Genomic DNA, 144,179 nt, shown 5'->3' with positions numbered 1-144,179 from the left:
TTCCATATTCCAGCCTGCTCCTGTGGCGCTCTACTGGCTGTTATTGACCCAGGCACCTGGAAATACCCATAACTGCAAGGTGCTACTTCAGCGGAAACATACTATAAGTCACTGTAGCTATCCGTTGTTTCTCTTCATATGTACCGTTATTCATCTGCAGTACAGATTGTGGATGGTTAGCATTACTGCCTCACAGCATTGAGGTCATAGGTTTGAATTCAACCATGGCCCTAACTGTGTGGAGTTTGTATATTCTCCCCGGGCTAGCACAGTTTTTCTCCAGGTGCTCCGGTTTCCTCTCACAATTCAACAATATACTGGTAGGTTAATAGGCTCCTGACAAAAAAATAAATGAACCCTAGTTTGTAAGTGTGTGTGAGTACATGGGCAGACTAGATGTTTCAACTGGTTCTTATTTGCCATTATATTATGTTTCATTTTGTACTGTATTTTTCTAGAGTTAGGATATATACTTTAAAGCTCTCTTGCTATTCTCCTGACTTCACACTGCAGTAGCCGCCATCTGCCATTGCCACCATGTATGCATAACTAGCTTTCATAAGACAGCTCAGCATTGACAAACTCTTTCGTTACTCCTGTTTCTATACTCCTGCAACTATGTATTCCTTGCCTGAGTGACCCAACCTAACCCAATGCAGTAACCCCCCTACTGCGAGGAGAGAGTTTGGAGCACGACATAGGGCCTAATTCAGATCTGTTAACTAATGGGCAAAACCATGTACACTGCAGGGGGCGCATATATAACAGGTGCATGAGTTAGATTTGGGTTGAGTTATTTTGTTTCTGTGCAGTGTAAATACTGGCTGCTTTATTTTTACACTGCAATTTAGATTTCAGTTTGAACACACCCCACCCAAATCTAACTCTCTCTGCACATGTTATATCTGCCCCCCTCCCTGCAGTGCACATGGTTTAGCCCATTAGCTAACAAATTTGCTGCTGCGATCAGATCTGTATTAGGCCCATAGTCTTACCTATCCTGCCTTGGCTTGATCAATCCTGCTAATTTACACAGTGCCCCACTGTATGATGACATGTCGCAAAGAAATTGAAACAGCTAAAGTCCCTATGTCCTTCTTTGGTGCCTGTGAAAAGATTAAGACAGCTTCTTTTTCAGAGCCCCCACTTAAGTGACTCGCTTATCACTGTGGAGGCTCCTAGAAATACAGCTCCACCACATTCTATCCAATATGAAGATTTTCTGATGATAACTACTACTATAAATAGCACCCTGAATCTGAAGTCACCTAGAGGTCAGCAACCCAGGGATGTAGTACTTTGACTCCATTATTATTACTACATAAATTCATCATTCTGGCAGTTTGCAGGATACTCAAGCTATTCCATATAAGGGGCACATCTCCTAATCTTCCTGGACCTTGCTTATTAAAAAAAAAATGCTGCTAGATGATTTCCTTCACAAAAGCCCTTTGCAATCAGAAAGTGATGGACCACTGGGGTTCCCCTACCACCTAGCCTTAATATTTGATGGAAAGACACATCATGAAAACTCCTGACCAAAGCATGGTACCAGCGGGCCCTTTAATGCCCTGCATGATGGTACTTGTGGTTCTCTGAGTACAAGCATATGCGGAGGCTTGCTGGGACCTGTAGTTCCACAAGTAAAAGACAATATTTATTCTTAATTTTACATATGGGCTATCAGCCCAGCATTCACAGCGCAGGAATGCCGGTGACAGCCCCCGGCTTCAGCCCTAGCTATTGGGTGCCTGGAGGCAGGGACACCTTTATTGGGGGTTGCCCACTCCCCAAGGCATACCCCAGTCAGGGCTGACTTGTTGGGGGGGGGGGGGGAGTAATGCCACGGCTACAGGGACCTGTATAAATGTGTCCCCCGGCTGTGGCATTATCTCTTTGACTAGTGGAGCCCGGTGCAGGTTAAAAAACTACAGGGGACTCCTAGATCTTTTTCCACCCATCTTTTTGGAATCAGGACTGGTCCAAGAGCCCAGTGTTGGTTGTTAAAATCCGGGGGAACCCCTACTCTATTTTTCCCTGTATTTGCGGAACCAGGACTGGCTCAAAGATCCTGGGTCTGGTTATGCTTTTGGGTGGGGTAGGGGTGGGAGATGCATTTTTTAACTGTTTAAATACTTTTACAGACAGAACCATGCATGAATCTCACCACTCTGGCATGCTACTGATAAAAAAAATTGCACCTTGTAATGCAACTGGCATTACAAGATACGAGTTTAGCCAATAGGTTTCTGGGCTATATTTTCATCAGATCTCACATGCAGTTAGGGTTTTCTACTAAAAGCTCACACTGCTAGGGGCGTGGCCACGGCAGCACAGGAGTAGGAAGCAGATCCCGGGAGCTCCCTGGATTAAACATCCTCCTGTAATATCCTGGCCCCTTTGGTGTGCCTGAATACCCTGCTTTTCTTCCCTACGCTGCAGGGCACCGGCAGGCGATTTCCCCGCTCTCCCCGGGGTCTGTACGGCCGAGGAGACATACTTCCGGATTTGCGGCCTATACCTCCTCCGGATCCCCGGCCTCAATTTTGGAGATTCCCGGCCCCACTGCTCTGGACTGCTGCTTCCAGTCATAGAGGGAACACTCTCACTTAAAGGCTGACTGATATGTAACTGGTGAGTGACTTCTACCTCCTGGGATCAAATTACACTTTGACTTCAGTTGCTGTCTTATTTTACATACTAAATAACTGCATCGCTCCTGCTCTCACCTATATTCTGGGACGCTTCCAGTACTTTCTTTTACATTTGCCTACTACTTTGGAGACCAGCTGCGGATGTGTTTCTGCTTATTACAACCCTAAAATTCACTCATTGCTGAAGTCTCCTTCTACGCTTTTGACCTGAGATTATACCGGAGTGTCTGTTACTACCTACTGTCCGTCATGGTTCGGGACAGCCAGCGCACGGCTGCGGCGAAGCTGGAGAAATTTGCCAGACAACCTAACCCACTAAACCAACGGGCCTCGCAGGCCGCTTCGCAGGGGGCCTCTCCGTCCCACTCCTACTCCCCATCTGCAACAGCTGCTGAATCCCCTAACACACCCGCAGCTCCATCTCTTCAACAAGTGCTGGAGGCAATAGCTGGATCGGAACAGCGTCTTTCAGATAAGATGGAGAAAGTGCAGTGTGATCTCTCACTGCTTCGGCAGGAAGTCCAGCGCATACGAGAGAGAGTGGGAGAGGCAGAAACCCGTGTCTCGAATCTGGAGGATATGTGCGGTCCTATGAAACAATCTATTTCCACGGTAACCCAGCAAGTAACATCCCTTCAATCCAAATTACTAGACATGGAGGGTCGGCTGCGTAGAAATAATGTGCGATTTGTGGGCCTGCCGGAGAAGGAGGAGGGCTCCCAGCCTGAGGTCTTCCTGGAGTCATGGCTTAAGGAACTGTACGGCGCTGAATCCTTCACGGCACAGTTTACGGTGGAGCGTGCACACCGGATACCATCTCGTCCTCTACCTCCTGGCGCCCCTCCGCGCACCTTCATCGCCAAATTTCTGCATTATAAGGACCGTGACTCGGTCCACCGGTTGGGACGCACAAAAGGCCCCCTTACCAGAAACGGGGTTACCGTGTCTGCTTTTCCTGATTTTGCCGCGGAAGTCCAGAAGGATCGAGCCCAGTTTATGCCTATCAAGAGGCGCCTCAGAGACCTGAACGTCTCCTACTCTATGCTATTCCCCTCCCGACTCCGGGTGGTAGCGGACGGGGAAACCAAATTCTTCAATTCCCCTAGAGAGGCGGCCCAATGGCTGGACAGATATGCTCCGGGAGCGCGCCAGATGGCCCCGGATTGAGGCCCTGCACTGTCTAATGATCGGTTGGGACCACCAGAGGCATCTACCCATTGTCCAGGGAGCCCCCCCTTGGCGTTGGTGGCTCAGGACTTTTCTTTTCTTTCTCTTGATCGCTTGACTTTGGTTAAGGGTTTTGTTTAGTATTTAGCCCTTGAGAGATAGAAACGATAGTTTGGGATTTAAGTATGCCGAAGTTAGGGGTGGTATACGGGGAGGGGGGGAGAGTTCAGCGAACAGCTTGTTGCTGTGCCTTACACAAGTTTTTTTCTTTCTATAGTTTGTTATTTTTCTCATGCTTAAATTTGTTTTGGAGTACATTCATTTTGATGTGGGAAGTATGTCTGATGCATTGGATACTGTCGATTAAGAATCAGGGATTGAGTAGTATAGCACTGTTATTACCCTCACTAACAATTTCCAGGAATATTCGCTGGACTGTATCTTTAGGTTACTACATAGAATATTACCAGATCTATGGCTAATTTGAAATTTCTGACATGGAATGTTCGAGGTTTAAATAATAAGATAAAGCGTTCCTTAGTATTAACTACACTTCGGAAATATGGCCCGGATGTTGCATGTCTCTGCGAGACTCACTTGGAGGGGAATAGGTTACTGTCACTTAGAAGACCCTGGGTGGGCTGGGCCTATCACGCTTCTCACTCCTCTTCCTCCAGGGGTGTGTCAATCCTGATAAAGAAATCGGTCCAATTTGAGCTGGTATCGGTCAAGACTGACAAATACGGTCGATTTGTGTTCCTTGAATGTAGACTAAGTTCCCAACCCTACTACATACTGGCGGTTTATATCCCCCCCCCATTCTCGTACGATGTACTACAGCAAGCCGCTTCATTCATAGCCTCCTCTCCGGACACCCCGGTAATCTGCTTGGGTGACTTTAACAATGTCATGAATTTAGCTTTAGACAGATGGCGCTCTCCGCAGGCTGCTGGGGTCCGCTCTAGTCCTACTAAATTTGCTGATTTTCTGAATAATTTGCAGTGGGTGGATGTGTGGAGAGCTCGGCACCCTACGACTAGACAGTTTTCATGCTTCTCTGGCACGCATGGTTCGTTCTCCAGGATCGATCTGACCCTACTCTCCCCCGTTCTTCTCCCTAGGGTGGTTGACGTCCAATACGAGGCCCGGGGTATATCTGATCACTCCCCTATGGTGTTGACTCTCGCTATGGTGAGCCAGAGGGGTCAATCTTATTGGAAACTGCATCCTTCCTGGCTGCTGCAAATAGGTGACTGCTCTGACCAGGTGACTCAGTGGGAGGGATACTTTACTGACAATGTAGGCTCGGCCCCCGGAACAGTGGTTTGGGATTCATTTAAGGCATTCCTAAGGGGAACGTATATTAGACGTATTTCTGCCCTCAAAATGTCCTGCAGGGAGAGAGAGCGAGCCCTTGAGAGTGACGCCAGGGATTTGGAATCTAGATACTTGGTGGATGGCACCCCTGCGCAGAAGGTACGCTGGCTGGCGGCCCAGTCGGCATGGGTGGCTCATCTGTCTGATAAAAACTCGCGCTCGCTTCTATTTCAGGCTACTAATATTTACATGCAGGGCGATAGGCCAGGTGGCCTGTTGGCTCGATTGGTGCACAGTGACCGCCCAGGTTCTACAATTGCTCAGATGACCGGTAGCGATGGCGCCCTTGTGAACACCACGCCGGAAATTGCGCAGCTATTCCGCTCCTACTATGCTGAGGTCTACAGTTCACAACTGGTAGACTCGACATCAGACCTCTCCGCTTATTTAAGTAATATTCCCCTACCCACACTCCCCCCGGAGGCCTCTGAGATGCTGGAGGCACCCTTAACTCTGGAAGAGGTAACGGCGGCTATTGGCTTGTCTCCCAGCGGCAAGGCACCGGGCTATGACGGCATCCCCTCAGAGGTATACAAGACCCACATTGATTTCTTCGGTCCTAGGCTTCACGCCCTGTATTCTGATATTTTTGTTAATGATCAACTTCCCCCCTCTATGGCGGAGGCGATTATTATAGTGATCCCGAAGCCCGGAAAAGACCCTAGATCCCCAGAATCCTATAGACCGATATCATTGATTCCCTCTGACGCTAAGATCCTGGCAAAGATTTTAGCAGTTCGACTCAACACCGTAATTACTTCCATTATCCACTCCGACCAGACCGGCTTTATGCCAGGGATGTCCACTTCTATTAACCTACGTAGATTATATACCATTTTACAAATCCCATATGACTTCCCCTCTGACTCGGTAGTGGTCTCACTGGATGCCGCCAAGGCATTTGACAGTATCGAGTGGTCCTATCTATGGGAGGTCATGACAGCTATGGGTTTCGGGCCTAATTTTATAAAATGGATTAAATTGCTTTATCAGCACCCGACTGCCAGGATCTCAGTGAATGGCTATATCTCTCCCTCGTTCCGCCTGTTTCGCGGGACCAGGCAGGGATGTCCTCTGTCCCCAACCTTGTTTGCCCTGGCCATCGAACCCTTGGCCTGTCTAATAAGGTCCCACCCAGGCGTGGTGGGCATTCATACCGGCCCTCGTGAGGATAGGATTGCCCTTTACGCTGACGACATGCTGTTGTTTCTGCAGGATTACACCAGGTCTATGCCTACAGTGTTGCAATTGATTGAGGAGTTCGGTGTATATTCAGGCCTTCATATTAACTGGTCTAAGTCCTCTATTATGCCTGTGATTGGCCCCCCCCCCCTGCTGCTCCTAAAATCTCCCTACCGCTATGTTGGACGGCGAAATTTAAATATCTTGGGATTCAGGTAACCAATGACCCCTCTGACTTTACACCTTTGAACCTTGATCCGATCATGCAACAAATTACTCGTAAATCCAAGACTTGGTGTAAGCTTCCATTGACTGTATCTGGCAGGGTCAGCCTCGTAAAAATGATAATACTACCTAAGATTCTATATGTGGTTCTGCAATCCCCTGTATATATTCATCCATCCTTCTTTAGAAAATTGAATAGTGTCCTGTCTTCTTTAATATGGGCTAGCAAACGTCCTAGAATACAACTGAACACTCTCACCAGGCTGCGCAGCGACGGAGGTCTGGCCTTGCCAAACTTTCAGATGTACTACTATGCCGCTCAGCTGTCTCATATTAGTGCATGGGTACAGGATACTGGCGTCACTTCTCTACACTGGGTATTTGTCCAATGCTACTTCCCCGACTTATCCCCCCTGCAGGTGTTGCTGAGTGGGAGCTTGGCCCGGTTCCTCCCTCCTCTTATATACCAAGCCATGAAGGTGTGGCAGGCACTAAAAATTCTTTTGCAATTTGATGGATTGGACCCGGACACCCCCCTCTGGTATTCTAAATGGCTCCCTGAACTGTATGCGCTCGAGGGGAGGGAAGTTTGGGCCCCTAAATCAGTGATTTCCATAAATCACCTTTATACGGATAATACGCTCAAATCCTTCCAACAACTAAAAGATGAGTTTAATTTGCCTAACTCCTATTTTTTTAGATACCTCCAGCTCAGACATGCCTTGCAGTCCCAATTCGCCAATTCCCCCCCTAAAATTATACCATTTCCCATTAAGACCTTTGTAAGTATGCTGGGTCGAGTTAAGATGATTTCCCATGCTTATGGTTATCTACTCGCCAAACTCCATATAGATCCTTTGACACGTCTCCGTGTCAAATGGGAGCAGGATCTGGGCCCCATAGATGAAGAGAACTGGGCCCTTGCTTTGGAAACTCCGTGCACGGTTACCAAATCCATCAGGTATCAACAGATACAATACTTCCTTTTGCATAGAATATATATGACCCCGGCCAGACTGGCCAAATTCGGGACGGGTCGTGTGGGTGACTGCCCTAAGTGTGGGATGACTGCAGGTACTTTTTGGCACCTCATTTGGGATTGTCCGGTGCTGCGGGCTTTCTGGGCGGGGGTCGGATCGATTCTGGGGAACACAGGGGTGGACGAGGCCATGCTTACTCCGCAATTTTGCATCCTGGGAATGGGTAGCTCTGACTTTGTGTCTGGTCCAGAGGGCCTATATGCTCGCAACATATGTGCAATGGCGAAGGTGAGCATTGCGAGGCTATGGATGGCCCCTAAGGGCCCTACACTCCCCGCTCTTAAGGCACTAATAAACGACACTGTTTTTAAGGAACGATACATTTATATGAAACACAATGCCTCCGCTAAATTTGAAAGAATTTGGTCTCCATGGCTGGAATCTATATACTCCGTCCCAGACCCTACAACTTAATGGTGATAGGGTTACTAACAGGTCCTGGATTTGCCAAGTTATGATCTTCTAGGGCCATAGGCTTCCCTCTCACCCAATGGGTTGTGAATGAGAGAGTGGCTCTGTGCCCATCTGGACAGGGTAGGATTTAGAGTGCTAGTATCCCCCAATGCGTCCTCTTCCCCATAATGTTTTTTGTCTCTTTGTTTTTTTAATTTTTTTATTTCTGGGGTTCTCTGTGTTTGGTTTCTGATTGTTTTCTTCTCTTTTAAAGGGTTTTACTCGGACGGATTGTCCGTAAGAGTTATATTTGAGGGGGGGGGGGGGGAACAAAACAAAGTATAATGTGATTTCATGAATACTAGAGTGTACGGATAATGCAAAATAATGGTATATATAACTGTACATTCCTATGCGCCTATGAGCAAATGACATAGTTTGAAAATAAGTCGAAAGTGAATGCTGTTCCCCGATGAGGACATGTCATTACGTGTTTAATGTGTTCCTGTTATGCAATGTCTGTATGCAAACTACTCTCCTTCGAAATAAAAATACTTTATTTAAAAAAAAAAAAAGCTCACACTGCTTTACATTTGTGAGTTTCAGCACCAACTCGAACCTTCTCAGAGTGTTATAAGATGTGAATTGGAATTTGCCTAAAAACTCGCACTGCATTATATTCGGCCCTAGATATTATTATATAGGAATAATTCTGACCACAACTAGAGCCCACTTTAAAAAGATTTTTTTTTATTAAGGCTCACACATTGCTGGTCTAACTATTTTTAAAGACAATATGTCATTTACAGTACCTTAGAAACATAAAGAATCCTTTATTTAAGCAAGGGTATGTGAATGGCATCTGTTTTACTGTTCTATAGGATGGCTTTTTGGCTTCTTCAAGGATTCTCACCTTAACGGTTCCTCTGTATGAACTTATTGCATGGTAATTTATTCATAGTCATTAAGATGGCAAAATATGCAATTCAGTGTTATTCAACTGTTCATTTTTTGATAATACTCAAAATGTTGATCCGGAAGAAGACAAAGGATGCCCATAAAGGATTTTCAAATTTCACATTTATATTTCCAACATTCAATTGTCAAACAATAAAAAAAGTTATAATTTAAAGCTTGAATTTTAGAAAAAAATAAAAGCACATTTTGTTACATAATTAGCAAAACAGACATAAGCCATTAAATACTTTCTTCGTGTCTCTGAGATTAACAATGTTTCCTAATCCCTGAGACAGACAAAATTATTTACATACTTAAAATATCACAATGATTCTTAAATAATTTTAGACATTTAGATATATATATATATTTTAATTTTCCCAGTACATCCTATGCTGTTGTTTTTGGAAATTGTAATTATTATTTTCATAGAAGCAGACTCCTGATACATAGAAATTTAAAATATCATAGTAGTATTAGGTTCTGAAACTGTTTTATTGTGAACAAAGCAAACGAGATTTAAATGCACAGAGCAAACTCCATGTATATGGTTATAATTTTCTTTATTTTTTCTTTTAAAAATGAAACTCTATTTATGTGTCTTTTATACATAGTATTTTACATGTTTGGCTGCAAATGATTGACAATATTAAACATATACCAATGCAGAGTGTATGCAGGGGAGCTGAGAGTATGGGGGATGAGGTGAACCCAGCATTAGGGAGTATTTATGCAATTCTGAGCCATACAGAGTTCGACATTAGGCGTGAGGACATCACAAGATTTGGTATTCTGCATACAGATGAATTATTGCTTTTTTTATACACTCTTCTTTGGAGTGAAAAATGCCCAATTTTCTTGCAACTCTGCATTAGACCCATTATAACTTTTATTAAGAAAGCATAAATTACATTAATGGTTTTTAAACATATCCAGTTATAAACTCAACAATCCTGTTTTTGTGAAACTTTCCTGCATTTAACATGGGTAAACACAAGATATGACTTGCACATTGTGAACAGGTAGATGTGGGCATGAATTGTGACCAGAGCAGATCAGGGGCATGGCTGGGTAGAATTGGAGCTTTGCCAATGTCTTTATTTCCCCCCTGAAAATTACAGATAGGCCATTTTGAATAAGTGGCAAAGTTAATACAGAAAAGGTCAGAACAGAAAATGAAGCCACAGACAGGACCTATAAACTAGACCCAGGTCAGGTAATGAAAAAATTGTGAAATATTCCCAGAATGCCTACATCAGTATAGAAAATGTAATTATTTATTTTGTGTGTCTAAATACATAGTTGCTGTAGGAAGGGTGAAGTGTGTAGCATAGGCTGACGTATATGTGTAGGGGCAAGTGTGATTCCATACTCTCCATTATGAGTACTGTACTGTAACAAGCTTTCCAATTTATGTCCTTGTTTTCCTTCCCTGTTTTTGCACGCTGTGGTCAGGATTCCAGCGTCGGCATCCCAACTGTCAGCATTCCGACCACCGCCAATGTTACCACATCCCTCTGAGTCACGTACGCTAACTTCCTGCTCACTCAGCTATGGATTCATTAAGTATCAATCCTGTAACAAAGTGTTTCCTATTTAAATTCTCTATAAATAAAGCTACACTGGCATACATGGCGATGGCTCATTTGTTCATGTTAAGTTTCCTGACTTCAGTAATGATCCAAAGGATAAATGGTCTGTGTCATGATACCTGATATCCTATGGCTAAACTTCCAACTGACACCAATAGATAAGTCAATGCTTACTGCGCTATCTTTAGCTTCTTGCTGTCCTCAGTATCATGAACATGGAAACATAACTCACACTGGAATCTAGTAATATGATACATCTATTTAAGGTTTATTACTAAGAATTAAGAATTAACCAACAGTGAATAAAGGGCAAAACAAATATAACAATTATATCACTTTCAAGAAAGAGGGCAATAAAGCAGTTAAAATAACAGTAACATATTGTAACATCAGTGTGGCTCTGCTTTTGTCAGACACACATATCTTATCCTATCTCATGCTGGGCTTTAAATTCTTTATATAGAGCATAAAAAAAACCAATATGAGGATGGGTCAGTTATTTCTCTTATCCATAAAAATGCATTCTTTCTGCCCTTTCATAGGGAGTTCTTTCCTGTCCATATTAATGAAACTGCTTCCAGAGTTTGTAAAATCTGGACAATGGTGCTCTTCACTCATTCCAGTGAAACATGCCTTTGCAAGCATGGACTTTGAAACTAGATCTATAACGATTCTTGTTATGAATAAATAGCACCGGCATTGGCCAGGCAAGCAGCATGAACTGAGGATTCTAACTTGCTGAAGGTCCTATTGCCAGATAAGTGCCCTCCTGGTCTATAAAGTTTCTGAAACAGTTTAGTCTGAGAGTAACTTCCAACCATCCCAATCTTGGAGGACTGTCCCACAATCTCTGCTATCAGAAAAGCTTGTCCTCACTTGGGGTTGGGATGTGTTGCCCTACTACATGCTTTGGAAACAGGTGTCCACACAGAAAACAGCATAGTGACTTGTCCTGGTTTAATGATTTGATTTATCTAGTAGAAACTGTGCCCTATCGAATGCTTACATCATTCTGATACAAAACTCCCAGTCACTCCCTGAAGTGCTATACTTATCACAACTTCTCATTGGCCTCTCATTAGTGCTTTTTTCAGCCGATAGATTCAATGATGCTTCCCTCAGTGCTGGCCAGATGCACCCAGCAACTTCTATCATTTAATTAGCTGCTGCACTAAACCATCAGATGAGGCTGCAGGGAATACAGACTTGTTTTGTGGCCAGCATATGAGTCATTAACAAGCACTGACAGATCTAGAAGACCAACTTTACCGATCAGATTATTTGGGCTTGGGCATTATATAGGAGCACTGGGAAACAGCTGACTGAACCATGTAATATACTAGCAGGGTGGTAAGCACTGCAGCACTTAATTTATCAATGTTAACTTGTCTTTATAGTGGAACTGCATTTGTGGAAGCCCAAATTTGTATGGACTATTTGACAAGAAATATTATTCCCATATTGTTAAAAGATCCATCAAGATGTAATATTATTGACATTACGTTAATCCAATCATTTAGGATTTTAAATCTAAAGACATTTTTTGAGGCACGCACCTCTTTAGTGACAATATCAGACAATATATATTTATTGGCACATTGTTCCGTGGCAGTGTCGGACTGGGGCCTGAAGAGCCAACCAGGAAATGCAGGATAGGGGCCCATACTTAGGGGCTTGGTCAGCCTCCACAGAGGCTTGGCTAACCATTATAGTATGCACAACCTGGGCCCCTTTATAAATATATAGTATATTTAGTAAATACTGCTAGTGCATGTATTAAATTGTACCAATTTAGTAACAGAAATGCACTATAGAGTCCTGTGCAGTATAATGCAACATATGTATAATGTGTAATTTAAATGCACTGTATGGTTCCTGATCTCTAGAGGAGGGTGTGCGTTCTTCAGCAGTGGGGCCCACTGAGGGTTTCCTCTGAGCTCCTGTGGACCATTCTGACCCTGCATTGTGGCTATATAGTAACAATTGTGTTACCCGTTTGTTATTTTGTGACATTTTAAAGTGATTCTTACATCAACATTGTTACAAAGTAATTTGTTACAATTTAGCTCTTTTATTAAATACCGCTGGTACCAACCTATTTACATATGTGTTTTTATTTCTATTTCTATTACATTTTATTGGTTTGATTTCATTTGCGCTCCCTTTTCTATTTATATTTTTGTTGTTTCCACAATTTGTTTCATAGCAGTGCTGTCCCACCTGCAGCGGAACACTGATGCATCTCGCTGTCCACGTTTTAAACAGACATAAGAATGATGTTAAAACAACATTGTGATGATACATAGCATCTGTGGAAGACACTGTAAGAGCCAGCAGTTAGGACTGTTCATGAATAGGTGATCACATTAAAGATAAAATCTATGGATAGGCAGGGGAAGGTATCTAACCAATGCGAAAGGCTGGTTCCTACAAAGACATAATTGAAAGTATAACATAATTTATGGTTTATAATGCATGGAGATGATTATGCCACCAGACAAGGGTGTGGGAAAGCATACAACTATTAAGGTCATTAGACCAGTCAGAGAATTTAAGAGTATGCATTATGGAAAGAATGCACTGAGGTGTGTGCAAGAATGACCATAGGTTTCAACTGCCTCATTCACCTGTAGGGGATTTGTCTGGAGACACTCACCAAGGATTGAGGTCTAGCTTCGTACAAACGGACAGCAGTACATATGGAGAGGGTCCAAAATATCTTGTGATAATTCTGATGTAGGAAAGAAATGAAATTGATGTCGGGAATAAAAGATTGGTCAATTATAATGAATTTATAAACACGGGTAGAATGAAGCCAGTCTCTAATCACTTGGAGGACACTGGCAAAGCTATGAAGTTTATGGTTGGGTACAAAAGATTCTCTGGAGATAAATACACTCCAAAAATCCCGGCGCAAATTAATCAATAGTATTCATTAATTAGCTACTTGCTGCACACACTAAAGGATTAGCTAGATCCTCAAACAATTCAAGACAAAAAAACACAAAGATAAGTGGTGCGCTAGTGTGTATTTATATACCTTTAAATTCAAAAGGTTTAGGTGTCTGCTTATGCTCAAAACTGAAATAAATAACCATAGAATCTGCTTTATAAATAAATCAATTAATCTTTACTTCAATTAATAAACAATATATTACACATAAAAGTTATAAAATCAAGGGATTGGTTTGTATAACACACACTCAATTGGGAACCATCAAATAGCCTCTAGCGCTGTATGATTATTAGCAACAATGTACCTCTTTAGACACTAAACAGACCATTTGCAATCTGCTAAATAATGTGTCAAGCTGTAACAATTCACTGACAGTTCTGCAAGGAAAAGAGTCTCTCCTATCCTCCTGCTCCTGGCGTCCCAGTGCAGAGGGATGCTGCTGTATAATAGTTTACCCGAGCTTACGGGAATGTCTAGTAGTGCAGTCACCCGGAGAGATGTACGTTCCTGTGATTGTCAGTGTAATTATCCACCGCCCGTCTTGAGGAAGTCCCGATTTACGACGGGACGAAACGCGTTGACGTCATATCCCCGTTTGCTGCCACACACTGACGGAAGCATCGTACGAGCACTTTCTACAACGGCCTCGTTACAAGCGCAAACTGGAGCTCCGTTTACCCGCAAGCCAGGACCGAGACTGTGCCAAGTCCAGCGGCCACATCGGAAAGCGGTAACTGGGAGCAATTAATTTCATACCCGCCGGCCAGAACTGAGATTGCACTTTAGTGCGGGCGGTGGATAATTACACTGACAATCACAGGAACGTACATCTCTCCGGGTGACTGCACTACTAGACATTCCCGTAAGCTCGGGTAAACTATTATACAGCAGCATCCCTCTGCACTGGGACGCCAGGAGCAGGAGGATAGGAGAGACTCTTTTCCTTGCAGAACTGTCAGTGAATTGTTACAGCTTGACACATTATTTAGCAGATTGCAAATGGTCTGTTTAGTGTCTAAAGAGGTACATTGTTGCTAATAATCATACAGCGCTAGAGGCTATTTGATGCTTCCCAATTGAGTGTGTGTTATACAAACCAATCCCTTGATTTTATAACTTTTATGTGTAATATATTGTTTATTAATTGAAGTAAAGATTAATTGATTTATTTATAAAGCAGATTTATGGTTATTTATTTCAGTTTTGAGCATAAGCAGACACCTAAACCTTTTGAATTTAAAGGTATATAAATACACACTAGCGCACCACTTATCTTTGAGTTTATGGTTGGGGAAATTAATTCCACCAGCAGCAGTGGTCTGTTGGAGCTAGGGATGGTCATAGAAAGCCCAATGCGAAATGATGACTGCCATCTAAACTTTCGATGCAATGGTAACTAACCATCGCATCAAAATTTTTTGATGGAAAATATATTTATACGATTTGCTCATAAGCAACACATAATATTTGTGCATTAGCAAAAGCAACCCGTGGTCATTCCTGATGTTAAACAGCTGAATACAGCTGAATTTTAAAATCGGATGGCCATCAAATCCACCCCATATGATGGTGACTACTTCGAAAAGCCACCCTCAAATTTTTTAAATGCTAATGTCAGAAGAAAAACAACGAGGGCTATGAACCATTGGAAACTGAGGTCTATCCATAGGTGAAGCTTAAGGAGGCAGAATCTGGGTCCATTCTGGAATCCAGATACATTTATGGAATTCTCTGTTATGTTTTTCATACCTATGAGAGAGAACTATTGGTAGTATTTGCAGGAGACCAATGAACTTAGGAAAATGTATCATTTAGAGAAAGTTGATGCGACCAAGGTATGAGAGGAGGAGGTTTTTCCAACCTCAGAGTTCAATTAATACGTAATAGTTTTTTCATGTTCACAGAGTAGAGACAATCTTTATGCTTTGGAAACTGGATAGCGAAATAAGGCAGAGCCTTCTTAGCCCAGGTAAGAGTATAAGGAGCTGTCACAGTGTACTGGTACCTGGCACATAGTGACATAGTTGTTGAGGTTAAAAAAAGACAAATGTCCATCGAGTTCAACCTGTATTATAATTTTATAATAATTACATGCTGTATCCTTGGATATTTTTTTCAGCTAGGAATCTATCTAATCCATTTTTAAACTTATTGATTGAATCCACCAATACTACCTTCTCTGGCAGAGAATTCAAAATCCTTACAGCTCTTACTGTGAAGAACCCTTTTCTCTGTTGTGTATGAATTTTTTTTTCTTTTAACCTCAGGGGGTGTCCTCGTGTCCTATGTAGCGATTTTTTGATAAACAAATCGTTTGATAAATCCTTGTATTGTCCCTTTATGTATTTAAAAATATTGATAATGCCCCCTCTCAATCGCCTCTTTTCCAGTGTAAACATATCTAACCTTTTAAGTCTTTCCTCATAATTCAGTGCCTCTAACCCCTTAACCAGTTTGGTGGTTCGCCTCTGAACCCTTTCGAGTTCCAAGATATCTTTTTTATAGTGTGGTGCCCAGAACTTTACACAATATTCCAGGTGCGGCCGCACCAATGATTTATACAGTGGCAGGGTTATACTCTCATCCCTTGTCTCCATTCCCCGTTTCTCTATCGTCCTAAGTGGATGCTGGGGTTCCTGAAAGGACCATGGGGAATAGCGGCTCCGCAGGAGACAGGGCACAAAAAAGTAAAGCTTTACTAGGTCAGGTGGTGTGCACTGGCTCCTCCCCCTATGACCCTCCTCCAGACTCCAGTTAGATTTTGTGCCCGAACGAGAAGGGTGCAATCTAGGTGGCTCTCCTAAAGAGCTGCTTAGAGAAAGTTTAGTTTAGGTTTTTTTTCTTTACAGTGAGTCCTGCTGGCAACAGGATCACTGCAACGTGGGACTTAGGGGGAAAGTAGTAAACTCACCTGCATGCAGAGTGGATTTGCTGCTTGGCTACTGGACACCATTAGCTCCAGAGGGATCGAACACAGGCCCAGCCGTGGAGTCCGGTCCCGGAGCCGCGCCGCCGACCCCCTTGCAGATGCTGAAGCGTGAAGAGGTCCGGAAACCGGCGGCTGAAGACTCCTCAGTCTTCATAAGGTAGCGCACAGCACTGCAGCTGTGCGCCATTTTCCTCTCAGCACACTTCACTGGGCAGTCACTGAGGGTGCAGAGCGCTGGGGGGGGGCGCTCTGAGAGGCAAATATAAACCTTATACAAGGCTAAAAATACCTCACATATAGCCCATAGGGGCTATATGGAGATATTTAACCCCTGCCTGACTGGAAAAATAGCGGGAGAAGAACCCGCCGAAAAAGGGGCGGGGCCTATCTCCTCAGCACACGGCGCCATTTTCTGTCACAGCTCCGCTGGTCAGAACGGCTCCCAGGTCTCTCCCCTGCACTGCACTACAGAAACAGGGTAAAACAGAGAGGGGGGGCACATTAATGGCTATATATATATATATTAAAGCAGCTATAAGGGAGCACTTAATATAAGGATATCCCTTGTATATATAGCGCTTTGTGGTGTGTGCTGGCAGACTCTCCCTCTGTCTCCCCAAAAGGGCTAGTGGGTCCTGTCTTCATTAGAGCATTCCCTGTGAGTTTGCGGTGTGTGTCGGTACGTGGTGTCGACATGTATGAGGACGATATTGGTGTGGAGGCGGAGCAATTGCCAAATATGCAGATGTCACCCCCCAGGGGGTCGACACCAGAATGGATGCCTTTATTTGTGGAATTACGTGATGGTTTATCTTCCCTTAAACAGTCAGTTGAGGACATGAGGCGGCCGGACAATCAATTAATGCCTGTCCAGGCGCCTCAAACACCGTCAGGGGCTGTAAAACGCCCTTTGCCTCAGTCGGTCGACACAGACCCAGACACGGGCACTGATTCCAGTGACGACGGTAGAAATTCAAACGTATTTTCCAGTAGGGCCACACGTTATATGATTTTGGCAATGAAGGAGACGTTACATTTACCTGATACTACAGATACCGTAAAACAGGGTATTATGTATGGTGTGAAAAAACTACAAACAGTTTTTCCTGAATCAGAAGAATTAAATGACGTGTGTGATGAAGCGTGGGTTGCTCCTGATAAAAAGTTGATAATTTCAAAAAAGTTATTGGCATTATACCCTTTCCCGCCAGAGGTTAGGGCGCGCTGGGAAACACCCCCTAAGGTGGACAAGGCGCTCACACGCTTATCCAAACAAGTGGCGTTACCCTCTCCTGAGACGGCCGCACTTAAGGATCCATCAGATAGAAAGATGGAAGTTATTCAAAAGAATATATACACACATGCAGGTGTTATACTACGACCAGCTATAGCAACTGCCTGGATGTGCAGTGCTGGAGTAGTTTGGTCAGAATCCCTGATTGAAAATATTGATACCCTAGATAGGGACAATGTTTTACTGTCGTTAGAACAAATAGAGGATGCATTTATCTATATGCGTGATGCACAGAGGGATATTTGCACACTGGCATCTCGGGTGAGTGCTATGTCCATTTCAGCCAGAAGAGCCTTATGGACACGACAGTGGACAGGCGATGCGGATTCAAAACGTCACATGGAGGTTTTGCCGTATAAAGGGGAGGAGTTATTTGGAGTTGGTCTATCAGACTTGGTGGCCACGGCTACTGCCGGGAAATCCACTTTTTTACCTCAAGTCACTCCCCAACAGAGAAAGGCACCGACCTTTCAACCGCAGCCTTTTCGCTCCTACAAAAATAAGAGAGCAAAGGGCTTGTCGTACCTGCCACGAGGCAGAGGAAGAGGGAAGAGACACCAACAGGCAGCTCCTTCCCAGGAACAGAAGCCCTCCCCGGCTCCTGCAAAAACCTCAGCATGACGCTGGGGCCTCTCAAGCGGACTCGGGGACAGTGGGGGGCCGTCTCAAAAATTACAGCGCGCAGTGGGCTCACTCGCAGGTAGACCCCTGGATCCTGCAGATAATATCTCAGGGGTACAGGTTGGAATTAGAGACGGATCCTCCTCATCGTTTCCTGAAGTCTGCCTTACCAACCGTCTCTTCCGAAAGGGAGAGGGTGTTGGAAGCCATTCACAAGCTGTACGCTCAGCAGGTGATAGTCAAAGTACCCCTATTACAACAAGGAAAGGGGTATTATTCCACTCTATTTGTGGTACCGAAGCCGGATGGCTCGGTAAGGCCTATTCTAATCTGAAGTCCTTGAACCTCTACATAAAAAAGTTCAAGTTCAAGATGGAGTCACTCAGAGCAGTGATAGCGAACCTGGAAGAAGGGGACTTTATGGTATCCTTGGACATCAAGGATGCGTATCTACACGTTCCGATTTACCCCGCACACCAGGGGTACCTCAGGTTCATTGTTCAAAACTGTCACTATCAGTTTCAGACGCTGCCGTTCGGATTGTCCACGGCGCCTCGGGTCTTTACCAAGGTAATGGCCGAGATGATGATTCTTCTTCGAAGAAAAGGCGTATTAGTTATCCCATACTTGGACGATCTCCTAATAAGGGCAAGGTCCAGAGAACAGCTGGAGACAGCTTTAGCACTATCTCAAGAGGTGCTAAGACAACACGGGTGGATTCTGAATATTCCAAAATCCCATTTAATCCCGACAACTCGTCTGCTGTTCCTAGGAATGATTCTGGACACGGTTCAGAAAAAGGTTTTCCTTCCAGAGGAAAAAGCCAAGGAGTTATCCGATCTGGTCAGGAACCTCCTAAAACCAGGAAAAGTGTCAGTACATCAATGCACAAGAGTCCTGGGAAAAATGGTGGCTTCTTACGAAGCAATTCCATTCGGCAGATTCCATGCAAGAATATTCCAAAGGGATCTGTTGGACAAATGGTCAGGGTCGCATCTGCAGATGCACCTGCGAATAACCCTGTCACCAAAGACAAGGGTGTCACTTCTGTGGTGGTTGCAGAAGGCTCACCTATTAGAAGGCCGCAGATTCGGCATTCAGGATTGGATCCTGGTGACCACGGACGCCAGCCTGAGAGGCTGGGGAGCAGTCACACAAGGAAGAAACTTCCAGGGAGTGTGGTCGAGCCTGGAAAAGTCTCTTCACATAAACATTCTGGAACTAAGAGCAATCTACAATGCTCTAAGCCAGGCGGAACTTCTCCTGCAAGGAAAGCCGGTGTTGATTCAGTCGGACAACATCACGGCGGTCGCCCATGTAAACAGGCAGGGCGGCACAAGAAGCAGGAGTGCAATGGCAGAAGCTGCCAAGATTCTTCGCTGGGCGGAGAATCACGTGATAGCACTGTCAGCAGTGTTCATCCCGGGCGTGGACAACTGGGAAGCAGACTTCCTCAGCAGACACGATCTTCATCCGGGAGAGTGGGGTCTACATCCAGAAGTCTTCAACATGTTAATAGACCGTTGGGAAAGACCAATTGTAGACATGATGGCGTCTCGCCTCAACAAGAAACTGGACAAATATTGCGCCAGGTCAAGAGATCCACAGGCAATAGCTGTGGACGCACTGGTAACTCCTTGGGTGTACCAGTCAGTGTATGTGTTTCCTCCTCTGCCGCTCATACCAAAGGTATTGAAGATCATACGGCAAAGAAGAGTAAGAACAATACTAGTGGTTCCGGATTGGCCGAGAAGGACTTGGTATCCGGAACTTCAAGAGATGCTCACGGACGAACCGTGGCCTCTACCTCTGAGAAGGGACCTGCTACAGCAGGGTCCCTGTCTTTTTCAAGACTTACCGCGGCTGCGTTTGACGGCATGGCGGTTGAACGCCAGATCCTAAAAGGGAAAGGCATTCCAGAAGAAGTCATTCCTACCTTGATTAAGGCACGGAAGGAAGTCACCGTGAAACATTATCACCGCATTTGGCGAAAATATGTAGCGTGGTGCGAGGATCGGAGGGTTCCGACGGAGGAATTCCAACTGGGTCGTTTCCTACATTTCCTGCAATCAGGATTATCTATGGGTCTCAAATTGGGATCCATTAAGGTTCAAATTTCGGCCCTGTCAATATTCTTCCAAAAAGAATTGGCCTCTGTCCCTGTGGTCCAGACTTTTGTCAAGGGAGTACTGCATATACAGCCTCCTGTGGTGCCTCCGGTGGCACCGTGGGATCTAAATGTAGTTTTAGATTTCCTCAAATCCCATTGGTTTGAACCATTGAAAAAGGTGGATTTGAAATATCTCACATTGAAAGTGACTATGTTACTAGCCCTGGCCTCTGCCAGGAGAGTATCTGAATTGGCGGCTTTATCTTATAAAAGTCCTTATCTAATCTTCCATTCGGATAGGGCAGAACTGCGGACTCGTCCGCATTTTCTCCCTAAAGTGGTATCAGCATTTCATCTGAACCAACCTATTGTGGTGCCTGCGGCCACTAGCGACTTGGAGGACTCCAAGTTGTTGGACGTTGTCAGAGCCTTAAAAATATACATTGCAAGGACGGCTGGAGTCAGAAAATCTGACTCGCTGTTTATATTGTATGCACCCAACAAGTTGGGCGCACCTGCTTCTAAGCAGTCGATTGCTCGTTGGATTTGTAACACAATTCAACTTGCACATTCTGTGGCAGGCCTGCCACAGCCTAAAACTGTAAAAGCCCACTCCACAAGGAAGGTGGGCTCATCTTGGGCGGCTGCCCGAGGGGTCTCGGCATTACAACTCTGCCGAGCAGCTACGTGGTCGGGGGAGAACACGTTTGTAAAATTTTACAAATTTGATACCCTGGCAAAGGAGGACCTGGAGTTCTCTCATTCGGTGCTGCAGAGTCATCCGCACTCTCCCGCCCGTTTGGGAGCTTTGGTATAATCCCCATGGTCCTTTCAGGAACCCCAGCATCCACTTAGGACGATAGAGAAAATAAGAATTTACTTACCGATAATTCTATTTCTCGGAGTCCGTAGTGGATGCTGGGCGCCCATCCCAAGTGCGGATTATCTGCAATACTTGTACATAGTTATTGTTAACTAATTCGGGTTATTGTTAAGGAGCCATCTTTAAGAGGCCCTTTCTGTTGTCATACTGTTAACTGGGTTTAGATCACAAGTTGTACGGTGTGATTGGTGTGGCTGGTATGAGTCTTACCCGGGATTCAAAATGCCTCCCTTATTGTGTATGCTCGTCCGGGCACAGTACCTAACTGGAGTCTGGAGGAGGGTCATAGGGGGAGGAGCCAGTGCACACCACCTGACCTAGTAAAGCTTTACTTTTTTGTGCCCTGTCTCCTGCGGAGCCGCTATTCCCCATGGTCCTTTCAGGAACCCCAGCATCCACTACGGACTCCGAGAAATAGAATTATCGGTAAGTAAATTCTTATTTTTATGCATGCTAACACCTTATTTGCTTTTGTTGCTGCATTTTGACATTGCATACTGCTACTAAATTTATTATCGATGAGCAACCCCAAATCTTTTTTAACTACCATTATCCCTACATTTTTCCCAGTGGCTCCGTTGTGGATGGGTGCTGGTGGTCATATGAAATGTCTCCCTCGATGACCAGCAATTCCTCACCATAGCTGCAGTGGTAGTGGGTACCACCATCATCTTCTTATTGCTGCAGCTCTGCTCACTGCAGCTCTAACAGGCAGCTGCACTTCAATAAATATGCATTTGCAGCGCTGGATTAAGGTCTGGAGGGGCCCCTGGGCAACAAATTTGTAGGGCCCCCACACACTGTCCTCACAACTTGAAAAAAAAACATTGGAGTAAGAGTACAGCATTTATCTGTCTCTTCTCCATCCTCCTCGGTGTCACACTCGCGGCGCTGCGGCTGCCGCGCTTACCGCTCCAGGTGCGCTGGGTCTCCCGGCGGTCGCCGCCCCCGGTGGGCTCCGGGTTGTCGCATCTTGCTGGCGCTGCCTCCGGCGGGTTCCCAGGGTGTGGGCGCCGCCATTGCGCCCGGCGTCCAGGGGAGCGTGGTGGGCGGGTGACGTCATCAGCCCCTTCCGCCAATTGGGAGAGAGCGGGAAGTTCAAAGGAAGACGCCGTACAGGGCTCCGGCGCCTGAGTATCGTCTCTACTATGATCATCAGTGCTAGCAGCGTTCAGTGAGTTCTCTAACTGAACGTCTCCTGAGTTCCAGCATTTGCAGAGTATCACTCAGTGGAACATTTCCTGTGCTACCAGCGTTTGCAGAGTATCACTCAGTGGAACATTTCCTGTGCTATCAGCGTTTGCAGAGTATCACTCAGTGGAACATTTCCCGTGCTATCAGCGTTTGCTGAGTATCACTCAGTGGAACATTTCCCATGCTATCAGCGTTTGCAGAGTATCACTCAGTGGAACAAACACTGTGCTACCAGCGTTTGCAGAGTATCACTCAGTGGAACAAACACTGTGCTACCAGCGTTTGCAGAGTATCACTCAGTGGAACAAACACTGTGCTACCAGCGTTTGCAGAGGATCACTCAGTGGAATATTCACTGTGCACCCAGCGTTACAGTGTATCACTCAGTGGGACATTCTCTAAGCTACAGTGTTTCTCTTAGAGGGACACCTCCTGTGTGTTTCCAGTATTACAAGTTATCTCTTAGTGGAACTCCTCCCATACTTCCAGAGTTACACTGAATCTTAAATCCTCATTTATTTCTTCAACATCGCTCTCAAGTTCCTCATTCTTCAAACATCGCTCTCAAGTTCCTCATTCTTCAAACATCGCTCACAAGTTCTTCATTATTCTGTGTGCTTCACCATCATTCTCAAATCCTCATTCATTTCTTCAGCATCGCCCACAAGTTCTTCATTCTTCTGTGTACTTCACCATCGTTCTCAAATCCTCATTCATTTCTTCAGCATCGCCTACAAGTTCTTCATTCTTCTGTGTGCTTCACCATCATTCTCAAATCCTCATTCATTTCTTCAGCATTGCTCACAAGCTCTTCATTCTTCTGTGTGCTTCACCACCGTTCTCAAATCATCATTCAATTCTCAAGCATTACACGCCAGTTACTACGGCTAGTTCTGCATGAGGAAAACCTACATCCGGCCCTCCCTGCTCCGGCCCAGCTGTGGTTCCTCTTCCCGACCATCGGAAGAACCCCCGAGTTCTCAACACTCCGAACCCAGGTCAGTGACACTCGGAAGCTGAGCTGTTCCTTTACTGCTGCAGCCGCAGAGGAGCTTCACTCACAGCAGTATGAATTCTCGCAAGATAATGTCAAATCTCGCGAGACTTCACACTGCAGTGAATGAAGCTCCTCAGCGGCCACAGCTATAATGGAACGTCTCAGCTGCCGAGGAGGACGGAGAGGAGACTGGTAAATGCTGTACTCCTACTCCGATGTTTTTTTGCAGTTGAGAGGACAGTATTTGGGGGCCCCACTTGTGTGAGGGCCCGGCACGACTGCCCCGCCGTTGATCTGGCTCTGTGCATTTGCATCTACAGTATGTCTCAGATTTAAAGGGCCAGGTGTGCCAAACCTCCTGTCACACAGTGCAAGAGTATTAGGCTCCATACCTGTACTCCAGAATTAGTTTCTCTGTGATGTCGAAGTCAACAATATTACATAGAGAGAACATACAGACTCCGCACATTATGAGTCGCTAAGCTTGCAAATCCGCGCAGCGAGCACAGCAATATATGGTAACATACGCATTTACACAGACATGCCACAGAGATAGATTCAACACATTTCATACAGCACATAAATTGAACATATGAAGCGCCAGACATCATAAAGTTTTAAATTATATATTGGAGTAACGTCATGTATGTGTATCATTGGAACAAAGCAAGATGGACATGTCATGTTTGGCATTAAAGCAACCAGATTAATGTGTATATCAATTTGATGCCTGTGATTAAGTTATAGCTCATTGCAACAACTAGATATGATTAAATGTATGAAAGCTAAAGTCACTGTTATTAGAACAATGGATTTCCTGGAAGACAGCATGCCTGACCAGTGGCTATCTCCTGTGATTACACCATCAAGGCTGGACCTTGCTTGCATATGAACTGACCAGTGACTCATCATGAATGAGAAAGCTCCCTCCCCTAGACTAGTCTGTGCACTCCCCAAACTACATAGTATATAGCTGATTGCAGACACAAGAGCTGGCTGTTATTTTGTCCCAGATGATGGTGGAGATGTTGACTGTCCAGTGGCTGCATGATTTTACAGAGCGAGAGAGAGATAGAGAGTGATATGGAATGGAGACTTTATTTGAGCAAAATATGGTAATTGTATCGCTGGCCATGTATGTATTTGAATTAGTTTGTATTAACTGCTTACTGTGTAAATTGTAACCATGTAACTATATATATATATATATATATATATATATATATACTGTACATTGTGATATATTGAATACATAGCCTTTTAATAACAAATATATACATCAATGAGCTTTGGAACTCAGATAATGTGTGGGTGTATTGTTTTCTCTTATGGGATGCAGTGTTTTGCGATGTATAGCGCACATTCATAGCACATGGTAATAAGATGCGCAGGCGTTCACAGTATATATTAGAGTGGGCATTTTAAATATTTGTTAGAAAGCAATTTGACATTTACAGTGACTCCCAGTGTGATTCACAGTGTTCTGATCCAGTTTGTCTGACAACTCTCCTCGCCTGCTCCATTGTTCTCGCTTCTAATGATCACCTGGTCCTGACTTCAGCTATTCCTCTGACCTAATTCTATCCATCCCCTGGTACAGCATTCTCTTTCTGGTTCTGACCTGGGGGGTCATTCCGAGTTGATCGGTAGCTGCTGTTGTTCGCAGTGCAGTATACAGGCTAAAAATAGTCATTTCTGCGCATGCATATGCACCGTAATGCGCACGCGCGATGTATGGGTACAAAGTCCTTTGTGGTTTTGCACAGGTTCTAGTGAAGCTTTCAGTCGCACGGCACAACGCAGGAAGATTGACATGAAGTGGGCATTTCTAGGTGGCAACCGACCGTTTTAGGGAGTGCTTAGAAAAATGCAGGCGTGTCAGGGAAGACGCAGGCATGGCTGGGCGAACGCTAGGCAGGTGTGTGACGTTAAAAGCCGTCCCACCATTGTTAGAATCAACGCACACGCAGAGTAAATACAGGGCTGGTCTTGTTTTGCACAAAAATACTTTGCAGGTGCTCTACTGCACAAGTGTTTGCACTTCTGCAAAGCAAAAATACACTCCCCAGTGGGCGGCGACAATGCGTTTGTATGGCTGCTAAAAACTGCTAGCGAGCGATCAACTCGGAATGACCCCCCTGGTTTTGTTGACTATGTTCCAGTATGCCTCTTGGTGATTAATCTCACTACCTGCCTTTACTTTCTCCAATGATCACCATCTATAAGTTTTGACAGAAGTGCTCTAGTGAGGTTTTGTAATAAGGGTGAGGGAATTGGGTGGAGTAGCATATAGTGTATTATTAAAAGTTTGAAAATCCATTATAATATTAGGGAGTGTTGAGGTGTTAGTGCCTGAGGGGTGGTATTTAAGCATCACCCTACAATTGCAATTAGATTTGGCCATACTAGCAATGATTTGTCATCTATAAAACCTATTTTTAATGTGGTCCATTTTCCTCTGGGCAAGTGGAAAAGAGAAAGCTCTCAAGGACAACTAAGTGCACATTTTTCAAAGTGTAATTAGATTTTAACCATCATTTCAGTGGTACACTGGAGTTGTTAGATATATTTTCAGGTGATATCGATTGTGAATTGACTTCTCCTTTCTCCTTGGGGATATATTTACTAAAAGTAAATTTTGGTCAATGTTAATTGATTTTTGGTCGATGATGGCTTGATTTTTTGATTGTTTTTTTTAAATGTATTTCAGGGTCTAAATTCCACATTTATTAACAAATGGCTGTTGAAATTTCTTTTTACATGTAAATGTGTGATTAAGACCCTTAAACACAAAATTGATCAAAAATTTAGCAAACATTCACCAAAATCGATTTTTAGTAAATATTCCCCCTGGTCATCAAAAGGTAATCCAAAATAGAACATCATTGCAGAATATCTCACCTGGTGTACTGCATTATTATATAGGTAATCCAAAATAGAACAGAAAAACAAAGAGTGAGTTCAAATGGAATGAAATATAAGACAATTTAATATTATTATTATTATCCTTTATTTATATGGCGCCACAAGGGTTCCGCAGTGCCCAATTACAGAGTACATATGCACATAATCAAAACAGGTACTTATAGTTGAAGACAATATAGGACAAGTACGACATAGAGATAAGTTCCAAGGTGGCCAAAAAAACAACTGCGGGATTTGGGCAGTGTAGGATTATTAAAGTAAGAAAAGGATAAGCACATGAGGGAAGAGGGCCCTACTCGTGAGAGCTTACATTCTAAGGGGAGGGGTAGACAGACAGGGGTGACACAGATGGGGTATATAGAGAGCATGGAACAGAGGGTTAGGATGAGATTTGGCTGGGTTTGGTAAAGAAGTGGGTCTTAAGAGCCCGTTTGAAGTTTTGTAGAGAGGTGGAGTGTCTGAGGGGGAGAGGTAAAGAATTCCAGAGAAAGGGAGCAGCACGTGAAAAATCTTGGAGATAGGAGTGGGAGGAAGTAATCAGAAGACAGGAGAGTCGGCGTGCATTAGCAGAACGAAGAAGATGGGTGGGAGAGTAAAGAGAGACAAGGTCAGAGATGTAAATTGGAGAGGAGTGGGTGAGTGCTTTGTTAGTGGGTGTGAGAAGTTTGAATTGGATTCTGAAAGGGAAGGGAAGCCAGTGAAGGGCTTGTAGGAGAGGGGAGGTGGACATAGTGCGTTTGGTGAGGAAGATGAGCCAGGCAGCAGCATTGAGGATAGATTGGAGTGGAGAGAGGTAATTGTCAGGGAGGCCAGTTATGAGGAGATTACAGTAGTCCAGTCTGGAAATAATCAGTGAGTGAATAATGATCTTAGTGGCATCCTGGGTGAGAAAAGGTCTGACCCTGGAAATGTTTTTGAGATGAAAATGACAGGTTTGTGAGAGGTATAAAGAAAAAAAACATAGATTATGGAAGAAGACTCTATACATGGGGCACACGGGAATATGCTGCTTCAACGCTTATCAAAAATGTGTCTAACATTAGAATTAATACTTAACTTTTATTAATAATAACTAATTAAAAAGGAGTAAAGGACTCGCTTTGTACTAAAAGGCGAAATATGACAGACGATGACACTAAATATGAAGCGAAAAGTTGTACAGGTATAATATGGAAATATTCGGCCTCAGCCTAATACATCAATTGTTTTATATACTGATTGTTATACAAAATAATAAAGCAAGTCAGGGTCTCCTGGTAGGGTTCGGGGTTCTGCTTCCCCGCATCTGCTGTGCATCGAATGAAGGGTGAGATACCCTTACTATTACCAACCCATGTAGTTGCAGAGTGGTATATAAGTGTATCTCGGGGTGCCTGTTAGACACTTTAAAGCTGATGACTTATTGTCAGCGCAGCAATAGTGAGTGTCATGTTGGCATTCCCCCACCACTATACCAGGAAAAAAGGTAGAAGAAAAGAGTTTGTGAATAAAGACACAGATTCAATTCCTATTTCATATTATACACTATATCCTGTGTTTCATGTGCTCTATAGTCCCTGTTTGTTAATTAAACAATAGGTAGTAACCATAGCTCTTATTAGATCTCCTACTCAGTAAGCTAATCAGAATTACATGAAAAGGTCATGTGTACTATGCAACAGGGAGTGGGGAGCCCAAGGCCAAGCTTTATTGGATAACTGCAATAATGATACGTTGAGGATACTATCTACTATGTGTCTACATAATTTTTCTGAAAGAGAAAGACGGAGAACAAAGATGAGGGACAAAGCCTTAAGGTCTGTTCTAGGGTTCTGCTGCCACGCATGTGCAATGCATTATATGCGTGGTGAGAGACCCCAGATCACACCAGCCTCTGGAAACAAAGACAGTGCCAGGGTTTATGGGTTCCTTTATTCGTTTCTGCTTTTGGCTGATGAGTAAATCAGCGCAGCCAATGAGAGAACGAAAGATGAAACTCAGCCCTGGTGTGAATAGTATCAGTCTTAAGAGATGCAAAACATTCGACTATTGTTGGACTATTGCCAGAAATTAGTGCCTGATATCATATATAGCGGTGCATCAGAGATCAAACTTCCAGATGCATTGAATATGTTTCATTAATTAGGCATATCCTTATGTATTGTTACAATTTGCAAACATTTATGCAACCTGAAAGATCTAGAGCATGATTATAATTCAATGTTTCACAACCTGATTGTTGCTTATATTCCCTTCATGTATGACCCAAAAAGGTCCTAAGGAATCAAAGATCCGTGCTGTAACAGCCCTAGATCATACGGCTTCCCCGTCTCTCATAAAACAGTGTGCAATTCCAAAAACGGCTGCACAGTGTGCCAAACTGCAAATAATTCTGACACTCCAGCCACTGTTCATACAATTAGCCCAGTATTCACATACAAAGATAGGTTCCAGTGGATGACATGACTTGTCCGTCTCTCATAAATCAGAATGAAAAAATATATATAGAGATGGCTGCAAAGTAACAATCAGTTAGCGGCTATGCACTGTGATAGACTGCAGGTGCTCTGAACCAGCGGTCACTGGCCAGATGATAAGTCAAATATTCACATATAAGGATACGCTCCAAAAACTGAGCTAGCGTTCCATATCTCATAAGTTAGAGTAGACAACAAACTTATAGGTAACTGCAGTACGATGACCTGCAAATAGTCTAGCACAGTGGTCGCTTTATCATTTAATTAGCTCAATGCTTATATGTAAAAGAAGACTCTAGTGGCTAGGTAAAGCCATAACATATTGTGTAGTATCATATAAATGTATCTCAAAAGAAGATATTTAAATAACCATATTACCAGTATAACGGGCAGTCCGCCGTGCGCATCAGCAAGGCTGCCAACAGGGTCCTACCTTGTGAGAGGTGCTGAATGTGTGGTTTGAAGGAGAGGGAGGAGTCAAGGATTACGCCAAGACAGCGTACTTGGGGGCTAGAGGAGATAGTCATGCCATCAATGGATAATGAGATTGTGGGAGGTGAGGTTGTGCGGGAGGGTGGGAAGATGATCAGCTCAGTCTTAGACATGTTGAGTTTAAGAAAGCGCTGGGACATCCAGGAAGAGATAGCAGAAAGACAGTTGGAGATACGAGTGAGGAGAGTGGGGGAGAGATCAGGGGAGGAGAGGTAGATTTGAGTGTCATCAGCATAGAGGTGGTAATGAAAGTTAAAAGAACTGATGAGCTCACCAAAAGAGGACATATAGAGAGAGAAAAGGAGAGGACCAAGAACAGAGCCTTGGGGGACACCAACAGTTAGTGGAAGTGGGGGGGGAGGTAGCATCATGAGAGGAGACAGAGAAGGAATGATCAGAGAGGTAGGAGGACAGCCAGGAGAGGGCAGTATCACGCAGACCAAGAGAGTGAAGGATTTGCAGAAGGAGAGGGTGGTCCACAGTGTCAAAAGCAGCAGGGAGGTCAAGAAGAATAAGCAGAGAGTAGTGGCCCTTAGATTTGGCTGCATGGAGGTCATTGCAGACTTTTGCGAGGGCAGTTTCAGTGGAGTGGAGAGAACGAAAACCAGACTGGAATGGGTCAAGCAGTGAGTGAGAGGAAAGAAAGGCAGTGAGGCGATTATAGACAATATGCTCAAGAAGTTTGGAGGCAAAAGGGAGGAAGAGATGGGTTGATAGTTGGATAGAGTGTTTGGATCAAGGGTAGGTTTTTTAAGAATAGGGGAGATAAGAGCATGCTTGAAGGCAGAGGGGACAGTGCCTGATGAGAGGGAGAGATTGCGAAGGTGGGCAAGATAGGAACAGGTAGAAGGAGAGAGGTAGCGGAGGAGGTGAGAGGGGATAGTGTCAAGTGGGGAGGTTGAAGGGGGGGAGGAACGGATGAGGGCAATGACTTCCTCACCAGATACATGGGAGAAAGATGTCAGAGTAGGTAAGAGTAAAGGGGAGGGGTGGCAAGGGATGGGTGGTGGCTGGTTGTTGGTCTGGTGGGATGTGATGTCCTGACGTATGTAGTCAATCTTGGATGTTAAATAAGTGGCAAAGTCAAGCGCAGACAATGAGGAAGGGAGAGGAGGTGGTGGTGGGCAGAGGAGGGAGTTAACAGTGGCAAAGAGGCGCCAGGGTGCTGGAAGACTGGGTAGAGATGAGAATTTTGAAGTATGATTGTTTAGCAAGGGAAAGGGCAGTACTGAAGGATGAGAGCATACATTTGAAATGGAGGAAGTCTGCTTTAGAGCGTGATTTCCTCCACTGTCGTTCGGCAGTACGTGAGCATTTTTGAAGATATCTAGTGCATTTGGTGTGCCAGGGTTGAGGTGTTGATCTGCGAGGGTGAATAGTGGTTGGCGGAGCAACAGAGTCAAGGACAGAAGTGTGAGATGCATTGTATAGGGATGTGGCTTGTTCAGGGCATGTGAGAGAGAGAAGAGGGGAGAGAAGTGAGTCAAACAGGGAGGATAGGGACGAGGGGTCAATAGCTTCAATGTTACGCTTAGTGATGGTAGCCTTAGGAGGGAGAGATGGGGAAGCAGAGATAGATAAGTTGAGAGAAAGCAGGTGGTGGTCAGAGAGGGGAAAAGGGGAAATAGAGAAATCAGAAATATCACAGCGGTGAGTGAAAACCTGATCCAGTGAGCTCCCGCTCACATGGGAAGGTGAGGTGGTCCACTGGGAGAGACCAAGTGAAGAGGTGAAGTTAAGGAGTTTAGAGGCAGTTGATTTTGTGGGGTTATCGATAGGGATGTTGAAATCACCTAGAATAATGGAGGGAATGTCAGAAGAGAGGAAGTGAGGTAGCCAGGAAGCAAAGTTGTCTAGTAATTTGGAGGAAATGCCAGGTGGATGGTAAATGACAGCAACTCGAAGATTAGTAGGTTGGTAGAGGCGTATCGCATGGACCCCAAATGTAGAGAATGTAAAGGATGGTTCTGGAGGTATAAATTGGTATGTGTAGCTTGAGGGTAAAAGGGTCCCAATACCACCCCCATGGTGACCCCTGGGTCGGGGTGTGTGTGAGAATGTGAGGCCCCCAGCAGAGAGAGCAGCAGGAGAAGTGGTGTCATAGGGAGTAATCCAGGTTTCTATAATGACCAGGATATGCAGGGAGTTGGAAATGAAAAGTTCATGAGTGGGGGCCAGTTTGTTGCAAACAGATCTGGCATTCCAGAGTGCACAGGATAGGAGGTAGGAGTTTGTGGGAGAGATGTGAATGAGATTATCAGGATTAATAATAATACTAATACTAATAATAATACTAAATAAATACTAATAAATGTACATACAAAGACACATGCACAAGTGTAATATCAAAATACAAATTAAAATTGAAAAAAAAAATATAATAAAAGGATATAAAAGTGGCAAGCACATAAATCTCACAGTTCATGAAAAGTTAGGGTAGTTGTTCCTTAGTTCCCAAAAATTATGTTGTGATAAAAAGCAGTAGTTTTGCAACTTGATTATGGCGAACAGCTCCTGAATCTCTGCACAAGCTGCTGGCAGCTCCTGTAAAACATGTAGTGGCAGGATCTGTTCATATCCCTCACCGATGTGCTCTCCATGGGGTGCAGCTGTGGACACAGGTGCGGGGGGGACCGTGCAGTAGCTGGCCAGCTCCGGGAGACATAGGTGCCGGCAACGGGGAGTGCGGGCAGCCATGCAGCAGCTGGCAAGCCCCGGGTATATAGTGATCGCGTGACCCAATCAGCATTGCGGTCTGGTGGAGAATGAACCATGCTGGGATATAGAGTATCTGTATATCAGGTAACCCGTTCAGCGCTACAATCCGGAGCTGTGGATAGAGCCTCAATGCAGTTGTCAGGAGCTGGCTCTTAGCTTCCTCTGAGCCATGAATGCAGGTGGTCGCCAGTGGCTGAATACAGATGTCATGACCAGAGAAGCTGCTTGCCACTGAACAGGACACCTGGAAAGACCCTTATGCATTTCTTGGATGCATGAACTCGGCTGTTTCCTCAAAAGGATTAATGTATAGAGCACCTCTGTAGATTACCTTAACTGTTGTTCTGCATTATTGTATAGGTCATCCAAAAATGAACATCACTGCAGATTATCTCAACTGTACAGGGGAGGCTGAGAGATGCAGACTGAACGGAAGTGGGAGGGAGGGTCGGGGGGCAGGCTGGAAGACATGAAGTTTAGGGGGGGCTCTGGTGGAGAGACAGAATTAAAGGGGGCACACTGAGAGACACAGAGTGAAGACGGTAGGGGCAGGCTGATAGGCACTAAATGAACAGGAGCAGGCTGAGAGACACAGAATGAATGAGGGCAGACTGAGAGACACAGATTAATCAAGGTCAGGCAGAGAGACACAGAGTGAAGGGTGGAAGATTAAGAGACACAAAGTGAGGGGGATGATGAGAGATAATGGTGTGGCAGAGAGATGCAGGTGGGAGATGATGGCATGGCTGCAAGATGACCCATGGGGGTGATGATGGTGTGGCTGAGAGACACAGGGGGTAGATGGTGTGGCTGAGAGATGCAGGGGGAGATGATGGTGTTGCTATGAGACGCAGGGGGCAGGAAGTGATACAGTGACACAGGGGGTATGAGTCTGGTTGAACCACTGTTGTATGATCATGACCATGGTAATATTCTTACACAAATGGGCATCTTCCGGACCATGTGATTTCCTACATGAATAGTGAATATAGACAGAGTGACGAGATATGGGTGGCATCATGTTGACATGCTCCACATTTTTCAGTGGCCAGACCCCTTGTGGTATGAGGCCACACCCATTTTTCGGCACTGGCAGTGGGAGATGCCTTGTGTGAGTGAGCTGACAGGTCCAGGGCATCTCCGTTATTGTCGGGCATCCATTGTGTATTATCCGCATCACTGTGAATTTGACGCAGGAGCAGACCCCGCTGATTAAAATCATATGATGCATGCCTATATTCTGCGTACGTCTATGTCTGCATCTACATACGAAATGCTATGTTACAGTGTTTTCTAGGAAAATTGTAGCATAGCATTTCGTATGCAGATACAGCTGCTGTTGCATACAGAATACATATATGCCACATTTAATTTCAATCATCATAAGCTGGTGGTGCATCCTATTAGCATTGTTTTGCAAATAACAGTTGCACGGAAAGATGCTCAGTGCTAGTATGTCAAGCCACGGCATGGCAGGACCAAGAGGGCTGTTGTCAGAGTTTGGGGTTTTGCTTTCGGTGCCGGTCCCAGTGTCTCCCTGTTCAGGTCATGGCAGTGCTGCGCAGGGGGCGGTCAGTCTCCCCTCGAGGTAAGGGACTGTGGTGAGTCTGGCAGAGTTGACTGGTGTGGGCACTGGAGCTCAGGAGTCATGGACTCAGCAAGGAAAGGGAATGCTTCCTTGTGTGTCTGCAGTTATGGTATCTGCCATGTTGGAGACCAATGCATGCTGTGTAGCCAATAGCAGTGCTTTCTGTGGTTTCTCAGCCAATCCCAATCTGCTTCCCCTTTAAAAGGGGTTGGATTTGAATCAAACACTGCCATTGCTTTATGTTACTCTTCCTAGAAGGTGCTTCAGCTCTGTGCTCCTTCAGGCGTTCTTGTTGCATGGTGCTCTGAGTCCCTGGGAACCTCCTGATCACCAGTATGTTATTTTGCTATCCTCTCTGCTCTGGTCCTTCGTTTGTTACCAGGGCCACCTCCTGTGGCTGCTAGATCGCCAGGTGGAATCTGCGGGTAATTCCGTGCTGTTGGTGTTTCCATCAGGCCTCTGTTCAGTTACTTTGCCTTCGGTTTCCACATCCTAAGCCTTTCAGCAAAAATTTCCAAGTATCCAGTTTCCACAGTCTGATTCCTTCAATCACATTTTTCAAGAATCCAGTTTTCACAGTCTGTGTCTTTCAGCCACATCTCCCAAGTATCCAGTTTATACAGTCTGAGTCTTTCACCCTCGATTTCTAAATATCCAGCTTTCACAGACTGAATCTTCAAGCTACAGTTGTCAAGGTTCCAGTCTTCACAGTTTTCATCTTCTAATCACAGTTGTCAAGTTTCCAGTCTTCACAGTTATTGTCTTCTGATCACAGTTAACAAGTTTTCAGTCTTCACAGTCAATATCTTCAAGCCACAAGTTACTAAGTTCACAATCTTCATAGTTATTGTATTCAGATCACAGTTACTAAGTTCCCAGTCTTCGCAGCCTCTGTTTTCCAGTATTAAGTTGCCACAGTTTGTGATTCATTCTGCCCTGGAAGATCATGAGAAGAAACTATTTCTGGCCTCCTCGTCTTCTCCCTTCAGTGGTCTCTGCCATTTCTGCTCAAGTCCACTTGTCGGATACCTCAATACATACTGATCTGACAGCTGTTTAATTAGCTAAGGAGGCTAGATGTATGTGGACACATCTGTACATCTTACTCCCCTCTCCTGCAATATACGCTGCCCCCCACTTTCCATTCTCCAGTACTGACAGTCCCCACTTATTGCGGCACTGCTTCATACTAGATTGTAAACTCTATTTCTGTCTTCTTGTCAGCTACATCTTTTTATATTGCCTTTTGCATGTTTTTTTATATTTGTAATAGGCTTTAATTTCCAACTGAACAGCATACTGGACTTTGTGAAATCTTATAAATAATAATAATAATAATAATAATAATAATAATAATAATAATAATAATAATAATAATAATCTTATTAGTATAGGCACATATAACACTGCTTGATTCAGTACTTTTTAAAGTTCTGCTATGATGTGTTTCTGTGAATTAGAAATGTAAAGTTGCTTGTATGTACTACCCTACCATTGCTTGATAGATACTATAACATTTTTGCAGTACAAGTTCAACTGCTGCTTATAACACTTTAGCTTTGCTAACTGCCTATTGGGAGCTTTTCCCTCTTGAGATCCTTTCTGTCTTTGTACAGAATGTCACCAGTACATCCAGATTCAGCAGAGTCATAGAGATTCCAAGGTTAAGGTCAGATAAATGGTCATAGGTAGAGCACAATGCTCCTCGCACATATATCTCTGCAATATTACCATGCTGTGAATAGTATTGAATAGTGCTGAGACTGGGAGATAGCCTATTGACTTTCCTCAATCACTGAAAAAATTCAATGTCCTACTGTCTAAAACAACAAAGCTCTATAGCCTGTGCAAAAGTTCAGGTATTTTAGGTATATTGTTATGTTCTAATATTCTAATTTCTAGAAATATGCTACATAAAGAGAAAATGAGAATTCATTCATATTGTATACATTTCCTGCTGATGTTAGAATATTGTACTTTAATTTCATTACTTGAAACTGCAAGTAAGTACAACCGACTGTAAGCTGTTTGTTTTGGGTTCAATGGCATCTCGTTTACACGTGTTAATTGCAGTTAATTGGCACTAATTAGATGAACAGGAAACCCTCAGGGAGCACTCATACCTTTAATTTGTAGTAAATATCATTAATTAACATATGCTAATTAAAGCCAATTAACATTGATTAAGGGCTGCCAGCTTCTTGGAAAGTACAAATATGCATATTGCATTAAGTCAGCATCAATTGTAATGCATCTTATAATATAACAAAAATATGCTGTTGCAGTTTCACGCTTTGTATAAACACTGGCTGGCAACACGTCTATTCACTACTAATATAACATACCATATTACTTTAAAGCTACAGTACCAAAGACTGAATTTTACTGACATGTTCCTACTACATGCAGCAGTTTTTCTTAGGCTCTCTACCTCTTACTGCCCTGTTAAAATCAGAAGGAGGGTATAGGCTGGAGGACTAGTCACAAGATATTGTAGCTTGTGATTGGTTCTCTTGCTCAGTGTTTAGTCTCCATTTTACAGTGGTTAATGGCAGAGAAATAACAGAGCCCTGGGAAAATGTCTGCATAGGTCAGCCGCCAAGTCTCTATCTGTGGTATGTAGCATGTTAATAAAACCCTAGCTTTAAGAAGTGAAATTCATAGACAAATATGGATACTTTTTTTTTTTTTAATGAAAGCTACAAAACAATTGTAGCTTTGATGCCAGAGGCTCAATTCGCCCATTTGGACCACTGGGATCTGAGGTTACAGTTGGTTGCTGACACAGATGTTCAGTTAGTTCACTTCTACTGGAACAAGCATGGGTAAGTCTGCCTGTTTCTTAGCATGATGGCAATACCATTATATAGTTGTGACCCACATTGCTTTGCTACACAGTAATAACAGAGGGCACAAATAGCATACTAGCTGCAAAATGCTGTGGATTGAACAAGACTTTCAGAATAGAGGGGAAATAAGGGAACTAAGGTACATGCTTAGAGAACAAAGGGCCTGTTCCAGAGGTGGACAGAAATGGTGTCGCTGCTGCATCTTTGTACAGTATATATTGGTAACCAGTTATAATGCACTGATGTTCCATTGTAGCTGCTGGGGTGCTATTCCAGGTAGATCATTGAAGATTCAAATCAGTCTACTGAATAATAATAATAATAATAATAATAATAATAATATAAATGACAGCGCTCACTAGTTTTCTTGATGGAAAAAATACAGTTTTATTAGTAACAGCATACAGGTGGTTGTTGTTTTGGCCATAGGTAGCAAACAATCACATCACAAATAAGGCTCCAGACCCTTGAATCCTGCTTTTCTTCAACATGTAATCACTCTCACTAGTGTCTTTACTACTGTTCATGTACCAAACCTACATTGTTATTGACAATTTAACTTTTTGGTATCCTGCTCGCTTTGCCATATACCAAATCTTGGCTGTCATTCACAAGTGACCATATCACTGTATTACTTATCCTCTTGCATCTGTTCCAGCACAGAACTGACTTTCTATTGGTCATGTCCCAAAACTGTCTTTGTCCTTTATGACTCCATCCCACAGGAATCCATTTTTTTTAGCTACAGATCAATTATGCTTTTACTTACAGCTATACTTTTAATTAAACCTTGTGGACACCAGGATTAGATGTGACCTCTATTTGAGGTACCAATATATTCAAGATGTAAAAATGAAATCAATCATGGTTTGACCATGTACACTGGAATATTGTAACATTACCTACAATTTTGCAAGGTTCTGAGCTAAGAAATATTGGTGGAAATTTACAAAGCTCCTAAATCCATTCGAGTTCGCATTTGTGGCCCCAAATGCATCTCAATAATTTACTAGACACTAAACATGGCCAATTCGAAGAAAATGGTGTTGGGCATCCGAACAGCTCAATCATCAAACACCTAGATGGACCAGAAGTGGGGACTCCACTTCTGGACCATCTAGGTGTTTTGGTGAGTGGGCAGTCCAGATGCCCGACACCATTTCTTTCCATCTATTACACCTGTGGTATTTCCCATGTGTCCAGTACAAACCATCGATCTTTTCTACTTTGAATTTTTTTTATATATGAATTTTATGGATTTTTAATAAACTGTACCCCTCTTTTTCTATGGATCACAATTGTTTTTGGAGTTTGTCGTGGTGTGGAATCGACTACCATTTGTAAAGAAACCTTGATGAGAAAGTCATTACCCATTACATTGTGAGTGGAGTACGCTGATCTTGTCTATACTAATTGCATATGGGGAAGTAAAGATACCTTTATACACACAACTTCACATCTCAAAGTGTGAGTTTGGGTACACACTAAAGCTATTTGGGGATACCTGATAGCCGTTCCCCTCCTAATAATGTACTAATACACGTTTTATATGAATGGTCTATGGAAAAGAAACCTTTACATGTTTATCTTCTTTGACCACCAAGTGAGTATGGTAAGCCATTCAAGACACATAGACCCAGATAAATCAACTTAGACCCTTATTCTCAGATATACAAGGATCAAACTCATTTTGGGGACTTTCATTAGACTTATGCTTTTGACTTACTACACCATGATGTGTTTTTCTACTGTTTTTGGGACAAAACAAGGCCAATAAACACATGGAGAAAGGAGGGCTCACATCTCTATGAACATAACTCCCACCCACAAGAGGGAGGTATTAATGAACTTTAGAGTGCTTCTATTTTGTACACACTCTTTTTTATTGTATTTGTCTGAATTTGTGAAGTTAGGTGAAAACTTTGTTGAGTGTTGAGGTTCAGCAGCTTTAGTGCCTGAGGGTGATATTCTCTACCTTTGTCTAATTAATATTATGAGTGTTGTTGCAGATTCCCCTAGTGAATGTCACGACTACTTCATCCTCAGTCACTCATCTATGACAAATTTGAAGCTGGGTAAATGCCAAAGGGGTGGCTACTGGGTAGGTAACTATGCAATTTCCTTTTGTAATGCCAACACACTAACCACTATGTTACTACTATGTTAATGTACTATGTACCAACTGTTTAATCTATACTATTATGTGTTTCAGGTGATGTGGGGTATGGCTTTTCTCCTGGCTTCTGACTCCATTGTCATCGCTGCTGAACACAATTACAATCATGCACATATGGTCACTTGGACAGTGATAGAAAGATGTTTTAGCATGCTGAAATCTCAGTTTTGGTGTTTTGATAAGCCTGCTGTCTTTTTGCTGTATAGTCCCTTTAAGGTGACTATAGAATTGTGTTCATCTGCTGTTTTCTTCATAACATGTGTTTGCAACAAACTCTGCCACATGATGTTGAAGAAAATAGTCATCAAGGAGAGGAGATGGTACCATCTTGCGACAGTTGGAGTACAGATATAGGGAGACAGGTAAGACAGTGTTATGCACACCAGTGCCTGCAGGAATGTACTGGTGTTTGAACTGTTATGCACACCAGTGCCTGCAGGAATGTACTGGTGTCTGAACAGAGAGGGATGCAAAACAAATGAACTCACAGACAAACTGGGAAATATGACATAACGTACACAGAAGGTGATAGGGTAACAAAACCAACACAGAGTGAACAGAGAAGCCCAGAGGCTAAGAAACTGGGTGTCTCCCTAGTATTAGAAATGCTCAGATGGAAAAAGCAAGATGTTGTGTTTTAATACGTAGAGAACCCGAAATGCTGTTGCTAAGGGCAACAGCAAAACCCTAAAGGGTTACCAACGGGTGTGGCAGTACACTCCTTGGTCAGAGATGGAATAATAGACACAAGGAGAGTCTCCACAATCCTAATTCTCACTTGCAGGGCCCAGGTTCAGCTTACTGCCACTAAACTGACACATGGACGCCCTGCACAGTGAGAGAGGATTAAGCAGGCAGGTCTGAAAGTACAGCCACAAACCTGCTGGGTTCACAGAATAGCAAAAGAACCTCAGCAGGCTAAACGACTGACTCCAGTCTTACTGCTAGGTCTGGATTGGCAGAGTGTAGTACCAAATCCCCAGGCCTATTTGCAGTAAGCAACAACAAATACAAGCTACACAGTACTGGCTAACTTTCAGGAACTGACTAACCAACAAAGATTCAGCAGCATCTGCTTAACCTGAGAAGAGGCCTTATAAAGCAGGTGCTGTCCACGCCCCCCTCAGACCTCACAGACTGTGAGCACAAAAACCAGCACCGGATCACCTGCCTGTAATCACTGCACAGCAAAAGACCCGAACCGGAGTATCAGCTGCGCTCAGGTTACTCCGCTAGCACTTGTCTCCCGGTTGCCATGACGACGTGGCAGCACAGGGCAGGAGACCCTAACAGTACCCCCCCTCTGACGAGGGGTCAAAGAACCCCTACCACCGGGTTTATCGGGGAACTGCGAGAAGAAAGAGCGTATCAGTCTGGGGGCATGAAGATCACAACTGAGCACCCACGACCGCTCCTCCGGGCCATACCCCTTCCAGTGCACCAAAAATGACAGCCGACCCCGAACCATCTTGGAGTCAAGAACCCTCTCAACCACAAACTCCCTCTGGCCACGTATCAGAAGAGGGGAAGGTCTTCCTCTGGAAGAAGGATTACTAATCGCCCGTTTTAAAAGGGAACAATGAAATGTTTTATTGATACCCAAAGAACGGGGCAGATCTAACTGAAATGCCACCGGATTGATAACCCTGGTGATCTTATAAGGGCCGATGAACCGGGGGCCTAACTTATGAGATGGCTGTCTCAACTTCAAATTCTTGGTAGACAACCAGACGAAGTCTCCTAATTTGAAGCTGCAGGGTCTTTTCCGCTTATCAAAAGCCCTTTTGGTCACTAATGACACAGACACAAGGGCTTTCTTCACTTTCCTCCAAATACCTCTAAGGACCGAAACGACAGAGAAACCACCAGGCGTGGAGTCCAGGGGGTCAAAAGAATTGGCCTTAGGATGATGCCCATACACACAAAGGAAGGGAGAGATCCCTGTAGCAGAGTGAGCCGCGTTGTTATAGGCAAAATCCGCCATTGACAGATGAGCAACCCAGTCAGTCTGACACTTGGAGACATAACACCTGAGGAACTGCTCCAAGGACTGGTTCACCCTTTCAGTCTGCCCATTAGACTGCGGATGGTAGCCTGACGACAAGCTGACAGAAATCTGGAGATCGGAACAAAATGCCCTCCAGAATTTGGCCACAAACTGGGATCCGCGGTCAGAGACCACATCAAGTGGCAACCCGTGGAGACGCACAACATGCAGCATAAATAATTCAGACAGGCGTCTGGCCGATGGCAGCCCAACCAGTGGAACGAAGTGCGCCATCTTCGAAAACCTGTCAACGACAACCCAGATGGCTGTCATCCCCGAGGATTTGGGCAAATCCACAACAAAATCCATTGAAATGTGGGTCCATGGCTTAGATGGAATAGAGAGTGGATGTAATGGGCCAACAGGAACCCCTCTAGGAGTCTTATTTCGGGCACAGATGTCACATGCCCGAACCCACTGATCCACATCCTTAGCCACCGAGGGCCACCACACCGCCCTAGATAGCAACTCCCGAGTTCTGGCAATACCCGGGTGACCTGCCGACTTCTTGGCGTGGAATTCCAGGAACACTCGCTGTCTTAACCTAGGAGGCACAAACAAAAAACCTACCGGAAGGTCTGGAGGAGCCTGCTCCTGTGCTCTAAGGACTAATGACAAGAGGTCCTGGGTAATGCCCACTTTAATACATGATGGGGACACAATGGGCAACGGCTCCTCGGTGGTCTCCTGGATTGGAGCAAAACTCCGCGAGAGCGCATCAGCCTTGATGTTTTTTGACCCAGGGCGATATGTTATCAAAAAATTAAAGCGAGCAAAAAACAAAGCCCATCGTGCCTGCCTGGCATTGAGACGCTTCGCTGACTCTAAATATGCCAAATTCTTATGGTCGGTGAGAATTGAGACCACAAACTTAGCCCCCTCAAGCCAGTGTCTCCACTCCTCGAGTGCATCCTTAATAGCCAACAATTCCCGGTTACCCACGTCATAATTCATCTCGGCAGGCGAAAATTTACGGGAAAAGTAAGCACAGGGATGAAGGCGATTATCAGACACTCCCATCTGAGAGAGCACTGCCCCAATACCCATCTCAGAGGCATCCACCTCCACCACAAAAGGACGCTCTGGATCTGGGTGTCGCAGCACCTTGGCCGAGACAAATGCCCTTTTGAGACGGGCAAAAGCCGCTTTGGCCTCACGAGACCAGTGAGCAACATCCGCCCCTTTCTTAGTGAGTGCCACCAAGGGCGCCACTATAGACGAAAATCCAGCGATAAATCGTCTATAAAAATTTGCAAAGCCCAGGAAACGCTGAAGCGCCTTCAAACTAGTGGGCTGCACCCAATCCAGGACTGCCTGTACCTTGGAACCCTCCATTTGGAAACCTTCTGGGGAGATAATATATCCTAGAAATGCGATTTGCTGAACTTCAAATTCGCACTTCTCCAGCTTCGCCCCAAGCCGGTGGTCTCTGAGTTTCTGGAGGACTAAGCGTACATGCTTCCGATGTTCCTCCAGGGAATGGGAGAAGATTAGGATGTCATCTAAGTATACAACTAAGAATCTATCCAAATATTCCCTGAGCACATCGTTCATGAAATCCTGGAAGACTGCCGGGGCATTACAGAGCCCAAAAGGCATCACCAAATATTCATAATGCCCTGAGTGGATATTAAAGGCAGTCTTCCATTCATCCCCCTCTCTTATTCGGATTAGATTGTACGCACCGCGTAGGTCAATCTTAGAAAAAATGGTGGCAGTACGAAGCTGGTCAAACAAGACCGAAATGAGAGGCAGTGGGTATGAGTTTTTAATCGTGATACGGTTCAATTCCCTGAAGTCGATGCAGGGTCGCAATGAACCGTCCTTTTTACCCACGAAGAAGAACCCCGACCCAACTGGAGACTGTGAAGGTCTGATAAATCCTTTAGCCAAGTTCTCCTGAATGTACTCTGCCATAGCCTGAGTCTCAGGACGTGACAGGGAGTACAACCTGCTCTTGGGAAGCTTAGCATTCGGCAACAAATCAATGGCACAGTCATAGGGGCGATGGGGAGGTAGTACCTCTGCAACTTTTTTGGAGAACACGTCCGCAAAATCTGCATAACACCCTGGCAATCCTGGCAAACTTAGCTGCGAGAGCCTGACTGGAAGGCTCAAGCAACTCCTGAAACAATCAGTACCCCAACTAAGAATCTCCCCAGAGACCCAGTCAAATTGAGGATTGTGGGCCCTTAACCAGGGTAACCCCAACACCAATGGGGCAAAAGTACAGACAGTCACATAAAAGGACAATTTTTCAAAATGTGTGGCTCCAATAAACAAAGAAATCTGGCTAGTGCAAGAGGTAATTTTACCCTGGGATAATGGTTCCCCGTTTAACCCACAAATCTCAATTTCCGACGCCAAGGGTACTAAGGAAACAGAGTGTTTCAGGGCGAATTGGCGGTCCATAAAAACCCCGTCGGCCCCACTGTCCACAAAGGCCTCAGTCTTGACAGTTTGACCGAGGATCTTCAAGGTCACCGGAATGATAAAAGTCTTCTTGGGAAATTCTGACTTCTGGCCTGACAGGATATTTCCCATCACCCTCAGGCTCTGAAGTTTTCCGGCTTTTCTGGGCATGATACTACCACATGACCTTTATTCCCACAGTACAAACACAACCCCTGCTGTCTCCTCCGCGTCTTCTCACGCGAGGAGAGGCGGGTAGCCCCAATCTGCATAGGCTCCTCGGAAAATTCCTCAGAGTCTGAGGTTCCCTTGGGAAAGAAGGAAACCTCGGTCTCCCTTTCAAGCCTACGCTCTCTCAGCCGTCTATCCACCCGGATGGATAACTGCATGAGCTATCAGGCAAGGGATATTGTACCAGTTGGTCTTTTATCTGGTTAGAAAGACCTCTTCGGTACTGGTGTCTCAGGGCTGGGTCATTCCACTGGGTATCATGGGCCAACCTCCGAAACTCCGTACAGTAAACCTCAACTGGCCTTCGCCCTTGCTTAAGGATCGAAATCTGAGCCTCGGCTGAGGCCGTCTTGTCAGGGTCATCATACAACATGCCCAGTGCCGTAAAAAAAGCATCAACACTTTTTAGCGACGGACAGTCAGGCTGCAACCCATATGCCCAGACCTGTGGGTCTCCTTGTAGCAAGGAAATCACTATGCCCACCCGCTGAATCTCTGACCCAGAAGACTGAGGCCTAAGCTGGAAATATAACTTGCAGCTCTCCTTGAAACAAAAGAACTGCGAGCGATCTCCAGAAAAACGATCCGGAAGATTTACTTTTGGCTCCTTAACCCCTGAAGGTGCTGCTGCTGCGGGAGCTCCGCCAGCGGCCTGGGAGGTGTGCATTTTAATGGACAAATCATTAAATTGACGAGTCAGGACCTGCACCTGATCGACCACCTGTTGCAACGTATTTTGAGGGGTATGCTCCATATTCCCACAAAATTTCAACAGGAGTATTGGGCTGCTGAATATGTTATGCACACCAGTGCCTGCAGGAATGTACTGGTGTTTGAACTGTTATGCACACCAGTGCCTGCAGGAATGTACTGGTGTCTGAACAGAGAGGGATGCAAAACAAATGAACTCACAGACAGACTGGGAAATATGACATAACGTACACAGAAGGTGATAGGGTAACAAAACCAACACAGAGTGAACAGAGAAGCCCAGAGGCTAAGAAACTGGGTGTCTCCCTAGTATTAGAAATGCTCAGATGGAAAAAGCAAGATGTTGTGTTTTAATACGTAGAGAACCCGAAATGCTGTTGCTAAGGGCAACAGCAAAACCCTAAAGGGTTACCAACGGGTGTGGCAGTACACTCCTTGGTCAGAGATGGAATAATAGACACAAGGAGAGTCTCCACAATCCTAATTCTCACTTGCAGGGCCCAGGTTCAGCTTACTGCCACTAAACTGACACATGGACGCCCTGCACAGTGAGAGAGGATTAAGCAGGCAGGTCTGAAAGTACAGCCACAAACCTGCTGGGTTCACAGAATAGCAAAAGAACCTCAGCAGGCTAAACGACTGACTCCAGTCTTACTGCTAGGTCTGGATTGGCAGAGTGTAGTACCAAATCCCCAGGCCTATTTGCAGTAAGCAACAACAAATACAAAGCTACACAGTACTGGCTAACTTTCAGGAACTGACTAACCAACAAAGATTCAGCAGCATCTGCTTAACCTGAGAAGAGGCCTTATAAAGCAGGTGCTGTCCACGCCCCCCTCAGACCTCACAGACTGTGAGCACAAAAACCAGCACCGGATCCCCTGCCTGTAACCACTGCACAGCAAAAGACCCGAACCGGAGTATCAGCTGCGCTCAGGTTACTCCGCTAGCACTTGTCTCCCGGTTGCCATGACGACGTGGCAGCACAGGGCAGGAGACCCTAACAGACAGCAAGTAATACACCAAAAATTTTCTATTAAGTATCTTTCCCCCACTGTAAGTTTTAATAAGTAGACAAAATGTTTTTGTACTAGTTTTCAATTTTGAACCATTCCCATTTCAAACATATGCGGTTCACAATTTACTATAACAGAAATAAATGCTACTTACATTGAACTCAAACATAACACTATTTCATTATTCTATGTGCAATGTTTAACATATATTTTTGAAATGTGTATATGCAAAAACAGGAGTGGGGAACCTTTGGCCCTCCAGCTGTTGTTGTACTACACATACCTGCATGCCCTGCTACAGTTTTGCTATTTGGCTATGCTCAAACTGTTGCAGGGCATGCTGTGATGTATAGTTCAACAACAGCTGGAGGGCCACAGGTTCCCCCCCATCACTAATAGATCACTATTTCTCTCAAATAGTCTAGAAACCAACTAGAATAAAGACTATACTGGACTTAGTATTAATTAATAATGTGGAGATAATAGCAAATACCACAGTGGGGGAGACCTGGGGTAACAGCGATCATAATATGGTCACATTCAATATTAGTTTTCAAAAGCAGCACTTTAAGGGTTAAACTAAGACTTTTAACTTTAAAAGTCAAATTTTAACATGCTGAAACATGCGCTAAAGGAAATAGATTGGGAAACTTTGTTTCAAGATAAGAACACTGCTGGAATGTGGGATACTTTTAAAATTTGCTAGACAAATATGCTCATAGGTTCATTCCCATGGGCAGTAAACATATGAGTATTAAATTCAAACTGATGTGGCTAAACAAAAAGGTTAAGGAAGAAATGGATAAAAAAGGCGAGCATTCAAAGCATAAAATCAGATGGAAAGGTGTGGTCAGTCCTCCATTACAAAGAATGTCATAAAAAAATGAAAAAAAGCAATCAGAGCAGCTAAAATAGAAAACGCAAAGCAAATCACTAAGGAGAGTAAAACTAACCCTAAAGTCATTTAAGCACGTAAATGGTAAAAGGCTAAAAAAAGATTATATAGGACCATTTAACTGCAAACAGGGAGTCTTGATAAATGATGACAAAGAAAAAGCAGAAATATTGAACACGTTTTTTTCATCAGTGTTTACTAGAGAGGACCAGATGGTGGGATTAGTGAGTAACAGTAGTAATAATAATGATAAAGGCCCGCTGCTTAATACTTGTCTGTCTGAGAAAGTAGTCCCTGAGTGTTTAAGAAAAATTATGATTATTAAATTTCCTGGATCAGATGGACTTCACCCAAGGGTTCTCAGCGTGCTAGATGCTGAAATAACAATGGGGGGTCATTCCGAGTTGTTCGCTCGTTATTTTTTTGCCGCAACAGAGCGATTAGTCGCTAATGCGCATGCGCAATGTCCGCAGTGCAACTGCGCCAAGTAAATTAGCTATGCAGTTAGGTATTTTACTCACGGCATTACAAGGTTTTTTCTTCGTCTGGTGATCGTAATGTGATTGATAGGAAGTGGGTGTTTCTGGGCGGAAACAGGCCGTTTTATGGGTGTGTGCGAAAAAACGCTACAGTTTCTGGGAAAAACGCGGGAGTGGCTGGAGAAACGGAGGAGTGTCTGGGCGAACGCTGGGTGTGTTTGTGACGTCAAACCAGGAACGACAAGCACTGAACTGATCGCAGATGCCGAATAAGTGTGGAGCTACTCAGAAACTGCTAAGAGGTGTCTGTTCGCTATTTTGCTAATCTTTCATTCGCAATTTTGATAAGCTAAGATTCACTCCCAGTAGGCGGCGGCTTAGCGTGTGCAAAGCTGCTAAAAGCAGCTTGCGAGCGAACAACTCGGAATGACACCCAATGCCACTGTATTTGATTTTTACTGATTCAATTAATTCAGGCATGGTACCAAAGGACTGGCGTATAGCAGAGGTAGTGCCAATATTTAAAGATGGTATTAAAATTCATACTGGTAACTATAGACCAGGGGTGGTCTTCAGTATGCCGAATGTCGGGATCCCGGCGCACAGTATACCGGCGCCGGGATCCCGACACCCGGCATACCGACAGCTATACTCCCTTGTGTGGGTCCACTCCCCCCCTGGAGGGAGAATAAAATAGCGTGGCGCGTGTAGCAGGCCACTGTAATAAACAGATACAAAACAGAAAATATGGCTGCAGGAACCACCCGGCGCCCAGGTGAAATATTCTACAAGGGACACATAAACATATATAGATGTATACAACCCTTCAAATTGGAAAGGGGCGTCCAATCCTCAAACTTCACAGCTCCTCCTCTTAGCAGATGTCCTTAGCAGAACAGCATATGAAACAGAGGCGAGAGGGATGTAATGGACTGGAAGGAGTTTTGTGATTAAGGCCCTGTATTTCCCCGTTTATTAATAGTATACAGCTCGTCTGTGTTACATGACCCGTCACGGCGGCGTATGGTTAGCTGGCATAGGCGCCCTTAATGGGAGACCGTTCTAAGCGCCCAGTTGCTATGACTACCTATGTGCGGACAGCAGCCCAGGGGATGACGCCTTGATGCGCCAGGTTGCCGTGGCGACGCGTACACAGACGCGCGAACGGAAGTGATGGATCTCCACTTCCGGTAACTATGACAACCCGACGGCGCATTCACGCCAGACGGGCTGTGGAGCAACGGAGCAGCGCTTCTTGTGATTGGACAATAGAAAGGTTAAATATCCAGGAAGGAGATGGGAGATGGTATCCAGCCTTGAAAAAGACTCTGGAAAGGAGTTGAAATGCGTCGGCACCTTGGCATCCGTGGTCTGTGTCCGGTGGGAGTTAATGCTGATTCAAGAACCAGGGACAGTTCCAGTTTCCGGCCCGGGCGGCTTCTGCCGTTTAAGAACTTGATTGAGGACTTTTTATGGGTTCTCTTTCGCTCTGGTAATTGTTGCATTCATTCCCCTTGTGGCCCACACACATGGATAATTCATACCATCATATTTTGTGATTTTTTTGTGTCCTATGCTTGTGTGTTTTATTTTATTAAATTATTGTATTACACATGTGGCCTCCCTCTCCCCTCTGTTTCATATGCTGTTCTGCTAAGGACATCTGCTAAGAGGAGGAGCTGTGAAGTTTAAGGATTGGACGCCCCTTTCCAATTTGAAGGGTTGTATACATCTATATATGTTTATGTGTCCCTTGTAGAATATTTCACCTGGGCGCCAGGTGGTTCCTGCAGCCATATTTTCTGTTTTGTATCTGTTTTTTTCTGTGTTTTGGAGAGACAATGTTTTGGTTGTGTTAACCACGAGGCAGACCCCTGACGGAGTGGCGCGACACGTGAGATAAGTGGACAATTTTCGTAGTCTTTTGGTAGCAGGCCACTGTGCCCGCAGCGTGGCGAGCGCTGCGAGCGCTGAGAGCCCGCAAGGGGCTCCTTTGCGCTCGCCACACTGTCGGTATGCCGGCAGTCGGGCTCCCGGCGCCGGTATGCTGGTCGCCGGGAGCCCGACCGCTGGCATACCATACTACAACCATAGACTAGATAGTCTGACAGCTATAGTGGGGAAACTTTTGGAAATTATACTAAGGGATAGCATACAGGAGTACTCTCTGGTTAAGAACCAGCATGGTTTTGTGAGAAATGGGTCATGTCAAACTAATTTAATTAGCTTCTATGAGAAAATGAGTGACAATCTTGACCAGGGAAATGCAGTAGATGTAGTCTATCTGGATTTTGCAAAAGCCTTTGACAAAGTTCCTCACAGGAGGCTGATTTTCAAATTATAAGAGCTTGGTCAAGGAAACACTATTTGTATTTGGGTAAGTAAATGGCTAGATAACAGGGAACAGCAAGTTGTTATGGGATGTTTTCTATCTGGGCCCGAGTATACAGTGGAACACTGCAGGGGTCCATGCTCAGGCCACTATTGTTTAACATATTTATTGATGATCTAGGAGAAGGTCTGGAAAGCATAGTGTCAATTTTTGCAGACGATACTAAAAAATGTAGGGTAAACAATTCAGACGTAGATGTGGAGTCTCTTCAGACAACTTGCTTAAACTGGAAGTTTGGGCAGTGAAATAGAGAATGAAGTTTAATGTGGAAAAATGTAAAGTTATGCACTTTGGACTAAGAATAAACATGAAACATACAAATTAAATGGGGAAAATGTAGGGGAAATGGTATTAGAAAAAGATTTGGGGTTTTTCATTGATAGAAGACTAAGGGGGAGATGTACTAAGCAGTGAAAACAGTGGAGAAGTGAGCAAGTGGAGAAGTTGCTCATGGCAACCAATCAGCATTGACGTAACATTTATAATTTGCATACTATAAAAGTATACAGAGCAGCTGATTGGTTGCCATGGGCAACTTTTCCACTGCATACTTCTCCACTCTTAACACTGCTTAGTACATCTCCCCCTTAGCAGCAGAATCCAATGTCAAAAAGGAGCAACAAAGGCAAACAAGGTATTCTCATGGTTACTTAAAACGGGGAAATGAGACAAGAGATGAGTGTAATCCGCCCACTGTATAAATCATTGGTACATCTTAAGTATTGTGTACAGTTCTCGGAACCACACTATAGAAGAGACATATTGGAACTTTAAAAGTTTCAGAGAGGAGCAGTAAAAGTGATTGAGGGGTTGGAGACACTGAACTATGAGGAGAGGCTTTCTAGGTTAGATATGTTTACACTAGAAATGAGATGACCAAGAGGAGATATGATTAATTTTTACAAATATATAAAGGGACAAAACGTGGAGCTATCAGGTGATTTGTTTATTAAGAGATCTCTACACAAAACACGAGGACATCCACTAAGACTTGAGCAGAGGAAATTTCATACTCAGCGCAGGAAGGGATTCTTCACAGTCAGGGCTATACGGATTTGGAATTCTCTGCCATAGAAGGTTGTAATGGCAGACTCGGTCAATGTGTTACAAATGGGTTACATCACTTTTTAATGGAAAAAGATATCCGAGGATACTGCTTTTAAGCAGAATAGAATAGGCAATATAATATAATTCAGGTTGAACTCGATGGACAACTTGTCTTTTTTTCAACCTCACTATGTTACTATGTTTTCTGTGGCCCATATTGTTTGTTATTTTGACACACATAATATATAGTGTTTACCTTGCTATATAGGTTCCCTTTGTTTCAATATACTTATCACCATACAATCTTAGACACGGCCACTTAAACTACTTAAAAAACAAACACATACATATTTTAAATGTATTTTTTTTGTTTTAATCTGAGCAAAAGTAGTCAAACCTACTTAAAGGCATCATAAAATGGCCTTAATAGTGCCCGTCATAAAGAAAAAGTATGAAATCTTAATTTGGTGTTTTCATTTTTAGAGTGAGAAATCTCAAGGTTTTTTATTTGTGCTGACGAGCTCTGGAGGTGGAAGGGCCATGAGCACTACTGATTCTATGTGGTCGGGAGGAACGCCTTGGTACAGAGGTAACTATCGATACCAATTGTGTTGCTTCTCCTGAACTGTTGCTTGGCTGCTCTGTGTGCTGTGCGAGGTGCTGGGTTAAGTTGGTTAGGGTTGCATGTAAGTCTCTAGTGGCAACTGTTGGTTTTCATTATGCGCACCATACTTTGTTGGTTTTGTTGGCAGCTTTCCAAAATATCTAGGTAGTTTTGATGGAGCCTCTGATTCTCATCCATTATTTTTGTGAATGTGTCCATCATTTGATTGTTGTCAGCCCTTATTAACTCCATGGTGTTGACAATTCACGTTTGCTGAGTGTTGAGTCTGCTTATGTTTCTGTTTAAGCATGGGATGTGATGGGCTAGACTCCCAGTGAATTGGTTCTGCCTCTGTGGACCTGCTGGGTGGTCCAGTTGTCCCAAAACACCTGCTCCTCTGACTGTGGTTGTTGTGGGTCAGGTGTGCTTGTGGTGTATTTGTGTCGATGTACACACACAAGGAGGAGTTGCCACAGGTGGAAATATTGTGATTAAGTTTAAAATAAATGTATTCTCCATTTCAGGTTCAGCCTCTTCCGCTGCCTGAGTGTCCTAAAGTATGTCATCCACTGAATAAAAGAGCAGTTGTGTGTAAGTATTCTCTTGTACTATTATGTTTTGTTGCCTATGTCACCTAGGGGTAGATTCAGTACAGATTATACAAATGAGAAGTGTTGTTGTTGCCCATAGTAAGCAATCAGATTCTATTTTACATTTTGTGGCATGTAATAAATAAATGTTAGACAGAATCTGATTGCTATGGGTGACATCAACACTTCTCATTTTTAGAAGCTGTAGTGAATGTTCTCCATAATGTGACCTTTGTTTGTGGTGCATTATTTACATCCCTACTTTACTAAAGTGTCTTTTTTTTTTTAGAACTGGTGATGTTGCTCATAGCAAACAATCAGATTCTACTTAACATTTATTTAGCTGCTTTTAGAATATAATACATATATTCAGATTGTTTGCTGAGAGTAACATCAACAGTTTAAAAAAAAAACCATCTTAGTAAATGTACCCCTTTGTGTCATGTTAAAGTGGTTGTGTGTAAGTATGGGCCCTAATCTGTTGGTGTTATTTTTACTCAAGTAGGTATGGAGACTGTGGCGTCATTGGAATGAGACTCTCCAGGAGCTGGTGTGGTGGCCTTGAAGAGACAGTGGAAATCCTCTTTAGTGGTGGTGTGTCATGAGGCCTTGAAGATTGTGTTGAGATACGTCTCCTCGAGGGAGTCACCTGGGTTGATGGTCCTATGTAATAATAAAAAAATGAATACTTGCACAATAAATTTCATAACACAACACACAATTATATTGTACTTACCCCCTACAGCAGCGTCTTCGGCTTGTGTGGGGCTTGGGACTGGCACAGATGGTAGTGAAGACTTTTTAGTCACTGTAAAGAAGCATTGCATTACAACTAAAATATGTTGATAAATTTATTTGTCAATAAGAAACATTAGTTTATTTTGCACACATGACCACATTGCCAGTATATTTGTGTTAGAAAAAACAGACAAACACGTTTGCAGACTGTCATTTTGGAAATGTTAGCATTATTGTTATCATCACTGATCTTGGCTGAAGTTGTATATTGTACCCAATAAAAAAAAAAAAAAACTTCAAAAATTATGCTGTGTGTGATTTCATTTTATATACCAATACAACACTAAAAATGAGCAGAATCTTGCAAACTATTGTACTGCCACATATCAAACATTTGACCTACATATAATATTGCTTTTTTAAGCACAGAGTGGTTGAAAAACACTATCTGCACACTCTCAAATTAACTAAACATAACAATTGCACCATGACCCAGGGACAACATCATTCATGTCAATGAATTAGTAGTGACTTGACTATACTGAAATGCTGATAAACATCTCCTAAATGATAAGAGATGATGTAGGTGTACTGAAAACTATTGAAAAATTGGAGTTTAAGGCGTGACAGTACATAGGTGAAGGAAATTACCCTAGCAGCAAAGTGCAAATATAGATTCATATATGCTTAAAATGGCCATTCTCAACATACAGTAAGTGTAATTTTTGTGATCAGACCCAGAGTAATGCTCTCATGCTCTTGGCCCCTACAATGAACTATTTTAAGAAGGCGTGAAAATAAAGTCAATATCATATACACAATACATTCAAAATGCATTTAATAACATTTTACTTAAAGCCAAAAAAAGGAAAAAAAACACATTACAAAACCAGTAAACCAATGACACACCTCTCCAGAGTTTTTACAAAACAAAGGGGTCTATTCATGAGGCAGTGAAAAGAGCGGAGAAGTGAGCCACTCCGTACAATTGTATAGTATGCAAATTATAAATGTTACTTCAATGTTGATTGATTGCCATGGCAACTTCTCCACTGTCTCACTTCTCCACACTTTTCTTTGCTTCATGAATAGACCCCAAATATGAAAAAGACAAAAAACACAAAACATTAACATCACAAAATAAACTCCCAAAAAATATGCACCAAAAGCATGCAGGAGTAATATTGAGCAAAACAAAACATTATAGTACAGTAAAAAACATGACAATATATGTGTGCAATTAAAAATCACCATAATACTTTAAAAACAAAACAAGCAACCTTACTTGCCTTCCTGGGCTGATCAGAGTCCTGCACGTATGTTGCCTGCACAACATCGCCAGGGAACAGCACCTTTCTGGGCTACTTGTTTTCCAAGTAGTGGTCAATAAATGGGTGGCCTCCTCCTGTTTGCCATGCAGATATTGCCTCCTTTGCCATCTTTGCCTTCACACAATGCTTGATGTCGTAGAAGTGCTTATGATAGGTGTCCTCGGTGTGCTTAGTGAGCCCCTTACAATTGACTGCAGCCATGACCTTCTTACAAATGATGGCTTTTTTTCTAGATGACACCTTGGCAGACTCTCTCCCAAACAGCATAAAGTGATATTTCATGATGGTGTTCAGTGCCATATTCTCTGTGAACTTAAACTTCACATTGCGACCTGTATTGGTCCTGGTGCGTGGCTGCGGAGCTGCATTACTGTCACTGGAGGATTGTGGCGCCTCCTCTGCAACTTCCTCTACCCGCCCCCTCACTAACCTCCACCTCACTAACCTTCCCCACCTCACTAACCTCCGACTGGGACATACTTCTGAAAAACAACACAGAACACTGAAAAATAAAGGCAGACAAAACACACTCCTTCACTACACAGCACACACACCACACAAACTATTACAACAGACTGAAACCCACCCAACACTGACAGAAAATAAGACAAACTACTAAATAATAAAATAACAGTAAAGACAAGACAACTTTCAAGCACAATACAGCAATCAGAAATTGAGATACAAACTCCACAAAACTCACCAACTCCTCAGACCACTATCTCTCACCTCCCAACGAGGTTTGAACGGTTTGGGGTGTATTTAAATGGCTGCACTTTGCCACTCCCACTTATCATACACAACCAATCATGCATCACTTTCAAAAATGAAAGTAAATGTAGAAACACGGTCGAACTTGAAAAATACGAATTATGCTCCAAACCACCCATGTACATCCATAAAAAGACAAATGCAGCCGTAAACCACACACACACCAAATATGAATGACATCGACATCAGAAAACTCAAATTTCACAAACTCGGTAGCTTAGTAAATAACTGTTGTGTTTTTTTTTTTTTAAGTTGCAATCTCGCACTGCCGATATCAGTCATATTCAAACTCGGCAAAAACACTAATTTTAGTAAATTTACCCCATTATATCTAATCTAGTGTGTACTTCATGTATTGTGAAATAAAAAGTTTTACTTGCAGTAGGTTTTCTGATCATACATGTGTCAAAAAATGGCCTGAGCAAGGACTAAAGGCAGAACTTTGGCATTTTTAGATACAGTCTGCAGGAGGGAATTTTTGATCGGTACAGACCAATGGAGCCTACTATTATGAGTTGTAGTAAACTCACTAACAATGTTTATTTTGCCTCTTCTATGTTGTATGAGGCTTTCATTAAAAGCTATAATACTGAGTTCGGTTATGGATTGCTAGCTAACACTACCCACATAGATGCCCCATATAACAGAAAGCAACATTTGATGCTGACTCTTACATCTATAGGCCAGCATCTTCCAAAACTACCCTCACTACCCTCACTCTATTCATATGGCTATATAGGCCTTAATTGTGCCTTGAGCACCCAACCATTGAGATAAACCCTCCATGTCATCCTGAAACTTGCCAGACATAGGAAGACACAGCTCAACAACCGGATAGTATTCGTTAATAACTCCTAAATCCACCTAGTTGAAAACAGAAAAAGGGTTAACAATACAGTTTTCCAAAATCCAAAAGATGTCTGGCCCTAAAGACAATGCTATAGGTCAGACAATCAGCTGTATGAGCATAAGAGATATGATTCCCTGAAATCTGAACCGCTTCAAACTTATCGAATACGAGTTAACCTGAGACATGGTTTGGATGTTCCTGTCATACTTGGATTCCAGATCGAGGCCAAATGTCATCTTCCCGGTGTCGGATTCTTGCGGATGTTAGATTCCATATAAGGAGTGGCCGGGACTCTGTGCCCTTTCACTCCAGTCATGCTGTTGTATGCTGTGCTCTGCACTGTGGTGTGCATCCAAGTGGTTGTGCGGAATACAGGTCCAACAAAGCGGCTGTGCTGCTGTCACTGTAGCCTTTATCATGAGGCCTGCTGTGACAAATTACATTGCCCTATGTGGGCACTGCTATTATGTAGTGTTAGGACTGCTGACATTGGAAAAGCCTTGAAGTTATGCAGCAGCTTAAACATGTGTTTGCAAACATGAGTAAACTTATTCTCTGAATTTCTATTACCAGATAGGTCCAGGTATGGTTACAGGTAATTTTTCAGTGTGCTGAAGGGAAATGTAGGGGTGGGATCTGCAACCCCCCCCCTCTGTCTGTTTGTCTGTGACCCCTCCCCCTTATCAGCACCTGATACAAAATTATCTCCAGGAATGATCGAGCATTTACCATTGTTTGTCTGCTTGTGTCACGTCTAGCAAAGTTTGAGGATCTGGCAGCTGAGATTTGCCCAAGGAGGTAGCAGGCTGTGAATGAACCAGATGAGGGGGATGGATATAGTTCCTTCGCATGGGACTCAGAGCAATGAGGAATGTAGGTGGGGTTTGAGAGTCAATGGAAAGTATTTATTATGTACAGGGCTGAGATAGAGAACCGAGGCTGGTTAGCACGATGGTTAAAGACGTGGCAGGAGGCGAAGAACTGTGGACTGTGATTTGAAAGACGAGACTGTAGATGATGAACTGTGGAACTGTGGATGGTGGTTGAAGACATGGCTGGAGACAAGGACTGTGGACTGTGGTTTGTTAAACGAGGCTGAAGATAATAATCTGCAGGCTGTGGTCAGTGGTACAAAGGCGTGGCTGGTGAAAGATCTGTGGAGTGTGGTTTAAAACACGAGGCAGAAGACCCGGGGCCAACTGTGCCCAAAGAGTCTTACTGGACCGGGTTTTCCAGGAGTGCTTCCACAGGCAGTAACAGGCTAGAAACGGCAGGGCTGCAGCAGCAACAGAGAACCGACCAAACAGGATCAGGAGGAACCAGAATACAGCAGGAATCCTGGGAGCACAGGCTAAAGCACCTACAACAGGGTTGTAACTTGAAGCACTGGCGTCCCTGTCCTAAACCAGCCCCCTTTTATAGGGAGAGCTTCCCCTGAATTGGCTGGAAGAAACAGGAAACAGGAACTCTGCTTAAAACTTGGTCTCCAACATGGCGGCGCCCAGTAATGCAGACCTTTTTGCAAAGCCACATTGCTCACTGCCCCTGGTCTACAAGCAGCGAGTCAGCAAGAGCGACCCGCTGTAGCGGCGTCCGCCACCACGAGCGGAACCCCTCACCGCCGCTACTGCTGCCCACGGATCCGGCGCAGCAGCCCACCTCTGACGCTGCCCGCACATCGCCAAGAAAGCCAGCCCCGCGGCCCCAGCGTACCGGTAAGACTCCGGACGCTGACAGTACCCCCCCTTTGTGGGTGGACTCCGGACACCTATGTGGTTTAGTTGGAAACTTGGCATGAAATGTCCGAAGAAGTCTTCGAGCATAGACATCCTCTGCATCTACCCAAGATCTCTCCTCTGGCCCATACCCCTTCCAATTAACAAGGTACTGGATGCGACCATAACGTCTGCGAGAATCGAGGATCTTGTGAATCTCAAATTCGTCTTCATGTGCTGATTGGATCTTGGGTGATTTAGGTAGAGCGGCTTTGAACCGATTAAGTACCAATGGTTTTAAGAGAGAAATATGAAATGCATTAGGAATTCTTAACTGCGGAGGTAATTTCACTTTGTAAGCCACAGGATTCAACACTTTTTTGATTGGGTAAGGCCCAATAAATCTGGGAGCAAACTTTTTTGTAGGAACCTTTAATCTTAGGTTACGTGTGGAAACCCAAACCCGATCTCCTTCCTTAAGGCTTGGTACAGCTTTTCGTTTCAGATCTGCATAGGTCTTATATCTCTTGGATGTCTTGAGCAAAGTCTTGTGAACTTGTTTCCAGGCTTCAGTAAATTGTCAAAGTGTTGATTCTGCGGCAGGAACCTCGAGCATAGGCAGAAGTTGGAAGTCAGGAACTCTTGGATGGTAACCATAATTAATGAAGAATGGAGAAGATTTTGTGGCAGAGTGATAAAGATTGTTATGGGCAAAATCTGCGAATGGGAGGAAGTCCTGCCAGTTGTCCTGTGAGGAGTACATGAATAAACGCAGAAAAGTCTCCAGATCCTGGTTCACTCTCTCTGTTTGACCATCCGTTTGGGGATGATATCCTGAGAAGTTTAATTTCATGCCAAGAGCAGAACATAGGGATCTACAAAACTTGGCCACAAATTGAGGACCTCTATCAGACACGATTTCCTGTGGTAGACCATGGAGTCCAAAGATCTCTGCTATAAACAATTTTGCCAACTGGGATGCAGATGGAAGATTAGCTAGAGGAACAAAGTGTGCCATTTTAGAGAATCGGTCAACTATGACCCATACGGTGTTCCGCCCACCAGACGTAGGTAAATCTGTAATAAAGTCCATAGAAATATGCATCCATGGTCTTAGTGGTACCGGCAAAGGATGGAGTAACCCAGCTGGTGGAGCTTTGGGACTTTTATGCTGGGCACATTTTGGACAGGCAGCTACGAATTCCTGAATGTCAGTCCTGATATGAGGCCACCAGTAGGAGCGCTGAATGAATTTAAGTGTCTTATGACCGCCCGCATGGCCCATGAAGGAGGAGTGAGCCCATGTAAGAAGTTTTTTGCGAAGATTTGGTGCAACGAAGATCTTCCCTGGAGGAGGAAGTGGAGAGGTATTAGTTACAGAAAAAGAGGTGGATTCCAGGATAAATTGCTCTTTTGAACGGTCAGAGGGTTCTTCTGAATTTAGGGAGCGAGATAATGCATCTGCCTTTTTGTCGAGGGAACCTGGTCGGTAACTGAGTTTAAAATTAAAATGGGTAAAGAAGAGTGCCCATCTTGCTTGGCGTGGGTTCAGACATCGGGCTGACTGTAGATACAGGAGGTTCTTGTGATCTGTGGTCACCGAAATTGGATGCTGAGCTCCCTCCAACAAATACCTCCACTCCTCAAAGGCCAACTTAATTGCCAGTAATTCCTGTTCCCCAATAGCGTAATTCTGTTCAACGGGGGAGAATCTTTGCGAGAAGAATGCACAAGGATGGACCTTCTTGTCCTCGAAAAGCTGGAATAATACTGCTCCTACTCCTACAGTAGAGGCATCAACCTCCACCAAGAACGGACGGCTGAGATCGGGTTGTCGAAGAACTGGAGCAGTCGTGACGGCCTCCTTTTAAGATGAAAAAGCTTCCAAAGCCTCTGGAGACCACTTGGCAGGATCGGCTCCCTTCCTATAGGAGCTATGATAGAAGAATAATTTTGAATGAATCTTCGGTAGAAGTTAGCAAACCTAGGAAACATTGAATTCCTTTAAGGGTAGCTGGAAGTGCCCAATCCTGAATCGCCTGGACTTTAGCGGGGTCCATCTGTAACCTCTGCCCTGAAAAAATGTAACCGAGGAATGGAATCATGGGTACTTCAAAGGTGCACTTCTCTAACTTACAGAATAACTGATTCCTTCGTAAATGAGTTAATACTTCTTTGACTTGTTCCCGATGGGTCTTCAGATCCCTAGAAAAAATGAGGATGTCATCCAGATATACTACCAAGCAGTCATAGAGGAGATCTCTGAAGATTTTGTTAACAAACTCTTGAAAGATGGCTGGGGCGTTACATAGGCCAAAAGGCATTACCAGGTATTCGTAATGGCTGTCGCGGGTATTAAATGCCGTCTTCCATTAGTCCCCTGGGCGAATACGTATAAGATTGTAGGCCCCCCGTAAGTCCAACTTAGTAAATACAGTAGCTCCTTTAACACGGTCGAACAGTTCTGGAATCAGAGGTAATGGATATCTGTTCTTAACTGTTATGTCATTGAGACCTCTATAGTCAATACAGGGCTGCAACCCCCATCCTTCTTTTTGACGAAGAAAAACTCCGCTCCGGCCGGAGATGTAGAAGACCTGATGAACCCTTTCTCCAAGTTCTCCCGGATATACTCCGACATGGCCTGTGTCTTGAGAAGTGAGAGAGGGTAAATTCGACCTCAGAGAGGAGTCTTACCGTGTACTAGCTCAATGGGACAATCCCAAGTACGATGCGGAGGCAAGGTGTCCACCCCATGCTTACTGAAAACATCTTGAAAAGCTTGGTACTCCACAGGAAGGCTGGAAGAACTGGAAGAACAGAGAGGTCTAACTGAAGGTAAACAGTTCTGAAAGCAGTCTTGTCCCCAAGAGAGAACATCCATAGTTTGCCAATCTATGTGGGGATTGTGTCTGATTAACCATGGAAACCCTAGGATTAGTTCATGAGAGGCTTTAGGAATTACAAGGAAAGAGATTTCTTCTGAATGGAGAACTCCGACCTTCATCTTGAGAGATATAGTATGAAAGGATATAATACCTTCAGGGATATAACTTCCATCCACTGCGGTAACAGAAATGGTATGATCCAAAGGAACCGTTTGTATTCCAGATCGTTTGACCAGAGCTGACGTAATAAAGATTTTGGCGGCTCCGGAGTCGAGTAGTGCAGGGATGAGAAGAGAAGAAGAAGGGAGCTCCAATTGGGTTAACAGGACAGACTCTTTCTTGGTAGGTAATTCTGAGAATTCTCCTAGCTTGACCTCTCCAGCACAAACTAGGAACGGGCGTTTCCCGGACGTAGATTGCAAGTTTTAACAAAGTGATCAGATGCATCACAATACAGGCAGAGGTTCCCTTGTCGCCATCTCTGATGTACTTCATTGGAGAGGTGGGAGCGATTAATCTGCATGGGTTCTTCCGCAGTTGGTGATGATGATGTTGGTGGAAGAACAACTCTAGGCTTAGGGCTATCTAACCGCAACCTCTCCATACAGCATTCTCTGTACCTCAGGTCTAATTTATTGCATAAAGAAATTAGTTTATCCAACTTATCAGGTACGTCCTGAGTTGCGAGGTCATCTTTGATCTTTTCGGAGAGACCGCTCCAGAAAGCTGCAAGTTCAGTTCTGAGGAAAGGGTGCGAAACTGGATCACGTACTGACTGACCATACACGTGCCCTGACGCAGGCGCAGGATCTCCAATGAGGCAGCAGAAGTCCTGCCCGGTTCGTCGAAGATTCTTCAAAAGGTGGCCATGAATTCTGGATAGTTAGATAAGATGGGATCCACAAAGGTGAAGCCCATTCCAACGCTTGCCCGGTAAGTAAAGAAATGATTTAGGCTACTTTGGATTGTGCTGATGGGAAGTTGGCCGACTGTAGTTTGCACTGGATTTCGCACTGGTTAAGAAACCCGCGGCATTGTTTTGGATTCACATCGAATTTACTGGGAGGTGGCAAATGCAACCGTGGAAGTGGTACTGGTACAGGAGGAAGCGGGACCGGAGGTGCTAATGTGGGAGCAGCTGTAGATACTTGAGGGGCCGTCATGGCAACACAGAGAGAATTGAGACGTTCGGACATACTCTGCGTGAACTGCACGATTTGAGATTGTGTGGCCTCCTGCTTACTTAAGTGAGACCAGATATCTGCAGTTGAATCCCCTCCTGAGGCCTGATCACCCGTCGAATCCATTGGGCCAGTGCTTACTGTTACATCTAGCAAAGTTTGACGATCCGGCAGCTGAGATTTGCCCGAGGAGGTAGCAGGATGTGAATGAACTAGATGAGGGGGCTGGATATAGTTCCTTCGCATGGGACTCGGAGCAATGAAGAATGTAGGCGGGGTTTGAGAGTCAATGGAAAGTATTTATTATGTACAGGAGGCGAAGAACTGTGGACTATGATTTGAAAGACGAGACTGTAGATGATGAACTGTGGAACTGTGGATGGTGGTTGAAGACGTGGCTGGAGACAAGGACTGTGGACTGTGGTTTGTTAAATGAGGCTGAAGATAATAATCTGCAGGCTGTGGTCAGTGGTACAAAGGCGTGGCTGGTGAAAGAGATCTGTGGAGTGTGGCCTAAAAGACGAGGCAGAAGACCCGGGGCCAACTGTGCCCAAAGAGTCTTACTGGACCCGGTTTTCCAGGAGCGCTTCCACAGGCAGTAACAGGCTAGAAACGGCAGGGCTGCAGCAGCAACAGAGAACCGACCAAACAGGATCAGGAGGAACCAGAATGCTGCAGGAATGCTGGTAGCACAGGCTAAAGCACCTACAACAGGGTTGTAACTTGAAGCACTGGCGTCCCTGTCCTAAACCAGCCCCCCTTGATTGGCTGGAAGAAACAGAAAACAGGAACTATGCTTAAAACTTGGTCTCCAACATGGCGGCGCTCAGTAATGCAGACCTTTTTGCAAAGCCACATTGCTCACTGCCCCTGGTCTCCAAGCAGCGGCTCAGCAAGAGCGACCCGCTGTAGTGGCGTCCCGCCGCCACGAGTGGACCCCCTCGCCGCCACTACTGCTGCCCTCGGATCCGGTGCAGCAGCCCACCTACGCCGCTGCCCGCACGTCGCCAAGGAAGCCAGCCCCGTGGCCCCAGCATACCGGTAAGTCTCCGGACGCTGACAGTTTGTGTGCGAGAGGCATTGAATGGGAGCAGTATTTGGAAGGCATGCTATTCCTTGTAGTGCCAATGGGAGATCCTGGGGTTGGCTCCTGGGTAAGTTAGCTCTCTGTCTGGATGTGTTTTAGTAATAGCCTTTATCAGGAGGCCTACTGTGACAAATTACATGGCCCTATGTGGGCACTGCTATTATGTAGTGTTAGGACTGCTGACATCGGAGAAGCCTTGAAGTGGTGCAACAGCTTAAACTTGTGTTTGTAAACTAATTATCTGAATTTCTATTACCAGATAGGTTCAGGTATGTTTACAGGTAATTTTTTAGTATGCTGAAGGGAAATTTAGGGGTGAGATTTGCAACCCTCCCCGTCTGTTTGTCTGTGACCCCTCCCCCTTTCCAGCACCTGATACATAATTATCTCCAGGAATGATCGAACATTTACCATTGTTTGTCTGCTTGTGTGTGAGAGACATTGAATGGGAGCAGTATTTGGAAGGCATGCTGTTCCTTGAGGTGCTAATGGGAGATCCTGGGGGTGGCTCCTAGGTAAGTTAGCTCTCTGTCTGGATGTGTATTAGTAATAGCCTTTATCATGAGGCCTACTGTGACAAATTACATGGCCCTATGTGGGCACTGCTATTATGTAGTGTTAGGACTGCTGACATCGGAGAAGCCTTGAAGTGGTGCAACAGCTTAAACATGTGTTTGTAAACTAATTCTCTGAAGTTCTATTACCAGATAGGTTCAGGTATATTTACAGGTAATTTTTTAGTGTGCTGAAGGGAAATGTAGGGGTGGGATTTGCAACCCCTCCCCCTCTCTGTCTGTCACTGTGTCCATCTAAGTGGCTGTGCTGTGACTGTGTCCATCTAAGCGGCTGTGCTGTGTCCAGTCCTCTAATTTCATCACAGTGGTGCTGCACTGTCCCCACCTACTGCATTCACACTGTGTCACTCCATATTTGTGATAAAAAAAGAAAATTAAAAAAATATACAAACTGTTGTATTTGTTTGTATTGTGCACTGTACCCCATATGTCCCTAGGTCTTTAAATTGGCCACTCAGTCAAGCCTTGTAGTGAGACAATTTGCATATGGAAAATCAGATGCTCAGGTTCAAAGACAAATCACTTAGTAGGCGAACCTTATAGTGAGACAATTTGCACATGGAAAATCAGATGCTCAGGTTCAGAGACAAATCACTTAGTAGACGAACCCTCAATAGATCTGCAAAGGTGGCTCAGCATCTGTGTATATATTTATTAATATATATTATTATTTGTGATAAAAAATAAATTAAAAAATAAATAAAAACTGTTGTATTTGTATTGTGCACTGTACCCCATATGTTGAGACAGCAACAGATTGATTGATTGATTGATTGATTGATTGATTGACTAATACATATTATTGATTGGGTGAACTATATATATATATATATATATATATATATATATAAATGTTGTGTCAGACTGGCCCACAGGGGTACATGGAAAGCCCAACCATCCTCTTGAGATCAGGTTCCAGACTATGACTTGAAATATTTATTATTATTATTATTATTATTCATGTATTACATTACACTGCTCAGGACTATTGTGTATTTTTTACAGGGTATTTCAGGTACATAGCATACATACACTTGCAGTATTTAATATATACATGTACAATAATATACATATGTATATAAATAAATAAATAAATAAATAAATGTGTATATATATATATATATATATATATATATATAATGGTTAGCCAAGCCTCTGTGTTAGCTGGCAACACGCCCCTACAGAGGTTGTCCAGTCCGTATGCGTGGTCTCACACCACTGCATTCCCCCGATAAGCCCTTCATGCCCCAGTCCGACATTGAACCTGGGTATATAAGAGAGCTATATATTATAAAACTCACACTAATTTTACTTAGAAAGAGGCAATCAGGCGCACTTATTACCAACTTTAAATAACCTGGATAAGGAAGATCTACAAAGCTGCTCCAAATGAATAATCTGCAATTATTCAAACCGAACAAGAAATTACAATAATGTATACATACACGTGTACACAGGGAGCGCTAAATATTCATAATTATCTAATTTATTTAGACAATAAAAAATAGAATGACAATGCACAATTTAATAATAATAAGATATATCAATTAAAAAATTAAAAACCATATCAAATGGACATCTCTCGTGGAAATAAACAACTCAGTTGCTGGTGTTAAAGGGTCCAGATTAGGCTATTTAGCCAATAATTACTGAGCAAGTCCAGAATCCTAGTGTATCGTTAATGTCACCAGCAAGTAGCTTTTAACTGTTAAAAGATGTACTGTAGCAGTCCAATGCCACTTAAATTTAAGCTCACCGCTGTTGGAAGTGTTTCCAAACTCCCATCTATTGCTGTTCAGCGGTGTCCCCGTCTCCCCTGTAGGCTTACCAGTGTGCGCTGATGAACCGTGGCCGCACAGCCGGACGTCTCCGGCAGTGATGTGGAGCCTGATTTGCAGACTGGGGGAGAGAGCTGGATGCAGGCAGCACGGAGCAAAGTGGTGACGGATAGATATATGTTGATTTCCACAGAGAAATTGTAGGTTCCTTGATGCGTTTCTCCGCTATTGGTAGAGTAGCGGTTTCATCAGAAGGTATACTCAATGTCCACTTTGGAAGATATTTATACAGTGGCCATCCAATCAAAAGGCATTGTCCATTAAATAACAGGTGTAGAATAAACAGGTAATTACTTTGGTGCCTTATCCAGGATTTTGAAACACAATCAGTGTAAATAGAAATAAAACAACCTTTTTTTTATCATCAATCAAAAAGTCTCCTTATAAGGAGCTCCATTAAATTAAAAAAGAATGTTTAAGATATTAAGAGCATAAAAATATATATTAATATTCTATATATGGCATCGATCCGGAACATTGCGCAATACACTTCAAAGGCAACCTAATATGATCATTTTGATCCAAGAGCTCTGATAGTCTGGTGGGCTAATGCTGGAGAGCACCAATCTAGACAGATCAACCTCATAGGTTCGATTCCCATGACATTTTCTTAAAAACAAATGTGGGTAATTTTTTTTTTTAGTACAAATAATCTCATTCGTAGTGAAATGGCTTGGTGACAAGAGATTTTGTAAATTTCTAGCTTTTTTAAAAACTATTTTAGGTTGTCTTTCAAGGCAAGAAGATAGAATATTATCACCTTGTAAAATAAAGTAGTTTTTCTTTATGATTGTGCTCAACTCACAAGAGTAATTATTGAATTTGGAAATAAAAATTGGTTTATTATTAAAGTTTCCCCTTATGTGATCAGTTTCTTTCGCTACTGGATTTAGGAGGGTAGCACGATCATAGGTTAGGGTATCATCAAATGCATGTGCTAATATTGTTCTGGGGTAGCCTTGCTCGCTAAATGAACTCGCAAGTTCAGAGCTTTGTCGTAAAAAAGTCTCTTGATCTGAACAATTTCTACGGATTCTAAGAAATTGACTTTTTGGAATGTTGTTAATCCACGGTCTATGATGACAGCTAGAGTAATTTAAAAAGGTGTGACAATCAACTTCTTTGGTAAATGTAGAGGTGTTTATCTTATTGTCTCTAATACAGAGTGCAATATCAAGAAAGGTGATGTTAGTAGAGTGAATGGTGCTAGTGAATTTTAAACCAAAAGTGTTATTGTTCAAGGAGGAAACAAACTGTGTAGCCGATGTGTAGGTTTTTTTTTTTCTTATCTTATTATTTTGTTAACCCAAAAATTACTTCAGAGGAAAAAGAAAATATGAAAAGACTTTCTAATTGGCTACATTATTTATACCAGTTTGTGTTGTGAAGCAGACATAGCACAATATAACCGAGTATATTTTCTTTATGACCAAGCATTCCAATAGCTTAATGGGCTAATTCAAGAGAGCACCAAAGTAGATGACTCAACCCTACAGGTCCGATTCACATATATACATTTTTCCAACTACCGATACATACAAAATTGATATTTTGTTAATACCATATATTACATAGGATATAAGGAAAAATGAAAACAGGAAATTATGGGAGGAACCTCTAGTTAGATTTATTACACCATTCTAGGTTTTGATGCAGACATATCTTAAATTACATATATAGAGATATAATGAGGTAAATAGGTTTCCCAGATTATCGGGAGCTTAAAAGACAGAGAAGGAGAAAGAGCTTACTACTACTCCAATTTTAAGGTGATGCAAGAATTATTTGTACTAAGGAGAACTAATTACATTGCATATGGTATATGAATACCATTTATAGACATATGTATGTGTGTGTGCATGTAAGGCACAACTGTCGCCAAAAACACACACACATACACACACACACATATGACCATAACCAAACATGGAGGAGGAAGGTTGGCTAACTCTCGATGGAATCTAATGAAGCAAAAATAAAGGACTCTCGCTTGCAAGGTGAAGATGTACGAATTAACAATTTTTCTAATGGGAGGGCCACAATGATTCGTCAATAACTGAATATATTTAAACCAGCTAAGTCGAGCCATGTAAGTGGCCAAACATCAGGGAACATTCAGATCTGATTAATTACGATACTTTCATTAGATTTAGTGGGAAGGCCACAATGATTCAGCACTAACTGGATATATTTAGACCAGCTAGGTCGAGCCATATAGGTTGCCCAACCATCAACAGGCACTCAAATCTGGTTAATTTCGATGTTTTCATTAAGACCTTGGGGGTAGAGAGTGCCGAAGGAAAATATCCAAAAGGCCTCCCGTTTGCATAACATGTTAAATCTGTCACCACCCCTAGGGGTAATTTGTATATTTTCAATACCTTGGATTTTGAGAGCACTCACGTCACCCTGATGTTGATTCACTACATGTTTGGCTAAACTATGCAGACAAAGATGTTTCAAGACGTTTCTCCTATGTTCCAAAAAGCGGATATTCAGACTACGTGTGGTTCGACCCACATATTGTAGTCCGCATTTACAGGATATCAAATAAACTACATAATCCGATCTACAATTAATGTAGGAAGCAATGGTGTAAGATAATCCAGATGTAGTGGAAGTAAATTGTTTGTTTACATCAATAAACTGGCACGTTATACATTTAAGTCTCCCACATTTGTAGCAGCCTTTTTTATTTCATTTCAGTTCACTCAGCCAGTCAGGCTCCTTAGTACAAATAATTTCATTCGTAGTGAAATGGCTTGGTGACGAGATTTTGTACATTTCTAGCTTTTTTAAAAACTATTTTAGGTTGTCTTTCAAGGCAAGAAGATAGAATATTATCACCTTGTAAAATAAAGTAGTTTTTCTTTATGATTGAGCTCAACTCACGAGAGTAATTATTGAATTTGGAAATAAAAATCGGTTTATTATTAAAGTTTCCCCTTATGTGATCAGTTTCTTTCGCTACTGGGTGTAGGAGGGTAGCACGATCATAGGTTAGGGTATCATCAAATGCATGTGCTAATATTGTTCTGGGGTAGCCTTGCTCGCTAAATGAACTCGCAAGTTCAGAGCTTTGTCGTAAAAAAGTCTCTTGATCTGAACAATTTCTACGAATTCTAAGAAATTGACTTTTTGGTATGTTGTTAATCCACGGTCTATGATGACAGCTAGAGTAATTTAAAAAGGTGTGACAATCAACTTCTTTGGTAAATGTAGAGGTGTTTATCTTATTGTCTCTAATACAGAGTGCAATATCAAGAAAGGTGATGTTAGTAGAGTGAATGGTGCTAGTGAATTTTAAACCAAAAGTGTTATTGTTCAAGGAGGAAACAAACTGTGTAGCCGATGTGTAGTCCCCATCCCAAACAAAAAACATGTCATCAATATAGCGTCCATAGAACACCAGGTTCGCCCCCACCGGGCTCCCCCAGACATGCATGTCCTCAAAGAGACCCGTGTACAAGTTGGCATAACTGGGGGCGAACCTGGTGCCCATCGCTGTGCCGTGAATCTGTAAAAAGAATTCTCTATTAAAGGTGAAATAATTATGTGTAAGAATAAATTGAATGGCTTCAATTAAAAATTGTTGTTTAACGGCACTGAGATTGCTGTCAGATAATAAATATGTCTCAATTGACTGCAATCCATTCAATTTATTCTTACACATAATTATTTCACCTTTAATAGAGAATTCTTTTTACAGATTCACGGCACAGCAATGGGCACCAGGTTCACCGCCAGTTATGCCAACTTGTACATGGGTCTCTTTGAGGACATGCATGTCTGGGGGAGCCCGGTGGGGGCGAACCTGGTGTTCTATGGATGCTATAGAGATGACATGTTTTTTGTTTGGGATGGGGACTACACATCGACTACACAGTTTGTTTCCTCCTTGAACAATAACACTTTTGGTTTAAAATTCACTAGCACCATTCACTCTACTAACATCACCTTTCTTGATATTGCACTCTGTATTAGAGACAATAAGATAAACACCTGTACATTTACCAAAGAAGTTGATTGTCACACCTTTTTAAATTACTCTAGCTGTCATCATAGACCGTGGATTAACAACATTCCGAAAAGTCAATTTCTTAGAATCCGTAGAAATTGTTCAGATCAAGAGACTTTTTTACGACAAAGCTCTGAACTTGCGAGTTCATTTAGCGAGCAAGGCTACCCCAGAACAATATTAGCACATGCATTTGATGATACCCTAACCTATGATCGTGCTACCCTCCTACACCCAGTAGCGAAAGAAACTGATCACATAAGGGGAAACTTTAATAATAAACCGGGTCTCTTTGAGGACATGCATGTCTGGGGGAGCCCGGTGGGGGCGAACCTGGTGTTCTATGGACGCTATATTGATGACATGTTTTTTGTTTGGGATGGGGACTACACATCGGCTACACAGTTTGTTTCCTCCTTGAACAATAACACTTTTGGTTTAAAATTCACTAGCACCATTCACTCTACTAACATCACCTTTCTTGATATTGCACTCTGTATTAGAGACAATAAGATAAACACCTCTACACTTACCAAAGAAGTTGATTGTCACACCTTTTTAAATTACTCTAGCTGTCATCATAGACCGTGGATTAACAACATACCAAAAAGTCAATTTCTTAGAATTCGTAGAAATTGTTCCGATCAAGAGACTTTTTTACGACAAAGCTCTGAACTTGCGAGTTCATTTAGCGAGCAAGGCTACCCCAGAACAATATTAGCACATGCATTTGATGATACCCTAACCTATGATCGTGCTACCCTCCTAAATCCAGTAGCGAAAGAAACTGATCACATAAGGGGAAACTTTAATAATAAACCAATTTTTATTTCCAAATTCAATAATTACTCTCGTGAGTTGAGCTCAATCATAAAGAAAAACTACTTTATTTTACAAGGTGATAATATTCTATCTACTTGCCTTGAAAGACAACCTAAAATAGTTTTTAAAAAAGCTAGAAATTTACAAAATCTCATCACCAAGCCATTTCACTATGAATGAAATTATTTGTACTAAGGAGCCTGACTGGCTGAGTGAACTGAAACGAAATAAAAAAGGCTGCTACAAATGTGGGAGACTTAAATGTATAACGTGCCAGTTTATTAATGTAAACAAACAATTTACTTCCACTACATCTGGATTATCTTACACCATTGCTTCCTACATTAATTGTAGATCGGATTATGTAGTTTATTTGATATCCTGTAAATGCGGACTACAATATGTGGGTCGAACCACACGTAGTCTGAATATCCGCTTTTTGGAACATAGGAGAAACGTCTTGAAACATCTTTGTCTGCATAGTTAAGCCAAACATGTAGTGAATCAACATCAGGGTGACGTGAGTGCTCTCAAAATCCAAGGTATTGAACATATACAAATTACCCCTAGGGGTGGTGACAGATTTAACATGTTATGCAAACGGGAGGCCTTTTGGATATTTTCCTTCGGCACTCTCTACCCCCAAGGTCTTAATGAAAACATCTAAATTAACCAGATTTGAGTGCCTGTTGATGGTTGGGCAACCTATATGGCTCGACCTAGCTGGTCTAAATATATCCAGTTAGTGCTGAATCATTGTGGCCTTCCCACTAAATCTAATGAAAGTATCGTAATTAATCAGATCTGAATGTTCCCTGATGTTTGGCCACTTACATGGCTCGACTTAGCTGGTTTAAATATATTCAGTTATTGACAAATCATTGAGGCCCTCCCATTAGAAAAATTGTTAATTCGTACATCTTCACCTTGCAAGCGAGAGTCCTTTATTTTTGCTTCATTAGATTCCATCGAGAGTTAGCCAACCTTCCTCCTCCATGTTTGGTTATGGTCATATGTGTGTGTGTATGTGTGTGTGTTTTTGGCGACAGTTGTGCCTTACATGCACACACACATACATATGTCTACAAATGGTATTCATATACCATATGCAATGTAATTAGTTCTCCTTAGTACAAATAATTCTTGCATCACCTTAAAATTAGAGTAGTAGTAAGCTCTTTCTACTTCTCTGTCTTTTAAGCTCCCGATAATCTGGGAAACCTATTTACCTCATTATATCTCTATATATGTAATTTAAGATATGTCTGCATCAAAACCTAGAATGGTGTAATAAATCTAACTAGAGGTTCCTCCCATAATTTCCTGTTTTCATTTTTCCTTATATCCTATGTAATATATGGTATTAACAAAATATCAATTTTGTATGTATCGGTAGTTGGAAAAATGTATATTTGTGAATCGAACCTGTAGGGTTGAGTCATCTACTTTGGTGCTCTCTTGAATTAGCCCATTAAGCTATTGGAATGCTTGGTCATAAAGAAAATATACTCGGTTATATTGTGATATGTCTGCTTCACAACACAAACTGGTATAAATAATGTAGCCAATTAGAAAGTCTTTTCATATTTTCTTTTTCCTCGGAAGTAATTTTTGGGTTAACAAAATAATAAGATAAGAAAACCAAAAAAAAAATAAAAAATTACCCACATTTGTTTTTAAGAAAATGTAATGGGAATCGAACTTATGAGGTTGATCTGTCTAGATTGGTGCTCTCCAGCATTAGCCCACCAGACTATCAGAGCTCTTGGATCAAAATGATCATATTAGGTTGCCTTTGAAGTATATTGCGCAATCTTCCGGATCGATGCCATATATAGAATATTAATATATATTTTTATGCTCTTAATATCTTAAACATTCTTTCTTTTTTAATTTAATGGAGCTCCTTATAAGGAGACTTTTTGATTGATGATAAAAAAGGTTGTTTTATTTCTATTTACACTGATTGTGTTTCAAAATCCTGGATGAGGCACCAAAGTAATTACCTGTTTATTCTACACCTGTTATTTAATGGACAATGCCTTTTGATTGGATGGCCACTGTATAAATATCTTCCAAAGTGGACATTGAGTATACCTTCTGATGAAACCGCTACTCTACCTATAGCGGAGAAACGCGTCAAGGAACCTACAATTTATCTGTGGAAATCAACTTATATCTATCCGTCACCACTTTGCTCCGTGCTGCCTGCATCCAGCTCTCTCCCCCAGTCTGCAAATCAGGCTCCACATCACTGCCGGAGACGTCCGGCTGTGCGGCCTCAGTTCATCAGCGCACACTGGTAAGCCTGCAGGGGAGATGGGGACACCGCTGAACAGCAATAGATGGGAGTTTGGAAACACTTCCAACAGCGGTGAGCTTAAATTTAAGTGGCATTGGACTGCTACAGTACATCTTTTAACAGTTAAAAGCTACTTGCTGGTGACATTAACGATACACTAGGATTCTGGACTTGCTCAGTAATTATTGGCTAAATAGCATAATCTGGACCCTTTAACACCAGCAACTGAGTTGTTTATTTCCAAGAGAGATGTCCATTTGATATGGTTTTTCATTTTTTAATTGATATATCTTATTATTATTAAATTGTGCATTGTCATTCTATTTTTCATTGTCTAAATAAATTAGATAATTATGAATATTTAGCGCTCCCTGTGTACACATGTATGTATACATTATTGTAATTTCTTACATAAGAGAGCACCCACCAGTCTTCAAAAAGTTTTAGCAAAAACAGTCTTGTAGAAATGAGCAGTGGTACAATCATATTGTCGATTTTTTGGTCCTCTATCGGAGCTTTGTCAAGACCACCACCAAAGCCTCTCTCTAACTAAATGTCAAACCTCATTGTATGCACAAAGGGATATATTTATGTCTTAATACCCACAGTTAGGCCCGGAAGTGACGTCACCAACTTGCCACAATACAAACATGGAAACATGGAAATGCCCACTAGATACCAATTGCACATACTTTCAAATGGCCCCAAGCCCCTCTTGGGGGTATAATATACCTTGGGTCCAAAACAATTGATCAAAATACATATCCACCGATGTACAGTATTTGCTCTAAACCGATAAACCGGAAGTAAGCGTTCACCCAGAACTTCTGGTTATGCTGGTGGAACACTCAAACTGCAACTTCTGGTTGTGATAGTGGAATGCATAAACCAGAAGTCAATCAATGGACATGGATGCAGTAGCATCTTCTAGAGCCGCAATCTGTCTCTTCAATCCACTGAATAGCTATGAAAATACACAATGCGGAAAAACTCTATTCTATGGGGACATATGAGGTATAATATGGCAGAAGCAGATATAAAATGGTAACTTACGGCCATCAAACATACAAAGATATAAAAATATATACACAGTGCAAACAGTGAACACCCAAACATACAGTACTGTATTTAAAAATACATACACATAATACTATATAATAAAAACAGATCACCAGGATTTTTATAGCACCAACAGAAAAGTGGAAATACTCCTGAATCATTAAAAATCAAGTTTATATATACACATGCTTTAAGAATAGAGCTTTCCAGACAGGCTCTAACTCTGGGGATAATTCAGAGCTGATTGCAGCAGCAAATTTGTTAGCAGTTGGGCAAAACCATGTGCACTGCAGGTGTGGCAGATATAACATGTGCAGAGAGAGTTAGATTTGGGTGGGTTATATTGTTTCTGTGCAGGGTAAGTACTGGCTCCTTTATTTTTACACTGCAATTTAGATTTCAGTTTGAACACACCCCACCCAAATTTAACTCTCTCTGTTCATGTTATATCTGCCCCTCCTGCAGTGTACATGGGCCCTCATTCCGAGTTGATCGGTCGCAAGGCGAATTTAGCAGAGTTACACACGCTAAGCCGCCGCCTACTGGGAGTGTATCTTAGCATCTTAAAATTGCGACCGATGTATTCGCAATATTGCGCTCACAAACTACTTAGCAGTTTTAGAGTAGCTCCAGACTTACTCTGCCTGTGCGATCAGTTCAGTGCTTGTCGTTCCTGGTTTGACGTCACAAACACACCCAGCGTTCGCCCAACCACTCCCCCGTTTCTCCGGCCACTCCTGCGTTTTTTCCGGAAACGGTAGCGTTTTCAGCCACACTCCCATAAAACGGCCTGTTTCCGCCCAGTAACACCCATTTCCTGTCAATCACATTACGATCGCCGGAGCGATGAAAAAGCCGTGAGTAAAAATACTATCTTCATAGCAAAGATACTTGGCGCAGTCGCAGTGCGAATATTGCGCATGCGCACTAAGCGGAATTTCACTGCGATGCGATGAAAAATACTGAGCGAACGACTCGGAATGAGGGCCATGGTTTTGCCCAACTGCTAACAAATTTGCTGCTGCAATCACCTCTGCATTAGGCCCTTAGAGTTTACATATCATAAACACATAGATAAGGAATTCATCTCAGTGAGCCCTTTAGGGCAACAGTTTCCAGTTAGTGAATCCATTTTGCCTCTCGTTTTAGGAGTAATTCTTGACCACCACCATGTGCCAGTGGTGGAACCAATTAAGCCCAATATAACATAGCAATGAGACTTAATGCTTCTGTTCCAAAAAGTGAACAGCCACTGGCATGTCCGTAGAACCTGTTGCATAGACTAGTCGTATAGATGATTTGTGTAGATTCATACGTTAATGGAATGTCCGAACTGTACTTCCCACATACATTATCCCACAAGTAAGTAAGTAAGGTAATAAACAACATGGTATAATTGAAAAGATAACCAATGTCTTCTTGCCACTGCAGTATATGGATGACAGAAGAACTTTCCTGTAATCATCACCTGCAAATTGTACATCTGAAACATTTGTTGCAGGCATTTTGTTGGGACAGCCAGTTAGACTCTGGCATCACTAGCAGTTGCGTGTTTGGACTTAAAAGGAAGTCTTTCAAATTAGGGCCACTTCTAACATCTAATAGTGGAGGTGCCTTGTGTCATTTTTTTAAAAGCTGAACCAGTATTCAACATCTGCCAATGCGTTTAATATCCAGTGCCCAGAATCACTTTGTCAGTCTTGTTGCTAGCCCTTTTCTAAACATCGTAGTCACTTGTAAAGAGCATTTTAGCTTTGGTGAGGCATCGCCTTATCACAGATGCTTTGTAACCACACCAACAAAACATTTAAAAGATTCTTACAATTGTATCTCAGTGTGCGCATCATCAAAATGATTGCTTATTATATGCAGAAATTGGGAAATGGTAAAATTAAATTTCAAGGCTTCTGGATGATGGCTAGTTGTCCACAATAAAGTGTTCCTTTCAGTTAACTTTTGATATAGTGTATACTCCAGGCCTAAATTACTTTTAATGACTGTCACATCTAAAAAAAAACATCATCTCACTGTTAATTGTTGCTGTAAAACATATTAACTTGGAAGGCTGTTTAAACTCGCTACCATAGTGTGAAAAGACTAGTCACTATTGCTCCAAAGTACAAAATGTCATCAATAAACTTTGGTAATAAAAGATCTTTTTTAAAAACTTACTCAATATTTGATCATGTGCTTATTGATTTATGAAAATGTTTGAATATGCTGAACCCATAATGGTTCCAGCTAACTGTACATAATATTCCACTTTATAAAAAAAAGTGATTGTATTTCAAAACCTTCCTTAATAGTGCAATAATAAAGTTTATCAGTGGACCGGTATAAGGTCCCTTCAATAGTGCTGTTCTCTCAGCCTTTATACCATGATCATGGGGTATGACTGTATAAAGAACGCAAACATCTAGTGTTGCCAATAGACAATTAGATGACAGATTGTTAACAGCCCTGAAATCTGGCAAGAAACAGTTGAAGATAAAAGTCCAGAAACTGGGTGATAGGTGGTAAAATTGAGCTCCTGGTCAATATTAAAGGCCAACCCAGGGGGGTCAACTAAAGATTTGCGCACTTTTGTCAGTGTGTAAATTACAGGACAGACCAGAGGGTCTACTGTCAGCAAAACCTAGGTTAATAAACCCATCTATTTATTTTTTAATATACACCATTGGATTATCCAAACGTGCTATGTTCACCTCCCCAGACTTACAAGCCCTATACTGTCTCCCTTTTCCCTTCAGAATCCAATTCAAGCTTCTTACACTCACATATGAGGCCCTCACCCACTCCTCTCCCTTATATATCTCTGACCTTATCTCCCTTTACATTCCCACCCATCCTCTTAGCTCCACAAATGCATGCCACCTCTCCTGCCAACTGATTACTTTCACCCATTTCTGCTTCCAATATTTTTGCAAGGGTTGCTGCTCCCTATCTCTGGAATGCTCTAACTCTCCCCATCAGACTTTCAACTTCTCTTCAAAACTTCAAATGAGCTTCCAAGACCCACCTCTTTATTATACTCAGCTACTGTATCTCTCATCTTATGCCTCTGTTCCATAGTATCTACTGCAGTTGTGTCACCCTTGTTTGTCTGCTTCTCCCCTTTAGAATGTAAGCTCTCAAAAGTAGGGCCCTATTTCATGTGTTTTTCCCTCCCTTAGACTCTCCTCTACTTCATACTCTATATAACAGCACCTAACCCTCGGTTTCCTCCACCCTGGTGATTATTTCAGTGTCCTGTTCTCTGATGCAGCAATGTTAATATACCATTTATTTGTACTACATTGTCTTGTACTGTAAGTCATTGTTTTCTTGTTTTGATAACTTGTTTATGTACTTTGTTAGGCACTGCAGAACCCTTGTGGCACTATATAAATGGACAATAATAATAATAATAATAATAATAATAATATTAATAATAATACTTGTCCTACATTGTCTTGTTCTTTAAGTCACAGTTTTTCGTTTTGTTCATTTGATTATGTACTTCGGGCCTATTTCAGTATGGATCACATCTGCGATGCAATCACATACTGATGAGTGTGTGCACATGTGCAGGAGCCACACTGTGTGTATGCACACAGTGAGATGCGTTCACAGGCTGCACTGGCAGGGGGCATTCCTAATTCAGCAATGTGATCGCAGTTGAACTGCAATCATATCGTTGGCTGGCATTTGCATGCTGGGTGGCCTTGCCCTTTGCTGGGCATCCCCAACATTCGATTGCAAGCAGTTGCAGTTTTGCTAAATCAGTAAAACTGCAACTGCTGCTGAATAATGTATTGTGTTTGGCACTGCTGAACCCATGTGGCACCATATAAATAAAGGATAATAATTATAATGTCCTGGCAACTTCCAACACTTACGTACATCAGACTCCCAACTGCATTTGATATCTTTTTCTTCTATTTCAGATTCTGTAGTTGGCGACATGTTTCTATTTAATTTTGTACTTTTGTTGACTGTAGGTATATGCACTGGTTTTGCATCTGACACACCATATTTCAGTAGTACAATTTCAATATTGTTTTGCTGATCTATCCAGTTTTTAGATTTTGCAAATTCTTATACCCAGTAGGAGATTTGCAGGACCTAGGTTATTTATTTTTTCTCCTAAAAGTCTCTTTGTTCACAATGATAAGAAATAGCTTTCCCTCTATGTTTTTTTGGTACAGACAATGATCTGTATCTGATCTTTCAAATATTCAAGAAATAGGGGTAAAAGGGAAGGGGAAATTCTGTTGCACTGGAAATAATAGTACCTTACCTAAACAGGTGGTGTTAGAAGACCCCTTTTATTGATAGAAATATAATTATTTGATTCAAAAATGGGGGTGCAACCACAGATCGTATATGGTACAAGCACAAACAAAGAGAGAAAGGTGATCTGTTAAGTGGTGCACAAAATTTAAAATATAACTTTTATTAGTATCCTAAAAGTGGATAATATATCACACTGGATACAAGAACATTTATGCGAAATATTACAAACATATATTGTGAAAAGATAACGACAATGTGAGACAATACAGAGAAGAATAAATATAAAGAAAGAATTAAAACAGCCTTGGTGTCTTTATTGTGTCTATTTATTATATGCTTGTTGTATCTTTTATTGGTAGTTGTTAAATAATGATACAATATGTGTTACTCAATATATTGAGAAAATTGGTAACTAATGTTACTATTGAAGCCCAGCTCTAGTTCTTGGCAGTCAGCCTGATTGAATTGTGAAGCAATGTTTGCTACAGCAAAGCAGTATGTTTGCTGATGGAGTCTTAGCAGAGAGGAGAGCGTATAATGGTTATATCCTACACTGTGATTTTTCAGTGTACACACCCTCTAATCAACTATGAGTGCTACCGCGGAGTACTAAGTAACTACAGATATCTTACAACAATTAGAATATTGGATTCAATACTGACAATTTGCATAGGTCAGCAATATTCTATAAGGTTGAATAGTCTCCTTTTGCTCTCAACCTCTCCCCTGGCCCGCAAGATGTCAGTTTATACTGCTACTGCTTTAGAGCAGATCTGGGGATATTAGCGCTATTAATCCCCTGTCCGCTAATGTAATATGTGTATAAATTATATATTTGATCCATAGACAGTATGATGTCTATTTGTGCTGCGTATTAGAATGACTACATAAGCAGTTAGAAATCCCTCACATGTGCCATAAGTAAGATGATAACAATAGGGGGTACTGTGATATGAATCCGTATTATCGGGTATAATATTGTGGTTTAAGTTAAGCAGCTCTCGTTGGTAGGATATTCCGTGCCTGCATCTATGGTTGAGATAGACCGGATTGCAGGGCTAACAGTGATATTTTGATACACTGATATTACAGTTTATTAATTGCCCAGTATTGGTCTATTCTGAAGCACACTACATATTAGGATGTCCTTCCATAGTGTAGGGAATTCCGTGTCTGCATCTATAATTGAGATAGATTGGGTTACAGGGCTGACGGTGATATTTTAATACACTGATGTTTAATACACCGATATTACAGTTTATCAATTGCACAGTGTTGATCTTATTCTAAAGCAAACTACACATTTGGTTGTAAATCTAATTAGTAGAAATACTTTATTCTCATAATATGTGGCTCTCAGAGTTAGCAATCTCCATATCACAGTCCGTATTTCAAATGAGTCCGTCACAGAGAGCACTGCTAACAAATGTATCCACCGTACCCCCAGTTTAGTGATGCACGGGTATTACAAGTATAGGATATATAATAATGTAATAATATATGCAGCAGCACTGTATATGAATCCTACATGTGCAGGTATACTTTCTTCATCGTACAACTTCCACTAAGCGTTTCTGTGAGTTCTTATCTAACTGCATTAAATTTCAACAGGATATTTAATGAATTGATATTGGGCTTCCTGCCTATTCTATATATGTATATCTGGCTGAGCTGATAATAGATTATAGATTCAAAGGTAGCACATTTTTTTGTATAGACCAGTAGGACACCAGGCTGGAGTCCTACGTACGTTTCGCATACAAGCTTTGTCGAGGTAACCGGAAGCAGCCTCCGACTATTCTTTTTAAAGTTCCCGCTGCCAATCACTATGCATCGCGGGATTTCAAAATTGATTGAGCGCCAAAGTCCATTATAATCTATGATTCCGTTGTGTATTAATTGCACTGCATACTAATTAGGTTGGTACTCTCAAGGAGATCCTTATATTCCCTTCAAAATGTGTACCTTCAGACTCCAATCCAGATCTCGGTAATCATGAAAGCCATATTACGTGAAGCCAATGCCAAAGTACATTGGAATATCCCTATTCCTTTGATCGAACAATGCTCTCCACCACTTGAGATGTCAGAGAATGGTTCCTACATCATAGCAATCAGTGCTGTATTAATATGGGGCTGTTACATATATCATTATTTATCTTTATTAAGATGGTGACTGTGTGGGGCAGGCTGGTTATAGATCCAATATATAAATCTCGCGTTCTAAAGTTCCCACTTTTAATTCCTAATTGTCCGATATAGTACTAGAGTGAGAATGCCAGATGTTACCTCATGTCTATAACTCAAAATATGCCCTTATATATGTGATGTTGTTATTCTAGCTAATAAAACTGATTGTTTTAATAATTTGTGCAATAAATAGCCTATTACTGTGTGTTGTTGTGTACGTGACCTAAAGGTGATAATGATGTGGTATGTGTGTCCTATTAGAATATCAGTGATGAGGAAAAAAGGGATGAGGTGTGTTCTTAAATTAAACTAAATTATATATGGTAGTGCAATATAAAGAGAGAATTATAACTACATAGAATATTGAGCAGTGAAGATTGGTGGACAATTATTAATTTAATATGAGATAGTGATGTGCATATAACATGACAACTGTGTGAATTACTGCTGTGCAAAAAACAAAAACCAAAAACCACAAAAAACTGGTGTCAAAAATGTGATAAAAAGAATCTATCTTATCATTATTAAGTATATTAATGTCACCTAGACTGATTAAAATAGTACTGTCGGAGAAATACAACTGATCATATATCCAAAGCCATCTCTGTATAGGAATATATTAATATTCCCTCATCGATCTATGGCTTCTCAAAAATCTGTACTGCTAGATGCAATATCGATATACTAAACAATGATCAGTACTATCTTTTACGGCATAGGTGGGATAGTCTATATCTGAGATGATAGTCGTCGGTCAGTTCATCCGTAAAGTAATTAGACCACAGTATAGATGTACTGGATCCAATTAATCCTCTTAGTACTGGTTAATAATAGTAGCAGGGGAGGAAAAATTCCCTCTTAAAAAGAATAGTCGAAGGCTGCTTCCGGTTACCTCGACAAAGCTTGTATGCGAAACGTATGTAGGACTCCAGCCTGGTGTCCTACTGGTCTATACAAAAAAAGTGTTACCTTTGAATCTATAATCTGTTATCAGCTCAGCCAGATATACATACAGTGGGAATTAAAAGTTTGGGCACCCCAGGCAAAAATTCATTTTAATGTGCAAAAAGAAGCCAAGGAAAGATGGAAAAATCTCCAAAAGGCATCAAATTACAGATTAGACATTCTTATAACATGTCAAAAAAAGTTTGATTTTATTTCCATAATTTACACTTTCAAAAGAACAGAAAACAAAAAATGGCGTCTGCAAAAGTTTGGGCACCCTGCAGAGTTAATACCTTGTACTGCCCCCTTTGGCAAGTATCACAGCTTGTAAACGCTTTTTGTAGCCAGCCAAGAGTCTTTCAATTCTTGTTTGAGGTATCTTCGCCCATTCTTCCTTACAAAAGTCTTCCAGTTCTTTGAGATTCCTGGGCTGTCTGTGACGCACTGCTCTTTTAAGGTCTATCCATAGATTTTCAATTATGTTGAGGTCAAGAGATTGTGACGGCCATGGCAAAACCTTCAGTTTACGCCTCTTGATGTAATCCACCGTGGATTTTGAGGTGTGTTTAGGATCATTATCCATTTGTAGAAGCCAGCCTCTCTTTAACGTCAGCTTTTTCACAGATGGCATCAAGTTAGCGTCCAAAATTTGCTGGAATCTTATTGAATCCATTTTTCCTTCTACTCGTGAAATGTTCCCTGTGCCACTGGCTGCAATACAACCCCAAAGCATGATTGATCCACCCCCATGCTTAAGAGTTGGACAGAGGTTCTTTTCATTAAATTCTGTGCCCTTCCTTCTCCAAACGTACCTTTGCTCATTCCGGCCAAAAAGTTTGATTTTAACCTCATCGGTCCACAGAACTTTATTCCAAAATGCATCAGGCTTGTCTATATGTTCATTTGCAAACTTCAAACGCTGATTTTTGTGGTGAGGACGTAGAAGAGGTTTTCTTCTGATGACTCTTCCATGAAGACCATATTTGTACAAGTATCTCTTTATAGTGGAATAGTGTACCACAACTCCAGTGTCTGCCAGATCTTCCTGGAGGGATCGTGCAGTCAAATGTGGATTTTGACTTGCTTTCCTCACAATCCTGCGAGCTGTTCTGTCTGATATTTTTCTTGGTCTTCCAGATCTTGCTTTAACTTCCACTGTTCCTGATGACTGCCATTTCTTAATTACATTCCGAACAGAGGATATGGGCATCTGATAACGCTTTGCTATCTTCTTATAGCCTTCTCCTGCTTTGTGAGTGTCAACTATTCTCAGTTTCAGTGTTCTACACAACTGCTTAGAGGAACCCATGGTGCTGATTGTTAGAGCAAGGTCAGATGAGTCTGGGCTTTTAAAACCTTTGAGATTGACATCACCTGGTCTTTCCAGACGATGATTGAGAACAATCCATGACACTGCCAGGTCTCAGCTGTCCAAAGGGGGCAGTACAAGGTATTAACTCTGCAGTGTGCCCAAACTTTTGCAGACGCCATTTTTTGTTTTCTGTTCTTTTGAAAGTGTAAATGATGGAAATAAAATCAAACTTTTTTTGACATGTTATAAGAATGTCTAATCTGTAATTTGATGCCTTTTGGAGATTTTTCCATCTTTCCTTGGCTTCTTTTTGCACATTAAAATGATTTTTTGCCTGGGGTGCCCAAACTTTCGATCCCCACTGTATATAGAATAGGCAGGAAGCACGATATCAATTCATTAAATATCCTGTTGAAATTTAATGCAGTTAGATAAGAACTCACAGAAACGCTTAGTGGAAGTTGTACGATGAAGAAAGTATACCTGCACGTGTAGGATTCATATACAGTGCTGCTGCATATATTATTACATTATTATATATCCTATACTTGTAATACCCGTGCATCACTAAACTGGGGGTACAGTGGATACATTTGTTAGCAGTGCTCTCTGTGACGGACTCATTTGAAATACGGACTGTGATATGGAGATTGCTAACTCTGAGAGCCACATATTATGAGAATAAAGTATTTCTACTAATTAGATTTACAACCAAATGTGTAGTTTGCTTTAGAATAAGATCAACACTGTGCAATTGATAAACTGTAATATCGGTGTATTAAACATCAGTGTATTAAAATATCACCGTCAGCCCTGTAACCCGATCTATCTCAATTATAGATGCAGGCACGGAATTCCCTACACTATGGAAGGACAACCTAATATGTAGTGTGCTTCAGAATAGACCAATACTGGGCAATTAATAAACTGTAATATCAGTGTATCAAAATATCACTGTTAGCCCTGCAACCCGGTCTATCTCAACCATAGATGCAGGCACGGAATATCCTACTAACGAGAGCTGCTTAACTTAAACAACAATATTATACCCGATAATACGGATTCATATCACAGTACCCCCTATTGTTACCATCTTACTTATGGCACATGTCAGGGATTTCTAACTGCTTATGGAGTCATTCTAATACGCAGCACAAATAGACATCATACTGTCTATGGATCAAATATATAATTTATACACATATTACATTAGCGGACAGGGGATTAATAGCGCTAATATCCCCAGATCTGCTCTAAAGCAGTAGCAGTATAAACTGACATCTTGCGGGCCAGGGGAGAGGTTGAGAGCAAAAGGAGACTATTCAACCTTATAGAATATTGCTGACCTATGCAAATTGTCAGTATTGAATCCAATATTCTAATTGTTGTAAGATATCTGTAGTTACTTAGTACTCCGCGGTAGCACTCATAGTTGATTAGAGGGTGTGTATACTGAAAAATCACAGTGTAGGATATAACCATTATACGCTCTCCTCTCTGCTAAGACTCCATCAGCAAACATACTGCTTTGCTGTAGCAAACATTGCTTCACAATTCAATCAGGCTGACTGCCAAGAACTAGAGCTAAGCTTCAATAGTAACATTAGTTACCAATTTTCTCAATATATTGAGTAACACATATTGTATCATTATTTAACAATTACCAATAAAAGGATATAATAAATAGACACAAAAAAAGACACCAAGGCTGTTTTAATTCTTTCTTTATATTTATATATATATATATATATATATATTTATTTATTCTTCTCTGTATTGTCTCACATTGTCGTTATCTTTTCACAATATATGTTTGTAATATTTTGCATAAATGTTCTTGTATCCAGTGCAGTGGCGTAACTACTGCCCCCGCAGCCCTCGCGGTGGCTTGGGGGCGAGGGGCTGCGGGGGCGCCACTGATTTACAGCAGACTGACATGCGGACGAGCGTCCGCATGTCAGTCTGCGGTCTCCTTCCCTCCGCCGCTTGTTGGAGGGACACGGAGGGCACAGCGCGCCTCCCTGTGTCCCTCCTGCATCATCTCCGGCGGCCGCGGGTCTAATAGGGGGAAGTGCCGTCCGTGAGCTCTAATTGGCTCACGAACCGGCACTTCCCCCTATGAGACCCGCGGCCGCCGGAGATGATGCAGCAGGAGGGACACAGGAGAGGCGAGCTGTGCCCTCCGTGTCCCTCCAAAAAGCAGCAGCAGCGGCGCGGGGGGGGGGGGGGGGAGATATCTGGCACTGGGGCATATATGGCACTGGGGGGGAATATCTGGCACTGGGGGCATATATGGCACTGGGGGGAATATCTGGCACTGGGGCATATATGGCACTGGAGGGGGGAATATCTGGCACTGGGGGCATATATGGCACTGGGGGGGAATATCTGGCACTGGGGCATATATGGCACTGGGGGGGAATATCTGGCACTGGGGGCATATATGGCACTGGGGGGGAATATCTGGCACTGGGGGGGAATATCTGGCACTGGGGCATATGTGGCACTGGGGAGGAATATCTGGCACTGGGGGCATATATGGCACTGGGGGGGAATATCTGGCACTGGGGCATATATGGCACTGGGGGGGAATATCTGGCACTGGGGGCATATATGGCACTGGGGGGGAATATCTGGCACTGGGGGAATATCTGGCACTGGGGGCATATGTGGCACTGGGGGGGGTATATGTGTACCTGGCACATGGGGGGGGCTATATTTGGCACTGGGGCATGTGAGTACCTGGCACCGTGGGGGAATATCTGGCACTGGGTACATATGTGGCACTGGGAGCACAGCCCTAGCAACAAGGACTACCTCCTAGCAACGAGCATGACACCCAGTGCATGAAACACCTGGCAACGAGCATGACACCCAGTGCATGAAACACCTGGCAACGAGCATGACACCCAGTGCATGAAACCCCTGGCAACGAGCATGACACCCTGAGCATGAAAACCCCTGGCACCGTGCATGGAACCAAGAGCATGAAACCCCTGGCAACGAGCATGACACCCAGTGCATGAAACCCCTGACAACGAGCAGGTAATTGAAAAGTAATTAGAAGCCTTACTGTAGGACTTAATGTGTAATGGGCATTACGGTGTGTGGCATAATGTATCACGGACATTGCGGTGTGTGTCATAATGTGTCACAGGCATTACGGTGTATGGTATACTATATCGCGGGCATTGTGATATGTGGTATAATGTCTCAGGGTCATTGCAGTGTGTGGCATAATGTATCACGGACATTGCGGTGTGTGTCATAATGTGTCAGGCATTACGGTGTGTGGTATACTATATCACGGGCATTGTGGTATGTGGTATAAGGTCTCAGGGTCATTGCAGTGTGGCATAATACATAACTGGCATTGCGGTGTGTGGCATAGGGTATAACGAGCAGGGCATTGCGGTATGTGTCACAGGCATTACGGTGTATGGTATACTATATCACGGGCATTGTGGTATAATGTCTCAAGGTCATTGCAGTGTGTGGCATAATGTGTCACAGGCATTGTATGTGCTATAATGTATCGGGCATTGCAGTGTGTGGCATAATGTATCACGGACATTGCGGTGTGTGTCATAATGTGTCACAGACATTGTATGTGCTATAATGTATCAGGGGCATTGCAGTGTGTAGCATAATGTATAACGGGCATTGCGATTCCAGTCATAATGTGTCACAGGCATTACGGTGTGTGGCATAATGTGTCACAGGCATTACGGTGTGTGGCATAATGTGTCGGGGGCATTACAGTGTGTGCATATTGTGTCATTGTCATTATTGTGTGCAGCATAATGTCTAAGGGCCATTGCAGTATGTGGCATAATGTATACTGGGCATTACTATAAGGAGGAAAAATGACAAATAATGTAAGGGGCATGAATCAGGATTATTTTTCTTTCCTGTGGTGGCCAACATATGGGCGTGCAGGTTGCAAAACTGGGGTATAAGGTAGTCTTTTCCTGCAATGCCACGCCCCTTTATGCGAAACCACGCCCATTCCAACGAAACCACACCCCTTTTTTGGCGCACCCTTTCTTGCTCCCAATTATGGAGCATGAGGGGGGGGCGCCGAAGAATTTTTTGGCTTGGGGGAGAAAAATTTCTAGTTACGCCACTGATCCAGTGTGATATATTATCCACTTTTAGGACACTAATAAAAGTTATCATTTACATTTTGTGTACCACTTAACAGATCGCCTTTCTCTCTTTGTTTGTGTCTGATCTTTCAAAGTCAGTTTCTAGCAACACTGTGTCTAGCTTTGTGTACCAACATATACAACTTTTTTTTAAGCAGTATAGTGATTTCTTAAGTAGGCATATTTTTCCTTCTCGAATCAAAGTTTTATCATAATGCTCTGGATGCTCCACAAAGATTTCTTCAGCTAGTTCACCATTAAGATATGCCAAGTGAAATCTAGATGGTATAATAGTAAGTCATATAGTCCAGATATAGTAAGAAGTAAATGTAGGGTACTGTACCTTGCAACAGGGGAGAACATATCATCATAGTCAATTCAGATTTTTGAGTAACTTCCTTTGCAAGAAAGCAAGTCTTGTAATGGACAATTGATTTGTCTGTAATTAGCGTTCTACAGAAAGATCCATTTGTTTTTAAGGGGTCACTCTGTTCACTAGAGTCCAAGTCCCATTTTCATTTAAAAATGTAATTTCTTTATCTACAGCAAACTTCCTTTAGGAACACTCATTACTCAAATTTCCTTCTTCTAAACTTACTGTTTCTGTGAATGCAATACTAGCAAATTACTCACCATGACTCTTTGAAGCTTTCGATTGTTAGGCTTTGTTGAAATTCCTTTTTGCTGTTGGCTTTCAAGGTTTAAAGTCTCTTGGGTAGAAGTAGTAGTCCAAGCATCACATATTTCTCAGGCACTTGAACGTTTATTTTGTAGTGCCACTTGTGCCTTCTTTCTTTTGGACTATGTACATAAGCTTTGCAACAAAATAGTCTCAAGTGACATGTTATGGTAAGGTTTCTTACTGGTCCACGCTTCAATCAGTGTTTTCCCTTTCACTGCAACAGTGGGTAGATGGTTCTGTAGATAAACTGCTGTTTAAACTACCTCAGCCCAAAATTTATTTTCAAGCCAGCATCATTCAACATTGCATTGGTTCTTTCCACTATAGTATGATTTGCATGCTCATTTACACTGTTTTCTTTGGTGTATACGCCATGTTTAACTGATCCTTGATCACATATTTTATCATGAAGTACGAAACACTTTTGCTTTGGAATTCTCTTCCATTGTTGAATCTTAAAACCTACAGTTTTTAACCTGTTTGAGTTTCTACTAAATTCATGTAGTCTTCAATTTTATGTATCACTTCACTTTTTGCTCTTAGGAAGTACACACAGTCATCCTTGTAAAGTTATGAAATACCTGAATCCACTAAATGATTCATATTCCATAGGATCATATTCATCTGTGTGCACATATGATAGTGTCGCCTCAGTACTAGTTGCTGAGTTTGGGAAGGTGCATTGGGTTTGCTTACCTTTGATGCACATGTCACACACTGACTGCATATAATCATTTCTGTCACTATGCCTTCATCCTTCTTGAAGTTTTTGTATGTTCTACCCTAAAAGTACCAACAACCTATGCCACAGTTCTATAGTTTGACTAGAGTCAGCAACAGCCATCACATAATAATATTATTATTCAGTGTATAATACTATTCAATATCTAAGACATAGAGTTACTGACATTGGGTAGCAGTAGCTCTTATTGTCATTTTCTTATTGCACACAGTAGTACACTTGCCTTCTGCAAAGTTAATTTGTAATTTTTCTTCTCTAGGATATTAATGACAATTAAATTAGTTCCAAAGTCTGGTACTGTACAAAAAAAACTTCCATATCTGTGACTACAGTTTTTGCTTTTGTTTTTAGGTACACTGTAATTGTTGCTACCTTAGATGATATGAGGACTTTGCCCCTGATTCCACTGACTGTGATGGTTTCACATTCACGCATTAAGTTGAACCATTTTTCATTGCATTTAAAATGTTTATTGTGCCCTGAATACATATACATGCAGTTTCTATGTTCAAAGCTGACTCACTTTTGTTATAACGCTTTTTCTACATACCGCTTTGATCTTTTAGTCTGCAATCTGAAGCCTTGTGCCCTACTTTGTGGCAAATAAAATATTTGGTTCTTTAAACCTAGTGTCCTTAGGACATAAGACATATGTCCCAGCAATATTGTCCCCAAGTACAGTATAAGTCCTTACCATATCAGTAGTTAATGCAGTGGTATTTGAATCCAGAGCCACTACAAAATAAAATAAATAAATAAATCAAATTCTTGGGTTATGTTTTGGAACGTAGCCATATCACCAATTGCTGGGTGATGGATGTCTTATCAATGTATTCATTCATGTCCTTACATTCACTTAGTTTAGTACTGTGCAAAGTGTGTCTGAGGTTTATTCTTCTCATAAGAATATTAGAATACTGTACCTGTAAAATGTGCCCCATCCACCCCTTTGTCTCATATTAATATTCTCACTCCACAAACAAAATGTTTTGTGTCTGAAAGATTATAAGCTTGCAAAGAGGTCCCTCTTACCACTTTGTCTGTTAGTACTCAGTATTGATTTCTACTTATGTTGTTTCCAAATTTAAAGTGTAATGGAATATGCTGGTGCTATATACTTAAATGTTAATAATAATAATAATAATAATAATAATAATAATAATAATAATATGTTTTAACAATACTAACTGCAGTATTGCTCCTACTCAGTCACAATACACGCCCTCTGTCCATCCTTCTCATTGGCTTGTACAAATATTAGTTCTTCCGCAGATGTGGCCACCTTGCTACATAAAGTTAAATGTTTTGCAGAAATCTTGCTTCACTTCCACAGTGGTTGTTTTTGCGCTTCATGATTGACCTCCATGATTTACATGACATGAAATTTGGGAGAGGTGCCCCTGAATAACACACCAGGTAAATGCATGGAATATAGATTTCACTTCACACTGATACAGCACCCTGATTCACAGTCTATTAATACATTCTAGCAATCTGTCCACCAGGCGAAGTAATGGGGTATTTTCTCTTATCCTTTTCACCACATTTGATTGCTATGGAGAATCATTGCATAGCACAATAGTGTGCAGTAGCTATCGGCAAGCTTTTATCTTTCTTGCAGCCTGGAATGAATGTCTTCCTTCCTAGCTTTAATCAATGATGAGCAATCAACAATGCTCTCTTTCAAACTCCAGGTTTGCAGTTTTCTATTGTAGTGGACATGAAGAAATGCAGACACACATTTTGTATTCTGCATTCATTCCTTATGCCTCAGTGGCTACCTGTTAATAACTGTGTACTGAGTCTGGGAAATGGAAAGCACATTTACAGTTTCTGCATTCTATTCTCATTCAACGTCTGTCTCAGAGTGGAAAATACATCAACTGACAAGAAATCTGGCAAATAGTCAGTGAAAACGGTAGCAGACACAAATAGATTCATAATGTATATGGTCATTAAAGTATCGTCTTTTTTGTATTTATGAAATGTAACCTTTTTCGTATCTGTGTCTTTACACAGATAAGTGATTTGTCAGTTACTACTTAGCAGTTGGTGCAGAGGGGCAAATACAGAACCAGGCTTGTACATTTGGAATTTCAATTTCACTTGTTAAAAAAAAAAAATTAAAAATATGTAAAAAAAAGGATAGAAAAATTATAAACATAGCAAACCCCCCCTCAAAAAAATGTGTTTCGATATATCAGCCTCTAAATATCACACACACTGTAAATAGAGGCCAACTGTTTATCCTAGGGGCAACTAAGTACTGATATCCTAAGTGGCTGGCCACTTTTAACCTGGGGGACATGCACAAAGCACTGGCCCATAAGTGACATCCCTTCCTTACAGCAACCTCTCCCTTATATGCATCTGTGTAATGAGCATCAAGAGGGGAGAAGAGCAGTGAAGATCTGCCCAGGAAGAAAGTGTAAGGAAAATAAAACTGCCTGACCCCTACTCCCCGTGTGACCGGAACACACTGACATAAGAGGTTCCCTGAGTTTATATAGAAGTGACCCGGCATATGGTCTAGCCTGTACCCTATCTAGCCAGCTGCCTTTACCCCTCCCACAGGGATCGGTATGAAATACCTACAATCAAAATCCCGACGGTCAAAATCCCGACAAGGTCAAAATCCCGACATGGACAAAATACCAACATTTAAAATACCGACAAGGTCAAAATACCGACATGTAAAATGTCAACAGGGCAAAAGGCAAACATGAGTTTTTCATTGTTTTTGGTGTGTATGTCGACATAGGTTGACATGGACACCATATAAGTGTACCGCGTCCCCTCACATGGCTCGCTGCGCTCGCCATGCTCCGGGCACGGTGCCTCGCTGCACTAGGCACATTATTATGTTCCCCCTCCAGGTCCACTGGGATAGTAAAGTATGAACAAGTTGGTTTCAATGAAAAAATCATGAAAAAATCATGTCGGCATTTTGACCTGTCAACATTTTACACGTCGGTATTTTGACCCTGTCGGTATTTTAAATGTCGGTATTTTGACCATGTTGGGAGTTTGACCGTGTCGGTATTTTGACCGTCGGTCAATTGTTGACGGTTTTTTGACCATCGGGATTTTGATTGTCGGTAAATTGACTGCATCCCCTCCGACAACAGGCTCACTCTGCCCCCATCAATGCTCTGTCCTGCAGCAGCACATATATTAGTGAAGTGACATTCACTGCTGACTGACCGCTGCCCCTATTCTCATATGACAGTCTCGGTTGCCCCCACCCCCGTCATGTCCTTCTCGCGCTTGCCTATTACAGTTACCAGAATTGGGGTAATGTGTTCTCCACAAGGATTGCAAGGATTGCCAGTATCTCATTGGAAGAAAGGAAGCATTTATGAATGGCTAACAATCATTACTTTCCAGTAGCCATTTCAGAGATGTTAAAAAAGAAATACACAAAAGAAGAAAATATAGAAAAAAATGAGAGAAAGAGAGAGCTGAAGTGAGACATAGGGGTAAATTTACTAAGATGGGATTTCTATTTAAGATGGGATGTTGCCAATAGCAACCAATCAGATTTCAGGTATTATCTTCTAGAAGGTGCTAGATGAATGAGAAGTAGAATCTGATTGGTTGCCATGGGCAACATCCCATCTTAAATAGAACTCCCATCTTAGTAAATTTACCCCATGTTATAGATAGGGAGGATAACAGACAGATTTGATCCAAAATTAGGGGGTTCTTTCCTCGTTGTCAGCTGACCTGTACTTCTGTCCATGATTTTATTTAGAGCATGTAGGGAGCAAGAAACAGGATGCAGGGGTGCCTTTGGCAAAGCATGATACTGGTGCCACCTTCCCCCATAGTTGAAATAGGGAAGGTGCATGTGCCAAATAAGGTGTGTTGTTTTGTGAGGGAAGGAGTGTGGCAACACAATAGCACCCAAAAATCAAGTTACACACAGTAGTGTCCCTTATACACATTACGCTACACAGTAGTAGCGCCCTTACACATTTTGCCACACAGTAGTGCCCCTTACACATTATGCCACACAGTAGTAGTGCACCTTACACATTTAGCCACATATTAATAGTGCCCAATTTGTTTGTACAGCTCACTGCCCAACACAAACACTGAACTAAAATGTGACAGACACACCACTTGCTAAAGGATCAACCAGCCATATATAACTAGTAACCATAAATTTGAAAACAACCTAATACGTTACTTCTGAGGATTATGGGTAAGATGTGGGACTGGTACAATGGATATGCACAATTCTACATTACCATCAGCTTACAGTATGTTTAATATAATGAAAATGTCTGGGGTTACAACATGTAGACAGGAGTCCTTCAGTGTCAATGCCCGGTGTAAGGTAAAGTGAATGAAATACAGATTACTGTGCTGGATAAGGAGATGCTGCCTCCTGCAGTGATTTCCCCCCAGAACCGTGCCACCCCCCATCTGTCAGTGCAATGCGCTACCATGTACAGCAGATGCCACTATGCATACATCGATACCTGACCTGCGCGCCACACACAATGGCTGGGCCACCAATGAGCAGAAGACAGGGTGCCGGTGCAATATAGCCATTCTTCAGTGCCAGCACATGCATACAATGTTGAAGGAGGCCACAGGCTTGCTTAGGATGGGCGCAGAGGTAGAGCGGCGACAAGTTCCCTGCAGATGACCATGCCACTCCTGGGGGCAGGAGGAAGTGGTGAGGTTCAGGAGGCAGAGGTGAGGTGCAGGAGGCAGAGGTGTGTTGCTGGGGAAAGGAGGAAGAGGCTATAACACAAACATTTTTACCCAAGACACTGTGTGCAATCACGACAGCTGAAACAACTTGTACTTCAAGAATACAGGTTTTCCTTACCCTCCACCAAATTACTAGTCACCAACACAAATAGAAGGCTAGTTACACCAGTGCATGTAAAAAGAGGAAATACTTATTCCCAATAAACACATCTGTAGTGTTTCAATATTGTTTTTCTTTTCAACAGCAGCAGTTCATAGCCATCTGATACATGAAAAGAAAGAATAGATGTACATAGTATAATACTGTTTTAATAAAATGCACATTAAAAAGCCACACAGCTTTAATCCATAAAGTCTTTTTGTGGTTAGTTATAAAATACACAATTACCAGAGAGCTATTAGAACTGGTGTTAGACAGGTCTTATAAGCATATGGCAAAACATCCAAATACGATATGTATACAGCAAGCATTCATTTGTACAAGTATCTTTAACGGGTGTAGTAGGGTATGCTGGCGGCCGGGCTCCCAGCGGCCAGCATACCGGCGCCATGATCCCGACCGCTGGCATATTGACAGCTGGGTGAGCGCAAATGAGCCCCTTGCGGGCTCACTACACTCGCCACGCTGCCCTTGCCACACTGCGCTTGCCACGCTGCGGGCATGGTGGCGCACTATGCGCACCACGCTATCTATTCTCCCTCCAGAGGGGTCATGGACCCTCAAGAGGGAGATAAGGTGCCGGTATGCCGGCTGTCGGGATTCCGGCACTGGTATACTGTGCGCCAGGATCCCGACAGCCGGCAAACTGAAGACCACCCATCGTTAACAGATCAGCAGAGTATATAATTACCAGTCCAAGGCAAGAACTGGCTACGGACAGTTCTTTAAAGCATGTAAAGGTGGAAGGTCCCCGGCCGCAGCTCCCGGTCTCCCATGCATGTCCTTCCGAATCTGTTGACTGCTGGATAAGCTTGTCCGGTGCTGGACAAACTTATCCGATGGTCAGCAGATTTGTAAGGACGTGCACGGGAAGCCGAGAGCTGCAACCTGGAACCTTCCACCTTTACATGTTTTAAAAAACTGACCGTTGCCAGTTCTTGCCTTGAATTGGTAATTATCCACTCTGCTGATCTGTTAAAGATACTTGTACAAATGAATGCTTGCTGTATACATATCGTATTTGGATGTTTTGCCATGTTAAAACAGTATTACACTATGTACATCTACTCTTTATTTTCATGTACCAAATGGTTATGAACTGCTGCTGTTGAAAAGAAAAATATTGAAACACTACAGATGTGTTTATTGGGAACAAGTATTTCCTCTTTTTACATGCGCTTGTGAAAGGAGGAAGAGGTGAGGTGCACAAGGAAGAGGTGAGGTGCAGGTGGCAGAGGTGAGGTGCTGGGGACAGGAGGTAGGGGTAAGGTGCTCAGGGGTAGGAGGTAGGGGTAAGGTGCTGGGGGGACAGGAGGCAGAGGTGAGGTGCTGGGGACAGGAGGAAATATTAGGTGCTGGGGCAGGAGGCAGAGTTTGGAGCCTGGTGTTAAAGGTGAAAGGGAGCTGGTGACCCGAGGAGTAGGCGAGATAGAAGGGAGCCATGGAAAGTAAGAAAAAGTGGGGAGCCAGGGATTAGACTGGAACATAGTCACGGACAAGAGGAGTTTGCTGGGGAATAGAGGCAGAGAGCCTGGTACTGCTGGCCATATGTCCTGCAGTGCTGGCATACCTCAATCGCGGTGGAAACCTGGACAACAGCCTGAGCCTTACACTGCCCTGAGAAAGCAGACAGGGCCAGGGAGGAGACGCATAGAGAGGGTTCAGGGTCACACGTCTGCCCTCAGCTCACTCCCCTTTAGTTGCAGAAACATCATGGCTGGTCACTGCCTTCAGCAATTGACAGTACACAGCCCATGCTGTAATGCTGGAGCCATAGGTACCACCAGTGGCCTGCCCAAAGTGTTAAAAATGGGATCGGCCCGGGGGGCATCTGTCACCGTGCCCCCCCAGGCCAGCCTGCCACTGGATATCCTGAACCTGGCCACGGTATGCGGTCTATGGATCTACAGTTTCTAGTTAGACAGTCAATAGGCCGACACCAAATGGTCAACATGCATTAGATTGAAATGGCCAAAGGGTCAACATGATCATTAGGTCAATCAATGAAAGGTCTATAGTATTTATGGTAGACAGGTTCAAAAGGTCGACAGGTTAAAATGGTCAACATGTCAATGGTTGACACACATATGGTCAACATGAGTTTTTTTTTTACCTTTTCATACTTTACCATCCATGTAGCCTCTGATTGGGAATAGTAACCTGTGCCGAGGGCAGTGGTAGCAGAGTGAGGCACCTTGCTCGAAGCGTGGTGAGCAAATCGAGCCATGCAAGGGGATACAGGGCACTAATTGGGGGTCCACATCCTTTTCCTGTATCAAACTTTCATAGGTCGACCTAATGACCATGTTGCTCTTTTGCCCATGTCGACCTTTTCACTGTTGACCATTTGATGTCAATCTAATGATCATTGACCTTCTTACTGTAGATCTAGTAATAGATTTACCATAGGCCTAACTATACTTAAATGGGTCTCTTAAAATTTCCTGGAAAAGATTTTCCTGCCCACCTCGACTACGTTATCGAGGCAAAAACGTCATCATCCTGCTGTCGGATTCTCTGGGATTTTGGGATTCTATATAAGTCCCTGTGCATGAGTGCCATCTTCACTCCAGCATTGGAAAAGGTGTCCATCTCAGTACTGGGTGGCGAGGCACGTGTGTGGTGAGTGGGGATACCCTGTGTGCAGTATCTGAAAAAGAGGTGCTCTCTCTGTTTGTTGTATCTGAAAAAGGGGTGCTCTCTGTCTGCTGTATTGAAAAAGGGGTGCTCTCTGCCTGCTTTATCTGAAAAAGGGGTGCTGTCTGCTGTATCTGAAAAAGTGGTGCTGTCTCTGTCTGCTGTATCGGAAAAAGAGGTGCTCTCTGTCTGCTGTATCTGAAAAAGAGCTGCTCTCTGTCTGCTGTATCTGAAAAAGGGGTGCTCTCTCTGCCTGCTGTATCTGAAAAAGGGGTGCTCTGTCCGTCTATCCAGGGGCTCTGCCCCATTGTAAAATTAAAATAATAAAAGCTAAAAACAAAATGCCTAAAATTATTTAAAAAAGTGTGTACTATACAATTTTTATTTTATTTTCACAAGTACTGTGACACTGGCAGTCATACTGCAGTATATTATTTCCTACTCATACATGTATTGTGCAACGCTGTCGGTGAAGTCAGCTGCAGTGTGTAATTATTATATATTTTTCTGGCTCATTTGTTGGTGAAGGTCAACCCCACTTTGTGTTGATAGAAATGGAGGATACTACTAGTGCTGAAGCTGTTCCCACTAGTCATGACATTGACAATGCAAGTTCGTCAACGTCATCTGCTAAGGCAGATGCCCAGGGGCATAGAGGGCTTAAGTCAGGGTATGTAAAATCATTTAATTTTAGAGTGGTAAAGAAAAAAAATCAAAAGGAAAGTTAGCTGCAGAGGCAGTAAGACAAATTGCGCATTCAGAATCAGAACCATCAGACATTCCTGAGTGTCCTGCTGTGATGTGACCATGAACTAGGTCAAACACGTTTTTCCTATATGCTGGGGAACCACAAGCTGTTCTATTACATCCTCACCCCTTTCTGTCACTTGATACAAGAGCTCATTGCGGAGAGCCATGTTTGGGTACGTAAGCCATGTTTGGGTACCCATGTTTGGGTACGTTGTTATTAGGATCTACTGATTCCCCATTGATAACTTTCACATTTTCTCTGGCTCTTGTCAAGGTGGGGTCCCTTAACTGTTCTGATGCAAACTGATCCTTTCTCAATTCAAGATGAGGCATACTTTCAGCACCATGTACAGCTTCTCCTTGCCCTGCAGGAGGTACCTCATTTTGTTCCGCATTGTCTACTACTTCCACAGTCATACGAGCAAAAAGACATGGGTCTGAGCGTTTCAAGCTCACACCTGTGACCAGCATATCACCAAAATGGTCTACTGGCTCTATACCATTCACATCTGTGACCATACGGAATTCCCATAATCCCCACAAATGGGGAAAGTTTCTCCCCATTATAGCATGATGTACTAAGGAAGGGACCACTCCCACATTAATATCTGAACTACAAAGGATCTCAATATTCACTTGAGCAGTATTATAATGGTGGGTTGTTAGCAGGAACTTTAAAAGATTTACCACCCCACTTTCACAAGGGTAATTAAGCTTCCCAAGTTTAACAATGCCTCTACATGGTTACCTTCCATAAAAATGTCACCCTTTTGTTTTTCAGGCTCAGTTGAAGGTGCAACAGTACTGGCTAACTTGGGACAGTAAGACATTCTGCGACATTCAAACACAGCATCACATTGCATGGGTTCTTTAACAACTGGGCATTTAGCAACAATGTGTTTTGGCATTCCATACCCAAAACATTTAATCACATGACTGTCAAGTCTTTTAGGTGGCTGAGACCTTTTTGGCGCAGTGGCCCATCTTTAGATGAGCGCTCACTGGGCTTTATTCAAGTTTGTTTAGCAAATCAAAAAAGCACACTAATGGGAAAAACGAGTTTTATGGTAAGAACTTACCTTTGTTAAAACTCTTTCTGCGAGGTACACTGGGCTCCACAAGGAATGGACAATGGGGTGTAGAGTAGGATCTTGATCCGAGGCACCAACAGGCTCAAAGCTTTGACTGTTCCCAGAATGCATAGCGCCACCTCCTATATCACCCTGCCTCCCTGCACAGGACCTCAGTTTTTAGTTAACCAGTCCAATGCAGTAGCAGGAAAAGAGACGACAACGGTTAGTAGCCACAACACCGCATTCTCGCGACAGGAGACGTGTCAGCGGCTAATGCCATACCAACCCAAAGAAGCTAAGTGCGTCAGGGTGGGCACCTTGTGGAGCCCAGTGTACCTCACAGAAAGAGTTTTAACAAAGGTAAGTTCTTACCATAAAACTCGTTTTCTGCTGCGGGGTACACTGGGCTCCACAAGGAATGGACAATGGGGATGTCCTAAAGCAGTTCCTTATGGGAGGGGACACACTGCAGCGGGCACAAGAAGCCAGCGTCCAAAGGAAGCATCCTGGGAAGCGACAGTATCAAAGGCATAGAACCTTATGAACGTGTTCACAGAGGACCACGTAGCCGCCTTGCACAATTGTTCAAGGGTCGCACCACGTTGGGCCACCCAAGAAGGTCCAACAGACTGAGTAGAATGGGCCTTAATGTGATCAGGAGCAGAGAGACCAGCCTTCACATAAGCATGTGCAATCACCATTCTAATCCATCTGGCCAGAGTTTGCTTGTGAGCAGGCCAGCCCTGTTTGTGAAACCCAAACACAACAAAAAGAGAATCCGATTTCCTAATAGGAGCAGTTCTCTTCACCTAGATACGGAGAGCCTGTACCACATCCAAAGACCGCTCTTTGGGAGACAGATCAGGAGAAACAAGTGCCGGATCTACAATCTCCTGATTAAGGTGGAACGAAGAAACCACCTTAGGTAGATAGCCGGGACGAGTCCTAAGAACCGCCCGGTCACGGTGAAATATCAGGTATGGGGAACTACAGGACAAGGCACCCAAATCCGACACTCTTCTAGCTGAAGCAATAGCCAGCAGAAAAACCACCTTAAGGGAAAGCCACTTAAGGTCAGCTGAACCAAGAGGTTCAAACGGAGACTCTTGTAACGCCTCCAAAACCACCGACAAGTCCCAAGGAGCCACAGGCGGGACATAGGGAGGTTGGATACGCAACACGCCCTGAGTAAAGGTAAGGTCGCAATTTTTCTCTGAAACCACACCGACAAGGCAGATATTTGAACCTTGAGGGAGGCCAGACGCAGGCCTAAGTCCAGGCCCTGCTGAAGAAAAGCCAACAACTTGGCTATACTAAACTTGGAACGTCATAATCGTTAGATGCGCACCAAAGTAAGAATGCCAGACTCTACAGTGGGGTTTGAAAGTTTGGGCACCCCAGGCAAAAATTCATTTTAATGTGCAAAAAGAAGCCAAGGAACAATGGAAAAATCTCCAAAAGGCATCAAATTACAGATTAGACATTCTTATAACATGTCAAAAAAGGTTTGATTTTATTTCCATCATTTACACTTTCAAAAGAACAGAAAACAAAAAATGGCGTCTGCAAAAGTTTGGGCACCCTGCAGTGTTAATACCTTGTACTGCCCCCTTTGGCAAATAACACAGCTTGTAAACGCTTTTTATAGCCAGCCAAGAGTCTTTCAATTATTGTTTGAGGTATCTTCGCCCATTCTTCCTTACAAAAGTCTTCCAGTTCTTTGAGATTCCTGGGCTGTCTGTGACGCACTGCTCTTTTAAGGTCTATCCATAGATTTTCAATTATGTTGAGGTCAGGAGATTGTGAAGGCCATTGCAAAACCTTCAGTTTACGCCTCTTGATGTAATCCACCGTGGATTTTGAGGTGTGTTTAGGATCATTATCCATTTGTAGAAGCCAGCCTCTCTTTAACGTCAGCTTTTTCACAGATGGCATCAAGTTAGCGTCCAAAATTTGCTGGAATCTTATTGAATCCATTTTTCCTTCTACTCGTGAAATGTTCCCTGTGCCACTGGTTGCAATACAACCCCAAAGCATGATTGATCCACCCCCATGCTTAAGAGTTGGACAGAGGTTCTTTTCATTAAATTCTGTGCCCTTCCTTCTCCAAACGTACCTTTGCTCATTCCGGCCAAAAAGTTATATTTTAACCTCATCGGTCCACAGAACTTTATTCCAAAATGCATCAGGCTTGTCTATATGTTCATTTGCAAACTTCAAACGCTGAATTTTGTGGTGAGGACGTAGAAGAGGTTTTCTTCTGATGACTCTTCCATGAAGACCATATTTGTACAAGTATCTCTTTATAGTGGAATAGTGTACCACAACTCCAGTGTCTGCCAGATCTTCCTGGAGGGATCGTGCAGTCAAACGTGGATTTTGACTTGCTTTTCTCACAATCCTGCGAGCTGTTCTGTCTGATATTTTTCTTGGTAAGTATACAGATGTGGATAAATCCACAGGGAACCAGCGCTCAAACCCTATTTGTAGTGGTGAATGTACTGAGGACGAATGTACTGAGGACGAATATTCACTACAAAGAAGGACAGTACTGCTAATCCTTTCCGCAAACCATCCGGTCACGTGATCCGGAGTTCCGGAAGCAACCGGTTGCCAGGCGACGGAAGAAGCCCGAGACAGCGGAGAGTGGAAGGCGGAGGGGAAGGGAGAAGGTAAGTCCCTGTAGGAGGAGGAGAGGCGCAGCCAGCCGCTCGGAGAGCTCCGGCCGGGTCCACTTCGCCTCTGTGACAGGCGCACACCCCAAGTCAGCGGCCCCACAGAGTGGGCCTGATTCGGGCACTCTACTGTGGGACGTGCTGCAGGAGGAATAGCGCCAGTCCAGGGTCCTTATTCTCCACTCTAACCAAAGCATACACTACCGCTGTCAACTGTTCATCACTTCACAAGAGAATCCTTCACTTCAGAGCACAGATTAGCGGGACGCTGCTGTCTGTATAGACTTGTAAACCGTTTGGACTTTAGTACATATTATCATTAATATTTTTTTGTGGCATTTTTCTTTTTCTTTTTTTTCGACTTTACAAAGATTACAGCATTTGTTCTTTCAATTGAACCTTGCACTTCAGAATTTAAGCTCAAACCAGGAGCGTGCCCCAATCACTGATTGACTTTTAAACCGAATTTATACCTGTTGGGAAAGAAAGTATCTCAGCATCTTAGAATAAACAACCTTAAGTATATTACCTGCTTTTTCATTATTGATTTTAGTTTCACTTTATAACCGTACATTCACCACTACAAATAGGGTTTGAGCGCTGGTTCCCTGTGGATTTATCCACATCTGTATACTTACCATTTAAGGGGGGGTGGGACACCCCTCATTACCAGCAGCACACCCCGCCTCAGATTAACACCTCAGTGCGCAGAGAACCCATTTCTGATATTTTTCTTGGTCTTCCAGATCTTGCTTTAACTTCCATTGTTCCTGATGACTGCCATTTCTTAATTACATTCCGAACAGAGGATATGGGCATCTGATAACGCATTGCTATCTTCTTATAGCCTTCTCCTGCTTTGTGAGCGTCAACTATTCTCAGTTTCAGTGTTCTACACAACTGCTTAGAGGAACCCATGGTGCTGATTGTTGGAGCAAGGTCAGATGAGTCTGGTCTTTTAAAACCTTTGAGATTGACATCACCTGGTCTTTCCAGACGATGATTGAGAACAATCCATGACACTGCCAGCTCTCAGCTGTCCAAAGGGGGCAGTACAAGGTATTAACTCTGCAGGGTGCCCGAACTTTTGCAGATGCCATTTTTTGTTTTCTGTTCTTTTGAAAGTGTAAATGATGGAAATAAAATAAAACTTTTTTTGACATGTTATAAGAATGTCTAATCTGTAATTTGATGCCTTTTGGAGATTTTTCCATCTTTCCTTGGCTTCTTTTTGCACATTAAAATGAATTTTTGCCTGGGGTGCCCAAACTTTCAATCCCCACTGTATAGTAAATCCGAGCCAAAGCCGGTTTCCGGGCCCGCAACATAGTTTGAATGACTGCCTCAGAAAACCCTTTAGCCCTTAAGACGGAAGCTTCAAGAGCCACGCCGTCAATGACAACCGGGCTAGGTCCTGGTAGACACAGGGGCCCTGAACGAGGAGGTCTGGGCGTTGTGGAGTAGAATTGGATGCTCTGACGATAGGCCTTGCAGGTCTGAGAACCAGTGCCATCTGGGCCACGCTGGAGCTATGAGCAGCAGAATTCCTTTTTCTTGCTTGTACTTCCGAAAATCCCTGGGCAGGAGTGACACCGGAGGGAACACGTTCGGCAGCCGAAACCTCCACGGTACAGCCAGCGCATCCACGAATGCTGCTTGAGGATCCCTTGTCCTTGCTCCGAAGACCGGAACCTTGTGATTGTGTCGAGACGCCATCAGATCCACATCTGGAAGGCCCCACCTTTCCACTAATAGTTGAAACACTTCTGGATGGAGGCCCCACTTGCCGGCATGCACGTCCTGACAACTGAGAAAGTCCGCTTCCCAATTTAGGACTTCCGGAATGAATATTGCCGATATGGCCGGTAGATGGCGTTCTGCCCACTGTAGAATCCGTGAGACTTCCTTCATTGCTAGGCGGCTTCGAATGCCGCCTTGATGATTTATGTAAGCCACTGTGGTGGCGTTGTCCGACTGTACTTGAACAGGACGGTTCTGAATTAAATGCTGGGCTAGGTTCAAGGCATTGAAGACCGCCCGCAACTCCAGAATATTGATCGAGAGGAGGGACTCCTCCTTGGTCCACCGCCCCTGAAGGGAGTGTTGCTCCAGCACCGCGCCCCAACCTCTTAGACTGGCACCTGTTGTCAACAGGACCCAGTTGGATATCCAGAACGGACGGCCCCTGCACAGTTGTTGGTCCCGGAGCCACCAGAGCAGCGACATATTGACCTCCGGAGTCAATGAGATAATTTGAGACCTGATCCAGTGAGGCAGTCCATCCCATTTGGCTAGAATCAGCCTCTGGAGAGGGCGAGAATGAAATTGAGCGTACTCCACCATGTCGAATGCTGGCACCATGAGGCCCAGCACCTGCATCGCCGAATGTATCGACACTTGCGGACAAGATAGGAAGCAACGAATCCTGTCCTGAAGTTTCAGGACTTTCTCCTGAGACAGGAACAACCACTGGTTGTGAGTGTCCTATAGTGCTCCCAGATGCACCATGCTCTGAGCAGGGATCAGGGATTACTTCTTCCAGTTGATGAACCACCCGTGGGCTTGCAGAAACCGGACCGTCACATCTAGATGACACAGGAGAAGTTCTGGGGAATTTGCCAGGATTAACAAGTCATCCAAATACGGCAGTATCCTGACCCCTTGATGGCAGAGTACCACCGTCATCACCGCCATGACTTTTGTAAAGACTCGCGGAGGCATTGTTAAACCAAAAGGTAACACTCAAAACTGGTAATGACAGTTGCCAATCGCAAATCTCAGGTATTGCTGATGAGACACTGCTATAGGAACATGCAGGTAAGCATCCTGTATATCCAGGGAGACCATGAAGTCCCCAGGTTCCAAGGCCAGAACTATAGAGTGAAGGGTTTCCATCCGGAACTTGGAAACCTTCACAAACCTGTTCAATGCCTTGAGGTTGAGAATGGGCCGGGAGGACCCATTCGGTTTCGGGACTAGAAACAGCGGAGAATAGTACCCCCGCATCCCTCTGCGCAAGAGGCACCTGTACTACGACTCCTATATCCAGGAGGGTTTATACCACCAAATGTAGAGTATTTGCCTTTGTCTTGTCCAACGTGACATCTGTCTGGCAAAATCGATGAGGGGGTCGGTTTTTGAAGGCTATGGCGTAACCTCTTGTGACAACTTCCCGTACCCAGGCATCTGAAGCGGTCTTCAACTATTCCTGGGTATACCCTAGAAGCCGGCCCCCCACCCTGGGATCCCCCAGAGGAAGGCCCGCCCCGTCATGCGGCAGGCTTATCTGTCTTGGAAGCTGGCTGACGGGCCGCCCAGCCTCTTTTGGGCTTAGGCTTACCAGGTTTGGAAGTGTGGGCCTGCTTGTTGTACGCCTGACCTTTTGCTTTACCTGAAGGACGAAAGGGGCGAAAGGAAGTACCTTTAGCCTTCAACACAGAAGGAGCAGTACTTGGCAGACAGGCAGTTTTGGTAGTAGCCAAGTCAGCCACTATCTTATTTAAATCCACCCCAAACAGAATATCTCCCTTAAAAGGGAGTACCTCCATGGTTTTTCTAGAGTCCAGATCCACAGACCAGAATCTCAGCCACAATATCCGGCGAGCAAGGACTGATGTAGTAGAGGCCTTGGCTGCCAGGATACCGGCATCAGAAGCCACCTCTTTAATATAACGAGAAGCTGTGACAATATAAGACAAGCATTGTCTAGCATGGTCAGAGTAGATTTCAGCATCTAACTCCAAGGCCCATGCTTCAATGGCCTCTGCAGCCCAAGTAGCTGCAACAGTGGGCCTTTGTGCAGCACCCGTGAGGGTGTAAATCGCTTTCAGACAACCCTCCACACGTTTATCCGTAGGCTCTTTTGGAGACATGATGGTGGTGACCGGTAGAGCTGAGGAAACCACCATCCTAGCCACATGTGAGTCCACTGGAGGAGGCGTTTCCCAATTCTTAGACAGCTCCGGCGCTAGGGGATAGTGAGCCAGCATCTTTTTTTGAGGCACAAACTTCGCACCCGGATTTTCCCAGGGTTCCTGACATATATCAATTAGGTGGTCAGAGTGAGGTAAAACTTGTTTAATCACCTTCTGACGCTTGAACCTATCTGGTTTCTTAGGAGGAACGGATGGCTCGGGATCATCCGTAATCTGTAAAATTAACTTAATAGCCTCCAAGAGATCAGGAACATCCACATGTGAACCACCCTCCCCATCAGCCGTATCTGAGTCAGAACCTTTGGGGTTAGTGAAAGTGTCGTCTTCATCCAACGAAGTGTCAGTGACAGCAGTGGATTGTGAGGAGACAAGCGCTCGCTTAGAGGACCCCTTGGACGTAGGTGAGCGACGGTCAGACTTTTTAGTGGTCAGGGACTGGTTCAACTTCTTTATTTGAGCAGATAAATTGTCCGCCCACGGTGGGTTAGCTGCAGGGACCACAAACGGTTGTACTGGCATTGGGGGTCCCATAGGGTGTGTTAGTTTATGAACTAGCGTATGCAGAAGTGTGGAAAAAGCGGCCAGCGGCGGGTCATTATTTGCCCTTGTTGCCACAGTCCCACTGGGGGGCAAGGAGCCCCCAGAACCAGAGCCCAAAGCTGCTATATTCTCCTCATAGGTATCTGCGGCTTCAGCAACACTGGCAGTGTGTTTAGCCCCAGAACCGTTACCCTCAGAAGCAGACATGATATAACTTGCAGTATCAGGTAACACAGTACAATTTGTCAGCAGCACGATACCTCTAGCCCAAACCCCTGCGCAGTGTAGTCAGCACCAGCAGAGATAAAGGAGAGATATGGGGACTAAATCACAGAGAAAAATACGTAATACAGTATATCTTTGTGAAAATCCTATATTAGATAAAACCTGATGCACCAAGCCCCCTCAGGTTATAGAATATAGGGATAGCAGATTGAGTGAAAGACACGAAATGGACACCACTCAGCTATCAAAAGCACACACAAATAGTCACAGTTTGTACAATGCAGAGGTTATTACTAACAATAATACTGCACTGAACTAGCTTACACAGCTATATAACAATAGATATAACAGTACACAGTAAGAACTGGATGTATATCACAGGGTAATTGTACTAGGAAACCCTGACTAAATGCACTCTTTCTTAACTAACACTGACTAAAAAAGGCAGGTAGAATACTTAAGTGTCTTGTAAAGTCACAGTATTGACAACCAGGCGGCTTTACATAGGAGGATTTGCCCAAGCAGTCCCAGGAACAGTGAGCTGAGGGATAATGGCGCAGCAGACACTGCCAGGGAGTGAGGGAGAGACAGATATTCAGCTCCAGGGCGGGAACATTTGCAGAAAATGGCGCCCTGGGGCTGGGGGAGGGGCTTCAGGTCCAAGCTCTATCCCCCTGCTGGCAAAACCACCGGGTACTGCGGGTTCTAATAAAACGGTTTATAGAGAAAACCTGACTTGTCCCATGCCCTGGTGATCTAGTAGGATCGCCTGTACTGCCACAGTGTCCACTGCCAGCGCGCGCGGCCTGCCTACCACTGACGGCGCCGGATCGCGATAAAGACCGGGTCCCGCAAGCGGGACCAAACTTACCACCTCCCGAAGCGTGGCCACGCGATCCCGGAGAGCTCCCGTCGTGTGTGCCTGACAAGAAGAAAACCGGAGCCTCCAGCTGTAGTTAGGGGGTTTGGGAGTGTACAGCGCCGCTGGGGAGAGCCGGAGCTGCAGCCGTGAATTTCCACTGACATGTAGCACTGCTGCTGCCCTTGAAGTCTTCACTTTTTTCCTCAGAAAAAATGCTCTTCTTAGGGCTGCCTGGAGCAGCCCCTCTGTTAAGTGCCTGCTACTGCAGCACCAACTACAAAACTGAGATCCTGTGCAGGGAGGCGGGGTGATATAGGAGGCGGTGCTATGCATTCTGGGAACAGTCAAAGCTTTGAGCCTGTTGGTGCCTCGTATCAAGATCCTACTCTACCCCCCATTGTCCATTCCTTGTGGAGCCCAGTGTACCCCGCAGCAGAAAACCATATTGCACTGCAGGTGACGCAGATGTAACATGTATATAGAGATTTAAATGTGGATGGGATGTATTCAAACTGGAATCTAAATTTCCAGTATTTTCCATGCACAGAAACAATATAACCCCCCAAATCAATGCAGCATAGTTTTGCCCTTTAGTGTGCTTTTTTGGTTTGCTAACAAATCTGAATTGCCCCCACAGTCTCTTCGTTTTTGAGATCCCTTAACCGCCCAGGAGCATTTTTTACCACACAACAGTCTTACCAGGTTTTCCAGCAGTGCACTATTAGGCTTAGGCTCCCCATGGCTCACCCACTTGCGCAAAGTCATGAGCAGGGACCTCAAATAACAGTCCATAGCAACTCTTTTCACCATCTGGGGTCCAGTTAATGTTCTGCTTGTATTTGTGTGGAAGAGAGGAATAATCCAAAGTTCTCGGGCGCTTGGATATGGGGTGCTCTGTCAAGCAGCAACCATAAAAAACGGGAAGTCACTCCCACAAGAGATATACAAAAAAAGCAATTTAGGCTGCGCTAGATTGTTTATATGAAATAACAATAATATCTGATAATTCAATATTTAATTAAAAAAGAGTATATTTAATATAGGAATATAAACCATCAATGATAGTTCCAAATAATAACATTTAAAAAGTACACATGATAGAATCAATAAAACCAGGGTTACCCATAGGCCAGGTGTTTGGATGGTATTGAATTAGGAAAGTCCGTTCCAAATTTGTTCCCCTAGTAGTTAATATGTCCAGCAACTGCAGATTTTAGGAGGTGTATATATCCAAATTTATGGCTTTTACCGCTAGAGGATGTGTTGCTCCAAGATGGTAAATGATGAGCTCCTCATGCAGTGCGGTAGGCAAAGTTCGGCACTTCAGCCAAATAGCAGACACCTTCCGGTATGGATCTTTGTGCTGGAATGTGGTAGGGGATGGTCCGGACATATCAAGCAAAGTTCCTGGCGTGGGTCCCTGTAGCCTGACGCGTTTCGCTGCACTAGGGTGGCAGCTTTTTCAAAGGTGTTCATGGATAAGACATGTGGGGTTTATATACCTATTTCAATATGGTGGCTGATTAGCACCTGGAACTAATGTGGCAACATTTATCAGATAATCAACAAATAATGAAACATATTTATAAGGAAGACAGACCTACTTCTCTCATAGTGGGAAAACACAGGTTAGGTTGTAGTTTTTATCACATTTTATAAGATATTAAAAATTACATCTGTTTATAATCACTGAAAGAGACCAGGAAGTACAGAGATTAGTAACCAATCAGGGATTTTGTTGGGGCTTAGATTACTATGGAAACCTTTCTTTAGGCACTCTGATTGGATAGGGACGATATAGGAAACGCACATAATTTTCCCTGGTATCTACAGCACCTTGTATTCCCAGGTGGGCTCCCATCCAAGTACTAACCAGGCTCAACACTGCTTAGCTTCCAAGATCAGATGAGATTGGGCGTATCCAGTGTGGTGCGTTTCCTATATCGTCCCTATCCAATCAGAGTGCCTAAAGAAAGGTTTCCATAGTAATCTAAGCCCCAACAAAATCCCTGATTGGTTACTAATCTCTGTACTTCCTGGTCTCTTTCAGTGATTATAAACAGATGTAATTTTTAATATCTTATAAAATGTGATAAAAACTACAACCTAACCTGTGTTTTCCCACTATGAGAGAAGTAGGTCTGTCTTCCTTATAAATATGTTTCATTATTTGTTGATTATCTGATAAATGTTGCCACATTAGTTCCAGGTGCTAATCAGCCACCATATTGAAATGGGTATATAAACCCCACATGTCTTATCCATGAACACCTTTGAAAAAGCTGCCACCCTAGTGCAGCGAAACGCGTCAGGCTACAGGGACCCACGCCAGGAACTTTGCTTGATACGTCCGGACCATCCCCTACCACATTCCAGCACAAAGATCCATACCGGAAGGTGTCTGCTATTTGGCTGAAGTGCCGAACTTTGCCTACCGCACTGCATGAGGAGCTCATCATTTACCATCTTGGAGCAACACATCCTCTAGCGGTAAAAGCCATAAATTTGGATATATACACCTCCTAAAATCTGCAGTTGCTGGACATATTAACTACTAGGGGAACAAATTTGGAACGGACTTTCCTAATTCAATACCATCCAAACACCTGGCCTATGGGTAACCCTGGTTTTATTGATTCTATCATGTGTACTTTTTAAATGTTATTATTTGGAACTATCATTGATGGTTTATATTCCTATATTAAATATACTCTTTTTTAATTAAATATTGAATTATCAGATATTATTGTTATTTCATATAAACAATCTAGCGCAGCCTAAATTGCTTTTTTTGTAATGTTCTGCTTGTAACCATTTTTAGGTCAGGTGGATGAGGTCATGCATTTGTGAGCGGAAAGTTTGTTCATGTAACACACCCAGCAATGCACACGTTGCCCTCAGATCGACACTATAAATCCCAGGTGAATCAGAATTTCTGTGTTTAGTTTTTTCTAGTTCAAAACTTCTGCACTGCTTAACTCAGGTGATAGCGGGCAGGCCCACTGTCCTTTAGGCTAACTCTATTGCTCGGTTGTCTTCTCAAACATAGGGTGTAATTCAGAGTTGATCGTAGCAGTAAATTTGTTAGCAGTTGGGCAAAACCATGTTGCACTGCAGGTGTGGCAGATGTAACATTTGCAGAGAGAGTTAGATTTAGGTGGGTTATATTGTTTCTGTGCAGGGTAAGTACTGGCTGCTTTATTTTTACATTGCAATTTATATTTCAGTTTGAACACACCACACCCAAATCTAACTCTCTCTGCTCATGTTATATCTGCAACACCTGCAGTGCACATGGTTTTGCCCAACTGCTAACAAATTTGCTGCTGCGATCAACTCTGAATTAGGCCCATAGTCAGATATGCTTCAACTTCATCAGTCTCTGTCATTTTTTAAAGGGAATGACTAGTCCGTATGGAGTTGGAGCTGGTTGGGACATTTGGGAAGCATTTTCAAGCTGTGCTTCGAGATGCAGCACCACATATTTAATAATTGAACAAGACTAGTGCTGTTGACTCTGATTCTCCTCAACCTCCAATTGATGTTGCCTGTTGGATTCTTGTTGGACCCTGGTGGCTTCCTACTGCACTGCTTTCGCTTGTAGCAAGGCCATAAAAATGTTCTCCAAGTTATTAGGTTTTTCCAGTAATTTTGTAGCCACTTTCATTCAGGACATGTTTCATTACTGGTTCCCAAAAAGGGTGAGTCTGTCCCTTTAACCACAGTTTTCCACAATCTTGCAGACAAAGCACCACTTGGACTTGCTTCTGCATGTGAGGCACCACAGCTCCCAGCATGTCACATTGTGAAAAAGCCTCTGCAGCATATCGCACCTGCAGTTTCACTTTCTGCAGGGCTCTTAAAGCTGCTGCTCACATTACTTATGTGCAGATCATGCAAGCAACTTCTCTACCACGTGAAGAAGGGTCAGGGAAATAAGTACCATATCCTGGGGTAGATGGCAGTGTGCAGCAGCTGAGAGATCACACAAGTCTGTTGGTTTGGTGCCTCTGGCCTTAACAAGTTTTTTGTGCAACAAAACAGAAATAAACATCAAAATACAATACCTTGATGGCTGGCACTAACTAAACACAGGATAATCCTAACTCACTAGGCCTACATGGATGGAGAACCTGCCCTGTCCTCTCATAGCCAACCCCAGGACCCTTACCAAAAGCCAAAATCTCTAAGCACAATATGCTGGGTTTTTAAAAGACATAGGTAAGAAACCTGGGGGATATATACCTCCAGTCACAATATATATATCTCCACACACCAAAGCAGGCAGCACTCATAGTCTGGACAAATGTTAAAAGTGCATAAAACCCCTTAGGGTGTGCTCTTTATTGTCTGAAGAAGGGGTGAGTCCCCGTCACCTACCTGTACAATAAAGAGCACACCCTAGGGGTTTTATGCACTTTTAACATTTTTCCAGACTGAGTGCTGACTGCTTTGCTGTGTGGATATACTGGTGGGTTTGCTATACACCCACAAGGAAGGCACTGAAGCAAGTGTTTCTGTAAGTCCAGAGTGCCGAGGTTCTGCTGCTGTATGTATATGTATATATATATATAAAAGAAAAAAGAAGGGTACCCAATTGCACTAAGAGAATGAAAGAGCAGCACCTCTAGAAGAACCTCCGGTTAGCAAAGGTTCGGGGGAGACCAGCAAACAAACAGATCTGAGGGCGCTTACATGTATGGTACTGTTTCAATAATATTAGTACATCAGTTAAAACAAAACAATTTTCAATTACATAGAATAAAATGTATTCATAAAAGTACAGAATAAAACATAATATGTCTTTGTGATTTTACAGAGGACGCCTTCGGATATATCTGTTTTTACATTCAGTTTTTAGTGTATTTCTTTGTTGAAACATACGATACAATACTAGAACAATAGATCAAACCAACGCGTTTCATCCCTATTGGGACTTCATCAGGGGTACTTTATCTAAACAATAAAGGGGGTCATTCCAAGTTGATCGTAGCTGTTCTAAATTTAGCACAGTTATGATTATGCTCCCAGACATGTGGGGGGATGCCCAGCACAAGGCTAGCCCGCCCCACATGTCTGCCTGCCCCCCCCCCGCACAAGCACAAAAACATTGCACAGCGGCGATACTTTTGTACTTGTTGAGTATCTCCCGGCCAGTGCAGCTCCTGTGGCTGACCTGGAGTAGCTCGTCACTGCCCCTGGTCGCAGCGGCTGCATGTGATGTCACGTAGCCGCTGCGGCCTGCCCCCCGCACGGTCCGGAAATGCCTGCGTTGGCTGGACAACGCCCCCAAAACGGTGGCCAAATGCCGCCGTGCCACCCCCTCCCACCCAACGACCGCCTCTGCCTGTCAATCAGGCAGAGGCGATCGCTAGGGAACGATGGCCTTCGGCCATCCGGCATGTGCTGGCGCACTGTGGCACTCGCGCATGCGCAGTTCCAAACCGATCGCTGCGCTGCGAACAACTGCAGCGAGCGATCGGGTTGGAATGACCCCCAAAATACAGTTGTTCTATTTTACGTCCTCTGTAAAATCACAGTACCATACATGTAAGCGCCCTCAAGTCTGTTTGATATATATATATATATATATATATATATTGAAGAGATGTATAGCCTCCTCCATTATTTCAGATAGCAGTTAACGTAATTATACTGTTTACTGCATCTATTTATATGATCGCAGTATAGAAGTATGTGTTTTCACATTCATTAACATATTTTACTGTAATATTTCTGTGCTGTTAGAGAAATACAAATGTACATGCTGAAAATGTAAGGAAGACATGAGTAGAGCATATTGTCAGGGCTGCCTCATACCACTATGTTGGGCTTAAGCTAAGGGACAGTCCAGAAAGATCTAACTACTCCAAGTTGGTTTTGACTGTAGTAGCAGAGTGCATGCAGGAACTAAATTAAATGCCAGTGTGAGACTTTCTAGGCATTTGGAGTGAGGGGAGAGTGTCCTGAGGGAACAATCTCCTGCTGCACTCACACTTAAGGAGGAGGTGCCATGGAGGCGATTTGTTGGAGAGACTAGCCAATGTCCTGTGTCTGCCAGGTTTTTTGCTGGGGTGTATCGGTGGTCACCACCACAGAGCTGGAACTTCTTTGGCACAGGTCACAGTGAGCCTGCTTTCATAAGTGTCACAAGAGGGGAGCAGCTGTGGAGAAAGGAGATCGACTCAAATGCAGAGACCTTCGTTGACAGGCATCCCAAGACAGTGGAGCGGAAGGGTAGTAAATTTTATGGAGAAATCAAAGGGAGCACAATAATCAGACGGTAACCCCTTTGGTTGCATATCAAAACAGAGACATTCACACAGCCAGCATAGTACAGGTTAAACCTATGAGTCAGCTGCCTACTTTGTGTATCTAGTGCAGAATTTATAGCAAAATAGTATTTGCCCTAGGTGAAAACCCCTTAACTCTTATAGGGACAGACTAAGCATTAATGGTGGACCTCTGGTATATTATAGTTAGTGGGTGAGAGGACTTAATTGAATGCCACTTAATCCCTTCAGAATGGTGCCTATGCTAGAAGCTGTAATAACAGTATAACAGACTTGCTCAGAACAAGTCATTATCCCTGAGGTCATACACAGATTGGCTAGTCCAGAAGATACAGCAATGCCATGTAAACAATATAAACAAACTGACAAGAAGATTACCTCTGGAAATAAATTAAAATTATTTGGCACTATGCCTGGATATTGCAACATGTGAGCAACTTATTAATTACATAACACACAAAAAAATAACAACAGATACAATAATTATAGCACAAACTACCACACTCTTATGTACTGTATCTTATTTATTTGTACTGATATATAGGCGCTTACCTAAGTGAGCCTCTTGGGAAAACGCAGGTTCGAGACATAATCATTGTACCCTACGAATTTTGTGGAGTATAATGTAGGCTAAACATACACATATACAGTTTTTTTGTAACATCGACTTACATTTCCTGTGGCTGGGGAGGTGAAAAAGAGGCAGGCATATGTAGGCACAGTACAGTAAGAGCATTCTCATGTTATTGTGCCACAAATAGACATGCACTCATTCAAAAAAAGCTTTTTAGGAGGCTGGGGGCTGATGCATTGATGCACAATCATGATGAGGAATATCAGCAATACTTTATAGCTACTTCTGTTTGACTGATTGAGCATTGACTTCCCAAGCTAATTATTAGTGCTAAATTATACAAAGTTGGAATTTCCACTTGGAATGCAAGAAAACAAGATTGTATGTAATTACACGTGAAAACGAAAAATATTTCTGTTTAATTTATATTTGTATCATATTGTTTGTATATATTTACATTTGATATTGAAAATGTAACCTTTGGAATTATTAATAACACAGTCTCTTGTGTATTTCTACACTGTTTCAGAGCATAAGTTGTACATCAGGCAAAATGCTACAGTTTTATGAGTTGAATTTATCTTGAGAAACTACATGTCTGACTCATCATATGCAGATGTATTCTCATATGTACAGTTTTCATACATAAATACTGCATATGGGTGCACTACTAATACCTAATATGTTTGTTTTCAAAAGGTGCATACATCTGTTTGTCAACTGACTCTGTTCTGCAGAAGGATGGTTTAGAGATGAGAAACAAAAGTTCTCTCTGTGGTTGGATGTCTATGTCATTCTTTGACTTTGGAAAAAACAAATATTTAAAAAAACAAAACAAAGTGCGATAGTATGAATACTTATTGATTCAAAGATATTGTTTCAGGGCAGTAGTGTATAGATAAGAAATATTCATACAGTAGGGCAAATATGTACTGTATTTACTCCTTTATGTAGATAAAATGGCTATAGTTACAATTACTTTGGATGTGGTAAATCTTAAAAAAAAAAAAACATTGGCAAAATCTACAAAATGCACCTGCTCAAGGGAATGTAGAAATGTAGTTACATTTGCAATTGCAGTAAATAAATAAATGCAATAACCTTTTTTTTTTTAAAGAATACATTTTTATTGAAATACATCGAAAGAGCAGACAAATATGAAAAGACATATGAACATCCAGAGCAAAAACATACAGTCCACTAGGCCATATGCAATAACCTTTTTAAAAATTATGTTTTAAAACCATTTTGTTACTTTGATTGCATCTCTAGAACATGGTCTTATTTTATAGCAAAAACAAATTATTTTAACAGATTTAAAGTTAATTATTCTTCAAATAATGTTCACTGCAAAACCACAATACAAACAAGTAATACATACTTCTTATTTTACTGTATACATGCATATCAACACCTGAAAACAATTCCAAGGAATAAGTTGCTTTTTAGCATTTTAAACAGTGGTTCTCAAAATGTGTTCCTAGGCACCCTGGGGTGCCAAGGGACACTTGCATGGCTGCCTTGGTATGGTGGTTCAGGAACAATTCAAATTAGTTCTGGTCCTCAAAACCAGTGCTGGTGGATGCCAATCATAAAATATGTGGACAAAGCAGATCTTGTCCCTCACCACACAATTGAATCTAACAATGAAACTGTATATAAAACACAAATTAATTAATTTAATATTTCTTTCAAAATTCCTCAATAATAAACTTTTGGCCTAGGGGTGCAGTGAAACAAATTCTGATACTCGAGAGTGCCGTGACTCAAAAAGGTTTGGGAACCACTGGTATAGTGGAAATATATTTAACATTGGAAAGAGATAAAGTAGAGAGAGATAAAGTACCAGCCATCAGCTTCTGACACTATAAAGGCTGTGTGAATGGCAAGACCTAGACTGATGGATGAGCTAGATGGCAATGGCGTTTGAACAATCACCATATTTTGCAGTGTTTTTCTCCCCAAAAAACCTATGCATTAGCAATGAGAATTTTGGGATTAGATAGAATGCCTTTAGTTACAGTGGAGCTAAACTTGTAGGTTTTTTTAAGTGTCATTTTTATGTAGCCCCTTAATGACCAGCTGCCTCAATGCATATGTGTAATACCCTGAAGGTAATGCCTGTATAATGTCCTGTAAAGTGCTATAATTGTTAAATTGTGACAGATTAATGTTTCCTTACCAAGGATGCTTCTATATTTAATATCAGTGTAGTTTAATGTTTTATTTGTTTTACAGTGGGTGTGTGGTAATAAATTTATTACTGGGGCAGTCTGGTACTTTGGAACCCCATTGCTGGCTACATTCTTTGCTAGCTCATTAGCACCTTCTGCTAAGAGCAAGGTGGAGGCCTGCGCTAGTGACCTACATGCTGGCTTCCCCTCTAACAGAAATAACTTCATGCCCAAAGCGTGACAGCGAGTGGCTGGTGGAGATGGAGTAGCAGCAGCATATGTGGAGTGACCCACCTGAGCATTTCATGCTGCAGTGTGGGGAGTGTCTGGCCAAGAGAGCCATGAGAGGAAGGATCTGGGGGAGGCTCCCTTCACCTCAAAGTATAAGCAGGCAGAATACCAGACAGACTGAGTGGGAGGATACCTCGGGGAGGAGGAGAGCCTGCCCTTCAATGTTGACTGAAGATGTCATTGGGACACTCCCTGTGGGTTGAGAGAAGGGAGAAGTCTGCTTCTCAACCTGCTGAAATCTGAGGAGAGCTGTGACTGCTGGAGACTTGGGAGCTGTCCAGTGCTGACCAGAAATGTACCTGACAGAAAGCAATCAGTTTAATTTGCAAAGGAAATTTCATATTCACAGTAGCCGCTTAAAAAATGAGTTAGAGAAAATAATAGGACCCATTCTCATCACCAAAAATATTAAGCGAGGAAAGACCCCAAAATATTCCTATTCCATACTTAGATTCCTGTCTGTGTCATATAAAACCTTTGCTAATTAATGACACTGATTATCCTAAACAAGAGAGAAGAACTTTCCAGAGCCCATCAGTACTAAACTCCGCAGAAGAGTTATTCCATATTTGTTCACCAAAAGAGAGATTAGGAGAGAGAGGGAAACATATTTTTTACTGTCCTCAGAGGACACATTTTTTTTAATTGCTGTTGTGCATACAAAGACAGAGTGTCAGTGTGCGACTGATGGACCCAGACAAGGGTTGGTTTCAGGGTTTACACTCTGGAGCCATGGAAAGAATTGAAGTTTTTTAATATAGTTTCTCTGCATACAGGATACGGCAGTAATATGGTTAATGGAATATTAAGAAAGCAATAATAACAGATTTGTTAACAATAGCAAGGAAATGCTTGCCCACTGGTGGCACTGAGAGGTGTATGTCTAATGATGGATGCGGAGATCTACTTGCTGTTGGGGTTAAGATGGTGATCTTTAGAGAAGGTGAATAACTGTAGAAGCTCTGAAGCAAGAGCTAGTATACAGCAACCAGGGATGACTGTGAATGCAGTAAGGCTGAGGTTCAGCTAGCAATGGAGCACAGATGAGTTAGCGTTCTTGAAGAACAAATAGAAGAAGAATATGAGAAGCTGGGACTTGGCTAATCCTGGAGCTCTGGGATGCTGAAGACTTAGAGATCTTGCGGAAACTGTAAAGCCCGACACGGTTTACCTTGAGGCACTGACATGCAGAAGACTTGAGGAGTTTGCAAAAGTTGTAAAGCTGGAGCGACTGCTTATCCTGAAGCACTGGCATGCAGAAGACTTGAAGAGTTTGCCGAAGTTGTAATACTGGGACATGGCTTATCCTGAAGCACTGGCATACAGAAGACTTGAAGAATTGGCAGAAGTTGTAAATCCAGGGCACAGCTTATCCTGAAGCACTGGCGTGCAGAAGACTTGAAGAATTTGCAGAAGTTGTAAAGCTGGGGCATGGCTTATCCTGAAGCACTGGTGTGCAGAAGACTTAAAGAAGATTGCAGAAACTGGGAAGCCGGGACACGGCTAATCCTCAAGCACTGCCGTGAAGAAGGCTTGAAGAAGCTTGCAGAAACTGCGAAGCTGGGACATGGCTAATCCTGAAGCATTGACCTGCAGAAGACTTGAAGAAGCTTTCAGAAATTGGGAAACTGGGACACGGCTAATCCTGAAGCACTGACGTGCAAAAGACTGAGAAGCTTGCAGAGACTATGAAGCCGGGACACAGTTATCCAGAAGCTCTGGAGTGCAAGCAGGGCAGGAAGGCTGGTAACCAGGACTCAGCCACAGCCACAGCCAGAGTCAGAGAGAGTAGATGGAGTAACTCTGATGTCTTTAGAATGCTGAAACAGGAAGTCTCTGCGGGAGCTCTACACAGGCTGAGGACAACAAAGCACTGACCAAGATTCAACTCAGGTTCTCTAGCTTTATACCTGAGCCAGGCAGAGGATTGGCTGGTACACTAACGTGACTGCAAGCAGGCTCCCGATTGGTGTACAGTCCGGTCAGCTGACCGGACACTATGGATGCTCCCTAGAAAGGCATCTGTGGAGAGACAGCATCCATAGGCCCAGACAGCACTGGTGATGATGGCCGCTGCGGAGGATCCCAGTCACCGTGGTCAGCAGCGAGGATGCGCCTGAGGGCAAGAGTCCGGCTCTAAGATGCCCGGATACAGCGGGATAAATGGACCAAAGCACTTCCTGGATGATTGGTAAGACTGCATTTTGTGACACAGAGATATTAACAGCGAGTGTCAGTTCAGGCAGCCTGACATATAGGAAGAAATATAATTTTACTTAATGTGGGTCTGAAAACAAAGAGTTCCTTTGATATTATTTTTCCTAACCTAGTTACAAGTATACCCAATGTAATTATTGAGATTGAGGTCTCTATCATCACATGTTTCACAGTCCTCCAAACACAGTTACAACAATTTACCGCATGGAACTTTTGACCCAGCTCCAATCAATTTACTTCATTGTGTGTACAAAAGATATATTTGCCATATACTGAATGCAAGGTGTTAATAGTATATAGGTTTGCCAAAATTAATTGTACATTGTTTATTTTTGTTATGTATGGGATGGTTAATTAATCACGTTGTTTATAGCTGTTATAAGGGGTGTGATATGTTTTACCAGTGGTCGGGATGCAGGTAGTCATAAAACTGACAGCAGAATCCCAATGGAGAAAATCAGAGTAAGTATGCTTACCTTCCCCACCAACCCACCCTAACCCTTCCTCTCCGCAGCCTAACCCTATCCCCCCACCATCCGCGGCTTAACCCTAACGCTCTCTGTTGGTCCCTAAACCTAAAACCCCCTTCCCACAGCCTAACTCTAACCCTCCCCAGGGGGTGCTTAAACCTAACTCCCTCCTCGCAGCTTAACCCTAACCCTCCCTTTCCCCACAGCCTAACCCTAACCGTCCCCGAGAGTGACTAAACTTAACCCCCCCCCTTCCCCTCCCCTCAGCCTAACCCTAAAGGTCCGTACACACTGGTCGATATATCGGCCGTTCTCTTGAACGGCCGATATATCGCGGGAGCGTCGGCCAGTGTGTACGGCCGATACGTCTGTGAACTCCGTCGTTCACAGACGTATCGCGTCGTCCGCACAGCACAGCCGACGGCCAATATATCTAACGATATATTGGCGCGTTGCTGTGTGTGTACGGGGCGGTCGGCCGACCATCCATACACATGCTGCGGCGGCCGGCGGTGATTGACAGCTGAACTGGGCGGGCGTGTGTACACGCCCGCCCAGTTCATGAGGTCAGTCCCCGATGGATCGGGCAGTGTGTATGCACAACACACTGCCCGATCCGTCCATAGATATATCTGCAGATCAATTGATCTGCAGATATATCTACTGGTGTGTACCCACCTTAAGATTCTGCAGCATATTTACAGTCAGGATGCTGGCAGTTGGGATTCCAGTATCGGCATTTCGAGTCATGTCTGAGTCCCGGCGTTGGTATTCTGCCCAAATGTCAGGATACCGGTATTGGGATTTCGACTGCTGTCACCCACGCCCGCAGGCATACTGTACATATCCTGTTATATGGAGTAAACCCTATAGTTACTAGGTGTTGACTATAATTGTTATGTGTTTGAACTTTGTACCAGTTTGTTGTTCTATATAATTGTATGAACCTTTATATTATTGAACTAAAGAAAACTAAAATTTTGCAGTTAATTTAATAAACTTAACTATTGGAGATATATTGTTTTTTACTGTGCCTGGGGAATTCTGGCAATCCTGGCAGTTTTGTCCAAGAAGATTGATCCAACAGACAATCTGTGCCATCCATAGATATTCAGGAGGTAGAACCTTGAGGAGATAGACTTGTTGGAGTGGGCTACCACATATGGAGGGCAAACTGCATGGCTAGGGATGTATCTGGAATTTCTCAACATTGTGCTGAATTAATCTCACTCTTCAGTTTGTATTTCCATACAGGGTCAACCAGGGATTGACTCTGGCAACTTCTACCTGCATGTAGGAATATACATACTCATATAGTTAAAGACGACAAGGGAACAAGCCACTAACCACATTTATTAAAAGGGATGAGTAACCTTATAGCCTTGAACCTTGTGGGCCTGACTCTGAGGTGGGAGTAAAGCAAAAAAAAAAAAAAAGGTAAGTAACAGAGAACCCATACCGCACACTGTGCACCCATTTCTTCTATACATACCTTTCCAGAGTCAACACCTGCAGTGCTGGAAAATGGCATGGTAGCCATTTCTGCTGCATTTTGTGCATGCGCGGTAGGGAAAATGGCAGCTGCACCATTTCCCCAGAGACTTGCACATGCGTAGTAGACTCGAACACAGCCCCAGAGTCTATCAGCACTCAGAGCTTTACTGCCTGCTAGAGATGAGGGGAGGGGATCTGGACAGACTGCACATGGGCCCCCTCCACTCATGATGTGCCCCTGGATGGGCCTATTTTTATGGGGAGGCCTGGAGCTGTAGTCCCATCTGTCCCATTTTTAATCTGGAATATTCACAAGATTGTGACAACATATCCCTTGCCACCTCCTCAACACACAGTCCCAGTCACTCAGGAAGCAGAGAGGAGGACTGGGGAGAGATGAAAAAATGACTCTTCTCCTCCGGCTGGACCATGTCCTCTTTATCACAGCCCACAGAGTGGTGGCATGGCAATGTACTGATGAGTCAGCCTGACTCATCATAAAGCTGGCAGCTGTGGGCCCTTTATAACGGCAGGCCCCAGTGCAATGCAAAAATTCTCAATGCTTCTCTGCTCTCTGCCTAGCACCCAGCACTTGCTCCAACCCTTCATCTCCAAGGAGTCACTGCAGCCTCCCGGGACCTCATCTGCTGGTGCATGCACAGAACAGGACCTGGCTGCCTACTGCACATCTTGGAGAGGACTGCAGGAGAAAACTGCATCGCCAGAGCCCTGGATACCAGATTGCGTCGCCGGAAAGGTAAGTATTGCTACTTATCAAAGCTATATATCACATCAAACTGATGCAATATATAGCGAATAATAACAATCCCTTTTTTTTTTATTAACTACATGAACAGATCCCTCTGTACAGATATAGGACAAAATGCCACTTAATTTTATTTAATCACTGGACAAGATTACTGTAGTTGGCATGATCTCTAAGTTTAATGTTTGAGCCAGAGATCTTTTATACAGTAAGACCTTATTTTCAGCTTAATAAAATTGGTTTAAATGAATTGATTTGCTTTACTGTACTGCAGCTTTTATATTGAAAACTATAATAATGGATAATTCATTTATATTTTGGTGACATTTCAAAATAAAAAAAATAAAAAAAATCTGTCTGTCCAACACACAGAGCAGTTTAAAGCAAATGGGTGTTTTCATTAAATACAGCAATTCAATAACAAGATTTTTTAACAACCAGAGACATAAAATAAGAATTTACTCACCGGTAATTCTATTTCTCGTAGTCCGTAGTGGATGCTGGGAACTCCGTAAGGACCATGGGGAATAGCGGGCTCCGAAGGAGGCTGGGCACTCTAGAAAGATCTTAGACTACCTGGTGTGCACTGGCTCCTCCCACTATGACCCTCCTCCAAGCCTCAGTTAGGTACTGTGCCCGGACGAGCGTACACAATAAGGAAGGATTTTGAATCCCGGGTAAGACTCATACCAGCCACACCAATCACACCGTACAACTCGTGATATGAAACACAGTTAACAGTATGAAACAATAGAGCCTCTCAACAGATGGCTCAACAATAACCCGATTTAGTTAACAATAACTATGTACAAGTAATGCAGATAAACCGCACTTGGGATGGGCGCCCAGCATCCACTACGGACTACGAGAAATAGAATTACCGGTGAGTAAATTCTTATTTTCTCTAACGTCCTAGTGGATGCTGGGAACTCCGTAAGGACCATGGGGATTATACCAAAGCTCCCAAACGGGCGGGAGAGTGCGGATGACTCTGCAGCACCGAATGAGAGAACTCCAGGTCCTCCTCAGCCAGGGTATCAAATTTGTAGAATTTTGCAAACGTGTTTGCCCCTGACCAAGTAGCTGCTCGGCAAAGTTGTAAAGCCGAGACCCCTCGGGCAGCCGCCCAAGATGAGCCCACCTTCCTTGTGGAATGGGCATTGACAGATTTTGGCTGTGGCAGGCCTGCCACAGTATGTGCAAGCTGAATTGTACTACAAATCCAACGAGCAATAGTCTGCTTAGAAGCAGGAGCACCCAGCTTGTTGGGTGCATATAGGATAAACAGCGAGTCAGATTTTCTGACTCCAGCCGTCCTGGAAACATATATTTTCAGGGCCCTGACAACGTCTAGCAACTTGGAGTCCTCCAAATCCTTAGTAGCCGCAGGCACCACAATAGGCTGGTTCAGGTGAAACGCTGACACCACCTTAGGGAGAAATTGGGGACGAGTCCTCAATTCTGCCCTATCCATATGGAAAATCAAATAAGGGCTTTTACAACACAAAGCCGCCAATTCTGATACTCGCCTGGCAGAAGCCAAGGCCAATAACATAACCACCTTCCATGTGAGATATTTCAGATCCACGGTTTTTAGTGGTTCAAGCCAAAGTGATTTTAAGAAAACTCAACACCACGTTGAGATCCCAAGGTGCCACAGGAGGCACAAACGGGGGCTGACTATGCAGCACTCCTTTTATAAATGTCTGAACTTCAGGTACTGAAGCTAGTTCTTTTTTGAAAGAAAATCGACAGAGCCGAGATCTGTACCTTAATGGAACCCAATTTAAGGCCCATAGTCACTCCTGCTTGCAGGAAATGCAGAAATCGACCTAGTTGAAATTCCTCTGTTGGGGCCCTTTCGGCCTCACACCATGCAACATATTTTCGCCATATGCGTTGATAATGAGTTGCTGTAACCACTTTCCTGGCTTTAGTAAGCGTAGGAATTACTTCCTCCGGAATACCCTTTTCCTTCAGGATCCGGCGTTCAACCGCCATGCCGTCAAACGCAGCCGCGGTAAGTCTTGGAACAGACAGGGCCCCTGCTGCCGCAGGTCCTGACTGAGTGGCAGAGGCCATTGGTCCTCTGATATAAATTCTTGAAGTTCTGGGTACCAAGCTCTTCTTGGCCATCCACGAGTATCGTTCTTACTCCTCGCCTTCTTATTATTCTCAGTACCTTTGGTATGAGAGGCAGAGGGGAGAACACCTAAACCGACTGGTACACCCACGGTGTTACCAGAGCGTCCATAGCTATCGCCTGAGGGTCCCTTGACCTGGAGCAATATCTTTTTTAGCTTTTTGTTAAGGCGGGACGCCATCATGTCCACCTGTGGCCTTTCCCAATGGTGTACAATCCTATTGGAAGACTTCTGGAGGAAGTCCCCATTCTCCCGGGTGGAGGTCGTGTCTGTTGAGAAGATCTGCTTCCCAGATGTCCACTCCGGGAATGAACACTGCTGACAGTGCTAACACATGATTTTTCGCCTATCGGAGAATCCTTGTGGCTTCTGCCATCGCCATCCTGCTTTTTGTGCCGCCCTGTTGATTACATGAGCGACTGCCGTGATGTTGTCTGATTGGATCAGTACCGGCTGGTTTTGAAGCAGAGGCCTTGCTGGCCTCAGGGCATTGTAAATGGCCCTCAGATCCAGAATATTTATGTGTAGGGAAATAACCTGACTTGACCAAAGTCCCTGGAAGTTTCTTCCCTATGCGACTGCCCCCCAGCCTCAAAGACTGGAATCCATGGTCACTAGGACCTAGTCCTGTATGCCGAACCTGCGGCCCTCTTGAAGATGGGCACTCTGCAGCCACCACAGTAGAGATACCCTGGTCCTTGGAGACAGGGTTATCAGCCTATGCATCGGAAGATGAGATCCAGGCCACTTGTCCAACAGGTCCCTCTGAAAAGTTCTTGTATGGAACCCGCCTAATGGGATTGCTTCGTAAGAAGCTACCATTTTTCCCAGGACTCGCGTGCAATGATGCACCGCTACCTATTTTGGTTTTCAGGAGGTCTCTGACTAGAGATGACAACTCCTTGGCTTTCTCCTCCGGGAGAAACACTATTTCTGGTTTATGTCCAGAACCATCCCCAGGAACAGTAGACGTGTCATAGGAACCAGCTGTGACTTTGGACTGTTTAGAATCCACCTATGCTGTTGTAGCACTTTCCAAAATAGTGCTACCCCGACTACCAACTGCTCCTTGGACCTCGCCCTTATAACGAGATTGTCCAATTACGGGATAATTACAACTCCCTTTTTTTGAAGGAGTATCATCATTTCGGCCATTACCTTGATAAAACACCCTCGGTGCCATGTACAGTCCAAACGGCAGTGTCTGGACTTGGTAATGGTAATCCTGTACCACAAATCTGAGGTACTCCTGGCGAGGATGGTAAATGGGGACATGCAGGTAAGCATCCTTGATGTCCCGGGATACCATGTAATCCCCCTCGTCCAGGCTTGCAATAACCGCCCTGAGCGATTCCATCTTGAACTTGAATTTTTTTATGTTCAAGGATTTTAAATATAAAATGGGTCACACCGAACCATGCGGTTTCGGTACCCCAACCCGTGTGGAATAGTAACCCCGTCCTTGTTGAAGTAGGGGCACCTTGAGTATTACCTGCTGGGAATACCGCTTATTAATTGCCTCTAGCACAGCCTCCCTGCTTGAGGGAGTTGTCAGCAAGGCATATTTTAGGAAACGGCTGGGGGGAGACATCTCTAATTCCAGCTTGTACCCCTGAAATACTACTTGGAAGAAACAGGGATCCACCTGTGAGCGAGCCCACTAATTGCTGAAATTTTTGAGGCGGCCCCCCACCGTACCTGGCTACACCTGTGGAGCACCCGCGTCATGGTGTGTACTCACAGGAGGCGGGGGAAGAATCTTGATTCTGGGAACAGGCTGACTGGTGCAGCTTTTTCCCTCTACCCTTGTCTCTGTACAGAAAGGAAGCGCCATTTGACCCGCTTGCTTTTCTGAAGCCGAAAGGACTGTACCTTTTTCTGTGAGGAAACCTGAGGTAAAATTATTTCTTCCCAGCAGTTGCTGTGGATACGAGGTCCCAGAGACCATCCCCAAATAATTCCTCACTCTTATAAGGCTCTCTATGTGCTTTTTAAGTCAGCATCACCTGTCCAGTGACAGGTCTCTAATACCCTCCTGACAGAATGGACATTACATTTATTTTGGATGCCAGCCGGCAAAATATCCCTCTGTGCATCCCCCATATATAAGACAACGTCTTTAATATGTTTTTATGTTTGCCAACTAGTATCCCTGTTTGACAGGGTCACCGACCACGCTGCAGCAGCACTATCTGCAGGTCTCAGTCTAGTACCTGAGTGTGTAAATACAGACTTCAGGATAGCCTCCTGTTTTTTATCAACAGGTACCTATTAAAGTGGCCGTATCCTAAGACGGCAGTGCCACCTTTTTTGACAAACGTGTGAGCGCCTTATCCACCCTAGGGGATATCTCCCAGCGTAACTTATCCTCCTGGCGGGAAAGAGTACGCCATCAGTAACTTTTTATAAATTACCAGTTTCTTAACGGGGGAACCCACGCTTTTCACACACTTCATTTATTCATCTGATGGGGGAACAAAACACTGCCTGTTTTTTCTCCCCAAACCTAAAACCCATTTATAGAGGTTAAAGTCAGAAATGTATAACACATTTTTTATTGCCGGGATCAAGTCACGGATTGGATTGTGTATATGTCTCCACCTTGTCGACACTGGAGTCAGACTCCGTGTCGACATCTGTGTCTGCCATCTGAGAGAGCGGGCGTTTTTGAGCCCCTGATGGCCTTTGAGACGCCTGGGCAGGCGCGGGCTGCGAAGCCGGCTGTCCCACTGCTGTTACGTCATCCACCCTTTTATGTAAGGAGTTGACACTGTCGGTTAATACCTTTTACCTCTCTATCCACTCTGGTGTCGGCCCCACAGGGGGCAACATCACATATATCGGCCTCTGTTCCGTCACCATATAAGCCTCCTCATTCAACATGTCGACACAGCCATACCGACACACTGCAGACACACAGGGAATGCTCTAAACGAGGACAGGACCCACAAAAGCCCTTTGGGGGGACAGAGTGAGAGTATGCCAGCACACACCAGAGCGCTATATACTGCAGGGACTAACTGAGTTATGTCCCCTATAGCTTTATATCTATATATATAATGTATACTGCGCCTAAATTTAGTGCCCCCTCTCTCTTTTTTTAACCCTTGTAGACTGCAGGGGAGAGCCAGGGAGCTTCCCTCCAACGGAGCTGTGAGGGAAAATGGCGCCAGTGTGCTGAGGAGATAGGCTCCGCCCCTTTTTCGCGGCCTATTCTCCCGTTTTTTATGGACTTCTGGCAGGGGTATTTACCTCATATATAGCCCCTGGGGCTATATATTGAGGTATTTTTGCCAGCCAAGGTGTTTTTATTGCTGCCTCAGGGCGCCCCCCCCCAGCGCCCTGCACCCTCAGTGACCGGAGTATGAAGTGTGTGAGAGGAGCAATGGCGCACAGCTGCAGTGCTGTGCGCTACCTTGGTGAAGACTGAGTCTTCATGCCGCCGATTTTCCGGACCATCTTCTTGCTTCTGGCTCTGTAAGGGGGACGGCGGCGCGGCTCCGGGACCGAACATCAAGGCTGGGCCTGCGGTCGATCCCTCTGGAGCTAATGGTGTCCAGTAGCCTAAGAAGCCCAATCCGGCTGCAAGCAGGCGAGTTCGCTTCTTCTCCCCTTAGTCCCTCGCTGCAGTGAGCCTGTTGCCAGCAGGTCTCACTGAAAAGAACAAATTCTAAGACTATAACTTTCTAAGAGCTCAGGAGAGCCCCTAGTGTGCATCCAACCTCGGCCGGGCACGAAATCTAACTGAGGCTTGGAGGAGGGTCATAGTGGGAGGAGCCAGTGCACACCAGGTAGTCTAAGATCTTTCTAGAGTGCCCAGCCTCCTTCGGAGCCCGCTATTCCCCATGGTCCTTACGGAGTTCCCAGCATCCACTAGGACGTTAGAGAAATTCTCCTTAGAATGTCTGGAACTTTTACAAGATTATAGGGATTGTATGGCATATTTGTCTTTTACCAGACCCATAGAAACTGTTCCATCTACATTGTAAACACTTTATTTTTTTGTTTAAAACTAACTGTCTGATATTGTTGCAGATATCATAGTGTGCTCTGCCAGCATTAGCAATGTGAAAGGGGCTTAATTGTCACTAAGGGGTCTATTCATGAAGCAGTGAAAAGAGTGAAGAAGTGGGCCTGCAGAGAAGTTGCCCATGGCAACCAATGAGCTGGTCCATACAATTGTATAGTATGCAAATTATAAATGTTACTTCAATGCTGATTGGTTGCCATGGGCAACTTCTCCACTGGCTCACTTCTCCACACTTTTCACTGCTTCAGGAATAGACTACTTAATATGTTAATACGCACGCAAAGGGGTCTAACACTTAATAGCTCAACTCTTCCAATTTTGTTATGGGTGACCACATGCACACTCAGATGGACAAGAGCAGAGGCTTCCGGAGTGAATGGCACAGCTTTGCCTGACTTCCCTCACCACTGGAACCCATAGCAGTTGTATGTTCAAACAATACTATTAAATAATTCCAATCACCATCAGTATTGTGCAACAATACGTTGTTAATATTGTCACCGCTAGTATTAGCTGTATTGTCTGCACTTACTCGTCTTTTACTGCACGTTGTTTTACATACAGTATATCAAACAACTCTGAAGTCTGTGGATTCACCACATGGGGGATATGATGAAACACGTAGAGCGGACATTTCCAGTCTGACAACGTTGCTTCTTTTTTGACACATTTTGGGCATCAGATAGGTGCAACTAGTGTACATATTCATTTTTAGTCTGAAGCACATGTATAAACAGTATTACGCTATGGATTAATGTTTTTTGTTTTTCTTGAGCTTATTGTGGAAATTAAATTGGATTTATCTGATTAACTGCTGGCTGAGACTCTCCGTATAGTTCTGATATACATCATTATTCTTAAGTAGAAGTTTTTATACACAGCATGAGTGTTGTTGTTTTACCACACTAGGAGATGCCCTTGTCTTAATCTTTCATTGTATATGTATATATATATATATATATATATATATATATAGCGGTCCAATAGCGGTATAAGCGGCACTCACAGGAGTTTGAAAATGCAAATAGCTGGTTGCTTTATTTTTACATTTCGGAGCTACAGCTCCTTCCTCCAGACAACACCAGACAGAACAAACACAAAGAAAACTTACCCCCTCTTAAACCACGCCAATCAGCGCTGCTCCCTGCACCTGGCCGCACTCACAGACCGGGTCCATCCACAATGACTCACTTCCGGGCCGGGACTTCCGTCCGTTGCCATAGAGACAACCGGCTTGTACTCCTGCCCAGCGGTTACCATGGGAATCCGGCTCCAGGCGCCCTGTACACGCAGGTAATCAGCTGCAGACATACATAAATAAACACATAAACAATAACATTAAAATACAGGTAATGACATATAACACAAATACCCAAAACATATGTATAATATACCATCCTACATATATGAAAAGCATTCAATATGGTCACAAACTCCAGAGCCAATGAAGCCTGTCTTACAGATATGCATGAGAAAACAAGGTCTGACACCTTATATCAATAAATGCAAGCCTATACAGAAAGCCAGGCACCTTGAAACAACATGCACAGATTTATACAACCAAGAATGCATCACATAATACTGTTCCAGTTAATTTTCTCATTTAGGCCAAGTGGAGCAATGGTGTTCAACCTGAACATCCACCTGGCTTCAGCCAGCAACAACGCTTTCCCACGGTCACCACCCCGCAGGGATTCCGGGACATGATCAATCATGAAATACTGTAGCTGAGATAGCGTATGTCCCTTAGCTTTAAAGTGCCGTGCCACAGGTTGATCAATGCTTTTGCCTGCCAGAGATAAATTAATATTGGACCGATGGAGGGCCATCCACTCTTTAAATCCACGGGTGGTCTGTCCCACGTAGTATAAACCACAGGGACAGTAAACAATATACACCACATGCAAACTTTTACAGGTAAGCACATGGCGAATGTCGAACATCTTGTCAGTATGAGGGTGTTTAAAACTTTTACAAGGTGACATATATTTACAGGTGACACAATTAAAGCAACTGTAGCAGCCTGGTTTTTTGAAGTATACATTAGGGGGTCTAGGTATCCCTCTCCCAGAGATGTCAGTTCTAACCAATCTATCCTTAAGGTTACGGCCACGTTTAAATGCGGCCATAGGTCTACAATCATTAAAACACATCAATTCCTTATCAGATTTTATAATCGGCCATAAAACTTTTCGTGGCCCGATTAATAATGGGGCTGGCTACCGTGAATGTACTCACCCAAGGGATTACATTACTGTTACTACGTCCTGATGGTTCAAGCAATTAAGACCTAGACATACCTAGAACCTGTCGCTTTTGTTGCTGCAGTACTTCATAATCATATCCACGAGCCTTGAACTTGTTAATTAACAAATCCAAGTGCTCTGGAATTTTTAAAGCGTCACTCGTGTTCCTCGACACCCTCATCATCTGCGACAATGGTAATCCCCGTTTCAGTGGAGACGGGTGGTGACTATATATATATATATATATATATATATATATATATTTCTTTTAAATAAAAAAATCATACATACTGTACTCTGCATTCACCTTATTACACTAATTAAACTGTATTTCATTTAATTTCAGGATATGGTAGTTCCAAAATAATGCAATACTTTGCCATCACGTCACAGCCTCCACTTTCTGGACAGTCCTTACACTGACTCTGTATCCAGGGGCATCTCTAGAGAGGAGGGGACCCGTGTGCAGAATCCGTGTGTGGGCCCCCTCCTCTCCTGTAGCTGTTGCGCCACTGCTAGTGCCCTAAGCACTATAGACTCTGGCACAGTGCCAGAGTCTACAGCGCATGCGCAGAACTCTGAAAAATGGCCGCCGCTCCATTTTTTCAGAGTCCTGCGAATGCGCTGTTTACTCTGGCACTGTGCCAGAGTCTACAGCACTCAGAGCGCTAGCAGCGGCGCAACAGCTACAGGAGAGGAGGGGGCCCATACACGGTCAGAGATGGACTCCGGAAAGGTATGTATAGGAGAAATGGGTGCAGTGTGCGCGGTGTGGGCCCCCCGGGACTCAGGGGCCCGTGTGCACCGCACACACTGCACCCATTATAGAAACACCAATGTCTGTATAATTTGATATATATGAACATAGATATTAGAACTCATTTAGAGTATATCACATGGCAGTCCTAATTTGAAGAACTGTCCTGTCTGCAGGAATATTAGGCATTTGGGAAGTGTATTACATTTCACTGCATAGCTGTTACATAATGATGTGGGCAGTTTGAGTAGAGTAGCAGTGACATCATCTGTGGGAGTATCCAGTGTTCTGTGCAAAGTTTGTTCCCACATGAAGCAGCAGAAGTGGGAACTGCTGTGTAGTCCAGGATCATTGTACCACAGACACTGCAGTAAGTAGAAACATGTGGTGGTGGTGGCTTGTAGCAAACCTTACAAAGGGAATCTATTGAGGAACACACATGCAACATATGTATCCTCCACTTCCCTCATACCATAAAAATTGGGGATCTTTTATCTAATTAGTCCATATGCATATATTATTTTCATGCACTTCTGATTTGTTTCAATCATTTGTACATAGACCTTTTACTTGTTGCCTATGTTATGCTTCTACTCTAATTCATTTATAAATCTGTTATTATTTGTGGATTTGCAGTATGGGCTATAAGCTGCATAACTTCCTCAACTAGGCAGTAAGTTTTTGGTGGTAAGACCATTGAACATAATAGATCAATTTCTAACGATAGTTCTGTTACTAATAATATCTTGGGAAATGTTTGATTTAAGTGTACAAGGGGCCCAATTCAGACCTGTCGTAGCAGCAAAGTTGTTAGCAGATAGGCAAAACCATGTGCACGCCGGGGGGGGGGGGGGGGGAGGGAGCAGATATGACATTTGCACAAAGAGTTAGATTTGGGTGGGGTGTGTTCAAACTGAAATCTAAATTGCAGTGTAAAAATAAAGCAGCCAGTATTTACCCTGCACAGAAATAATATAACCCGCCCAAATCCAACTCTCTCTGCAAATGTTATATCTGCCCCACCTGCAGTGCACATGGGGGGTCATTCCGACCCGTTCGCACGCAGAGGTTCTTTGCTGCGTGCATACAGGTCGGAACTGCAGCTGCGCGGCGTCTGCATTGCGCACACGCGTCATTGCCCAGCGACGGCCATCGGTGGGCAACGACGCCAGGACCGATGACAGCGACCGCAAGAAGATTGACAGCGGGAAGGAGGATCGGGGCGTCTACTCACCATTTCCCGGGCGTGGTAAGGCGAACGCAGCCGTGTCCAGGCGTTTGGAGGGCGGATGTTTGACGTCACAGCCGGGACCTTCATCGCTGGATCCGTCACACTGGGTAAGTAACTGCAGGGCTGGTCTTGTTTTGCTTGAAACTATTTTAGCATAGCAGGTCTGCACAAGCGATCGCAGCCCTGCTATGCTAAAATACACTCCCCCATAGGCGGCATCAGGTTGATCGCACGAGCTGCAAAAAGTTGCTACGTGCGATCAACTCGGAATGACCACCATGGTTTTGCCCAACTGCTAACAAATTAGCTGCTACGATCAGGTCTGAATTACCCCCAATATACGGTGGAATAAAGGTTTGTTGGAAATTTATTGACATAGAAATTTGATCTATTGAGGCCTTTAAGTTTTCAGTAATTTCTTGTCATTATTTCGAACACATTGGGGAGAAGTTTCTGGTAACTGATTTTGAGCTTTTCTTGAAATAATAAAATGTATTGCTCCCTGATATAGATTGTAATCCTATCAAACACTTGCAACAGCCTTTTTTGGCTCCAGCTATTATTTCCTCCGAGCATTGACCACACTGTCACCTTTAGCACACTTTAGAAATACAATGGCCCAGATTTATCAAAGCTTGGAGAGAGATAAAGTGATGAAATATATAGCATGAACCAGGTGAGGTGGGGCTGTAGTGCCGTCAAAAATTCAAAAAAGGTAGCCATAGCAACTGCCCCCACAAAACACTGCCAACTGTCGCCATTTGAGACTCACTGGAAGTTGATGTGGCTCCCCTATTTGAATATTGGACTGTGCTGCAGCCCCACGTCTGGAGCTAATGGCACTAACAAATCAGCTCCTAGCTGTCATTTGTCATACACAAAATGACAGTTAGGAGCTGATTGGCTGGTAATTTATCTCTCTCCACTTTGGGGGAGATGTGCTAAGCAGTGAAAAGAGTGGAGAAGTGAGCCAGTGGAGAAGTTACCCATGGCAACCAATCAGCTGCTCTGTATAATTTTATAATATGCAAATTACAAATGTTACTTCAATGCTGATTGGTTGCCATGGGCACTTCTCCACTCTTTTCACTGCTTAGTACATCTCCCCCTAAATATTTCTCCAAGCTTTGATAAATCTGCCCCAATGTCTTCTAAAACTTTCTCTCAAAAGTGTCTAATAACTTACTTAAGTGTAAAGTGGTACACACAGAGAGATCCGTTCTTAATTTCTAAGCAATCTGATCCGTGTGTAGGGTGCCGGCGACAGCGATACACGGTCCCATGCATCGCTATCGCCGGCTCTAGATTTGGCATACATGCATGCATGTCAAATCTAGTGAGATCACTAATTTCACCACTGGGTGAAATGAGCATCCCCCCCCATTTCCCCCTCGCTCAGCACACATCGCGCTGAGTGCTGACCCCCCCCCCCCCCCCGGGTGAGGGGGAAATGGGAGGGATGCTCATTTCACCCAGTGGTGAAATGTGTGCTGAGCTGTCTGTGCTATATCGCTCAGCACACATCTCTCCCGTGTGTACGGGGCTTAAGATACATACCAATACCACTCCTACTGAAATACTCTAGACACTGCCTAACAAACATACTTCCAAGCTCTCATCTCTGTTCAGGCTTATAACTTTCCCTTCTCAGCCCTCCCAAACTAACCTCTCCAACACCCATCTATGACAAAGATCTGTCTTCTTAGTTTAAGGGAAAGATTAATAATATTTGCCAAGAAATGATACTGTCTTCTCTTTCTGTCTTGCACCTTTTGATGAAGTACCCACTTGCTTCTTCTCCTTGCACACTACTACCTGTCCACTTATCCCTATACTTTTACAAATCAATTGACCACTGTCCCTTATGCTAATCCCAGCATTAAATATAAATATTCTGGAAAAAACTAGTTCTAAACCTAGCTCTCTGACTGATCTTCCACCTCTAAACTCTCATCTCTCGTTTCCCCCAAGCTTCCTCACTTGCTTTTTTCCTCACGCAGCCTATTTGAAACTATTCAATCTGGCTTTTGTTCCCAACAATCCACAGAGACTGTATTGACTAAAGTGGTTAATGATTTTATCAGTGTAAAATGTAAAGGCCATTATTTGCTTCTAATTCCCCTGGAGCCTTCTTCTAGATTTGCTGACCACTCACTTCTCATATAAACTCTACCTTTCCTAGCTTTTCAGGACACTGACCTATTTCTCATTCTACTTACAGTATAAAACATCTTTCTATTGGGTGGATTCACATGTTAACGTGCCCCCTATCTTCCATCTAAAGTGACGGAAGAGAGAGGGGCGATATTCAAATGTCCCCCATTTTTGCCATTATCACGCCCAGTACAGTCGGGTTTAGGCGCGCAAAGCACCTAAACCCGACTAAACTAACAGGCGCGATCGTGAAAAGACCTGTTTGGGCGCCCAAACGGGTCTCTTCACACGCATTTCAGCTCACTTCCTCCTTCTTAGCTGTCCTTTGCAATTTAATCACATTTGTAGGTAAATGCCAGCCTTATTAAAGTATGTAATGTACCTGATAAGTGGCAAGATGTACCGCTTTGTGGATGCGATGAATAACACATCCTGCCAATAGTGTCTCAATTCACTCCTGATTCTCAGGTAACACATTTGGGAAATAAGACCTTGCCACTGAGAGCCCAGAAACTGGGGGCATCCAAGTTAAGATATTGTGCTCTGTGGGAAAGAAATTCAACACAAAAGGAAGACAATCTTTTCTCAGTATAAGCGCCCAATGTGAATATAAAGATGAAAATAAAATATACGTCCCTTAAGGGTATTCAGGATGGAAGTCCTCAGTAGTTCAGCAGAGGTTCTCAGTTGATATGATTAGTGTCCATTCATTGTTACATGAAAAAGAACAAAACATACAATGTGTACTATTGTTTTTTGATGATATTCAAAGAAAGTCCTTTTATCCCATCAGCAGAGCAGGAAAGTAGTGATATGAATGGGGGGTCTGTATAAAGTACGTACCCCAACTCACACTAGGAAGAACAAATGTGTGCACAGTGAGAGCATGCTGGATTCCTGCAAAAATAGGAGTGTGGCTTCTTGGAGCATCCATTAGTCACATTACACCACACAGCAGCACCCGTTACTCACATTACCCTGCACGGTAGCGCCCGTTAGTCACATTACACCACACAGTAGCGTCTGTTACTCACATCAGTCTGCACGGTAGCGCCAGTTAGTCTCATTACACCACACAGTAGCGTCCGTTACTCACATCACTCTACATGGTAGTGCCCATTGGTCACATTACACCGCATAGTGGCATCCATTAGTCACATTACACCACATGGTAGCTCGCACTAGTCACTTTACGTAGCACGGTAGTGTCCATTAGTCATGTTATGCAGCATGGTAGCGTCCATTAGTCACGTTACGCAGCACGCTAGTGTCCATTAGTCACGTTACGCAAAACTGTAGCATCCATTAGTCACGTTACGCAGCACGGTAGTGTCCATTAGTCATGTTATGCAGTACGGTAGTGTCCATTAGTCACGTTACACAGCACGGTAGTGACCATTAGTCACGTCACGCAGCACGGTAGTGTCCATTAGTCATGTTACACAGCACGGTAGTGTCCATTAGTCATGTTACGCAGCACAGTAGTGTCCATTAGTCATGTTACGCAGTACGGTAGCATCCATTAGTCATGTTATGCAGCACGGTAGTGTCCATTAGACATGTTATGCAGCAAGGTAGTGTCCATTAGTCATGTTACGCAGCACGGTAGTGTCCTTTAGTCATGTTATGCAGCATAGTAGCGTCCATTAGTCACGTTACACAGCACGGTAGTGACCATTAGTCACGTTACACAGCACGGTAGTGACCATTAGTCATGTTACGCAGCATGGTAATGTCCATTAGTCATGGTATGCAGCGCGGTAATGTCCATTAGTCATGTTACGCAGCACGGTAGTGTCCATTAGTCATGTTACACAGTAGGGTAGCGTCCATTAGTCACGTTATGCAGCACTGTAGTGTCCATTAGTCATGTTACGCATCACGGTAGTGTCCATTAGTCATTTTACGCAGCATGGTAGCGTCCATTAGTCACGTTACACAGCATGGTAGTGACCATTAGTCATGTTACGCAGCATGGTAATGTCCATTAGTCACGTTACGCAGCGCGGTAGCATCTGTCAGTCACAATACACAGCGCGATAGTGTCCGTCAGTCACATTACACAGCATGGCAATGTCTGTCAGTCACATTACACAGCACGGCAGCGTCCAATAGTCACAGACAGTAGTATTTTATATATACATATATATATATATATATATATATATATATATATATATATATATAAAAAATGAAAAGATAAAGGCAGGTGAAAGCCCGTACCAAGAATGTCAGTTTCACCTGGCTTTATCTTTTTCCACATAATTATTACCTGTTCGGAATTGGGTGTTTGGGGAAGACGACTGCTGGATGCTCCATCCAGACCATCCGATTAGTTTGGATGTCAGTGACTGATTGGATTGATTCATCCAACATTGGACTTGTAGCCCTACAAGGGGACTTTCTTTTTAACTGTTATGCGCTCATACTTTTTAAATCACACACACATATATATATATATATATATATATATATATATATTAGATTAATGTATGTGCAGATTTTTTGGGGATTTTTCTTTTACAAAATCTTTACACTGTATTATATACAGTGGTTTCTCTAAAAAGTCACTGAGAGACAGTCCAGGATGACCAACCACAAGGCAATTCTATTTTATTGTTATTTAGTTTACTGAAAGAAGCATTAACAGGCACATACTGTACAGCACGTACATGATAAGTGTCTGGAGTCTGCACGAGGGGAGGGAGAGGAGGAGAGGGAGAGAGAGACTTCACTCGTGTGAAGGCAGCAGCAGCCGTCTATGGCCCTCATTCGGACCTGATTGCACGCAGCAACTTTTTGCTACCCATGCGATCAGGTAGACGCTGCCTATGGAGGAGTGGTTTTTTGCATAGCAATGCTGCTTTCACTTGTGCAGCCGTGCTATGTCAAAAAAGTTTTGTGCAGAACTAGACTAAGGTAAGACTTACTCACCCTGTGCGATCACTTCAGCATTGCAGGTCCTGGAATTGACGTCAGACATCCACCCTCCAAACGCCTCAACACGCCTGCGTTCAAATCTCCACGCCTCGAAAACGGTGAGTTGACGCCCGGCTCCTCCTTCCTCCTGACAATCTTCTTGCGATCGCAGCTGCGACCGCTTTCTTCATTGGAGGCATCGCTGTCGCCGGGCAACAATGTGTCTGTCCAATGCGGCCGCCGCGCATGCGCAGTTCCAACCCAATCGCAGAGCTGCGAAGATGCACAGAGTGCGATCGGGTCAGAATGACCCCCTAAAAGTCATCTCCAGTACCCGGAAATAAGTGTTTGCACAGTGCTGAGGAAAGCAGGAAGAGGGGGGTGGAGCAGAGTACATGTGGAGGAGAGAGTCGAGATTCACAGACAGCCCAGCGCTGCCTGCTGTGACTGTAATGTAATGTATATTAGAAGCGCTGCCTACGGCAGGGAAGGTGTCGGGCGCAGCGCTACTAATATTACACTACTGCGGGCAGCACTGCAGCTGGTGGGGAGCAATCAGTGTGGATGCGGATTGATGCGCTCACAGACTAACTGCGCTATGTGCTGAGCACCATCCGCCCACACCTAGTTACGGCCCTGTTCAATTGTATGTGCCTCTTCCTCTCCCTCCCTCTCTCTCTCTCAAAATAAATAATTTGCTTAAAAAGAGTGTAGTACAAAGCTGTCCTACCAACAAGAACATTTTTTTTGTTTTGAAATTAAAATATTAGGATAAGAGTTATTTTATACACAAAGGAAGATTCAATGTTTTAACATTTCTGCAAATTTCAGTCTGAATTCCTGCCACCTGGTAAGAAGAAAAAGATACTTTAATTAGTGCTATCATATGCCAAAAATGTTTAATAGTATTTAATAGTATTGATCTCATTGACCTCTGTGATAGAATTTTGACACTAATTTAACTTTTAATTATGACATCTGCAGACTAAAAAAAAGAAAAATCTACTTTAATATGGTAAGTACGGTACTGTTAAGCATAATAGATTTTTTTTCTTAGAATAAAAAAAAAAAGATAGCTGTACATACCTCTTCTTTATCTCAGTGAAACTAAAGCTGATGGGGGCCACCTCAATGACCAGAGGGACAATGTCCCCTTTATTTAGCCACAGCCAAGAGCAGCATGCTAGTATGGTGCAACAATTTCTTCTTTAACTGCACACCAACACCTCAACTTCTTTGTACTTGCCTTTCAATTTGGACAACAATGTAATGTGTGTTGAGTGCATGGAGGGGTTGTGCCCTGTAATTGCAAATAAAAAGAATTTTCAAACAAAAAATAATTTTTGTGTAAAATGAAATCCAACAAAAGTAACAAAAATTCACTTGGTGGACCCTCATACTGTGGACTGGAGGAAACTGCATTCCTGGTGGCCTCTATCCCCTCAAGATGGTTAATGCAAGTATATAAACTGGTGACATCTAGTGTCACCAATATACATCCTTCAGGAAGTGGGCCAACTGCATTCAATTTAGTTAAGAAATCTGAGGTGTCTTTAATAAAATACGGTGTAGATTGTACTACCGGCTGTAGATAAAAATCTACAAACTGAGATAATGTCTGACATAAGGATCCCCTGGAAGATATGATTGGTCTTCCAGGGGGTTTGTCCAAACATTTGTGAACTTTGGGCAAGATATAGATCAAAGGAATTCGAGGAAATTCCTGTGTGAGAAAATTGGCCGTTTGTTCATCAATCCAATTGTTGGACACACCAATACCAATAATTGAATCTACCTCACGTTTGAAGTTGTTAGTCGGGTCAAAACGCAATTGCTTATAGCATTGTGTGTCAGCTAATTGTCGATTTATTTCATCGATGTAATCAGTGCGATTCAATAATACCACGCCCCCGCCTTTATCGGCGGGGCGTATGATGATACTGGTGTTGTTTCTCAAAGTATTGATAGCCAACCTCTCTGATTTCGTCATGTTGTAATTCTTAATTTTAATGTTTTTAATACAGGGCAGAGTATCCTTCTTAACTAGTCCCATGAATACCTCAATAGCCGGATTTGTAGAGGGTGGATCAAAGTTACTGGGAGCTCTAAAGTGGCTTCTTGTGACAGAAGTATTATCCTTTTTGGAAAAATAATCCTTGAGTTTCAGTTGTCGAAAAAACTTATATAGTTCAACCTCACAGTCAAATTCGTTCTGTCTGTAGGTTTGAACAAAAGTAAGTCCCTTTGATAATACTGACATTTCTGCCACAGTGGGAGTGTACTCAGATATATTAAAAATAGTTATCTCCGACCCCCCTTGTAATTCTTGCCTCCGGTGTTTTTTATGTTTGATACTGTCCGAGTGCCGCCATTCTTCCAAGTTTATGCATAGAGGATTCATTCCACTGGGAGGGCACCGCAGCACGTATTTACCTTAAGAGGAGTGCCGGGACTTTTGTATGTATGCATATATATATATATATATATATATATATAGTGGTCGAAGTGGAAATTTTTAAGTGGGGGTATGCAAGAGTCAAGGACGCAATTATGCGCACGCGCTCCAGAAAAGGGGGTGTGGTCATCCAAAAGGGGGCATATCCAGTGTAGTAGAACCAGAGGCAGAACTCTGGGAGACAACGGAGTCATCTGCCGCCGGGCTCCTGCTCTGAAGGGGGGCACCTCTCCTCCCATTCTGTGACACCATTGAATTAAGTTAATTGATAGCTGCCGCTGTCTTTTCAGTGGCCGACTTCCTCACTGGTCCCTGCACCTTACAATCACACCCTCTTTATTATACACATTTTACAAGTGTCACACCCAGGATTAGAAACCACAACCTATTACATTGGAAGCAGACACCTTACTTATGAGGCTATTTGCTCCTGTATAGGAAATATGATAATTTTAACTATATGGAGATACTTCTCTGACAATTACACGTAACTTCACATAGTTAGAATTCTCATGCTTCCTCTACAGGAGCAAATAACTCCATCAGTAAGGTGTCTGCTGTTAGTGTAACAGGTCTTGGGTTCTAATCCTGGGTATGACTGCTAAGAAATGTGTGATTTAAAATAAAAGACAATTAAATGTATAAATACAGTATCTAATTTTTTTTCCAGAACACTCCACACACACACACACACGCACGCACGCACGCACGCACGCACGTACACACACACACACACACATATTAGGAAATAGGGGGGTACCAATATTTATCTTGCCTCCGGGCAATTGTGACGAACTTACGCCACTGAGTAGAACCCCTTATACTATCTAGTACTGGTGCCCCTTTCACATTATAGCACACGGTACAAGCCGAAATTCACATTATAGCACACAGTACGAGCCAAAATTCACATTATAACACATGGTACGAGCCGAAATTCATATTATAGCACACTGAATGAGCCGAAATTCACATTGTAGCACACGGTATGAGCCGAAATTCACATTGTAGCACACTGAATGAGTTGAAATTCACATTGTAGCACATTGAATGAGCCGAAATTCACATTGTAGCACACTGAATGAGCCGAAATTCACATTGTAGCACACTGAATGAGCAAAAATTCACATTATATCACACTGAATGAGCCAAAATTCACATTATAGCACACTGAATGAGCCAAAATTCACATTATAACACACTGAATGAGCCGAAATTCACATTGTAGCACACTGAATGAGTTGAAATTCACATTGTAGCACATTGAATGAGCCGAAATTCACATTGTAGCACACTGAATGAGCCGAAATTCACATTGTAGCACACTGAATGAGCAAAAATTCACATTATATCACACTGAATGAGCCAAAATTCACATTATAGCACACTGAATGAGCCAAAATTCACATTATAACACACTGAATGAGCCGAAATTCACATTGTAGCACACTGAATGAGTTGAAATTCACATTGTAGCACATTGAATGAGCCGAAATTCACATTGTAGCACACTGTATGAGCCGAAATTCACATTGTAGCACACTGAATGAGCCCAAATTCACATTGTAGCAAACTGAATGAGACGAAATAACACATTATAGCACACTGAATGAGCCGAAATTGTGACGACAGGGAGAGAGAGAGTGATGACGGGGAGAGAGAGAGTGACAGTAGGGACAGTAACGACAGGGAGAGAGGGTGACAGCAGGGGAACATTACCTGACTCATTTGTTGCGGCTGAGCGGCTGGTGGCTGGTGGATGGTGAGCGGTGAGCAGTGAGTGGCTGGCGGTGGTGAGCGGCGTATGGCTGTGAGCTAGTACAGCGCTCTACACAACCGCCGGCAGCCGAGCAGGGACGGGAGCAACATCAGCGATCGCACGGAGCAAAAAAAATTGTGGGTCCCTGGGACCCCTCACTGTAGAAAATTGGGGTCACACTTCACCATTTCTGGGTCCCATAACATATTATTGGCATTTTTGTGTGTGTGTGGGGGAGGGGGTCATGCAGATGTTGGGGCAGTGCTGAGGATAGGGTGGGGGTAAGGGTAGATAGCGACTGGGGCAGTACTGGAGGGCATGGAGGGGGTTAGAGGCAGGTAACACTGAGTGGTAGGGAGATGGTAAGGGTGGCTAGTAGTTAGGGCACTATTGGGGGCAAGGAGGTTTATTGGGAGAGGCAGTACTGGGGGAGTATGAAGGGTATTAGATAGCTGGGGCAAGGGGAGATAGGCAGTACTATGGAAAGTGCCTGGGTGGGTAGGGGTATATAACTGGGGCAGTACTTGGGAAAAGAGGGGGTTAAAGACAGCTAGTACTATGGGCAGTGCTGTGGAGTTGGGGTAGATGGCAGTTAGGGTAGGGAGAGGGTTAGGGGCACGCAGTGCTGGAGAGTAGGGAGGGGGTAAGGGTAGATGGCAGATTGAGCAGTACTGGGACACAGAGCACACAGATACCCGCCATCACCACCACGGGAACAATAAGCACACCTGCCACTTACACCCACCGGAGCGATGAGCGTCTCCTCTCCCTCCCCCCCCCAGCCACAGGGACACTGAGCACACAGCCAGCTGCAACTCTCCCCCGCCAAAGCCGAGCACTGAGCATCAGGACCCACGTTCCCCCGGCTGCCTACCAGACACGGGGACACTGAGCACACAGCCAGCTGCAACTCTCCCCCGCCGAAGCCGAGCACAAGGCATCAGGACCCACGTTCCCCCGGCTGCCTACCAGACACGGGGACACTGAGCAGGATGCCATTTACCCCCGCAGGAGCCGAGCGCCCGGCCTCGTGTCCTCTCCAAACCCCCCTGCGCACCAGCCACGGGAACACTGGGAACCACTCCCCCATCGCTGCGGAAACATCCAGTCCCACCATCCAGTCCAATCCAGCCGGACTGCTGTGGAGCGCGTCCCAGGGACCCGCCCGCGTCCCAGGGACCCGCCCACCCGCTGCGAGGGGTGACGAATCTTCCGTTAGTGGAAGAAGTCCTCTCCTCCCAGGGTGAAGGTGCCGCCCCCGGTCATCGGGGCGGGTAACAGAAGGGAGGGGGAGTGAACGACGCAGCAGTGAAGGAGTGGTGAGCAGAGAGCGGTGGCCTTACATATATATATTTTTTTATGTTGTTTTACTCAGCACCGCCCTTCAAGTGCCCGCGTCCATAGGCAGCTGCCTAAAGCTGCCTAGTGGTAGCGCCGGCCCTGTCCTGAGGTTCTCTGAAAAAAGACTTTTTGTTAGGTTTTTAATTTTCAGGGAGCACTGCTGGCAACAGGCTCCCTGAATCGTGGGACTGAGGGGAGAGAAGCAGACCTACTTAAATGATAGGCTCTGCTTCTTAGGCTACAGGACACCATTAGCTCCAGAGGGTCGGAAGTTCGGAACACAGGTCTCATCCTCGTCGTTCGTCCCGGAGCCGCGCCGCCGTCCCCCTCACAGAACCAGAAGATAGAAGCCGGGTGAGTATGAGAAGAAAGAAGACTTCAAAGGCGGCAGAAGACTTCAGATCTTCACTGAGGTACAGCGCAGCGGTAACGCTGCACGCCATTGCTCCCGACACAAACACACAGAAGGCACTATACAGCTTCAGGGCGCAGTATAAAGAAATTGAGCGGGACCGAAGCCCGCCGTCGAGGGGGCGGGGCTTGATCCTCCAGTACTAACCAGCGCCATTTTTCTCCACAGCATGCTGCAGTGAAGTGCTCCCTGACTCTCCTCTGCTGAATAATTACAGGGGACAAAAACGAGGGGGGGGGCACATTTATTTGGTGCAGTTTGTACATATATTTATATATAGCGCTATTTAGGCTGGGACCGTGGTTTCAGCATATTGTGGCGCTGGGTGTGTGCTGGCATTCTCTCTCTCTGTCTCTCCAAAGGGCCTTATTGTGAGTCAATCCCCATATTTATTTATCCCAGTGTGTGTGGGGGGTGTCAGTACGTGTGTGTCGACATGTCTGAAGCGGAAGGCTCGTCTTGGGAGGTAGCAGAGCAGATGGTGGTGGTGTCTCCGTCGGCACAGCCGACACCTGATTGGGTGGACATGTGGAATGTTTTGAATGATAATGTGGCTTTATTACAGATTGGACAAAGCAGAGTCCAAAGACAAGCAGGGAATAAACCCATGGCTTTTACTGTGTCCCAGGACCCTCCGGGGTCCCATAAATGTCCCTTTACCCAGTTAGCAGACACTGATACCGACACGGATTCCAACTCCAGTGTCGACTAGGATGATGCAAGGTTGCACCCATGAGTCGCAACAGTATTCAATTTAGGTTTATTGTAATAAACGTTGTTTTGCATGTCTCGGAGGACTCCTCTGTCCCTGACACGAGGGTCTGCATATTTAAAGAAAAATAACCTAACTCATCTCATGAGCTGACATTAGACTGCAAGTTCCCAAGAGTATTATTATGGCATATCCTTTCCCCTCAAAGGACAGGTGACGGTGGGAATCCTCGCCCACGCTGGACAAGGCCTTAACGCCCTGGTCCAAGAAGGTAGCATTACCGTCCCCTGATACGGCGGCCCTATAGGATCCTGCGGATAGTATGCAGGAATCTACCTTAAAATAAATTTTATGTGACTGCCAGAGCCCTATTTAGACCTGCAGTAGCGTCGGCATGGGTAGGTAGCGCAATTACAGCTTGGGCTGATAACTTGTCGTCTAACATTGACACCCTAGAAAAAGATAGTATGGTGTTGGCCTTAGGTCACATCAAGGACACAGCACTATATATGAGAGAGGCTGTGAGAGATATTGGGCGTTTGGATTCAAGGGCTAAGGCCCTGGCAGGTTCTGCTAGTAGGTCCCTGCGGACCCGTCAATGGACAGGTGATGCTGACTCGGAGAGTCATATGGAAGCTTTACCTTGCAAGGGTGAAGTTTTATTTGGGGAGGGCCTCGCGGACCTGGTTTTCACAGCTACCGCGGGTAAGTCGTCTTTTTTGCCTTATGTTCCCCTGCAGCAAAAGGAAACACCCTAATAACAGATGCAGTCCTTACGGTCGCGTAAGTTCAGAAAGGGGGCATGGCTTTAGTTCCTCGTCTGAGGTAGAGGTAGAGGGAAAAGATCACCGGCTACGGCCTGTTCACAGGAAAAGTGTCCTCCCCGGCCTCTACCACATCCATCAAAGAGGGGCTTCCACACCGATTTTCAAATCGGCCTTGCCAGCTACTTCCCCGGAGAGGAAAATAATTTTGGCTGCCATACTAAAGCTGGTCAACAGCAAGTGTTTATCATGGTTCCCCTGGAGCAACAGGGAAAAGGGTTTTATTCAGCCCTATTGTGGTCCCGGAGCCGGATGGCTTGGTCAGACCGATTCTGAATCTAAAATTCCTAAACCTACATTTAAAGAGGTTCAGATTCTAGATGGAATCTCTCAAGGCAAGAATGCCTGGAAAGGGAGGGGATTTTAGGGTGTCACTAGACATAAAGGAGGCATACCTTCATGTCCCCATATATCCTCCTCATCGGGCGTACCTAAGATTCACTGTACAGGATTGTCATTACCAGTTTCAGATGTTGCCATCTGGGCTTTCTACGGGCCCGAGAATTTCACCAAGGTAATGGCGGAAATAATGGTTCTCCTGCGCTAACAAGGGGTCACAAGTATCGCATACTTGGACGATCTCCTGATAAAAGCGAGTTCAGGGGAGCAGTTATTAAAAACAGTGTCTATCTTCCTGAGAGTACTACAACAGCACAGCTGGATTCTAAATCTGCCAAAGTCGCAGTGGGTTCCGACAACTCGTTGTATTTTTTTGGGCATGATTCTGGATACGGAAAAACAGAGGGGTTTTTTCTCCCGGTAGTAAAGAGCCCAAGAACTCCAGAACATGATCAAAGACCTGTTAAAGCCTAAAAGAGTGTCTGTTCATCGATGCACTCGAGTGCTGGGAATAATGGTGGCGACCTACGAGGCCATCCCCTTCGGCAGGTTTTCATGCGAGGACATTTCAGTGGGGCCTTCTGGACAGGTGGTCTGGGTCCTATCTTCAAATTCATCAGAAAATAAGCCTGTCCTCCAGGGCCAGGGTGTCTCTCCTGTGGTGGCTGCAGAGTGCTCACCTTCTAGAGGGTCGCAGGTTCGGCATTCAAGACTGGGTTCTGGTGACCACGGACGCGAGCCTCCGAGGATGGGGAGCAGTCACACAAGGAAGAAATTTTCAGGAACTATGGTCAAGCCAGGAGGCTTGTCTACACATCAACATTCTAGAATTAAGGGCCATATACAATGGCCTACGACAAGCGGGGAATCTTCTTCGCGACCTACCGGTTCTGATTCAATCAGACAACGTCACAGCCGTGGCTAGGAGCTGAATGGCAATGGCGGAAGCCACCAGGATTCTTCGCTGGGCGGAAAATCACGTAAGTGCTCTGTCAGCAGTCTTCATTCCGGGAGTGGAGAACTGGGAAGCAGACTTCCTCAGCAGACACGATCTCCATCCAGGAGAGTGGGGACTTCATCAAGAAGTTTTTGCAGAGATAACAAGTCTTTGGGGACTTCCTCAAATAGACATGATGGCGTCACGCCTCAACAAGAAGCTTCGGAGGTATTGTGCCAGGTCAAGGGACCCTCAGGCAGTAGCGGTAGACGCCCTGGTGACACCATGGGTGTTTCCAGTAGGTCTATGTGTTCCCTCCTCTTCCTCTCATCTCAAAAATATTGAGAATAATGAGACAAAAAAGAGTGCAGACAATACTCATTGTTCCAGATTGGCCTCGAAGGGCCTGATATTCAGATCTTCAGGAGATGCTCACAGAAGATTCATGGCCTCTTCCTCTCAGGGAAGGCCTGTTGCCGCAGGGGCCCTGCGTGTTCCAAGACTTACCGCGGTTACGTTTGACGGCATGGCGGTTGAACACCGAATCCTAGCTGGGAAAGGTATTCCGGAGGAAGTCATCCCTACTCTGATAAAGGCTAGGAAGGAGGTGACGGCGAAACATTATCACCGTATCTGGAGAAAGTATGTATCTTGGTGTGAAATCAAGAATGCTCCTACGGAAGATTTCCACTTGGGCCGTTTTCTCCACTTTCTACAGACAGGAGTGGATATGGGCCTGAAGTTAGGCTCCATTAAGGTACAGATTTCGGCCCTATCTATATTCTTTCAGAAGGAATTGGCTTCTCTTCCAGAAGTCCAGACTTTTGTAAAGGAAGTGCTGCACATCCAGCCTCCTTTTTTGTGCCCCCAGTGGCACCATGGGACCTTAATGTGGTGTTAGAGTTCCTAAGATCTCACTGGTTTGAGCCTCTTCAAACAATTGAATTAAAATTTCTCACTTGAAAGGTGGTCATGTTGTTGGCCTTGGCATCTGCAAGGCGGGTGTCCAAATTGGCGGCTTTGTCTCACAAAAGCCCATATCTAATTTTCCATGTGGATGGAGCAGAGTTGAGGACTCGTCCTCAATTTTTGCCTAAGGTGGTTTCATCGTTTCATATGAACCAACCTATGGTGGTGCCGGTGGCTACGGGAGACTTGGAGGATTCCAAGTCCCTTGATGTAGTCAGGGCCTTAAAAATTTACGTAGCCAGGACGGCTTGGGTTGGGAAAACAGAGGCACTGTTTGTCCTGTATGCAGCCAACAAGGTTGGCGCTCCTGCTTCTAGGCAGACTATTGCTCTCTGGATCTGTAACACGATTCAGCAGGCTCATTCTATGGCTGGATTGCCGTTGCCAAATTCGGTAAAGGCCCATCCCACTAGGAAGGTGGG

The 144,179-nt window shown here is 43.6% G+C and overlaps 1 long non-coding RNA gene and 1 pseudogene across 1 annotated transcript; both read right to left on the bottom strand.

Moving 5' to 3' along the window:
• Window positions 1-51,420: 51,420 nt before the first annotated feature.
• On the bottom strand, window positions 51,421-125,893 carry LOC135051023 (uncharacterized). Its single transcript, XR_010241997.1, has 3 exons — window positions 125,814-125,893; window positions 51,936-52,007; window positions 51,421-51,862 (listed from the first exon to the last, which is right to left on the bottom strand). It is a non-coding gene; the product is annotated as an uncharacterized LOC135051023 (long non-coding RNA).
• Window positions 106,077-106,192, bottom strand: LOC135052397 (5S ribosomal RNA; annotated as a pseudogene).
• Window positions 125,894-144,179: the final 18,286 nt, after the last annotated feature.

Source organism: Pseudophryne corroboree, chromosome 2, assembly GCF_028390025.1.
Source record: "Pseudophryne corroboree isolate aPseCor3 chromosome 2, aPseCor3.hap2, whole genome shotgun sequence".
Classification (NCBI taxonomy): Eukaryota; Metazoa; Chordata; class Amphibia; order Anura; family Myobatrachidae; genus Pseudophryne; species Pseudophryne corroboree.
The sequence above is the reverse complement of the archived record's forward strand: the minus strand, read 5'-3'. Positions and strand labels throughout refer to the sequence as shown.